Source organism: Girardinichthys multiradiatus, chromosome 22 (genome assembly GCF_021462225.1).
Source record: "Girardinichthys multiradiatus isolate DD_20200921_A chromosome 22, DD_fGirMul_XY1, whole genome shotgun sequence".
Taxonomy (NCBI): Eukaryota; Metazoa; Chordata; class Actinopteri; order Cyprinodontiformes; family Goodeidae; genus Girardinichthys; species Girardinichthys multiradiatus.
In genome coordinates, this window is record NC_061814.1 from 12427452 (window position 1) to 12571630 (window position 144179).

At 40.1% G+C, this 144179-nt stretch overlaps 2 protein-coding genes across 2 annotated transcripts; both read left to right on the forward strand.

The window, feature by feature from the left end:
- Positions 1 to 5685: 5685 nt before the first annotated feature.
- Positions 5686 to 25852, forward strand: LOC124859633 (homeobox protein Meis1). Its single transcript, XM_047352523.1, has 7 exons — positions 5686 to 6919; positions 8435 to 8655; positions 9662 to 9803; positions 10035 to 10085; positions 10637 to 10687; positions 12028 to 12171; positions 25730 to 25852. Exons 1-7 carry the CDS (start codon positions 6908 to 6910, stop codon positions 25850 to 25852), a joined length of 744 nt encoding a protein of 247 aa, XP_047208479.1. The 5' UTR covers positions 5686 to 6907.
- Positions 25853 to 37562: 11710 nt separating this feature from the next.
- LOC124859634 (homeobox protein Meis1-like) lies at positions 37563 to 114388 on the forward strand. Its single transcript, XM_047352524.1, has 7 exons — positions 37563 to 37595; positions 57212 to 57388; positions 81503 to 81579; positions 101253 to 101311; positions 103852 to 103941; positions 104774 to 104871; positions 111747 to 114388. The coding sequence occupies exons 1-6, from the start codon at positions 37563 to 37565 to the stop codon at positions 104830 to 104832; spliced, it is 495 nt and encodes a 164-aa protein (XP_047208480.1). The 3' UTR covers positions 104833 to 104871; positions 111747 to 114388.
- The last annotated feature ends 29791 nt before the right edge of the window (positions 114389 to 144179 follow it).

Consider the following 144179-nt stretch of genomic DNA (forward strand, 5'->3'; position numbering starts at 1 on the left):
ATGTGTTCACATATACAGACCTGTTACACACAGAGAGGGATTCATCGCAACTGTTTGATGATTGTGGTTTGTAGTTTAGTAATTCTCTCAGAAAGTGACATTAGGACAAAAGAAAACAAAACAGGATTTGAACACAGAAATGTCCACCTGCTAAAAAGTATGTCCATATATATAGTATGCACACACAGTGCTTGGTTGGTGCTCCTTTTGCATGAATTACTGCATCAGAACAATGTGGCATAGAGGTGATCAGCCTGTAGTACTGCTGAGGCATTTATGAAGCCCTTGTTGATTTAATAGTGGCCTTCAGTAGGTTTCCGTTGTTGACTCTGGTGTCTCTCCTCTTCCTCTTAATACAGGAATACGTAGTTTATCTGTGTGAGTTAGGTCAGATGACTCTGCTGACCAATCAAGCACAGTGAAACTATGGTAAATAAAGCAGGTTTTGGTACTTTTGGCAGTGTGGGCAGGTACCAAGTCCTCCTGGAAAAGGAAATCAGAATATTCATAAAGCTTCTCAGTGGGGGGAAGCATGAAGTGCTCTAAAATTTCCTTGTAGATGACTGAACTGACTTTAGACTTGATAAAAGCCAGTGGACCAAACCTCAGCAGATAATATTGTTTACTAAATCATAACCGTCCGTGGAAAATTCACAGTGGACCTCAAGTTGCTTGTATTTTGTGCCTCTCCACTCCTCCTAACACAAGAAATGCAACAGCTCTAGCCCATGTCCTGGACACATTTCTGTGTTGCAGCTCTTAAAGCTCATGCCTTATTAATCTCTGCCAAACTCCTGAATGGTACTGTGCATAACAATCCTCTCAAGGCTGTGGTCAATCCTGCTGCTTGTGATCCTTTTCAGACCAGACTTTTTCCTTCCACTAAACTTTCTATTAACATGCTTGGGCAAAGCACTCTGAACAGCCATCTTCTTTAGCAGAGACCTTTTCTGGCTGACTCTCCTTGTGGAGGTTGTCAATGGCAATTCAATTTTTAATTTGGGATTTTTATCAGCTGTAAACCATAATCATGAAAATTAGCAGAAACTGTTGAAATATATCATGTTGCATTTGGATAAATTATGCTGTCGATGAAAGGTTGAGAGTATTGGATCAATTAACCATCAGCCTTAAGAGAGTCTTCTTCATGTTATATATCTAAGGCTCATCTTAAACAGTATGGTAAGACTTTATATATATTTTTTCAATCTTTAATTTTGTCTTTAATTTTGTGTTGGCTTTGTTTGTCCATTGCTATAATGTATATTTCATTTTTATTCTCCTAGTTTGTCATAACATCAATCTGCCAGGGATAACAGATAACAAGCTGCCTGTTAGCTAAATCTATCACGTTTATAGTAAACCATATTCATTAGTGTGCATTGTTCTATTGTAAATATATAAAATACATTAGATTAAGATTCAGCTGGGTTAGATTTGCTTCGCTCGGGCATTATATGTGATCTAAGATTTTAGTTCTTTAACCAGTTGTACTTATGTACTTTTCAGGACTGTTTAAATTATCTGATCAAACTCTTTTATGCTCTGTGTAATATCAACAGCTGTATTCTAAATAATAGGACCGGCAAAGCACTTACTAAATACAAAACACACAAAAAAGCTGCTTGAAGAAATTCTTTATTGCATTAATCACAAACTTCTGCAAAGATGATGACAATTACCAATGTGTTATAAACACGCACTGCAATCACTCTTTACTGATAAATGTGCATATACTGAAATATAAACATTACATTTAAATTAAGATTGGAACCAATCTGTTTCCTTTATTTAAACGGTCTCCGACAATGCGTGCAATTTCCAAGACTACCGGTAGAAGGCGCAAAAGATTAAGTATTAATGTGTGATAGAAGCAGAAGCAGCTCAGATGAACATTTTTGGCCAAAGTTGGAGGATTCAGCAGGAGGGAATACAGAGGAAAGAGTAGCCCTTGATAATTAAAGGAAGTTGCTGAGTTAAGCGTTGGAACGTCATTATGTGATGCATTAGAATAATTTAGTTGCACTAAAGCGTAGACGCAGCAACAGAAAGCATTTGTTTTTACTAAATAGATGTGTCCCTACGCGTAAATACAAATCAGGATAACTTAACTAAAAATAACTTTATAGAATGACTTATTTTGTACATTTTAACAGTTTGTTATATGTTTTCTAATAAAAATATTTGATGCATGCTGTATAATATTTTGACACCTACTTGTATCTCCAAAGATACAGCTGAATAAACCATTTGCTTGCACAAAGCAGAGCACTTTTTTTCTTCTTAACAACAACAATTGTATTAATAAAAATAATCAACACCCATCCGGATCTGTAAATGCGCCCTAATGATCCTAAATGCAAAGCTCTAACAGGCGAGAATATAGCGGCGGTAGTTCCTCCTAATTAGATAAACTGTGAAAACTTTGCAGCAGGTCAGCAAGTGTGCAGCAGCAGTGACACAAACCAGAGAGACTTGCAGTGGCCTTTTTCCTTTGCAGATCCCAACGTGTTTGAGGTGCAGAACGGCGGGGCTACAAGAAGTCTGACCTCAGTTTGACTTCTTGGAGCTACCATTTGTTCCTCAACTAACTCCGGCCATTACCTAAAAGTATGGTAGAAGTTAGGTGAACTGAAAATTTAAACACTATTTTTTTTAGCTTTTCTTGCTGAATTTTGCTCTCAAACTTTGAGGATAAACATATTTATTATATGCATTTCAGTATATGTTTTCCTGTGTAATCTTAAAGTTCTGATCCCTTGTTGTGACCACGCAGCACACATGAAGACGGCATGGCCGTCTAGGAACGCTTCCATTTGTTTCTCCAGTCAAACACGCTGCTGTCAATTTGCATCCAGTCATTTGAAAATAATAAACAGTGATTTTATTGAAACGACTCAATGTATTACCGTCAACGCAAAGCGGATTAAGCTGAAGTGACGGTATTTGCCCTCCGCGCTCTCCTTTCAGGATCCCAAGACGCACTGACCCTCACCAAAGAGCAGCTCCAAGGAGAGGCTGCGACGCTTCAGTTTGCTTTTTTATGGACGCTAATTGAAGGAGCTTAATTGCTTTATAATGCCACGCTGGTTACTTTACAGTCAACAGGCGTTGATGTGGACTCCTTTCATGTTAATTCATAATTGCTTCTTCTCAGTAGCTCGCTGATTTTTTTTTTTACCAAGAGATTCATCATCCTGGATAGAAATCCCAGCTTCCTTTTACTTTTAAATAATTTCACTTCGAATAATGTAATTATTAAATAGTGTCTAATTAATTATTTACAATTGCATTAAAATTGAACTTCATACTCACCACTACACTTCAATAACAATCAGAACAAGTTAGCTCAGGTTATGCCTTGATCCGTGTTTTTCTCAGTGCGTAAAAGTCCCGCGCCCCCGCGGATCCTCTGCCCTTTTGTCCGCTCATTGGAGCCGCGCCGGCCGGTCTGCAGCAGCTCTTTACCGGTCATTTCATGCCCGTAAAATCGTCCCATCGGATCTGAGCGCTCGGGGACTCAGGAATCAGCACCTAACGTGTAAAGCCGCACTATTCATGTTGTGACTCCGGCGTTGGCACCGGGGGGCAGATGATCGATGGCTGGACGCTCCTGCACGAAGGGGGAGAAGAAAAAAAAAACTTCAGACCGACAAGCGACACATTGTGAGCGTGCTCAGAAGATATTGGTGCTCTTTTACTCATTCTCTTCATTCACAAGAAGCAGAGGGAGGAAGTGATCCTCTCGAGGAAGATCATATAAACTTTATATATAAAGATGCATATTTATAATTTTGGTCATTTCTGAAAATTCAAAATCTATGTTTGCGTCGTAAAAGCTACTGATGTGCATAATCCCGTTTTATATCATATGAAAAATCTCATTGATATTTTATGCAGATGCTGAGGTAGTGAAACGCCGCTCTTAATTGGGGTAAAATTAAAAAGGATCATATGTAAATCAAATAGGTAACTATGAATTAAACGTGATCTAAAAAGACAAACTATAATTTCTATCCGCACGGTATCAACAGTATAGTCAATTATACCAGTAGGTTCTTGGGATTTTACTGTGTAAATGTAAGTTCCGTATCATAATTTGAAATTCATCAATATTTATCAAGATTATCACCATCCCTGCAAAGAAATCGCTCTGGAAGTCAACGGTCAATTAAAGAGTGAATCTAAATTTAAATATAGACAGTATGATCTGAGTTTAATTTAGCTTTACTCTGAGGGGTTTAAAAAAAAGACTACATGAAACTCAAATATATAAAAAATATAATTACGCATATGTGTGCTTGTGCGTTAGACTGAAAGAGAAAAACACAGATCCTTTTTGGTCAGATAATGTGTGTTTTTAATGGAGTTACGCAACGTGGAAGCCGATGGATACGCAAAGTTGTGTGTTTTCTCTACGCATACCACTTTTTTTTTTTGGTTTTGCGCCGGCTCGCAAGTGTGGCCTTAGAATCTGATCAATCAGCTCCGCATTGATCACGCTATAGGGAACCAATAGAGGGGGCGCTCCCATCCCTGCGCCTTTTTGTCATTGGACAGACCGGGCAAAGTGGAGCGACCCATTCAGCGCAGCTGCGGGGGAGCGGGGAGCAAACATCATCAGCTGTTATTCAGACCTAAAAAGGTGCGCTCATAAAGAGTTTGCACTAATTCAGTTTAACTTTGAGCGGAAAACTAAAACCAATACATGAACTTCATATCATTTTTCTGTAGCAACAACATTTTAAGGGTTAAATGCAGGCATCTCTTGCAAATAAGTTAGTCATTTTCTGAGTAGTTTGCTCTTTCTCCATATTAATATTATTGCAAATAGTTTAAATAAGTGAAAGGAAGACCCACAACATTCAAACAAGTGGATATTTGATCACAGCCATGTAACCACACTACACTGATAAAACAAACTGTTAGAATATGTCAATTAAAATTGCAATAATAATTTACAAACGCTTCATATGGGTAGATTTTAGATATAATAGACGCTTAACAGCTAAATGAGACTTAATAATAAATTCCAACCAGTGTGGAAGATTTACTTGGTCAACCAAATCACTTTGGTTCTAACTAACTCTTTAGATTATTGTGCTGATTTGGCTTGTTCTCCTCTGCCAAAAAGAAACAAAACACAAACACTGGTTTGTGATAAAGGTAACAAATGTAACCAAAATGGTATTAAACTATTGTAAGTCTATCGGAACAGCTTTCTAACAAGTTTGACTTTAGCATTAGCATAGTCGCTAGACTATTGAAGGCATAAAATGGTACTGAAATTGTACATTTTAAAGTTTATTCTGAAAAGGTGGAAAATAAAAGATTTTCCAGACTCCCACGGCTAAGATGTACCATTGACTGCCTCAGGTTTAAGACGTTTAGCTTGCTAGCACGTTTGACTTTAGCATTAGCGCTGTCACTAAGCTAGTTAAAGCTAAATACAAAATGAAAATTTTACTCCATCAAGGAAACTTTAACAATAACAAGTCTTACAGAAGTTATTTATTTTTACGAAGTTAATTATTCACACATAAGAGACCGTAAAAATATCAGCCTGTATGCTCTCTGCTGGACACACCGCATGATGAATGAGAATAACAGTTGACTTAACCAACATCTTTACTTAAATTCTAATCAATGTTTATGTCTAACTAACAAGCTTGATTAAATGTTACATAGTTTTATTGATTAATATTTATTACCCTCCAAAATTCATTTTTACAGTGATAGCAACAGACTATTATTAAAATTATTTAGAAATGTTTAGAAACATATGAACTTTATTCCTTCAGCTACAGTCCTCATCATCAGGGCTCTTAATTACATACCTGACAATAACTCAGAATTAAAAGCTGGGTTAATTAGTTGTCCATAAACTATTCACAGGCTTCTCATAAGTGGATTATGGGCAGATCAGCACCACAATCTGCATGTTTTAAAGCCAAACAGTGAAGAAAGCAGTGAGTGCGTGGGGATGAGACTTGAATCTGAAACCATAAGTGGATTTTTAAATATTGTTTTTAGAGTTTATCCCAGAGCGGCTGACTCCGCTCTGCTCATCTCGCAGGGTCCTCCCACCCCTCCTTTCAGCCGCCACTTGCTGCAGCCCGCTGCGTTGTGTAAGACGCGACCTGTTATGGCCACCACTACTTCCGGGTTTCAGCAGTCTGGTCCAGATCCTCCGCGCTCCTCCTCAGTTCGAGACGCACACAACATCCCCATTGTGCGCAAACGGCCGAGGCGGCTCACGCATGCACACGCACCGTGCACACACTTCCCACTGGACGCGTTCGCGCACTTGCGCGCAGCATCGATTGTGGCTCCTTTAAGAGAGCCCAAGCCAGAATTATCACCCCACCTCCTCTTGATCTTCCTCTAGACGCTTTTGCATAAGAAAATCAAGCCGGGAGTCGAGAGTGATCAAAGAAAAAGAGAGGAGAGCTGCTTCGTTTTTTAACGGGGATTGTGACCATTAAGCGTTAAGGTGGTGCCGATCCCGTGGAGACGCGCGTCGGTCCCATCATTCATCCGCTACTTTTGACAAGCCCCCTCGCGTTGTGACTGACAGTCGAAGTGGCGGAAAAGGCATGAGAGCGACCAGTTTTGTTTAAAGGGGGCTGTTTTATTTTCACCCTACTTTTGGAAAAAGGACCCCGGCGCTGGTGCCGAGAGGACAGCCGAGGACGAGTATCCGCCGTGCCCGGGCTGAACTTGTACTGAGAGCGAGCGGGAGCTGGCTTCACGGCTCCTTGGAAGAAACAAGAAGAGAAGGAACTCGGGATTTTGGCTGAAAGCTCTTCTCGTTTGTTTTGGATTTTCCTTCTTTTATCCCGCGTCCACCCTGGCCTCAGAGGGGATTTACCCAAACTGAAAGGACGACAAGGGAGTGAGGAGGGCTATGGCGCAACGGGTACGTAGGGGCAATCCTCCCCTGACAAAAAAAGTTTCTCTGAAGTCCACTGTGATTCTTGCTCTGTAACGTGGCTTCATTGACGCTCATGACCACACGGATCCACGCTGGGCTGCGAAACTTTCTGCCCCTCGTCCTCCTGGCAAAAGGAGACTGGGTTGTAATGTTTGGCGTCTTTTGGCACCGTGTTACGCACGGCCGCGCTCCGCGAACCGGGCCTACTGCGGGGCACTGGAAGCGCGGTCTTATCTCTCATCGGGCTATGTTTTTTAGATTAGTTATGACAGGCCAGTAACTCGAAGCAAAGGAAAGGGGGGAGGGCGTAGAGGCAAAACAAATCCATGCATCTTCTTTTATTTGGAGCGTCCTAACAATCTTTTAGTACTTTGAATTATTTGCAAAAAGAGCTAAATATTAGCATTTCTTTCTAATTGCGCTTAAAACGAGAAAACACATTTAAGCAAGACTGAGATGATTGATATAAGTAATTCTGGACATTCACAGGGTGTAAAAGCAGTTGTGTTGTAGGAATCGGACGCATTTAGCTGCTTTGGCACTGCACTGCAGCTGCACCACGCTGGGGTTTGCACCTCTTTGCCTTTAGGGTCGAAACGCTCAGCTTTAAGTGATAATGCTTTTTACTCTCTCCTCGACACTTGTTTGTCACGTCTTGAGAGCACCATCAATAATTCAGTCTTTTTTTACTGTGGTCTGCTAAGAAGGAATTTACCCTTGTAACTTTTAACTTTCATTTGAGATCACCTCATAATGTTCTTCTGAGCTTCTCCGACAAAGTGGCTGTGTCTTAAAAACGCTGCTGGGACGGTGGACCATTGTTTAATTCAAAACAGAATTATTTAGGTAAACCTATAGTGGAATAAACAATCCGCTTTTCAGTTGATGCACTAAACATGGTGTACTTGGTGTGCTGCAAAATTATGAGCCTTTAAAATTAGACAGCAAAGCAATTCGCAAGTTTAAGAGATTTTGTGCACAGTAAAAAAAAAAAAAAAAAAAAAAAACATGACACAAGGCTGACGCTGTTTAAAAACATCTCACTACTTTAAGTAAACAGATCCTCAAAGAGCCACATAACTTCTGTTTTTAAAATTGAATTAATAAATATATATATATATATATATATATGTATTTTTTCTTTTTTTTTTTTAGGCTTCAACTAAAAAGTTGTCATTGTAGCTTTGCCTCTGGAAACAGAGTCCACCTTCAGACTTGCAAACTTTTCCTAATTATTACTAATTTGTTTAATATAAGTGAGTATTTTTAAGAGTTGAAAAGATAAAATTATCTTCATAAAATAACATTTAATTAAAAACCTGTTTTAATTAAATAAAACATTTTTCATCCGCTTGCTGATTTTATTATAATATATTTTCTTTTAATAATAAAAATTTCACAGCAACATAATGAACATTTTGTTGTCTATTAAAGTTTCGAATCTGACTCCGGTGCCTCCGCATGCTTGTCCCCTTTTAACTGCGTGCTTGTTGTGTACAGTACGAAGACTTGCCCCACTACGGGATGGACGGTGTGGGCATCCCGACCACCATGTACGGAGACCCGCACGGAGCTCGGTCCATGCAGGCGGTGCACCTGAACCACGGCCCCCAGCTGCACTCGCACCAGTACCCGCACACCGCCCACACCAACACCATGCCTCCCAGCATGGGCTCCTCCGTCAACGACGCTCTCAAAAGAGATAAAGACTCCATTTACGGGTAAGGTGCGAGCCTCGGCGGACAGGCGTTCGTGTCCAGCTGGAGTGGTCTTGGGGTTGTAAACTTTAGTGGGGGGAAAAAAAAACACCGAGTCAGCATCAACGTATCCGGGAACAGTTTTTAGTGTTCAGTAAAGCAAAGAGGAGCTGCTTTTGGTGTTCTTGTTTTTTTTTTTTTTTTTTTTTTGGTTTTGCATACAGTTTGAAATTTTACACATAGAAAGTGCGCCAAGTTCACCGCTTGTTTCTGCAAAATAAACAAGCTACTTAAAAAAAATTATAGGGAACTGTTCGGGTGTACTGCCACTTTAAATTCTTAACTTTACATTTCAGCTAAACTCCACGTATAATAAACGTAATGCTCTCATTTGTTATATGTATTTACTTCCTAATGATTTATTACTTTTCTTTCTGTTTAGGCTTCATTTTTATTATAAGAATAGTAATTACCCTTTTGGTTTTAACAATTTCCTCTAATTTTACTAAACATTTTGAGCCTTGTAAAATATATAATTTTAAAATGTTAAAAAATGTTAATTTATGTCGGATTCTACTTATGAGCATTTTTGTAAACAATTTTATACCGTTATTTGTACATATAAAGTGTTTTCTTGATAGTTTTGCAACATTACACATGTACACATAAAGAAGCAAAACACACACACACACACACTTATTACACATTGCAAACTCAGTCACACACGCCTCAGATCTAAACTGGAGACCTTGTGCTTGAAATTTTTTGACAGTCTCTCAATCTTTTATGCTATCAGAGGCAGAGACAATGTCATCAAAAGAGTTCGCTCGCTGTTTGCAGCTTTTCTCCGGAGCTTGCGCACAAACAGAAAAAAGGCGCACCGCGCTGCAGCAGCGGCAGTCCCCACGGGCGAGAAGCTGTGGAAAGGAAGGGGGTTGCCGCACGGCTGGCTACATCTTATAGCCCGGAGAAGTGTTGACCCCGGCGCTGTTCTCTCTGGTGACATTTGCAATTGTGTGTGTGTTCCCAGGCACCCCCTGTTCCCCTTGCTTGCACTGATTTTTGAGAAATGTGAATTAGCGACGTGCACCCCCAGAGAGCCCGGGGTGGCGGGAGGAGACGTCTGTTCATCGGAATCTTTCAATGAAGACATAGCCGTGTTTGCAAAACAGGTCAGGAAAAAGTTTGACTCTCTGCTGCACAGGGCTGCATGTTCGGGCCGGTTAAGCTCCTACAGCTGCAGGTCCAAGGTGCTTTTGCTGTGACTTTTGCATGAAAAAAATATTGAAGTCGTATACATTATTAAGTTTTCAGTTGAGCGCAAATATGTATTACGCTTTAGAAGCATTGATGTTACATTATGCATTTTCATGTTTTTTTTTTTGTTTTTTTTTTGCTTGCAGATTCGTGCAGAAAAGCCTCTATTTTCATCAAATCCAGAGTTGGATAATCTGGTAAGAAATCTCATTACCATATGTCGCACATTAGAACTTTTCAGATAGTATTTCTGAATCCTGTCTTGATGTATCCTGGTGGGCTGCCCCTATTCGCCTCAGACCCACGTGGTGCTGAAAACTTAAAACGGGACTGCACATCATGTTCCCACCGTTTGTGTTGTTTGATATGATGATGGCCCCCGGTTGTATGTGCACATAAAGGGCCGCTGTTAGGCTTTCACACACCTTTGAACTCTGCAAAGTTATTCTGTTCAACCACTTGATGTTTTAAATGTGATGTTATAGAGCATCATTCTTTTTTTTTTTGTCATTAGATTAGATGGGGGGGGGGGGGGTTAATAGATCTCTGACTCTGAGGCTTATTGCGGCTCTAGTCTGCGCTTTGCATATCCACATTGCAATAACGTCCAAGTTTAATATCACTCCACATAAAATCCATTCATATGAATATTTCGATCATCTGCAGTCACTTGCATTGAGAAAAACGCGTGTGTTTAATATCAGGATATGTGAACATCTCACTTTTTATTGTTATTTAAATTTTTCAGATGATTCAAGCCATTCAAGTTTTACGATTTCATCTTCTGGAGCTGGAGAAGGTAATATTCCTAATACCGTTTTTTTTTTTTTCCTGTCCAGCATGCCACTTCAGACCTATGGGTTGTATCTGCATAAATCTATTTTTGCTAGTCGGTTATAATTAGCGTCGAAATCAATCATGGGGGCATTTTTTTTTTTTTTTTTTTGTTGCCTTGCGCAGTTTAATCACGACGCAAGCTGTTACAACTGGAACGGATATCCCTGTGCCCAAATTTCTCTAATGAAGCTTAATGTTGGCAGCGACTTTACGCAAGGTGAAACACGCAGGCAAACTTTGCGGGTTTTTCAGAATTGATTCTTTGCGGAGGGCAGAAGGCCCTCAGGCGGCCATCTGTGGGTAGACCGAGCGATAAGTGTGATATAGTCTAATTTGTTTCAGTATCAGATGGACTGCTGCAATCCACAGTAAACTTAACTATCGACACATTAAAACTTGTTCATATCTTAAAATCTGTACATAGATCTTGCGTCTGAATTTGGTTGAAGTTAAACTCTAGTTGGGATGCATCACACTGGCAGTGATAATATAGCCCTTATTAAACAGTTTACCTTAAATGTCAGTCAAACGGGTCGTCTTCAGCTTAATGGCCACTACCCGGGGCACCGATGATGAATTTAGCACGGGTGTTGAGTGTGTTGTAGCCTCTGAGCCCTCTTGTCAATGTCAATTTTCGACGATATCTCTATTTTCAGAGGAGAGAAATTAAAGTCACACACCAGCAGCAGAGGCAGCAGGCTCACCTGAGGGAAACGGATATATGAAATGGACACGACGGCGCAACACTGATTTGCCTAAATCGGTGCAAAATGGCATCCAAAATACTTGAAACATTAAAAACCTCCGAAAAAGAAAGCTTTGAGTATTTAGTTAATTTAATATAGGCTTTCATCCAAACTTTGTTTTTCTATTCAATCAATATTGGACTGAAGCTCTTCACTTTAAAAGGTTTATTGTTGAAATAGCTAATTATTGTTTTATAGTTTTAAATAAAAATAATATAAACTGGACATGTTTAGCCGTTTCATTTAAGTAGTTTTTTTTTTTTTTGCTTAGGCAATATTAACATGATACTATACTATACTATATACTAGAATTTTGCCAGCATGTGTTGCAAATCTATGCTACCTCTCACTTACTCTACACAGACCTAGTACACATTGCTTCATCAGCAAAGGACTGTGTGAATAATTTTACTGTTAAAAGAACAAACTATTTTTTTACAGTGCTCAGTCCATGGCTTTTTATCATATTTTTTTGCCTCCTGAAATTTTTTCTTTTCTTTTTTAAACATGACACTGGTTTGTGATTCCCTCCTTCTTCCTCCTCCTCTCCCTGCAGGTACACGAGCTGTGTGATAATTTCTGTCACCGGTACATCAGTTGCTTGAAAGGCAAGATGCCCATCGACTTGGTCATAGACGACAGAGAGGGCGGGTCCAAATCAGACAGCGAGGAAATCACAAGATCGGTGGCGTTGGATCAGGTAAGCTGCATCTCTACATCTGTAACTGGGCATGTGTGTGTTTGTGTGTGTGTCTATGTGTTCTCCCTGTTGGCTATTCAGCTATTCTGGGTCACTGCTCCACTCCTCCGTTATTTGCATATGATTAAAGCTCGTTTTACTTTCCATCCATGGGAATGAAAGAAGAAAAATCTGAATAATGTTGCTATTATTGGTCCATTAAGATTTGAACCCGGAACCGACCTGAGGAGATTACCTCGCCAAAGAATCGCGATAAACTTGACCTGCTTCATGTCGATTTTAATTTAGAGCCCCTCTTCATTTTTCTCTCTCCTGTTTTGTAAAGCCTCCCAGAAATGAAGCAAAGCTTCTGCGTGACGTGGAGCTGAGAGAAGAGTGTAGCATTGTGGGGCTGCAGACTGTGGTTTCTCCACTGTAGAGTTCACGGTTCATTACTCGTCTTGTCAGTGTTTTTCCTTAGACACGAGTGCACATTGCTTATTGGGACCCCCGTCCTCTCCTCTCCTCTGCTTGTCCTTTATTGCGCACAGATTCTTCCCCAGTAGGAAGGTTAAAAAAAGAAAAAACATAGAAGCATCGCGGTATTAAAAGGTACATTAGGAAGTGTTTTCTTTTGTGCAGATATCAGAGATAACCGCAGCCTTCATTATGTGCTCCACTGACTGTTGGCACTCAGGGGACAATGCCCACATGCATGACCCTAATGGTCCATACACAGCAGTTAAATAATGATCGCAGTATCTGATGATTAGAATTATGCAAATCTGGATGTTGGCTATTAATAGCACCAGTCTATTTGAGCTAGACAAGGTTGCAGTAGAGATCCACCGGCCAGTCATCGGAATTGCCCGGTTTCCATTGATTTGCAGTGACTGGTCATTAAATACAAAACCATGTGATAGTTTTCCTAATCATTACATGCATCAAGAGTAAAAACTCCTTCCATATTTAGTCTGTGAAGGCATCATCCAACTGCATACTTTGATCCAAATTTTGATGCATATTTTAGGATTATGTTGTAATTCCCTAAACTTTTAACTCTGTGTTTTAGTTCTTAGACTACAACATATAAATCATAATTGGCCTATATGACATTAAAGGAAATCAGAAATAGGTACCAGCCAGGACACGCTTGATCGGTGCATCTGTGGACTGTAGGCAAAAACAAGCCAAACTATCTCAAAGTTTTAAATGGCTTATGACCATAGAGGCTATAACCTATAGATGGCAGTGAGGGGTTGGGGGGGGGGGGTCGGGGTGAAAATCAAGTGTCCAAATTAAAGGGATTAGCTGGATAGTCCTACATAAAAAGTAATGAAGCGATTAGGCTAAATAATTTAAATCCGCGGTCTTCCATATGGTTGAGTGGTTGGTCTGAGTGGCTGAGAGGGGGAGCCACTGGCTTTTTATGTTCAGGACTGAATGGCAGGACTGGGAGAAGACTGAGGGCCCGACAGGGAAGATCTCCCCCTTCACGCCCCGCCACACATGCACTTCTCTTCCGATCCCCGGCCCTTATGTCTGATTATGGAAATGAGAGAGAGAAAGAGAGAGGGTGATTACGGTGGAAGATAATACTTCATTTAATGTGGGGACATAATTAAATAACACAGAATGCCACTTGTGCATTTAAGTGTCTCTTTGAGCAGCGTTGTCACCTATTCTCTCAGGGATTCAGTGTTGGAAAAACTTCTCTCATATTATTATTATGATTTCTAATAGATAGGTCAGAAGATTGAAGCTCTATGGTATGCAGATGTGCAAATAGCAAGTTAAAACCCTGGGGTTTTGAGGTATATGAAGGAAATTATGTTGTGCTTGGGGCACTCTTGCAGATCTTTAATTGACTGTATGAAGACGTGGCCTATTTTAACATAATGATGGTCCCCGTGTAGCCAAATCAGGACAAATCCTCATCGGATTATGTTTACGCTGACAGAATAATATAAATGACCTGCAAGCGTATCAAGATAACAGATAACTTTATGACAGATCTGTAATGTTGAAGGATGAGCTTACTTTGTGTGTGTGTAAATGGGCATATCCAAACAGGCAGCGGGTGCATGCCTGCTAATGCTGAATGCATGCATAGTAACTCAAACAGAACTGAACCTCATGACACACTTCTAGTTGAATTGAGATATATATATATATATATATATATATATATATATATATATATATATATATATATATATATACATATATGATGTTCTGTTTTTTGTGCTACATCTTATCTGTGGTTGTTAGACAGCGACACCCTTAACAAACTTGCATTGTGCGAGTATTATCTCTTTTTATATGTATTTTTAATATATGCCCTCGGGCATAAAGTTGAAGTAGACTGGAAAGTGAATTTGCACAAAAGAACAATGTTAACAAGAAAGAGAAACTGGGCTCATTTATTCACAAACCAATTTATTCCAACGAGGCGACTGTAGCAGAAGGACAAAAAAAATGTCAGAGGGAAAAAAAATACTTTGAATTTATTAAACTCTCCAACCTAACAATGCTGACTTTCTTAGCTGCATTAGCCCTGCGTCATAAAAGTGATTTTCAGTTTGTTCTTTATGCGTCCTTGCATTGTTTCTCCTTTTTTTAGCTTGTCTAAAGGAGAGATTGAGCAGCACTTGCAAAAAGAAAGCAGAGCATAGCTGAGAGGTGAAGAAGTCAGAGGCTCTGCGCTGGCTTGTGAATGCAGCTCAGCTAGTTTGGGCTCACCCTCCGATGTTTGTGTGTGTCTTTCTCTGTGCAAGCGTGTGCACGTGTGTGAGTGATTGTGTGTATGCGTACTGCAGTGTGTGTGTGTTCAGACCAGCCTGATAAATGCAGCACCTCCCTCAGGTGCTATGTAGTGGAGTGACTGGTTAGCACCAGTTGGACTCTGTTAATTCCTTCTTTGCTGGTTTTCAGAGAGTTTTCTTACAAGTATGAATTCTTTTTTAAATCCTGCAGAGCCATTATTTAAACATATAGCCGATTATTGTTGTTTAAAAATGTCTTCTCTAATCTGCCCAATCCACCTGGCACACATGTCCACCTCTGTCTGAGGAGTCAGGGAAATGTTGCAGAACGTCATTTGCACAGTTGTCTTTAATTGCACTGAGAGCATGGGGGGTGGGGTGGGGTTGGGGCAATTTGCTAATGAACTCAGAGGCCCGTTGAGCCTGAACACTGCTAATAGTGCTGAGGACTCACTCCAAGTCTCAAGAGCTCCTCTACTTGATTGAGCCATGCCGGCTGAAGTGGGGCTGGAAATAATTGAAACTTCTTCAAAAAATTGTTCACTGCCTGACTTTATGCAGATGCAGGAGTCCTAAACGATTCTGAATACCCAGCGACTGATGTGATATGTGTTTATTCAGTGGAAGGGGTGTTTTCATTTTAAAGAGGCTCCCTGGCACCACGGCTGAAATCATGTAGAAAGAATGTGAAGCGGCTGATGATCAGGAACAACATCTATACGTTTGGGATCCGTGGCTGGTTTATGCTATGTCCCGCATGGCCTTCTCCAAACAAACCCTGCTTGTGTGACTGAAGTGTTGTGGTCACGGTATAAGAATTTACTCCTGATAATGCTATCATGGTATCTTCTTCCAACAAATGGCACTGTTTTGCTATACAAGTGTTGGCTTCCAGGTCAGCGAAACCCAGCAGTGTTGGTTTAGGTAACTCTGGCTGTCAAACACTGGTGACCACCCCCAACCCCCCACAAGCTACCCCCACCCCCCACCCCCAGTCTCTAAACTTCTAAGCCAATGGAAACTATAACTGCCGGGGTCAGCCACTATTTTCCTAATCAGTACACCTCTATCTCTAATCTATCCGCCTCTCGTCAAGGTATGGATCGTGTTTCAGCCGACCTTGTCGGCTCTCCTACAGTGGCACACTGCTGTTCTTTATACAAACTTTTAAATCATTGTAGTGATTGTTGGTAATAGCGGCTATTGTAGTTGAATAGAAGACAGGTTTGACCCCCATCGTCACCCCCCTTCGCCTCCCTCTTCCTCCTCCTCCTCCTTCTCCTCCCCTTTTTTTCCTCTCATTTGAGTTGTGAATGCAGTGCGGCTGTGGAGGATTCAACAAGTGATACAAAGAGGTAACCACGTGATTTGTGTGTTTCTTAGCCTCTTCATTATTGTGCTAGAACAAAAAGTAGGAGTGATTATGATTATGCAACTCGATGCTGGAGAGACATCAAAGATGAAGAATATAGGGAGCCTCTTAAATGCAACCATACTTTTATTGTTTTTTGGGGTTTTTTTTGCTGTTGATTTATTGTTTGTTTTTAAACCTTGTATTGCTGGAAAGTAGTGCTTAGTCGAACCACAGGATCCCAACTGCAAATAAAAGTTCCTGGCTTGTGACTCCTGATGCTTCTGATGAGCGGCCATGTCTGTCCCCGAGGCCTTCTGTGGTTTCTTAGGCAAACAAAAACCTGGCTTAACACATGTGTACTTAGCTAATGGAAAGTTCCTCTCCCCCTTAACCCCCTGCAAGCCTCCAACAATGGCTGCCGTCACAAACAGCTTGTCTCCAAGGAATCTGTTGAGAAAATCCCAGCGAGTTAACCCGCAGCTCAACTCGAAAAAGAGTCCGCTGCAAAATGTTTCATTAAGAAATCGCGTCCACCTTTTTTTTTTTTTGACTCGCAGCTACATCAAAAAACAAACCAAAGCAGGGATGGGCTTTGTCTAGCATTTAGGGAGGGCACTTGAGTTAATGTTTTTGTTTGGACTGTGGCTCTCACGGGATAAACACGGAGAATATAGCCAGAGACGGAGTAGAAGACGACTGCGGAGAAATAAAATAAGTTTGTCAGTTTCTACGAATGCCATCTAAGCAGGCTTTGAAAGCTCCGGTAATTATCTCAAACATGTAATTATCTTTGCTTGTCTCTGCGAGGTTAACCTACCAGTTTTGAAGTGTACCTGACGGCTATTCAGCGTAGCATACTTTACGCACTCAAGAGACAAAATCCAGTTTTCTACATCTCCCCCTTCAGCAATTATAAGGTTATTTCTCCTTTCTTTGTCTATTGTTAGGAGTTAGGGAGTGTAGAACAAAATGGGAGGGAGGGAGGGGGTCCTTTTGCTCTCCCCCCACTTTTTTCTTTTTCACCACGCATACCATTATCAGCCTCTCTTTTCATTTTGAAAGCGCTAATATTGCAACGAGGGGAGGGAGAGGGGTGGAGAAGGCTGAGAAAGCAGAGGTAGTCAGGCAAGCACTTGCCTGGCCGGTTATCAGAGAGGCAGATCCTGCTTTATCTCTTCACTGTGGAAAGCAAAGCAAACAAGAGTTTACAATAGCTGGCCTTTCTGCCCCTTTCACTTACAGCTTTCCCACCAGCACTCGCCTGGCTGGGAGAATGTGTCTGGAGTTATTGCAGGCCATCTTGCCACTGCTGCCACATACACATGGCATTCTTGCGAATTTCAGCTCAAGTAAGCAGCACTGTTGCAAAAGGTCAAAAATTGTGTTAAAGAAAAGAACCACAGAGGAAAGATGCATCAAGAATTCTGAGGCTCAAAGAAGCCTGATTGTCATCTTCGGATTCAGATGTGCCACCGTGGTGGAGAATATATATGGGCATTTTTATCTGCAACGTTAAGTATGCACATGCTCCCAAGTATTCACAGCTGGAAAATTTCCGAAATGAAAAAAAAATATTTTGGGCACTTTGATTCAGATGTTTAAAAACCCCAAAATAACTTCATCCTGAACAGTCAGTCAGTCAGTCAGTCATTTTCTACCGCTTATTCCATAGTGCATCCTGTCCAAATCCTGCAAAATAATCTCAGACCAAAAAACATAGAAACAATAAAAACTTTATTATGAGTGTACATATTTTGTGTTTTAAGATATAATTATTTTCAGCAGAAATAACTATGGCTAATCCCTAACAATACCTTTAAAATAAATACTTTTACTTTTTTAAACTTTAATATGTGACTTCCTAGTGTGCAGGACGGTAAGGCAGGGGAAAAATATGGCTTATTATTAAGAAAGTCTGCAAATAGAGGCATCTTGGGATCACCAAGTCTCCAATAATAAATTAAATCAGTTAAATGCTGTCTACATGCGAATGTGTGATTTATGGCAGAAAAAAAAGTTGTTTTCTTTCCTACCCATACAAATGTAAATAGTAAATAGTAAATGCTAATATCTTCTAATATCTTCTGGAACTTTAACTAGAACTTTAATTAAATCTTCTGTCAACCTGTTTCCTATCTTGCCAACTATATTAACATAATAAAAATACATATATAACCTGAGTCTAAACATGGGGAAATGAAGGGGATTTTGAGGAACATCTGTCACATCTTCGAAGTATGTGTTAGTTTTGATGCACCCCTGTTCTGAATAGTGCATGAGAATTGGGATCTAGGGTGTGGAACCTGTTCTGCCGCATCAGAATGGAGTGTGTTACTTTTGGCACTTATTTTTTCACATTTAAGGAAACGTGCAACCATCTCTGAATGAAATTTCTAAGCTTTGTGAGTGCTCCCAAGTGGTCAAGTACCTATTAGCCAAATTAATCAGAAAGTATGGAAAGGCGTCAGTTTGACTTTTAGCTTCAAACTTTCAGTATGCTGAAGTGAATGAATGTCATCAGTTCCAAAATTGTTGAGTAGCGACGTTCATGCAACAGTTTTTCAACATGGCCTAAACTTTTGTGGCAGCCTGGCTTATCTAGTGAGAAAAATGTGTGTCCCACATTGTTATATGCATAGTAAAGCGATGCCGGAGCATTATTTGCCTATAGCATCATGTCTTTCCATGCCATTAAAATGAACTGTGGCAATGCAACAGTGCGATAGTAGTAAAGTATTAGGCTGTTTAGCAAACACCCAAGTTGGTTTAGAGAGAACCAAAGACTGAACATTTGGAAAAGCACCTTGTGCCCACAAATACATATAATGGGGAATCTACACTCACCGGCCACTTTATTAGGTTCATCTTGCTAGTACCGGGTTGGATCCCCTTTTGCCTTCAGAACTGCCTTAATCGTTTGTGACATAGATTCAACAAGGTACTGGAAACATTCCTCAGAGAGTTTGGTCCATATTGACATGATAGCTTCACACAGATGCTGCAGATTTGTCGGCTGCACGTCCATGATGCGAATCTCCTGTTCCACCACATCCCAAAGGTGCTCTATTGGATTGAGATCTGGTGACTGTGGAAGCCATTTGAGTACAGTGAACTCATTGTCATGTTCAAGAAACCAGTCTGAGATGATTTGTGCTTTATGACATGGCGTGTTATCCTGCTGGAAGTAACCGTCAGAAGATGGGTTCACTATGCTCATAAAGGGATGGACATGGTCAGCAACAATACTCAGGTAGGCTGTGGCGTTGACACGATACTCAGTTGGTACTAAGGGGCCCAAAGTGTGCCAAGAAAATATCCCCCACACCATTACACCACCACCACCAGCCTGAACCGTTGATACAAGGCAGGATGGATCCATGCTTTCATGTTGTTGACGCCAAATTCTGACCCTACCATCCGAATGTCGCAGCACAAATCGAGACTCATCAGACCAGGCAACGTTTTTCTAATCTTCTATTGTGCAATTTTGGTGAGCCTGTGCTAATTGTAGCCTCAGTTTCCTGTTCTTAGCTGACAGGAGTGACACCCAGTGTGGTCTTCTGCTGCTGTAGTCCATCCACCTCAAGTTTCAACGTGTTGTGCGTTCAGAGATGCCCTTCTGAATGCCTTGGTTGTAACGAGTGGTTAGTTGAGTTACTGTTGCCTTTCTATCAGCTCGAACCAGTCTGGCCATTCTCCTCTGACCTCTGGCATCAACAAGGCCTTTGCGCCCATAGAACTGCAGCTCACTGGATATTTTCTCTTTTTCGGACCATTCTCCATAAACCCTAGAGATGGTAGTGTGTGAAAATCCCAGTAGATCAGCAGTTTCTGAAATACTCAGACCAGCCTGTCTGGGACCAACTACCATGCCATGTTCAAAGTCATTTAAATCACCTTTCTTCCCCATTCTGATGCTCGGTTTGAACTGTAGCAGATCATCTTGACCATGTCTACATGCCTAAATGCATTGAATTGCTGGCATGTGATTGGCTGATTAGAAATGTGCCTTAACGAGCAGATGGACAGGTGTACCTAATAAAGTGGCCGGTGAGTGTATAATGCTTAGGGTCTGTTTTTTTCTAATGGCCAAGGGAAGCTAGTTCTAATTTATTGCATCCCAGACTGAAAAGTGCATTGTCAGTGTGCCATATCAGTTTTGTGGGACTACAAATACAAATCTTAACATGGATTTTTCACCAGTGGATATACAGTATGTACTCACAGTAAAGGTTGGATTTTTCTAAAAATTTCAGAGTGAGATTATAGTACTGTAATAAAAGATACATTTTTACACATCTTTACCAGCGGTGACAACAAATTTGTCTCAGTCTGTAAATATCCATATCATCATAAAAGATATTTTTAGGAATGAAAAAAAAGAGGGAAGAGCTGGGTGGCAAAGCACAACATCCCTAACTATTTTCTTTATTATTGCAAATGAATTGGCAAGGCAGCATTTCTTGCATGAGCGATTGCATGATATAGGGGCCTGGCATGGCGAGAAAGGAAAGCCCCCTCTTGCATCTTAGACGAGGCACAATGAGAATGCATTGGATTGGAATGCCTCACCGATCATAGTGGAATCAGAATTTCCTGCAAGGAAAATCTTTTCATGGTGAATTAAGGAGATGTAGGGGGGAAAAAGGAAAAGAAAGAAGGGAAAGGTATGTGTGGCTAAAAAAAAAAAAAAACATGGCTTCCTCGGCTTGGCGCAGAAGATTTAAGAAGTTTAGCTAAATCTAGGCAGAATAGAATGTGGAAAATTGAATTTACTGAACAATTAGGCATTGAATAATCTTTATCCTGCACAGAAGACATCAAGCAGGAGAGAAATTTCAAGGAGAGGGAGGTGTAGACTGAGAGACCACGGTGGCTCATTAAGTGAACAGAATGAATCAAGTGTGAAGCTTTGGGTACAGAGGGACACTCCCCCTTCTCTCTGTTTCTGTTTATTCATCTGTTCATCCTCTGAATTTACATACACTGAAGGTGTCTGTCTTTTTGTGCTTTTAAAGTGTTGTTAGTACAGGGTGTTTGTGTGTGTTTTTTCTGGTCGAGGTGAGTTCTTTTGTTAATATATCAGGTGTGCATGTATTTGTGGAAAGTAGATAAAATGTATTTGTATACGTGGGTGTGTTTGTGCTAGCAAAGTGACCAAGAGAAGTGTGTTTGAGAACACACACATGCTGCGCAGCCTTGTGTGCACTGGTTGTGTTATCTCAGCCGTGTGTGTATTAATTGCGTGTTAGATCAGAGCTGGGCCCCGTTCCATCCAAAGGGCGGCCTGTGATTATAAATAAACCCCCCCTCCCCTCGTCCCTGCAGAGATGCCACCGGGGCCCTGTCTCAGCCCCGCCCCGTTTCCCATGGGGCCATGGTGGCCACCTCCCAGCAGGCAAGGCGCTCTTTTGTTCAATTACAGCTAATGCGGTAGTTTTGCCATTTCCCCCTTTTCTCTACTTTCTAATTATATTTTCAAATGGAATTTGTTAGAGAATTACAACAAAAAGGACATGAAAAAAAGAAATCACATCCTTTTTGCAAGCCTAAGCCATTAGGTTTTTCACTTCTCGCCGCTTGACATCCCCAGGGGGTTGCTGTGCAATTCCTCTTCACGGAGCTCTGAATAAACAATTTTGGCTCTATTTTATTTTTTTTTAAATGTAGCAGAAAGCTGTCATTAACTGTTTGTGTTTTGAGCATGTGGTCTGGATTACCTCACTTCTGATGTTCTCTGGAGTCACTCGGTCATGCATGGGTGTTTCATTTTTTTCCTTGTTCCATGGTCAGCAAATAAGAACTTCTAAAGAGCTGAGAAAAAACAATCATCCTGGTCTTTATCCCTGTTAAAATCAGCATGTATCCACCCTATCCTTATCCTAGTCATGCCTTCGTGCAGGGAGTTTAGTCTTTATTGAAAAGTCCCACAGTCTAATTTGGAAAACGATTATATCGTCCATGTAATCACTGGATTATAATTTCATAGCCTGGGAGCATCAAATGAGTTCTAATCCACCCCAAATGTGTTGAATTTGCTGACTTGTATTTTTTCTGCGTTAGTCCACTTAGTCTATATTCTGTTTTAAACAAATCCCGTGTCATGAAATACTGTCTACTTTCATTTTGTAAAGCAAAAACCAACTCCAAATCCTTCACGCAACAGCAGCAGCGCCAATCGTAGTGTCCCAATTGAAACCAGTTGTTCCCTTTCCACAGCGTTCCTATCCTCTCCCTTCTCTCTTCCTTCTTGTTGGTTTCTATCACTCATTTGTCGCGAAAAGACCCAAAAGCAAAGTGCACTCATTCTGTTGGCCCCTTAATATTTGCCTCATTTGATTTCACAGAGCAAAGATAGACTCGCGCAGAAGGTGGAGGAGACTCGATAAGTGTTTGTGTCGGATGTATATTCTGTTTGTTTGTGATATCAAGTTGTATCTGAGACATTTGATTCCATTTCCTTCTCCTGTGACGTCTCCTTTCTCACCCTGTCTTTAGCGCTAATGTTGCTTCACACAGCGCTGGGAGACATCTGGTTTAGTTTCAGCCACATGTAGCAGCTTTGTATTCGGCAGGCCTGTGTGTTTTTTCTCTGTTTTTTTGGTGAAAATTTGTGTACAGCGTTGTGCAAAAGTATTCATCCATGCAACTGAAAACTTTTATGAATTCAGGGGAATTTTATGTGACAGACTATCAAAAGTAATCATAAAAGTGAAATTAAACATACATTGTCCCAAAATTTTGTTTTTCACAAATCAAGATCTGAAAAGTGTGGCAAGAAGCTGCAAGGCTCTCTGCGAGTTTCACACATCTAAAATTTGAAGATTTTCACCAATGCTCTTCACAAAATTGCCCAAAGTCAGTCAGATTGGATGGGAAGCATTTGTGGACATCAAATATATTCACGGATTTATTCATACTTGAGCTTTGACTAGGCTATTATAAGATGATGAAATAATTTCATTGTAGTTATGGATTATGTCCTGGTTATGGTGAACTCCAACGTCTGCATTGTTTTTAACATATCTGCTTCTGAGAATGACATGTATTTAGGCTTTTGATTGACTGCATGTTTATTCATGCATGTAAATATAAATCAACAAAAAAAGAGAATAACATAATAAATGAAAAGATTGAAAATGAGTAGAATAAAGTTAGGAGGGGGTTTATTTGCTCCTACATCACTTTTCTCGTAGTTATTAAATTTGCAACTCAATAATATCAATATGACCTGATAAACTAATATACTTTAAACACAAATTCACACAAATAAAACAACATTTACCTCACAACCCAAGACAACAACCTCTCCCATCCATCATCCTAGTAACTAACCAGCTTCCCTGCCCTGGCTGAAGAAAACTATCCCCACAGTAAGGCACTGCCACCACCATGTTTCACAGTAAGGATGGTGTGTTCAGGGTGACCGAAAGGCAAAACGTTCAATTTTAGACATGTCCTCTTCCACGTTTGCTGTTTTCCAAACTTTAATTCAAACATTTTATGGCATTGTATTATGAGCTCTTCTTTTTGCCACTCTGCCATTTAGGCCTGATTGATAGAGTGGATGACTCAGTTGCCCTATTAACATATTCTCCCTTCTGAAATGTTGATTTCTGCAGCTTTTCCAGAGTTATACTCTTTTTTGGGACCTCTGGCACCTCTGACACAATGTTCATTTTTTCATTTCCAACAAAATTTGAAAGCTGCATGACATATATAATATATGCAATATCAGTCAAAGGACTGCTGTGTTTTAAGTGTCAGGTTTTTATGCACTTTTTGTCTTTAATACATTTGGCCAGTTTGCTCTCCCTGCCATTAACGCCCACACCTGATTTATAATTTTAGTGGCTCACAGAGAGTGATGAGGCCAATGTTTAATGGTGAAGCAATAAATAAGACAGACAAATGTGGGTTAGCCATCTAGGTTATTGTCACCAGAAGCTTCAGCAATAGTATCTTAATTACACATGTTCCTGATATAGTGGAGGTCTACCATGTATCATTTCCTTTCAACTTTACAACTATGTTGGTCTATCACATGAAATCCCAGTAAAATCCAATGTAACGTGACAAAAAGTGAAAAGGTTGAAGGGGGGTGATTACTCTAGCTAGACACTGTATGTGAGCAGTAAAACTGTATGTATGAGAGTGATGAATGCTTAGATGTCTCAGTAACTGTGTGATCATATTTGGTCCCTGTCTTCCTGTCTGTTCACACTATTTGTGGTGTGTGGTCATCATGTTTTTAGTCCTCCATAGTCCATTTGCTGACCACTGTCCAGTATGCAGCTGACACCATCTGGCCTTAGATGTATTTGACTTGCTATAGATAAACTCCAGGGTCTCTTGTCTAGTCAGTAGCTAAAAAGGTAAAGCTTCAGTTTTGTATAAGTAAAGTTGTTTTTATGTTCTCGAAGTTGGCTATATTTTAACATTTTCACTTGTTTTCAGCCTGCCTCAGCTGGAATGGTATTGCATTTCATTTTGTTTAAGGAAATATTATGGAAAAGCATTTGCTTATTTCATTTTGTTTTTTATCTAGCCCAAAATTAAATCTAGCTCCACATTAGTAAGACTGGTCTTCCATTTTTTTATTATTTTTATTTCATTTTTGGACAAAACAGAGGATTTATACTGATGGGCAATACATAAGTTATTTATGTCCTGCTTTCTCCCTCTGCTCGGATGACATCACTCCCTCGCTCTTAAGTTGTAGCTGTTTTGTATTTTCATCTGCTAGTGGTTTAGGCCAAATGGAGGCGGCCATGGATTGCATGCTTCAGAAATGTGGGAACTGAAGCAATATGTTTGCTGTCTATTCATCTGGACTGGTCTTTTCAGAAATGCCTAATAGTCTGCATTTTGTAAAAAAAATGTTGCTGGGCTCACATAATGCATGATGGGCTTCGGATTTTTTTTAAAGTTTGTATCTGTGTCGGTTTTTTTATGGCAGAGTTCTAGAAATGCTCTAAGCAATCAGGTAGAAATTGGAATTAGCTAATTTGTTTTCCTTGATTTTCTCGGATCTGTGATCAAATGTCAAATTATAAAAGAATTTTAAATATTTTTCCTATGCATTAAATGCATAAAAACAAAGAACCATTTTTAGTCTATAAATGCATTAACCAGCAGCATTCAGTATAATATGGAATTTAAAAATAAAATTATTAAAAAATATGGACAAGCTTACAAATTCTTCTTTTCCTGAAAGATAGAAAATTCCCATCTCTATCAAAAAGCTTATGCACATATTTTCTTTTTTTTGTGCAATGGTTTTTGGAAAGAAAGCAACAAAATCAGAGTTGAAAAAGTAAAACAGAAATCAGTATTGGCCTGAGTGGTGCATTTTTACATATTTCTATTTAATTCACGAGTATAAATAATTTTTTTAAAATAAATAACAAATAATAGAATTTATAGATTTTCCTCTCTTTGCTATCTCTCTCTTGGACAGACATCCTGGAACAGAGACCATGACGACACAGCGTCCACACGCTCCGGAGGTACGCCGGGACCGTCCAGTGGTGGACACACATCGCACAGCGGGGACAACAGCAGCGAACAGGGTAAGAGTTAATATGTTGTAGTAGTATACCTAGAGCGCAAGAAGTTACAGACGCTCACCTCGATTATGTCATGTATGACAAGTCAATGATGAGAGAGAAAGTTCTTTACGTTTTACCGGAATGTCTCATATTTGATTACACTTCTCTGAACTGGTGGGTATTGCTATTTTGGATTGAGGCCTGTTACATCTGTTCTTGTGGACCTAAGTGCATGAACATGAAAAGGTGTTTTCCTAACAGACTTTGCGCTTTAGCAGATTCTGTTAGAAGTTGATCAAATGAGATTTACATTGATTTTTGTCTAGAACTCAAAATTGGACGTTCTCTGCCTCCTTGCCTGCGCATTTTAGGACCCTGTGTGCATTATAAGAGGGAAGACAGAAAAATGCAACAATAGGAGAACAGTGTAGTGGTTTTGTTGGGATTGACAATGCAAACAAACTGCACACAGAAATGCAACTTTATATATTATTGAAGTTGACGTCAGGGCAAGTAGTTTGAAGGGTTGCCTGAGCCAGGAGGCAGGGCCTGGGTAGGAGCAAAGAACGCTGAAATGCCTTTCAGTCTGAAGAGGAGCGGCTTCTGAAGTCAACACACACACACTTAAACTGTATCTCCTACTGAAATTCTCCTTTATTCCACTACTGGTCAGCACTGAAGGACTTAGTTTAGACAGAAATGATATAACTCATGTGGAAGAGGAGAACACATTGATGAAAGAGCCAGAGACAAAGAGACATTGTACAAGTGTGTGTCCACTCCTTCTTTGATGCATAATAGTCTGGAGCAGCCAGCCAAGATCTTATTGGATGCTGTAATGAGCGTGCTCTGTGCCAGGTTTGGGCTCCTGCCTCTGTGACCTTTGCTCCTTATTGACCAAACTGACACTTCATTTTTCAAATCTTTCCAATTATAGACTGGCTTCTTATACTTGCCCACACTACAATGACTCTATCTCATCATCTCTCTGTCACCTCCGATCTCTGTTTTCCCAACTCTGTCTAGGCTCTTGTAGGTTTTTGTTGGCAGTTGGAGTTCATTAGAGGGTAAAAAGTGGGGTAGTGAGCATCTGAGTGTCTACGTTTGATGTGTCTGAGCATTTTGAATTCTGTGATGCATTTAGGGGTGTATTAATGTAACTCCTGGTCTTAGGCTTATTGAAAAATTGACTAAAGTTGGGAAAATAACTTGGAAAAAAGTCAATGTTTAGTTACCAATGAGCGACATAATGATTCATTTTTGTCTGAGACAGAGTTATTTGCAATTTTTCCTCTGTAATATTTTCTCCACAAATGAAGTAAATGCTTTACAAATCACAAACCATGTTTCAAAAAATCTCTATTAATATAAAATTAGTTGGTCCTAATTCCAAAAAAGGTATTTAAAATGTTCCCCACACAGATTTGTTTTAAATAATCTCAGACTGTTTGAGAAAATCCCTGTTCAACATGACACACTTCATGTTGCCTTTAAGTATGTCAGAATTTAAACTAGTCTTGAACAAATGCAACTCAGACTCTTGAATTAACTGTTAATATCCCTCTTAGATTAGTAATGATAGCATGCTTCCAAGCAGATGCCTACTTTAGCATTGTCAGTGTTTAAACCTTAACAATAAGAATATGTAAAACCGAAGAAAATTTAATTTCTGTTTGCCATTGTATGACTTATGGTTTTAACATCGCTCAGTTCATGGAATGTGGCAAGACGTTCAGCTGTTGAGATGTAATGATACAAGATATTGGGTTTGTTAGAATTAGATTACATGAGGCCTTATCAAAATTATTGAAAGTCGCTTTACTTTAACACCACTTTACTCTAGCAAAGCAGATGCTAACTTTAGCAATCTTTGTGGCACTTAGCCTGTCACGGTATTCTAACTGTGATTACAAATCTTCTGTATTTTGTCTGTTTGTCTTCTACTGATTACCCAACATAGTGCCACAGACATGGTTCAAAAGTGGTGAAGGCTTCCTCAGGGCTTTTCATAACTGCTTTTTGTTGCGTTTGTTGGGAGCTTCATCAGAAAACTTTGTTAGTCATCTCTACCAGCAGAATAAAAGGAACTGAAGAACTACTTCCTTTCTTACTTCAAAATAAAAGTATCACACATAAATGAAACATGGTCTCAAGCTTAAAGCACGGCTTCATGTCCAAGACACATGACAATAGCTTAGACTTACTTGACTAGACAAATCATGCTAACACAGTGAATGGATGGCACCTTTTTTTGATTGTATTTTCATATTGTCTGCGACAAGATCTCGTTGCATACCTATTCCATAGACTATTTTAAATTCAGAAAACAGGTAATACAGTCATTATTTGGTCTTTGTTTTCTGTTAAATTTTGACTCAGGTTAAAGTTGCTCTTGGAAGTTGATGGAACAGGACCAGGTTGATATAATCTGGAAATTCATCTAGAAATGTCACTTTTTACAACAAAGTCTATGATGGAATCAACTCAGCGATTTTCTGCTCAGGTGTGAATAAAATGCACTAGAAGAGAACAAACTGACACATTTAAAACTGCAAACTGCAAGCTGGTTAAAACTGCTTATGTGCCCATAGATGTTTAACCATGCAGAGTATTCTTTCTTTATCAGAAGTTTTAGGCTCAGGTAGTTTCAAACAACTTTTCCGTTTTAAAGGCTGCAGCTCCCATGATACGTTTTGTGGGAGCCCACATAAACAACAACCTCCCATAGCATCCAAGCGCAGTGACAACAGTAAACGCCGCGGGACATATTGGACGGCGTTCCGGTTTATATGGGTTAGGAGCTCTCACTGCCACGTCACAGTGGCTCTGGCAAATTCACTTGGTAATCCCAGTAAGCTGGTTATTTATCTGTTTGGCACTTTGCTCACTCTCTCCCCGACATCTTTACCCTGTTGTCTCTCTTCCCCTCTCTCTCACTCTTTCATCTTCATGTCTCCCCTCCACCCCCCATCCCCCTCCGACCCCCTCTTTGCTGTTTTCCCTTGTTTCCCACCTACACTCCAGTCTCTTTTTCATTTGACTGTCAGTTTGTTTCTCTCTCCTCATGCATCCCTGTCCTTTCTCTCTCTTTCTCCTCCCCCTTTTTCTTCTGTGCCTCCCACTCACTCTCAAACATCACCTTTTATATATTCTTCTTCTTTCCTTTTCCTCTTATGTTCCCTGTGTTTTCTCCATCATGATTTTTTCAATTTTTCCCAACTTTGTCCCTGTTTATCTTTCACACTTTATCGTTTTAGTGTCTTCACTTTTTTCTTTTCTTTGTAGTTTCAGCTATAAACTCACATTCTTAGTCTTTTGTCTCGACCTCTAGTGTGTCTCTTTTGGGAGAGATCTGTCTTTATTTTCTCCTACTTCCTCTTGAACAACACGTTTTCACAGTTTTCCATTACCTCAAGAACTGCACTATATTGCCAAATGTAGTGAGACTCTTGCCTTTACACATACATTAACTTTAACACCCCATTCTTTATACACAAGCTTTGAAATTGAGTGGGGCCATCCTTTGCAGCTAGAACAGCATAAACTCTTCTGGGAAAGCTTTCCACGAAAAGTAGGAGCATGTTCATCAGAATATTTAAGCATTTTTCCAGGACCACACTTATGAGGTCAGACACTAATGTTGGACGAGTTAGCCTGTTGCAAAGTCTTCACACTAATTCATCCCAAAGGTGTTCTGTTGGGTTGAGGTCAGGGTATCAAGTTCCCCCTTACCAGCTTGCTTATGCATTTATTTATGGACCTTCGTTTACTACCAGTAGTTGTCCAGTGAACAGATTCTGCTGCCTGAGCTGTGGAGATCTGCAGCTCGTCCAGAGTTAGGCATGTGTTAGTAGTTTTGCATTAGTGTTCCATTTTAAGGTCATGGATTTCTAGTGTTTTGTGAGATGTTCAAAGCCTAAGATAATATTGAAACCAAACCCAGCTTTACATTTATTCAGAGCTTAGGTCTTCATGATGCTGTTTGCTCTGTAACAAACCTTGAAAGCCTTCACAGAACTACTGGATTTATACAGGATTACATTACACTGTATTTGAGTGTTTACTAATTTGGTGACCTCTTAAGGCAACTGGTGTCACAGTATTTTATTTAGGGGTATCAAACTTAAGGCACAAATGGCCACCAGACATGTATCACTTTGCTTCTGATCCATTAATCCCCTACTTTTTGTTGGTGTGCAACATAAAATCAAGTCTCGTGTCCTGCAGACCCTTAATGCAGAGGTTGACAGAGGAGAAACCTTCATGGACACGCTGGAGGGCAATGAGGACAGGAAAGGGACACAGACAAACACTTAGACACTAAAGTTAGAAAGGAATTTGATTGTAGCTAAAAATGTACTATTCAAGAATGCTTCAGCATTTAGTACTTTTCTTCAAAGCAGCCTGAAATAGTAGTCCATCTTTATAACCGAATTATATAAACAGTATTAGAGACTTTTGAAAGTTATCTGAGATGTTGTTGGCTATTTTCTTTTTCCAAACAGCTATTTTAAACAGCTAAGGAGAACGTTGGTCACCTTTCCCATCTTTTACCAATTTCTGCCCCTTCCCCACGTCTGTCCTGAGACCTTTCCACCTCCTGCTTTTCTGATTCCCCTCTCTCCTCTCCTCCACCCTCCAGCAGAGCGAAGCAGCTCAGATGAAGGATGCTGGATAGACATAGCCCTTTAATGAGTGAATTCGCCTCTTCTTTTACTTTTTTTCCTTCCCTTTTTTTCTGGGGCTATTACTCAGACAAACACATGCTCAGCTCTGTTCTCCTTTCTTAATGGGTCATTGCCCAATGGTACAAAAATTGCTGTTTTCACCTGGAAGTGGATTTTTTTTTTTTTTGAAAATCAAAGAGCTAGTGGAACCAAGGGAACTGGGGATTGATATACTATATTTTTTCATGATAAGACAGTTAATGATAACTCGTAAACTTGCAGATGATTTGCAGACCTTCTTCGGTCTCAGAAAGGAGACACGAGAGAAGCCTGGCTCTTATTTTTACATGTGGTGACAATTCTCACATGCATCCTCAGTTATGGTGTTTATGCTTTGACCACAATGCCCTTGGTATTTTCTAGCACTAAATTCCATTGACAGTAAGAAATAGGAGAGTGAGGTTCACATTTGCTTCACACATGTCATTAAAATCAGTTCTGGGTGTCTTCTTTCTCCCAAAGAACACACAAAGAAGAAAGACGCTTATTTTTCCTTTTTATTTCTCCACCCTTTCTCTGGGAGATCTTTGTAAACATCGAGCAAGCACTGACAAGAAAACTCCAAGAGCAATCCTGTAGTCAATTAGTCCCACTCCATTAGTCCAGCTGTGTGTTAACTAGTTCCTACCAACAGCCATGCTTTGTTTAACACCCACAAGCAGCCTTGGATCGTGCTCTAGTCTGAAAAGTAAATGCTCGGAGGGCAAAGGAAAAGCTAACAGATCATATGCACCCGCGTTGGCGGGGAGTCCCTCATGCATACGAGTGAGTCTTCTCTTTTTCTCGCCGTATAAAGTGACTACTCTTTGCCTGTGTGAATTTGTAAGGACACCCCTCGGCTTCTCTGAGTGCCTAGCGTGCGAGGGAAACAGAATAACATTCAGGCAGCGAGCTGGTCAGCTGCAGCCATGCGGTTGTGCACCGAGCGTAGTGTTTGCTCTCTCTTGCTGAAAGCTACAGAGTTTGGTTCTTTGCTGGTTGGAATCATCCCGGGAATGAGGCGATGACTGGTGATATTAGATATGTATCACCAATTACCCAGACTGTCTGTACAAAGTCCAGTGCGCCTTGCCAAGACAAATGGCTCCCTGTTAGGCTTAATGTTGGTGTCTGCCTTCATTGCCGGTGTCCAAGTATTGGCCTGAGATTTCTGAGTTTATGAAATCCAGCTCAAGGCTTTTAATTCAGCTGATATGTACTAAAAAACTAAATACTGTGCAAGACTTTCTGAATCAACAATTATTTTTTTAAACTTTGCTTCTAAGCAGCCTGACTTTCATCATTTAAAGTGGTCTTGATCAGTAGATCTTAAGGCTTTTTACAACTCTTTCAATGTTTTTTCTTTAGGCTTTGGCTGCTTTTTCACCTTAGAAAGCAACATTTAGTAGAAAATAGATTGCTTTCCATCTAAACCTTTTAAATAACTATGTACAGCAGATGGACAGTATCCAAAAGTTGTCTTTTAGAAAAGTGAAAAACAAAATCCAACAAAGACCTGAAAAGGGCGTGGAGATGCATCATCATTTAATTTTATATCTTTTTAACTCTGCAACAATTTTTATTTTCATAAATGTAACTAAATGAAATGAGCCTGAACAGTGTTTTTGTGACAGGCTGCTGACAGCATGCCTGAAGATCAAATTTAAAGATGGTTTCTTCTACATTGTCAATGTAGTGTAGATAAACCCCTGATTTATGACTTGAGTATATCAGCGTCCTTATGTTTGGATTTAGCATAATTAGCCAGCAGCACGTGTTCCTGGTTTACTGTCTTTCACTTCAATTTGTTCATAAAGTTCTGTGTTTTTGTACTTTTAAGAAGATTCTAAGGAAGCTAACATGCTTAAACAACTTATCTTTATGTTATTTTGGGTTAGCTCTACACCACAGCAAATTGTTTATTTTATCTGTAAATAGTTGACTCCACATTTTCTTTTCAGTCCACCTAAAGAAAGCCCGGGTACCACCTTCTACCACATTTATAGAACCAAAGTTGTAGGGATAGGGTTAGATGTTTGATGTTAGATGTTTTGCCTTTAAACAGATTCTATGAAATGATTGGCTATTTAGTTATTTGTGTGAAATGAGGTTATTTACTGCAAATACTTTGATGAGGTCAATTGAGATCAGAAATAAGTTGCCCAGTAATCCTTTATATCAATTTAACCTTCAGCAGTTGAGTCTCCACCAATCAGGTAGAAATATCCCTTATGTTCTCTTTCACTTTTCCATCTATGCATCTACCCTCCAACTACGGTGACCTCCAACAAGGTCAGGCCACAGACTAACTGCTGTTTACGCTCATTTTATTGGGTAGCTCCCAAGGTTAGGGTGGGTTGTTGTGAATATGGACAGGGGAGCCAAGCAATCAGCAGCCGGTTTCTGCTCATCCAATGGTTCGGCTTCATGTGTCCTCTTCAAAATCACAGATTAATTGGTCCCATTGTCCAGTAGACTGGAAGAGAGGGAGCTGTGATTATTTGTGTGGTCTGTTACCCTCTATAACTTGAACTACTCTTCTAGTATCACATATATGCTGTAGTATTCAGAGCGGGTGCCGAGTTCTTTAAAGCCATACTACCTTAAAGCAACAACTTTATACCTAATATTTCCGCTCTTCCATTAGAAGAATATTTTAATGCATTAATTACAGAAAAAAAACAAGGATGGTCAGATGTCCATTGCTCAGCTTGAGGTGCATGTTGTCTAGACATTGTCTAGACGTGATTGAGCAAGATCTCTCCGTCCGGTAATTGTCTTACTGGTGTCCAGCTTTACCAGTAATCTGTTTAAATGTGAGGCTCTGTGGGTGGATAAAAGGTATGCAGCTCCCTTGATTTTTCTTTAGTTGGTATCACTGGAGGTGGAGGTAGAGGTAGCTGGCAGACACAAACATGATTCTCCTTTTGATTTTCTCGGTGTGTGAGTGTAAGGGAGGAGAGGAAAAGTAAAATAAAAAGGGCTGAAAGGAAGCTTGCAAAATGGAAGCATAAGATGAGATGAAAGGGGAGAAATCTCTGTGTAAATGCTGTGGCAGCCTTTTGAGGGTGGAGTAGTGTCTGTATGTGTGTGTAGGTAGGAAGAGGAGAGCGGTTAAGAAGTTACTGCTAATCACCAGGTTAAGTGCTGCTGAGCATTGTTTGGGAGTTTACTGAGCTAAATGCACAGCTAAAAATGTCACCTGAGCAGAGACATTGCATTATTTGAATATCTGCAACATAAAATGTGTTCCTAATTTTTTGTTCACACGCAGTATATAAAATTCAATATATGACAGCAATAAAGGGTAATTGGTTCTATAACATCCTTATAAAACATACATCCCTGAACTGTGTGTTGCTGGTAGCAGTGTTTATTCCATCTCCACAGGGTTTACAGCTTCTCAAACATTACCTGTAGTTACCTGGGAAAAGTAAAGGTTTCTCAGTACCCAGCCTCGACCTTTCTCACTCATACTCAATGAGGCCTTTACAACTTCTCTTTCTCTCTATTGCAGTGGTTGATGCCTCCACTGTCAAGTAATGACTTATCGTACCAAAAAAGATGTCCTTTGATAAGATTTTATGGCCAGTAAGCAATTTCGAGTGGCCTGAGTTTGCCCATCTCGAAAAAGGAGGAAATTGTTTCAGGTTCCCACAGAGAGGAGTTCGTTTGCTTTTAGGATTAAGGCTGTTGTCCCACAGCTGCTTGGGGTGGTGGGGGGGTTTCACAAATTCAAGAGTCAAAAATAAAAGCAAACAGCATGATTTCCTCTCTTTGCCTCTCCTCTCTTATACATCATTTAACGTGAAGTGATCCTATGCCTCTTCAATCACATCCACTAACTTTGTTTTATTGGCCTGAGTCAATATTTTATGTGTGAGAAGCTAATAATCATAAACTCATCAGATAAGATGTAAGAGTATATTTGATTGTGAGACTTTGGGAATTGTTTCTGCAAGCATTCTGGATGTGAGGTGTTCTCAGACCTTTAGAACAAGTACAACCTCAGGGTATATTCAGTTTTCCAAGAACCATCATAATGGCATTTAAAAACAGCAGTGCAACAAGACAGAGCAGTACTGTTTTGGTTTGTTGTGTTTTGTCATTGAAAGAAAAAAAAGTAAAATGTTCTTTTCCATCGAGTCAGCGTTTCATTTGCAATTAAAAACCAGAACGTCTGGTTGAACGTCAAAGTCAAAAAGTTAAATAACCAAGCACCCTTAAAGTTGTAACTGCCTCAAACTTCAACATGCATTTGAAATGCAGCAAAAGCAGATATTTAAGGATGCGGCTTAAGTGTGCTCCTTATTTGTATTCAGAAGCTTGAATATAATGGTTCCAGTCGGGAAAAATAACTAGGATCCATCCATCCATCCATCCATCCATCCATCCATCCATCCATCGGAAATATTTTTTTTAAGTTCATAGTGAACGTTTGTTTTTTTTTACAATAGGAAAGTTGAACATGAATGCTCATTGTCATAGCTCAGCTTACAAGGGTTAAATAACTTTCTATTTATCATGTAAAGCGTTAATACCAACATCTTTGCCACTAAAGCCAGTCTAAGTGCCAGAAGTGATACTTGTAGCACAAAATGAGAACCTTGGCTGTATGATGTGTGCAGATTGTGTCATATACCTCCTCCCACTCCCCTTCTCATTTCTCTTTCACTTTCCTCTCTGTCTTTCCTCTCATTGTTTGCTCTTTTTTGACTTTCTATGATAACATTGAGTGAAATTACCAGCACATTTTGAAGTTGAATTATTGTTGCCTCTCATTCAATTCAATTCAATTCAAAAATACTTTATTAATCCCAAAGGGAAATTAAATGTTGTTATAGCTCATATTATGAAGGTTTCCTCAAAGAGCCGTTGTAGATGCTGATGGCTGTGGGCAGGCAGGATCTCCTGTAGCGCTCCGTCTTACAGCAGATCTGAAGAAGCCTCTGACTGAAGACACTCTGTTACTTTAAATTTCCCATGCATCCATTCAGTTTGTGTTTCTGTCTGACTGTTGGCTACATGTGGGCATGTTTGCATGACCAAAGAAATGCAAAGTCTAGCCCCGACCATTACAATATGTCTTGTGTGCAGAATTTACATGAAGTACATATTCATTCATGACAAGCATCTGCAAGAAATATCTTCCTTCGTCCACCCCCCCCCCCCCATGTGCCTTCACTTAGTCTCTGTCCTTGCCTCAAGAAAGTCTTGAAAAAAACATTTTGCCTATTTTATAAATGTTGCAGTGTAATAATCAATTTTTTTTTATTTAATGCATAAATGCACATGGATGCATTTATATAGTTTGGTGCTTAAAAAGAAAGGAAGAAAAAACAGTTTCACTTCATTTGCTTCACTGAGGGAGTGCTAGTGGGAGGGAAAAGTATCTTTAGCTTCAATGTTATAATTGTGGCACACTAATGATGTAGACACATTCTCACTGTCTGTTTACAGGAAGCACTCTTCTTTAATTTGTGACTGGTGAGAATTCCAAATGCCTATATCTAATTACTGGTGGTTGCTAAAAGATACTGTTTACACATAGCCTCTGTGGCCTTCTAGATGTCTCTTGTATGTCAGTATGTAGAGATTGGCAAAAGAAAAACTTAGATGCATACATATAAGGAAAACATTTTCTTTTTCATTTTAATTTTACTTTACATTAGATCCCAGGAAGTCCTTTTTGACTAAAGATACGTCTTTGAACACAAAGATATCTTCACATGGAGCGTCTGGAAGTTTATCTCTCCGTAAAAAAAGTGTGTTTTTATCAAATTACTAGATATCTCTCCTTTTAGAAGTAAATTCTCCAGCTTTGATTTACAGATGTAAACAAGCTGAAATATGGTGCTACATTTGTCATGCAAATGAATGGGGAAACAAAAAAAGCATCCTCTGTCACTTGTGCAATCACGTATGTGTGTGTTTGTGTAAAAAGTTGTGGGTTTGTCCAACAAAAAAAGTGACACATTTTGAATGGTCACTAGTTTATGCTCCTTGTTATGGTCTGTTTTTAGCTCCAAATTAACTGGAGTCACATGTAGACTCTTGTGCAAAGTAGAGTACACACAGCCTGAAAAATACGAAGACAAGCTCTCGAAGAAAGAAAATGCCTGGTTCCCTAATAGTGACAGTATGGCTTCTAAGGGAATCTGACAGTAAAATTACAGCAGCTCATTGCTGATGTGTCACAACACATTATGAATGGTCCACAAAATGACCTTAAACTCTTTCTCCTTCTCCTGTCTTTGCACTCCTGTTACTGCTGACTGCATCCTCTTCCTCACTTAAAAATAAGCTGAGTTCAGTCCCGAAGAGGCCTCTGATCAGATTGATGTTAAGTTTTCACTGATATCAGAATGGAGAATTAGGGCAATCACCTCTGCCAACTGATGCCAGGAATCGAAGACAAGCTGAGCATTTTCCTAAAAATAGTTCTTGTTTATGCACAAAATATGAAGTAACACTTTTTTGACGTGCTGGAAGTCACAGATAAGAAAAAACTGTTTTTTGCATTTCCTTGTATGTAAAACGATGAGAGGAAATAGATAAAGTGTTTGGTTAATAGTATTTTGTTAAGTGAAGACTCATCAGTTTGGCCCAGCCATGGGCTAATTGTAGATTTTCACAGTACGATAACCTTGAGCAAACTATAGCATCAATATTAACACAGGTTTAAAGTAAAACTATTGTAAAAAGACAGATTTTTTTTAATTTAAAACTGAAAATAATTTGATCAATTTAATTTACGACTACTACAACACGTTGAATAAATGTAGTAGCAGTTTTTAAGTAAATGTGTTAAATTGTTTGTTATACCCTTTTGCTGTTCTTGTCATTGCTTAGTTTTGGCACAAGTTTTACGCAAGCTGTAGGCAGAGAGAATCATAGTAAAATGGAAGTGCCTAAAAAAAAATTATTGTATGGGGGACAACAGGCACATAGGGAACCAATAATAAGACACATGTGAGACATGGATGATTGCAAAAGAAAAGGATCTGACTGAGACTGAAAAACCTGGGGAGCACAGATGCACAGGGAGGATACAAGATACAAGGAGCAGGTAAGACAATAAATTGAATGTGGAGCAGCTGTAGGAGAGCAAAGACAGAGACAATAAGGGAGAATGGTTGTAATATATTACAAACGAAGCACATGGAATAAATAAACTGGTCAAAATAAAAACAGGGAAATACAAGGACCAATGGAACAACATCTAAGTACAAGAAGTCACGAAAGAAACACAACTTAGGCAAAACTAAAGTCAAAGTCCAAAAGATGAGACATTCAACTGTTTTTGCAGTAACCCTGAGAGTATAACAAGCTAATATTTGCTTTATTAGTCAAGCTATCTGCTCTGGTAGTCATCCTGCAGTCAGCTACTTACCAGTGATAAGTAGCCTGCTTGTTATTTCTTAACTCTAGTTTTAAAATGTTTGTGTTATTCAGAGTAATGTGTGGCACTCCTTAAATTTCTATGCCATCCTTGTCTATGTTTTCCTGACCGCAAATATTTCCAACCAACCGATGTTGTCTTTCTTGTAAGCAAGGGAAATGTGCACTAACCTTCTTTCAGACAGCTGACCAGCAGTGTGCAGCAACAGGTAAGGGAGCAACGCTGCATCACTTTATGCTCCACACAGCCAGATAACGTTCTTTATATAAAAGTTGTTAGAAATGACTTCAACTTGTAGGAATGGTATGGTGAAAAATGCTAGCGGTTTTGGTACAGTATATTTTTAAACCTAGCTATACCTATTTTCAAGCAAGAGAAAGGCTACACCACAAAAATTGCTGGTCACTTTATTTTGTGCCTTATAAACTGGACTTTAAACAGGAAGTTTTGAAACTGTAACTTTTTAAAACATTGGTCCACCTTGATACCAGTAACTGAACCATGCCTAGTTTGGCCCAGTGGACCACACAGCAACACATAGCATATCCCGCACTCACACATCCTCAGAGAGACTATGTTTATTTAGCCTTTTGATAAAGAGATTAGTTTCATCGTCCCACTCTTTTAAGCTCGCAAAGGGGGTCCATGTTCAGGAAATCCTGTCTTTCCTGATACATACTCCTGTTAAGGAACCTAGTTTAAGGAAATACTTATAATAAGACAGGTAATATCTATACCTCCTAAGTGATTTGATTGCTAAAGGCAGGTTCCCAGAAATTACATTATATTTCAAAGAGGGGAAAAATATTAAAGCAGGGTACAGAAACATGGCAAGAAGAGAAGAACAGAAGTTAGAGGGGGATCTTTATTATTAGCTCAGTGGCAGAGGTTGGAGTCCAGCTTAAAGCTACAAACAGTGAAGTGCTAATTTTAGCCTGCAAAGAGGATAAGGATAAATAGCTTGCTGCCAGTTTGCCATATGGTCTCCTGCCGATTATATTGTGTCGGGAATATTTTCAGCCCCACGACCACCCTTATACACACAACCGTGTAAACATATAACCTATGGGCAAATGGGTTGTTTTAGTATTTTTAAAGTCCAAATATGAGAGGTAGGATACCAGGTGAAGAAAATGTTTTTTATTTTATTCTGTGAATCTCTTCATAAGAAACTGAATCGTTCAGATGAGACAATAAGCAGTCCTTTCTTTATCCATTACTGTAGCTTCCAGCTGCAAAGTAACATTTGGTCTCTTCTGTAATCTTACGCAAGTTGGTTTACATTCTCACTTGTAAATATGAACCCTGCAGAAGAATAAAAATGAGCCTCCCTCTCAACCGGCACACATGCATATGTTCACATGTAAATACAACACACACAGTCTCACAGCTACTCTCCATTATTCTCTCACTCTCTCCTTCAAATTGAAATAATTCAATTTATAGACACAGTTCCAGATCTCCCTGGCTAAGAGCATTATGCATGGAGACCCCCCCCCCTCCCCCTTCTCCCAACGCTCTCCTTTTCTGAACAAAAGATGGAAAGAATTTACCAGCCAGCTCTCAAGTCGTCACCAACACAAAGCCAATTTCATGCCAGGACAACACCAGCAGAAGCACCATATTTGGTCACAACCTTCATCCCAGTGGATTTTATTCCTCATTGATATGGGTCGATGCTACTTGGATTTTACTGTTGGATGTTACTGTTTTATTTTACTTTACTAGAGTGGCTTTTTCACAGAATGATATCTTTGAGTAAAAATACCACAGTTTCAGAGTATAATAGTATAAAACACATGACACAATCTAATTTCTTCAAACAGAAACTCAACAATGATTCTTTCTGCTTCTGAGCATGTTGAGTTCTGAGGTCCTACTGGTAGGAGACCCTGTGGTAAACCCAGGAAACACTGAAGTTACTGTATATCCCTTCTGGCCTTGGTAATCCTTGGGATCTCCCAAAGTGAACTCGAAAATAGCAATTAGCTGAGGGATGTCTGAATTTTCCTCCTGTTACATGTTACATATTACCCTTACAATCTGATAAATGGATAGACGAAGCCAACCGACTACAAGGGGGTAAGTGCAGCTCTGCATTACTTTGATTCCCCGTACAGCTGGAGAAAACACTGGTCACCAGGACTTTCTCTTGTGCCTAATTAAAAGGACATTAAAGGGTAGATGTCATGATGGTTTTGAAACCGGATTTTAAAACTTGCTGTACTTCAACCTGGGATTTTGCAAGGTCTACATTCAGTATAGGTTCTGCTCTGAGTTAACGCGTGTGTTTGACAACAGTAGAGGTTGCTTATAGCCATTTGCATATGTACTCTTATGTCAGCAAGAAACATAAAGATGCAAAACAGTCATGAGTGAAATGTCACGCTGTGAGCTGAGGTAATGTGGAATGCAATAAGTTGGAGGCAAAGAGCTGGTTAATGCAAGTCTTCTGGGTTAAAGCTTGACCCAGGGCTGACCCAGACCAAACATGCTGTCCCCAGAGGCCCCTTCCCATTGGTCCCTTTGACATGGATACCTGCAAAAGGATTCAGTTGAGAGATAAAGACCTTACTGAGCTTTTCTAAGAGTTTAGTAAGGGAGAAGGAGGGAAAAGACGGCTAGATAACAAATACCTGTAGATAAACACAGAAGCAGCAGGCTGGGCAGGAGGGCAGCATGGACGTTTACTTTGTGTGTTTGCAGAGCGACACAAAGCTTGCCACTTGTGGTGCACACACTTGTGAACGCACACGCATTTGGCTGTAACCTGATCGTCTATTCTTGCTCCGAGCCATTGAAACCTAAAGAGATGAGCAGGTACTGGTGGCAGAGATCCACACCGGTGATAACCTTTGGACTAAAGCCCTGAATGGTGTCGTTAAACACACATGCAAAGTGCACATATATATACATTTGTGCACACCAGCTCTCATGGGCAGCTCTGAGTCTTTGTTCCATTGAGAATCTCTTCAGCAGCAGGGAGGTCATACTCTTTCAGGAAATCACCCTCCAGAGAGGGCTGCCTCTTTCAGGAAGTGACTCAATGGGAATGTGGGGCTGGAGCACCGGCACCCATGGGGGGCATATCACTTCTGTCCACATGGGCCCATGCTCCACAGGAAATGGGTCGCTGTAAACCCACTCACTTCCTCTTCCTCTGCTTCTGTCCTTAAAGCCTTATCAGGGCCGTGTATGGGTTCGCTGATAGGACTCCTAATCCTCCGCATCCATGCAACAACGCATCCTGTACCTATCAAGGCCATAACAAGCAGGAGGGAGCCGCGTTACGGTGTTCCTTTTTAGGTTGTGGGTTGGTGGGGAGTTTATTATTTACTGAGAAAGGAGTTTGGATATTTTGGACAAACACATGAAGGTGTTTAATGACACATCCTATGATATGAATGTCCTGAACCCCTAAATCCAACCACTCGAGTGAGTTGTGGCTCAGATATAGTGACTTATCTTGTTTTTCTAACCACCCTTTCACTAGCCTGAAACTTGTAGGCACAAACCATATTAGACTAAATACTAAAATCTTCTGTTACTCCATCACAGCCATTTGGAAGCTAATGCACTATTATTAGCGCATGCCAGGGCAGTGTTAGCATGCCTGTATTATCTGAATGCATGTCTCAATTTGGCCGGCACTGATAAGCTAACAGTGGGAAAAGCCATGTGTTCTGAAATTGTTTATCAAAGGTTGTATCCCTCATGCACTTATAATGTACAAAGTTGCCCAAACCCATAAATTGTTCTAAATTCTTTAGGTGAGATTCTGTTAAAAGAAAACATAATACTGGCTGCAGATAACTTTCTTGCTGTCTTCATTTGGTATAAATCCAGATTAGCTGGACCAGATGAGCTCTTGGAGGTCAAAGCTAATAGCTAGTCTGAGTGACTCCAATCCAGACCTCTGCCAGTTTTCAAACATCCAATCTCAAAAAACATCACTGCGGCTTACGCAAACACTGTTTTGTAAATCTTTGGTTATTTACATAGAAGCCAATAATTATTTATACTGGAAATGAAGGTGGGATGTGATCTGCCGCCAATGATCTTCCTCTGTGAAACTTCTGCTGAGAACAGAATATCAGGGTAACTGCCTGTCACAATATAAAGGTAAGGCAGAGTAAAATCCATAAAATTTGCGTTCACTTAAACTACTTTAATAGTTTTGCTTTTTGCACCACTAAAATGAGATGGTTGATGGCGCTGCAGCGCGGACATAAAAGTGTGATTACTGAGAGCAAAAACTGGTTGCTGGGGATGACATTAAACATTGACACTGAATATTTATTGCTTTATAATGGTAGTGTTATCAGGCTGGGTGCAGCTACATAAGTTAGTGGTTCAAAAATTATTCAAGAAAACTTTGCTTTCTGGAGAAAATGTGTTTGAAATGTATTTGATTCAACTTATGTTGAATTTAAACTGCCTGGTTAGTTTGGAGCTTTTGAAGGAGTTTTTATTACCAATATTTATCTGACCTGTGGAAGAAAGATGTCATATTGCAGTGTGTTTTGAGAAAATATACAATGCTATATTAGTAAATATTACCTGTCTGCACTATCCCATGGGACTGTTTTGATATCTCTTTAAAGTGTTTTCCCCCCACTTTTTCCTATTGAATTCAATAATAAAGTTAAATAGGATATTTTTCCTTTAGATCAGTGGTAGTTTCATTCTCTTTGTCCCACGTCTACATTTAAGGACTTTGGAATGCCCTTCAGCACTTCAGCTGACTTTTGGAAAGAACTGAGGGGCCATTGTGCTGTTAAGTGCTTTTACCTTTTGTTATAGTTCTTGTCCTCCACAGCTGTCCCCTCCCCCTTACCATCCTTCTTCCATAGTCCATTTTCCCCTCTCCATCTGTTTGCAGTGTGTTAAGTTGGACAGAAGCTTGGTGTGCTGTAGGTGTCAAAAGCCCTCTGAGAGGCAGCAAAACAATTGAGAGCAAGAGTTAAGAGTGAGAATGCTGCAAGAGACACATTCTTTGCAGATTTTGTGTGTTAGTATTTGTGTCAGAGGCGAAGAAGCTTTGCACTGCCTTCACTAGTGCTGCTATTTGAACTAAGTCTGGCCTTCTGTCTTCAGTTTTGGAAAAAAGAGAAAAGAAAACAGCAAGACAAAGACAGGAGGGAAAAAAATCAATAGTTACACAGAAAAAGTCCTCCACATGAAAGGCTGAATTTATTGCCCTGTACTTTCATTTTAGGTTGTAGTGTATGTCTCTTTCTACCTCATTCTTTCTTTTTCAGCTGATCCAGAAGCGGTCAATGTGGATGTGTGTTTGTTTGTATTTGTGAACGCGGAGGCATGCTGCAGTTTAATGTCGTGTCGGTGCCCTGGGCTCGAGGCAGTTTCCAGCGTGTCAGGCAGCCTGTGGTGATGACCCTTTTCGGGAAAATGGCACAGAGAGAGCAGTCACATTTACACTGACATTTTTGCCATCACCTATGGCTATGTCAACAGGCCTGATACCTCCTCCCGCTTCCATAGCTATTGGATGGGCCCCAGCCCAAACATACAGCAGCACAAAAACTTATTGCATAGGGAAAATTGCCCTAAATAGAGATTACATAATGATTACTCCACATGATGTGGGTTATAAAAGGTCCAATGAGTCAGTCTTTGGGCTTTCATTACACTACCAGCACTGGTGGGAATAGAATAGAATAGAATAAAATAATCCTATTATATATTATTAGGATTATATTATTATATATCCTATTGACAAAATAGAATTTTGCACACATAACTAAACTGCAATACTGCTAGTATAATGGCAAGCAAAGAGGAGGCAAGCAACAAAATTTTATTGTTTCATATCACTTCTGTTTGGGATGTTTACTGCAGCAAAAAAGTGTTTTTTAATACTTCTTACGATGTCTTGAAATGAGGAGAGCATGGTGTGTGTTTAATATGTTCGCAAACAACAAAGTACCCAATATGTTCCCACAAATGTGAGATTTTAACACTTTTAAATAGCTTTTTTATGAGAGGTTTGCATGTGTAATTTTTTTTTTCTCATTGTTGTGCCTTAAACACGTTCCTGTTATCTTACTTCCTAATCCACTTTTTCAATCAGATCACTGCAGCTGAAATAATTGCTAAAAACTTGGCTCAAAGTCTCACAATAATAAGACTCTAGTGTGCCTTAATGACAAATAACGCCTGAAGATGACACACCAGTTGCTGTTATTATTGATTCTGTCAGTGCCTGTCTGCAAAACTGTCATGTCAAGGAAGCTTGCTTTGTTCTTGCAAAGTGCTCTTTATTTATTGTAATTACTTTAATGGAATTGTCTTTGATTACAGGAAGCAATTACTTTGCTTTCCTCATCGTTGTTCACCTGGCAAGCTCTTCTTTTAAATCCTTTCTGCAACAAGGGTAGCTTTCTTTCTTTTCCTTTTATTCATTTTTCATAGTCAGTGGAAGACTTCACAAAGATCAGAGTGGGGTTTTTCTTCAGAGTCAAATGATCCAAACAAAGTGGCTGTTTGAGTTTAAGGCAAACATCTAAAAAGAGCTGAGACCTTCTGGCAAAGCCAGGAAGAGAAGTCTAGACTAGCCATATTGTTTTCCTGACAGCGCATGTCATTATCCGCAGAGTAGTCGTGGGGATTGCTTTCCATCTCTACTGCAAGCTGGGGAGAAAACGGGAAGCAAAGCAGCATTGGTCACAGAGAGTGTTTTGTATTGAAGTGAACGTCTGTGTGTGTTGGTTTTAAATGCTTTTGTAGTCATTGTTGGAAAGTTGCCTTGTGAAAGAGCTTGGGAAGCAGGAGCATGTGAGGAAAAACTGTTTTAGAGCACTACATTGACATTGCAAGGAATGCCTGCATGTTCAGAATGTTTGAAGGTGGGAGGGAACCTCAGAGTCATGGAAAGGGAGTGCAGCCCCCCCTCCAAAAGGCCTGAAACCCCCTCCCCCGTTGAACTCCCCCTCAGCAAGTCCTGAGCTTATGAATGGTCTGAATACAATAAGCACCACTTTTTTCTGCATTCTCTCCCTCTCGCAGGCCCTTCTTTACCCCTCTGAGGATTTCTGGGAATGTAATGTATGTGTGTTTGTGTGTGAGTGCCAGAAAGAGAAAAATAAAGTGAGAGGGCGAGCACTTTAGTGAATGTACATCAGCAAGCATGAGTGCGCGCGTGTGTATACTCTGTCCATCATGCTTCGAATATTCTTGTGTGTATGTATGAATTTCTCGCCTGCCAGTATGAGATGGGTGTATCCCATGTGGAAAAGGATAACAGGCCCCTGAGGCCTGGGTCTTTCCTGAGCAGCCAATCGTGGGTCATGTGAGCTTTCTGGGGTGTGAATCTCAACGAGTGGCCAACGAAAGATCAGCTCCAGGTCACTTTAAGTCCATCAAAGACTCACTCTTTTCTCTTTCTTCTAAAAAAACCCTTTATGAATAAAGGCAGTCCTATAAAGTCAAAAGACTTGTATCTACTTCTGCTCTTCTCACTCCATCCACAGCCAATAAAACCTTGCAAAAACATCTCACGAAAAACGTTTAGCCATCTGTGAATGACTCCTCCAACTGTATCCCGCTCATGACATCTGGTACAAAGCTAATATTCATGAACTATATTCCTCATCACTGTGGGGTTTCTAAGAAAAAAACATTATTAGAAAGCTAAATGTCACATATCTCTTTCATTGCGCTGGAAGCGACAAGATCGCAGTTCACAGATGAGTGACTTGCAAGTCCGTGGTTGTTAATTTGCCAGGCAGCAGAAAAATGGCTGACACCTCCTCATGGCACGTGTGCCTGTGTGCAGGGGGCAGGTAGTACCAGCGATGCGCTTATTCTGAGAGATGGTTCATAATCAGATCATAACAGATTAGCCTAGATACAGCATGATAATGTCAGAGTGCGCCTTGAGAAAGAGAGATGCACGGGGGTGATAACGGCACGACAGGGAGACGATAAAACAGAGGCGAGCAAGCTCAGTCTGCACCCACGGAAGACAGTGGACACTGTTAAATGTCAGCCTTTGTATTATTTTATGACATGGAAATAAGACATCATTAGCTGCTGTTTCATTTACAATATGGAAAGATCATAGAGAATGGTTAAAAACCCTTCACTCTTACACCTAGGATTGTCTGCAAATTTTGATATTTAAAATAATAGTTCTTTTGGAAAGTTAATTAGTTGATCCCTGGGGCTGAAGCTAACAGCTAGCCCAGTAGGAGACAAGACCAAAGTGTAGTTCTACCATTTTAAAACAACTTCAATATGAAAAACATAAGTGATGTATGCAAACTCGATTTTAGTAACCCTCGTTATTTATGCATTGAGCCATTATTTACAGAGTCTATGATTATTTCCCATGAGAATGGATGTTGTGCCACTAGTAATCTTGATGTGTGAAACATGTACTGATAACGGAACAGTGTTTAAAGTGTTTCCAGTCAGAGTAACAGTAACATAGTAAAGATTTTAGTGGATTAAGTGAATACTGTTTCATTGATTTTTACACTGCCTTATTGATTTGAGCACTAATTAGATATTAAGGCTTATCCAGAAATAACAGCACCATTGCTTTAATTACCATTAACTCTTCTTCTGTTGCCATTACTGTTCTATAATATAACTTTCTTAACACCGACACCTTGAGTTGAGTAGACGTACTTCACACAGTGTAATTTACAGTTGCAAATGGTAAATGCAACATAATGAATCTTGAGTTATCTTGATTGATTTGCCAATGTGTGGTATTTACCTGTTAGCTTTATTGACATAACCTATGTAAACTGTGCAAGCCATATCATATATACATTAACTTTGCTAACCGCCCCCTACACACACACACAAACATAAAAAAACTAATAATGTGAGGCATCCTCTTCACAACCATGAATGCGCCAAAGCCGTAAATCTATTAAAAATCCTTAAAATTACCATAATGATGTTTCACTTATACTACATCACAAGCCTTTCGAGGCAAACAGTAACACTGTATCCCACAGTATTTTTTAGGATGGCTTAACAGTATTAAAAAGTAAACACGTCCCAATTCTAATGCCTTATAAGGCTGGTAGGTACCCTGACTGGAAACGCTTTCCATGTTCTGCTCTGGCTTTGCGTTTCACACTGGTGGCACCTTGCCTTTCACCTCCATTTCACACGTTAGTTATCACCGGCTTCAGTGGAAGTAAATACAACAGTTTAAATGTTCAGCAGCATTTGAGAACGAAGTTGTTAGACAATAGCTTTGGTCCTGGTCCCTCTGAGACTATCCAGGACCAACTCATCTGGATTTATAGTGAATTTGAACAAGAAAGTTTAAATAGGACAGAATCTTAGTCCATTTTTTTTTCTTTAAACCCAAAATGTCTAGCAGATGGAGAGGAGGAGGAGACATGACAGTAATGACGTAGAAAGAAGAACGGGTAGGGTTAAGAAGAACACAGAAAACAGCCAATTAAAGCTGAATGAACACAGAAGTATGCATCAGTTTAGTGAAAACTAACAACCCTTGCTGTAATGAATAAAGGAAGCAAAACAAATTTTTACATCATTGTCTCTTCGCTCGCAGTAAACGTGTGTGAGATTGTGTCTGAGTGTGTATTTTTGTATACACCCTGTGAGGGGACTGATAAAATATTCCATCCCTTGGTTGGCCCTGGGGCATTTCAACTGCCCCTGGCTCCTTCCAGTCAGTGGCCTGCTCCTAATTGCCACACACACACACACACACACACACACACACACACACACACACACACATGCAGACCCTCAGTGGTTGGAAGTGTACATTCATGGGAAAAAGCAGAAGGATACACGCACATACAGACGAATGCACATCTATGCATGCATACATTCTTCACTGAAAAACATGCACCCCCGCCTCCCTGCATTGATTCACCCCCCATCCCCCTCTCAGTCCCTTCTCTATCTAGTTGCAAAGATGTTGTCATGGGCGATCATGTGGGCCAGGCCCAGAGCTGTGCCTTTGGCTTTTCTTGTAGGGAGACTGCAGCTTGCTAGGTTGGCTTCCCCACGCTGTGTGCATGCAGCCCAGGGTTACAGCCTGCTGAGGCCCTTAATAAGGCTGGCAGTCTGTGCATGGAGAGTAACCGACTGTTCTATTGAATGAGTTGCTCAACGGCTGCCTAGCTAGCTTTCAGACCAACTCAGTGACTCTTTGCTTGAAAAATGGCTTGACAGTGGCCTGACTGAACATCTAAAGGACTATTGTGCTGTTATATTTCTGATATTTTGTTTTCAGAAATGTGGATAAATTTGAAATGATACTCATTGGTTAATTGTGCAATGATACATCCAGCTCAGAAGGATAAAATACTATATTGGGGTTAAACAAAATAGACAAGATTTATTTAGAAATAAATAAATAAATAAAAAAATCCCAATTTTAATATTTTCACAAATAAAAATCATGTTTTAAAGAAACTTTAAATGATGCGCATAATTCCAGTCCAGATTTGATAAACTGGATAAGCCGTTGTTTATAAACTGAAATGACCCCCTTAAGATTTGATTGATTAATTAATTAAATATTATAGTTTTTGAAGATGTGATCAAATACAGCCCAGACATATTAGAAAAGTGTTGAAAAGGCCCTGGGGATACGATACGCTGCTTAAAGGAATTGCTAGCTTTAACATTGTTAGCAGAAAACAGTTAGCCAGTCACCATTAGCCAGTCACCGTTTGCATTTCTCTGTTTATATCTCATTGTTTCTATTGTAACAAGGTTCGACCAAAATAAAAGTCTCAAACACTGTAACATGGTTTCCCACAGTCAACTTCAAATCTGGGGCTCATAAGAAAAGCTTAGACTTCACTAGACGAAATCATGCTGACATCAATTGGATGGTGCTTCACAAACCCAACTTCTCTTTGACAAGAAACATTACAACGTTTTATTATCTCTGATATTTTCTCCACAGATTCTGACATTTCTTCACATTATCTTCCTTCTTTAGACTGCATGATGTATTTAAGATGGGCTACAGACATAATTTGACAAGCATTAAATTAATCAAGTCTGCTTTGCAGGTGCGTGTTGCGTCACAGCTGTTTTCAAAGGGATTTAAAGCAATAGTCTGCTAAAACCCAATGGACCACCTTAATAAATACCCTTTTTGTTTTGATAACATGGTGGCACAGTTGGTAGCACTGTTGCCTTGCAGTAAGACGGTCCTGGGTTCAATTCCCAGCCTGGGGTCTTTCTGCATGGAGTTTGCATGTTCTCCCCGTGCATGCGTGGGTTCTCACCGGGTACTCCGGCTTCCTCCCACAGTCCAAAGACATGCCTGTTAGGTTAATTGGTAACTCTTGCCCTTAGGTATATGAATGAGTGTGTGCGTGGTTGTTTGTGTGTTGCCCTGTGATGGACTGGCGACCTGTCCAGAGTGTACCCTGCCTCTTGCCCATAGACTGCTGAGATAGGCACCAGCTCCCCCGTGACCCACTATAGAATAAGTGATAGAAAATGACTGACTGACTGTTTTAATAACTCTCACTTTGTGTGTGTTTTAGTAGTTTTTATCTGTTTTCTTTAGTTTGAAAGAGGTTATACAGGTCCTTCTCAAAATATTAGCATATTGTGATAAAGTTAATTATTTTCCATAATGTCATGATGAAAATTTAACATTCATATATTTTAGATTCATTGCAGACTAACTGAAATATTTCAGGTCTTTTATTGTCTTAATACGGATGATTTTGGCATACAGCTCATGAAAACCCAAAATTCCTATCTCACAAAATTAGCATATCATTAAAAGGGTCTCTAAACGAGCTATGAACCTAATCATCTGAATCAACGAGTTAACTCTAAACACCTGCAAAAGATTCCTGAGGCATTTAAAACTCCAAGCCTGGTTCATCACTCAAAACCCCAATCATGGGTAAGACTGCAGACCTGACTGCTGTCCAGAAGGCCACTATTGACACCCTCAAGCAAGAGGGTAAGACACAGAAATAGATTTCTGAACGAATAGGCTGTTCCCAGAGTGCTGTATCAAGGCACCTCAGTGGGAAGTCTGTGGGAAGGAAAAAGTGTGGCAGAAAACGCTGCACAACAAGAAGAGGTGACCAGACCCTGAGGAAGATTGTGGAGAAGGGCCGATTCCAGACCTTGGGGGACTTGCGGAAGCAGTGGACTGAGTCTGGAGTAGAAACACCAAGAGCCACCGTGCACAGGCGTGTGCAGGAAATGGGCTACAGGTGCCGCATTCCCCAGGTCAAGCCACTTTTGAACCAGAAACAGCGGCAGAAGCGCCTGACCCGGGCTACAGAGAAGCAGCACAGGACTGTTGCTCAGTGGTCCAAAGTACTTTTTTCGGATGAAAGCAAATTCTGCATGTCATTCGGAAATCAAGGTACCAGAGTCTGGAGGAAGACTGGGGAGAAGGAAATGCCAAAATGCCAGAAGTCCAGTGTCAAGTACCCACAGTCAGTGATGGTCTGGGGTGCCATGTCAGCTGCTGGTGTTGGTCCACTGTGTTTTATCAAGGGCAGGGTCAATGCAGCTAGCTATCAGGAGATTTTGGAGCACTTCATGCTTCCATCTGCTGAAAAGCGTTAGGGAGATGAAGAATTCATTTTTCAGCACGACCTGGCACCTACTCACAGTGCCAAAACCACTGGTAAATGGTTTACTGACCATGGTATCACTGTGCTCAATTGGCCTGCCAACTCTCCTGACCTGAACCCCATAGAGAATCTGTGGGATATTGTGAAGAGAACGTTGAGAGACTCAAGACCCAACACTGGATGAGCTAAAGGCCGCTATCGAAGCATCCTGGGCCTCCATAAGACCTCAGCAGTGCCACAGGCTGATTGCCTCCATGCCACGCCGCATTGATGCAGTAATTTCTGTAAAAGGATTCCCGACCAAGTATTGAGTGCATAACTGTACATGATTATTTGAAGGTTGACGTTTTTTGTATTAAAAACACTTTTCTTTTATTGGTCGGATGAAATATGCTAATTTTGTGAGATAGGAATTTTGGGTTTTCATGAGCTGTATGTCAAAATCATCCGTATTAAGACAATAAAAGACCTGAAATATTTCAGTTGGTCTGCAATGAATCTAAAATATATGAATGTTAAATTTTCATCATGACATTATGGAAAATAATTAACTTTATCACAATATGCTAATATTTTGAGAAGGACCTGTAGTTGTTTTTCAGTGTGTGCATTCAATGTCAGATCTAGATAATCTCCAAGTAAGAACAACAGACTGTTCTGCGTTGAATTTTTTTCATCTGATTAGCTCCCCTGCACCGTTTCCTACTCATTACTTTCTCCCCCTTCATTGCCTCCATGCGTGGCTTGAGTTTGCATGTTCGCTCCTGTTTCTCTGTATATCTATTCTTTCTTGCACTGTTTCACCCATTTTTCTCTCCTTTGTTTTCTGCTCCGTAGTGTAGCCTCTGCCTGCTTGACAGGCTGTGGTAACACCATTGACATTTCCCCAGCATGGCTGCTGAAACACAGCTTCAGCACCTTTCCTGCCTCAGCCTTTCCTCTTCTTCCTCCACCATGACTTCCCTTTTGCACTCTGAAGTAAAGAAAAGCAGAAATTAGCCCCAGACCTTGTAGAGGTGATTGGTATCAAATTGCACTGAAAATGGAAATGCCAATAAAACCCACGGCCTTTTGCCTCCGTCTTCCTTATATGTAAAGTAAATGTACCCTTCTAAGTCTGACCTATGGATGCTGTTCCCCTTCTAGGTAAAGTAAGAGTCCATAGGTCAGACTTAGAAGTGTAAGGCAGGATGGGAATGTGTTAGTGATTCCCTCTCTGTCTTGGATTATAAGTGCTAAAATTGAAAAAAAAAAATGTTTATAGTTAGAAATAAAAAAAAAATATTTATGTATCTCTTTTTGAATAAACTAATTGTTCCCCTTCTCTCCTTTTTTCTCATTATACCTTACCTTCTTCCCTAAGCTTGTGCGCTTGTTCACTCCCGCTCCGAGCTGGTTCTCCGGCCGTTTGCTTCTGTTTTTCTAACTCGCATGGGACAAGCCCCTAGGTTTGTTATTGTAGGCTTTGCTGAACATGAGCCGGTCTTTACAACGGATTGAAAGCATTTGCTTCCAATGAAAATCTGGTCTTAGATTACAGGGCCCCGACTCGGCTCACCCGTCTTTTTCCAGCAGGCAGCTGGAAAGGGAGGCGGAGGGGTGGGTGTATTTCTTTTGCCCTGAAACAGTAGGAAGAAAAAGCCAAGCTTACTTGCCGGGCTCAGACAGTGCTTGTCCTAGGCTAATGATGTAACTGAAGCTTGCAATGTGAGTGTGTTTCCAGGACAGAGAGAAGCTGAGAAGCGGTATAATGTGCTCGATATATGCTTGCTTGTCGAGCACAGGGCTGAAATGTCTTGTTGATCAATTAATGGATCAATTGCCGAACAATTGTAATTGGTTGTTAAATGTAAGATCAACTGTTTTCTAGACATGGGCTGATATGAGGTTATTGTGGTATGTTAAATAAAAAGCAAAGTTCCATGATATAATAGTTTTAAAACATGATAGAATTGCTTTTATAGTTAACAGCTCACTGAGCAATAGATTCTTGGATTTTAATGCTGAGGCTACCCAGAGACCTTTTTTACCCAGAGACATGAGTCAATCTTAAGTTAGCCCTTATTTAGACCCATATATCTTGTCTAGGTTTAGACCAAGCAAAACTGTCTGGTCTAAATGTCTTCAAGGCTTGAACTTTAATAAAATAAAATTTAATAAAATGCAAAAATACCAGAAATGATAAACTGAAACTTAGACATTCTCTGGGTTTGGCATAAATTAATTTTATGAAGTATTCAGATGTGACAAATGTGCAAAAAACCCCAGTATTTTTGTTTATTTAAAAGCAAACAATTGAGATAATAGTCATAAACGAGTAATGGAATATTTACACATTTTTACTCTACTAGTAGATGTAAATCATATCACAGTAGATGAAGTCTAGTTTGTTTCCCTGAAAGAAACATCTAAATTATTAAGTATGAATCGTAATTTCTCACCAGAAAAAACTACATCTACATAAACAGGTAGAAACTGTGACAGAGTTACTCGTAACTCAGAAAACACAGCATTGACAGATTATCTCTAAAGCAGATGAGGAATAGAGTTTAATTTGTTTCTGTAAAAAAAAATTATTAATTTTCTAGCACTGAAAGTGTGTAAGTGTATAGCTCATCTCTTAGACACTGTGACTCCAATGTGAATAGTCTACTTGACATCTCTGCTTGTCAAGCAAATCTAAAACGGGTTTACATCTAATTTTATCATCAACATCTAAAAACACATAAAAAATTTAACTTTTAGACCAAATATATACAAGCTTTATCCTAGATTTCTATAAGCCATTTAAACATTAGTTAGATATACTGTATATAAAGCAAAGAAAGGGAGTTAATTGCGATGACTCCTTCTGGTACTAAAACAATGTTATAAGTTGATACCCGAGGGTGTAGTAATGTTACCTGTAACATTTAAGTACATTTAGTCCTTTTATCACTTTTATTTTGATTTTGATACATAGACTTAAGCATATCTATTAAACAGACAGCCACTAAATTTTGAACTAGTTTTAGTTCAGGGTGTCTTCTTCAGGTAGCCAGCCTGCAGTCTTACCCTAACCTGCCACTTTAGTTCACACACAATGACAGATGAAACCACTGGAAATATTTCTAAACAGCACAATTGGTATTTTCTCTAACCAAGAGAAATGTGTGGCCAACAACTTTAAACCATAACTTTGAGACTGTTAACCAGTTTATGCTTAGTCTGACCTCATGGTCAGTGACTTACAGTGACTCAAAGCATTTCCACTTTTATGCACACATGTGCACAGAGAGAATGTTTATTTAGTATTTTATAGTCAGCTGAATTTATTTGCTGTGCTAGCTGACCAGCAGTGTGCAGCAATATGCGAGGGTGGAGCAGTGCAGCGTTTCTGACACTTTCTGGCACATCTGCTAGCATTTTGTTAAAAATACTTTAAAATCGTTGGAGCTACAGGGTTGGACAATGAAACTGAAACATCTGTCATTTTAGTGTGGGAAGTTTCATGGCTAAATTGGACCAGCCTGGTAGCCAGTCTTCATTGATTGCACATTGCACCAGTAAGAGCAGAGTGTGAAGGTTCAATTAGCAGGGTAAGAGCACAGTTTTGCTCAAAATATTGAAATGCACACAACATTATTGATGACATACCAGAGTTCAAAAGAGGTTGGTGCACGTCTTGCTGGCTCATCTGTGACCAAGACAGCAAGTCTTTATGATGTATCAAGAGCCACGGTATCCAGGGTAATGTCAGCATACCACCAAGAAGGACGAACCACATCCAACAGGATTAACTGTGGACGCAAGAGGAAGCTGTCTGAAAGGGATGTTCGGGTGCTAACCTGGATTGTATCCAAAAAACATAAAACCACGGCTGCCCAAATCTCGGCAGAATTAAATGTGCACCTCAACTCTCCTGTTTCCATCAGAACTGTCCGTTAGGAGCTCCACAGGGTCAATATACACGGCTGGGCTGCTATAGCCAAACCTTTGGTCACTCATGCCAATGCCAAACGTCGGTTTCAATGGTGCAAGGAGCACAAATCTTGGGCTGTGGACAATGTGAAACATGTATTGTTCTCTGATGAGTCCACCTTTACTGTTTTCCCCACATCTGGGAGAGTTATGGTGTGGAGAAGCCCCAAAGAAGCGTACCACCCAGACTGTTGCATGCCCAGAGTGAAGCATGGGGGTGGATCAGTGATGGTTTGGGCTGCCATATCATGGCATTCCCTTGGCCCAATACTTTTGCTAGATGGGCGCGTCACTGCCAAGGACTACCGAACCATTCTTGAGGACCATGTGCATCCAGTGGTTCAAACACTGTATCCTGAAGGCGGTGCCGTGTATCAGGATGACAATGCACCAATACACACAGCAAGACTGGTGAAAGATTGGTTTGATGAACACGAAAGTGAAGTTGAACATCTCCCATGGCCTGCACAGTCATCAGATCTAAATATTCAGGAAACGTTTTCCTCCACCAGTATCATGTAGTGACCTGGCCACTATCCTGCAAGAAGAATGGCTTAAAATCCCTCTGACCACTGTGCAGGACTTGTATATGTCATTCCCAAGACGAATTGACGCTGTATTGGCCGCAAAAGGAGGCCCTAAACTATACTAATGAATTATTGTGGTCTAAAACCAGGTGTTTCAGTTTCATTGTCCAACCCCTGTGAATTGTTTGTGATTTTAAAACAGTACCTTTATACAACCTTGGTATTCCTAATTTATTTTTTTATGTGCAGAGGCATTTTTGTCTGCTGTTATTCAAGTTTTCAAACTTGGAAAATTACCAGCAGACTTTCTTCTACTAATCCTGACATTTTCTTAAGAGATTAGACATTAAAAACTCTCAAATATAAGGTATACATTAAATATTATTTCACAATGATCTTAAAGCCAATATAAAGTTATTTAAATCATGTGTCGAATTTCAATTAACTGGCAAAGTGTAATGACCAGATCATTAGTTTTCCAACATGCTGAGCCGCTTAATCCATTGGTTATGTTACATTAGCCCGAGCCAACCACAAGCTTGATCTTCATATGTGCATTATCAGTGCACGGTAGGTGGTGTTTACATCAGTGCTTCGACATCAATGCCAAGGCAGCCCTTGTTTTATCCTCCCTCCGCCCCCCCCATGCCGTCACCTCCACTTCCACATGAGGTTCATTAAAAAGCCTTCAATATGTGTGCATATGTATCTCCGTCTGCCAGCACAGTCAGAGAGAGATGGAGAGCTGGCCGAGTGTGTTGTTTCGTTTGGTTTGTTGAGAGGCTGTCTCTCCTAATGGTGTGTATAATTCAGGTGCCCTCCAGGCATGCTTTCAGGAATTCTTTTGCCTGAGGTAATGGGGAGCAAAGGCCTGGGTTTTAGGCCCTTGATTATTCCATTGATGTGGCGAGCTGGAAAAAAGTCATCTCCAACCGGATTAACGCCAACATCGCCATTAATTATCAATGAAGCTGGTCTTACGGTGTAACCAAGGTGCTGGGTGTCGCCCTCTGAAAGTTGGTGGAGCGGCCTGCATCAGTGCAGCTCTCAACTCTTGCCACAGTGAATAAACCAAGATGCTTTAGAAGTGCTTAGCGTGTAATCAATAAATAACAGAATCCAATTCTGTGCACTGCTTTGGCGGTTTTTATATATTTTTTCCCTTCTCACTTCCCCATACTTTCAGGCAAGGGAGGCGATGTGGGACAGAAGTTGGCTTATTTGGTGCTGGAATATCCAGGCATGAAAATGCCACTTGTTTACTTCGCCTCATGTTTCTTTAATGATTATCATCTTCATTCAGGGTGGCTCTCGTTTTTGAATAATGATAATAACAATTAGGCTTTTCATTGCCACAGATGGGAAGAGCCAGTTTCTCTCCACCGGAGCTGTGTAGAATCCTTACAATAATTGGGAGGCTTTGGATATATGTGTGTGTATGTTTGTGTTCACGGGTTAATGGTGTGGACCCTGAATGCAGAGAAAAGGCCCATGGAGCACTTTCCTTTCACGTTCTCTTTTAGTGCTGAAATACTCTGAGCTGTCTTACTGTACCCCCTTAGTTGAGGTTAACTGGCCTTAATAGAGTCTTATCGAAGCCCTACAGGTTGCTGTAAGCAGCCATGATGCTATTGTTATGAAAAGCAGCTAGCTTTGTTAGCGTTGTTTGTGCCCCCGACTGTCTTTTTTTCCATCTATTTTCCTTTTATTTTCCGCATACCCCCCTCCCCATTCTCGCAGCCTTGCCTTTTGTAGTGCTGTGTTACTCTTTCCACCTCAGGTAAAATGGCAGAATGCGCTGGGGCGACGCTTCAATAACTATTTTCCCCTCAGGATAATACAGACTAAATCTCTCTGTCATTTTCAATTCTGCGCGGGTTTGGATGGGAGAGTGGGGAAATGCGACCTTACAAGTCTTTTGTGCTCCCCCTTTTCCCTTCTCTTTCTTGCAGAAGGATGCAAGTGTTTACTGTTTTCGGGGATGGCGGGGAGAAAAATGAAAGGCAGGGTTATTTATAAATGTATTAAAAATGAATGCATTTATGAGGTGCTTATTTCCCGCCATTCTCTGCTCACCATTGTCGAGGCTCCATATCCGTCCGTCTGTGCTGACAAAGCCCTCCAGAATTTCTTTCGAAATTAGATTTATTCTCTTTGAATGCAAAGGCGCGGCAATTGCTGGAAGTAAACAAACCCCTGTGTCTAATCGGAGCTGTCTCTTCCTGTTTCGTGTCATGTGACAGGTGACGGCCTGGACAACAGTGTGGCCTCACCGAGCACAGGGGACGATGATGACCCGGATAAAGAGAAGAAACACAACAAGAAAAGAGGGATTTTTCCTAAGGTGGCCACCAACATCATGAGAGCATGGCTCTTCCAACACTTAACAGTGAGTTCAGCCAAACAATATATGTATCATATCATGTGTGATCCTTAATTCACCGCCAAGAGCTATCTTTCCCATGTCTTTCTGGCTCTGTGCTTCTGGTAATTGGTACAAAGACTTTTACACACCTGAAACACACTTAAAGAAACAGACACACCGTTTAACACTGAAACACATTTTGATGCATTTCTGCACAGCTTAGCCCAGTTTGTACGGCGAGCACTTCAAAGACAGAGACCAGTGTAATGTTTGACAGATCTCCGATCATCTACTGAAACAGAATGAGGCTCAAGCTAAGGAGAGGCACCTCCGGCAGTTAGTGCAGATAGACTGAAGAACTTGTTACATTTGTTAACAAATGCAAGAGATACTGTAAAGGCCAGTGGCATGGCTTTGCTTTCCCTCAATTAGCAGGAAATCTAGTCATCATTTAAGACTGACACAAATAGTTTGGTAGAAACAAATTTTATTTTGTGGGCGATAGAATTAGATTTTAGTTTATAAGGAGATTTATTAGATTAAAATAATGTATTCAGTCCTATTTATGTGCTCCAGTAGCTCCTTTTCAAGAGTGCCAGGTGCCATAATGAAGTTCAGCATTAGTTCATCCTACACTCAAAGTAAAGATATCCTCTTTGTTTGATCACAGTGCATCTGAGAAAGTGATGTTCTCACTCTGACTGCCCATGTGTTTTTAAAATAATGTGTGAATACTTTTTCATCAGTCTTGATCATTAAAAAAACAGCCTTTTTAGTTGTATTTAGTCAAATGCATTTATTGTGTTTAGAGACCCACCTATAAGAATTTAGCAGATTTCTGATCTCATGTCTTTTTTAAATTGTTAACTATATATAGTAAAATACAGGAAAGTTCACATTTTAAACTGGCTTCAGCATCCTATATTAGCAAAATGTGAATAATTAGCAGACATGCCTTGCGTCATGCACGTCGTAGAGACAATAGTGTGCTTTTAAACAGCTCCTATTCTGTTGTTTCAGCCTCCTGTTGTAGGAATGCTGCTTATGGCACCCCACAATAATTCTACAAAAGTTCTTTGAAGAAACATGAATAACATGAGCTACAACAACATTTACTGTCCCTTTGGGATTAACAAAGCATTTTTTCATTGAATTGAATTGAATTAAATTGAACTGAACTGAATTGAATTGAATACAGTCTGCAAGCACAAGTGTGGCAACAGAATAATTATTTATTGCATGTTATATAAACTTATATAAATATACAATCATTTAAATAATCAGACTGTGCAGGTAGGGTTGTATGTGAGTTTTGTACTTCCTGTGGGCTCTTCTTCTGCTAACACTTGTGCAAAATAGGCAAATTTTCTCTGCAGTGACCACCGCTGTTTTAAATCATTTGGAGCATCTCAAGCGGTGATATAAAACCAACACATTTCAGGTTGAAGTCAGAGTTCGCTGTCCCAAGGTGTTCACACTCCTATTTAGGAGAGTTGATCTAATCCTGCTTCACGACTTCCCGGGCTTTCTTAGATTATTCTTGCATCTATATATCCTGTATTCAATCAGGAATTTAGAAAAAAAAAAACCTTAATAGAATTTCAGATCAAATTCACCCTTTTAAAATTGATTTAAAGCAATAAATCTGATCTTGACACATCTTCAAATAAGATCATTGAGAAAAATAATCTTGTGTTTAATAAAACTTTACTCAAACTTAATTTATATTTAGTCAAATTGCACTGAAGTTCAAAGTTTCGAGTAAATCAAATAGAGGACCTGGAAACTGTTTGCTTTTCTGCCCCCTTTACAGTCTTTATTAACATTTCCTCTAAGAGCTGGTCCAAGAAAAGATGTTTTAAAAGTACTTTCCGAACTCTGCGTCACTTGCATTCTGCTGATGTCAGGAGTTTGTGGAGAACATGATACAGTTTGGCTGAGTGGTTCTTAGTTTTGCATTGCACGAGCCAAAAGGAAGGATGCAGAGGATTGTGGATATTGTATGGACTCAACTCTTTTTTTATTTACTTTTGGCCAGTCTTTGATGTCGGCGGGATGCATTGTTCAGTGTATACCCTGGCTTCTTAGAGTTAATGGCAAAGAGCAGGAGTTTTTCTCACAGTGTACACTGGCATGTGGCGTGTAGTCAGACTTGGATTTTAAGCCTTCTGCTTTCCTTTTTCAGTCGTTTTCTCCATGACCTCTAATCACACACCCCAAACCCTTCAGGGTCAAAGAGGAAAGGGGTCTGCAGCACACACACATCCTTTCTGTGGAAACACAGCTTAGCATACACACACCATGTAAAACGCACACACAGTAACAATCCTCCTGTGTCATATTACACTGTGAATCAGGCTTATGAGGGCTTTTTACACTGTTAGATTTCAAACAGTTGGTAGTATATGAGCTTGAGGAGGCGAAGAGGGGGATAAGGAAGGATCCGTGAAACTCTCCTTCTCACGGGCAAAAGTGAGCGAGGAACCAAGTCATGCACACATGCTGGCAAACAATGGATATAATAGGTCAGCTGCTTTATGGCACAAAACTAGAAGAAATTTAGCCACGATTTTAAACAAAATTATAATTTCTGACAGCATCATTTCAATAAAAAAAAAAAAAATAATAATGACCTTAAACACAAATTTGAGTGGGGCTGCACGGTGGCGCAGTTGGTAGCACTGTTGCCTTGCAGCAAGAAGGTCCTGGGTTCAATTCCCGACCGGGGGTCTTTCTGCATGGAGTTTGCATGTTCTCCCTGTGCATGCGTGGGTTCTCACCAGGTACTCTGGCTTCCTCCCACAGTCCAAAGACATGCCTGATAGGTTAATTGGTCACTCTAAATTGCCCTTAGGTGTATGAATGAGTGTGTGCATGGTTGTTTGTGTGTTGCCCTGCGATGGACTGGCAACCTGTCCAGGGTGTACCCCGCCTCTTGCCCATAGACTGCTGGAGATAGGCACCAGCTCTCCCGCGACCCACTATGGAATAAGCGGTAGAAAATGACTGACTGACTGACAAATTTGAGTGCATTTATTTAGTGGAAAAATAATCCCAGTTTAAGGAATGATTGTTTTTTAACAAAATCCCAGGTAGCACAATTTCAGCTCCCTAATTACACATGTCTACATGTCAACTGGTTGTTTGGGAGTGATACGAGAAAAAAGCTTTTTCTGTCCTACTGCCACAAAGGTAAACAGGTGGAGTTTGAGAAACTACTTGGAATTTAACTGGAGCACTTTCCTTTTTGCCTGATGAGGGAAAGAATAAGCCTGATGGATCTGATTTGAAACAAAGGGTGAATATGTAGAACTGCACCTAATTCCAACTGTTAAGTATGGTGGAGGAAGTGTGATACTGTGGGCCTGTTTCTCTTCCAAAGTTCCTGGGAACCTCATTAAAGTTAGCTGAGCAGAAGAGAGCATAATAAGCTATCGTGTAGAGATTTGTACAAAGAGGAATGATTAAAAATTACTCTCTCTGTATGCACCAACCTTGTAAGATGTCATGAAAGAGGACTAAATGCTGTCCTATTAAGAAAAAAGGGATTTTACAAAGCATTAACAGTAGGGATACCATTAATTGTATAATTTTTTTAAACAAAAGTGGTCAAGTTGGAGGCAATATTTTCTAAATGCCTCTGTGTAAGAATAAACAATTAAAGATTTATGTCAAGGCCTTTTACATACCTTGGTTGGTCAGCGTTGTAGATGCTAGACTGGTTTAATTTGTTCACACTAATCATTCTTCTATGCTTGCATCAGTTTAAATGAGCATATGTCCTGGTGAATGAATTCCTTTTATCCACTACTGTGTTGCAGTGTTGCAGAACCAGTGAGTCAGGTTTTTTATTGTGACTCCTGTGCAGAGACAGAATAGAAGGAAAAACAGCTAGAACTACAGTATAAGTTTGGATCCCAAACTTCAGTGTATTATATGTTAGTCACCCCCACAATTGGACCCTCGGGGGAGTTCCCATTGTATCGAAGCGGAAAGGGAAGGTGGGTGGCAAAATGAGGCTATGAGTGCACCAGCAGGGTAAGAAGTAGGTGGCATTTATACAGCTGTTCTTTTACAGATGTGCTGAAGTTATTTCTGCATTTCTGCTCACTTTATTCATCGTGGGTGCTCATCTCCTATTTCCTACTTTGCTAGGAAAAGGTAAAGATTTTCTAGCAACAACAAGAAAAACAAATCATTTAATTCCCAAGATTGTTGTTTTCATCATCAGAACATTCAAAGCTGCAGGCCTGTATTTGAGAGAGAGGGCAGCAGTTTTGAATTTGTGATGATGACAATGTTTGCAGGTCTGAGTTCTCTCCAACACACCCAATGAGCTCATATGTTGTTGACAATGCTTTTGGGACGAGTTCAGCGCAAGAATTTGGCTGTGCAGGCTTGGAGCGACTACAAAATCATTAGCGTTAACCGCCTGTCACCGATGGCCAAAGCAAGCAGCCTGCTGCCAGTTTGACATGCAGCTGTAAACTGGGTAGGGGACCAAAATAAAAAGCGAAAGGGGAGGCCTTTTTACACTAGTCTGCCTATAACATTGTGATGCTTGTTTTAATTTGATGTCATTATATACAAGTTCTGGTTTTAGTAACTGTAAATGCATATCTAATCAGTGAAATCAACTTTTTTGTAGTTGACAGATAATAAAAAAAGAGGTACTTTATCAAGTGTTGCCAGTAATAATTCAAGCTTATTTAAGTCATATCTTTATATTCACAACCTACAAAGCAAATCTTGAGATGAAGCAGATGCTGTCCTATCCCCTTTCAATGATCCTTTCCCACTGTGCAGTCTCATTCTATCCGCCCCACCTAGCCTGCATCCTCCCCTCCACACAAATGGTATTTTTCTTGTTTAATTTAACAAGAAATGAGCAGTAAATGAAAGCTCAGGCCTCAAATCCCCAACGTGCCTTGTGCTCTGCTCTGCACTCCCCTATGAAAAGGCAATTTGTGAAATTATGTGATAGAGTAATTAGATGGAATTCACCCCCGCCTGTGTGCTGCACACACAGACCATATTCCCATTTTCAGGCTCATGGAAGTGTGTGTATGTGTGGGTATGTGTAGCAGTAAGTTTGGCATTTGAAGTGTCAGCATTGGTGTATTCGCACACTTTTATACACATTATCGCTAACACACTCACATCCTGGCTCTCTTCCCCTCCTATTTGTACACAGATGCAGTGTAACGAGGGGCAGCCGTGATCGCAGCTCATAAAAGAAGCCAACCCGCAAACCCTCAATGAGTTGCCTTTGCTTCCCCCCTCCTACCGCCTTCCTCTCTCTTCCCTCAAAACGTGTAAAATGCAGAGAGGGAGAGAGTATAAAAAAAATTCCAAGTAGAAGGCATAATCTGCCGTTAATACAATTAGAGGATAATTTAAACGCAGATGTAGCTGAGCTGGGGAAACAGTGTTGCACCCCTGTTGTGTGTTAGGAGGGTTTTAGCAGAAACAGGTGTGACAAGTAATATAATTCATTTTCGCACTGGCAGACGAGGCCAGACGACTAGTTGTTGTGGGCTCTGGATGGATGGATGGATGGATAGATGGATGGATGGATGGACACATCACATTTTGCCTTCTGATTGGCTGATTTGGAGATTTGGAGCTGTTTGAATTGATTAAATTAAACCTGACTTAAAATTAATTAATTGTAAAAACTGGAAAAGAAGATGGATCTTTAGAACAATTCTGAACATGTTTATCTTCTCTGTAAATATATTTGCTTTTGAAGCTATTCAGGAAAGCAAAAATAGTGTCAGATTTGATTTGAACTTTTTATAAAATAAACAATAGTGCAAACTCCAGGCCAACAACTTTGGAGAAAATTGTTTGATATTCCCTAGCAGGCTGCAGCAGATTCAACACTCATACTGAGCCTGGTCCTGGTGGATGTCTGTTCCTTTTAAACCTGAGTTTTTCCTCTTTACCACCACTACATACATGCTCAGGAGGAGAGATTTCTGCAATGTCAGTGACTCAATGCAGTCAGCATTCCTTAGATAGAGAACTGTTATCAATTTACATTATATAATCAATTGAGTTTGACTGTATTGTGCTATAATTGAGATTGAAATTATTGTATTGGTGTTGACACAAGGTCGGTATGAAACATCTGACCATGTGTCTGTTTTGTACCTGGTAAAAAATTACCAAATTTTACAAATGTATGGAAAGGTTGAAGGGGAAATATGAACAGCAGCCCATTGACTCTCATTGGTTGATACAGGTACTGATGAGAGTGAACCAAAGTGAAGAGTTGAGAACATAATTATGGAAATCTGCAGCATTCTTATATACCAAACACTAATTAGTACCTGAGAGTTAAAAGAACAGAAACCATATAATAGAGACTGTCCACTAAACAACAGCTTCAGGAGAAAAAAGGGCTAAGGTCAGAGTTCATTGTTTCCTCAGACGCCATTATCCTTGGGCTGTTTATTGCTGGAACCTGGATATGTCAGCACCCAGGTCATCCAGTGCAACCCTGATCGGCCATGGCAACCCATTCCTGAAAAAGTGTTATCCCTCTGTTTCTGTTTTCAAACTGAGTTCAGAGGTTTACTCCAGCCCACTTTCATCTTTACTAGTCCGTTGTAGTGATAAGGAGTGTAAGGAGGAACAGGGAACACAGAGACATTTTGAAAAAGAAACAATGCCTGAAGTGAATCCAGAACACTGAGAGATTACGAGTATTCTTTTTATCATATTCCTGACATGGTTGTCTTGTGATTGTAGTTTATCTTATCTATCCACCACAGAAATAAGGCTTCTCATAAAAAATAATTGCAACTAAATGTCAAAGCTACATGGTCGCCTTACTAATGGTTTTAAAGAGACATCATCATCAACTTGAAAGGAAAACATCATCTGACTATTTATGTAGTTTCATTCATTTATTCATAAACGACTATAAAGGTACAACATCCGTCTTGATACTATAAAGTAATATGTTGGCTGGTGTCTCGGATTAAGTCCTAATTTAATCTAAGTGGCAGTCAGAAGCTTTGGCGCCACTGCATGAGGATTTCAAAGAGGTCCTAAGAGACGACAGACAGATGGACGGATCTGCCAAAGGCCTGGCATGACACTGTAATAAAACAGAGAAATAACCGCTTTTATATGCTTTTAGATACTTTATCTCTGGGATAGGAACTGGCTCTGGACTGTGTGTTTGTGTGCATCTGCCAGTTGAGGGACCACTGTTTGGTGTTTGTGCAAATGTGTGTGTGATTGCTCGAGTATGCGCGGGTGTGTTTGTACGAGGGCATTTGAAAGTAATGACTTGTTCGTACCAATCGCAGGAGTGGTCGGTGTCAAAGAGGCGGCAGCTGAGTCAACCTGCCCACCCCCCATTAATACACACATGCACACACACACACACACACAGATGCACACACATATTGTGCCCCAGCCCCCACATTACCCCACACCTTGTAATGAAAACATCATCAATTATCCCTCCTGACAGGCCCCAGGGACCTAAGAACAGACAGCTTTCTTTGGGGGCTTCTTTTTGTGGACTGACCCTCACAGAAAAACACACTGTGATGCTCACACGTTTTGTAACCTTTTTGTAAAAGACATTTGTGCTTCTGTTGTAGTTTTTATCCAAATCTTAAGACCTTTCATTGCCAATAATGACAGTAGAACCAGTCCATTTGGCGAAGGAGCAGGAGGTGTAAGTTCTTTCTGTGGGGTACTGGGGGGTTAAGGTGGAGGGTATGTGGTGGGATAGAGGCAATGGTATGGCTGGGGCTGAGGGAGGACATCAGTCCTGACAGAGACTCCTGAAAGGCCATCTGTGTCTTGATTGATGGATGGGATGATGGATTGTTGAGTAGATAAGCAGATGGTTAGAGCAATACAGTAGGTGACAAAGCAGCATACACATGGCACGTTTGCAGCTCGGAAGATAAAAATTGGTTTCTTGAGGTATTGGCTATTTGTGTCACTTGTGACAGCAGTTGGAGAACCAGAGACATTTTCTCTATTCATTAAAGTGCTGAAAATTCCAATATTTGAATTGATTGGATTTTTGGAGCTTTGATTCCCATCTTGGTTCATTTTAACAATAATCTTAATTTAAAAAATACTGCAGTTTTTAGATAGTTTTAAGGACAGATCAGACGTTTCCTTTTTTTTTAGGTCTCAATTTTGAATGGTTCTGATTTTTGTAAGAACTTTAACATGTAAAAGAAATAGAGGTAGTCGTTTGGAATCCATCAGGAAATTAAGATACTACAAGATTTGTCCCATTAACTATTTAAAGTACACGTCCCTAACTTTTATCAGATTTTTATTAAACTCAAAAAAGTACATCCTGTTGGATAATAGGAATATAGACAAAAATGGTGGAAGTTTTTAGATTTGATGCATTTAATGAGTTGGGAAAAAGTGCAGGATTTTTTTGTATTTGACTAAGGGAAGGTCCTAATCCTAATCTTTGGTTTACTAACAGGTACATCTTTAGATTTAAGCAGCTTGTGCTCAATGTACATTAAAATATTTCTGGTGTTGTCCTTAACATTCAAATTTAATGGAGAACCTGTCAATTACAAATAATATTTAAAAGGCCTGTTTCAAACATTAACTAAGATATGATAATGAAACACTCCTTCCAGACACAGTAAGAAGAGCAGTAATCTAGCATTTTAATCCTTCAGTATTTTACTGTTATTCCCAATATTACAGCATTTAGAGTGACTAGTTTGAGCAATATCTAGGTGCAAGTTCTAGTTCTAGTCTAGTTTTATGAAGTGCTTTTACATTTCTGTGAATGACTTACTTCAGTTTTTCTCTTCCAGTTTCTCCTCTATGCTTCTTGTATCATTTTACCCTACTATTTAAAAGCCCTCAAGGGCAGTTAACTTTTAATTCATGTCACCTTTGAACCCTTTCCTAGACGTCTGCCATAGATCTGGACCGAGAGCCTACATATTTGTGTGTGTATGTGTGTGTGTGTGAGAGCGCTGATCTGGAGCTACTCATGAAGTAGGTTTGTGTGTTTTCTTGAGAACGTGAGAACTTTACAGACCCTCAAGGTCGGTCAGTAGTGCTGGAAGAGATCAAGAGATGTAATGCCTCTTGATGTAAACAGACCCAATGCCCAGTTTGTATTTGAATAGTCATGCTGGGCTTGTTTTTAGTTTAGCCTATACTTTCACAAAAAACTTGCAAAAATATGAATACTGAATTATGTTATTTTCTTATTAACAAGCAGCTTGATTAGGGCAAAATTTAATTCCATCGATTGTAATTCATCACAGTTGAGTACCTTTTTGCCATCTTTTTCCTTCTGCTTACCCTCCCCCGTCAACTCCCATATAACCTCATATTTGGGGAAACTATGAAACAGTTCAGTGTGTGGTTTCATTGTTGTATGTCAGAAAGATTGATAGCCCCATGCTGAAGCTGTGTTTCACACTATTTTCATTATCAGCTGTATGTGAGCAGTATGTGAGTCTGTGTGTGTGTGTAGCTACAGGCTCAGTAACTCAGATATGCGAAACTATTCTTGGTTTGGAACACACTAATCAGTTTATGATGATCTGCAAATGGAGAGAGGGAGTTGACTGAAGCACACACTTGGTAACAAGTTTAAACACACTGCACTCATAGGCAATATTTTGAAAAGGTGTTACAACAATGGCATTGCTTGTTAGGGTGCGGAGTTCCCCACCATGGCTGTGGAATTTATTGGAGAGTGTATGGTAAGTTTGACATGTGATAGAATCAGGTTAGATATTGTCATAGAGCTGCATTCAGTTTTTGGAGGACGGAGGAGCAGAATGTCTAATTTCAGGTCGTTCTAGTTGCAGGTTGAGAAATGGTGGGATTTGCAAGTTGGTTGGCCTTGTTGCTAGCTACTGTTAGCAATAAAAGTCAGTAACACCGTATGTAGTTCTGTTAATTTTATTCTTTAAGATACAAAATAAACATCTTTAATGTTGCACGACACTTTTTGACACTGGTTGAAAGAGACAAACTTTCAATTTCACTAACAAAATTGTTTATATCAGCCACCTTAACTACATTCTGTACGTGCAGCACCCATATTGAAAACTTAACTCAGGGCTGCTTGGCAAGCTTCAATTGCTCCTTTCGGAATCCTGACATCTATTTGGAAAGTCAAACCAGAAGAAAGAGATAAGTCTGCTGTTAGCTTAATGCTATGTCATAATTTAGTAATTGATTTATCTCAGCAGTACATGCTAGCAAAGAGCATATATAGACTTTAGCAACTATCCTCAAAGTAGCCTAACATGTTAAAACTTGTTTAAAATTCACGTTCCAGGTAAATTTGGCCCGTTGCCAATTCATAGCCCCATTTCGTACCCTTCTGACTTTAATCTTGTTGAACAAACCATTTCGTACATGTAAATAGCCATTGTATATGAATTCATTTCTCTTCATGTGTAGTTTTTTATACATTTAGGAGATGAATAATCATAAAATGTTAAAATCACATTTATAATTCAATTGAATTGAATATTATTTTTTAGAAGACTTTACCATTCCCTGTTTTTATTGATTGTAGTTGTGATCCTAAGTTAGGCCATAGAATACAGATTGTCCGGATGTTTAAACCAAAGCACCTGTAAGCAAACTCCCGCTGGTTGATATTATTTATTTGAGCCACAAAATCCCATTTTATTACAGTTGACTATGAGTATATTAGAAAGAAAATCATGCTGTCTCTTTGGCAGGTACACAATCATTTTCTTAGGAGAAAATCTAGTACAAAAAAAAAAAACTACAAAGTCACAAAATGGCAAAGGGGTAAAATGGCCAGCATCCTAAAATGAACTGTAGGCCTACAAATGTTTACCACCCACCAACAGAACAGCTCCTGAGTGTGTCCCAGGAGTATGTTACAACCATTCATACTGTACAATAATTGTGCTGGGTGTGAAATCACATTAGCCATTATCCAATGGAGTGTGTTTGGCAATCCAGAGGATTGGTGGATATTTTCTGTCTGGAGTCAGTAGCAAAGTATATTTTACTTACAGCAAACTGCAACAGCTTGCCCCAGATACATTTGGTGGGTGTGTGTGATTGCATATGCAGTCATGCTATTATATTATTTGTAACTGTCAGCCTCATGTCTCTTTTGTTAAGGCAGAGTGAATGTGTGTGTGTGCCTTTTGTGCCTCGTTCCATGCCGCCGCTTGATAGATGCTCCAGCTCTGCTGTTGTGGTAATCAGTTTGCACGTTGGCTGAACTAATTTATCAATTCAGTTCCTCCCACTTGTTTTCTCGCCCATGCATGAACCCTCTCTCTTTCGCTTGCTCTCTTTCTCCGCCTCAGACAAAACAGTCCCTTTTGAAAGACCGTACGGGCTTCCTATCTTTTATGCAAGTCTTCTGCTTCTCTGACTTCACTCACCCATTACTCCTTTCTTCCATGACTTTCTGTCATTTTAATTTTTCTATAACATAGATCGGTCTTGCCTTACATTTGTGTGTGATGATATTGGTACACTTTTGTTTTTACAGGGCAATGTAAAGACAGTAGATATTTCTAGACAAAATCCTGGGATACTCTCATTTTAACAGTTGTAGTATAATAATAGGATTGATGTGTTTTATCTTTTTATATTAAACACAAATAAGTACATAATGCATTATAGGCCAACATTGCATGGAACATATGGCCATGGGTTGGTGGTTTGTTCACTCTTTACCAGTGTCCTTGTGTTGGGGACACTCACGCACACAGACCTAAACACACCAGAATGCATGTCAATGTTTGTGCATTTTCATGTGATTTTTGTGTATGGTTGTGTGTCCAGTGGATTGAGGAAAATTGTAGCTAGTGAACCAGGAGGTGAATGCAGGCAGGAAATAACTCATGGTAGAGGAGTTGGACTGTTGAACTGAGGGGAGATATGTCTAAAACTCTGCACCAATGCCCATCTGTTTGTCTTGTTTCTCAACTTTGATTGTCCTAACCAACTCTTTAAGCATTTAGAACCCAGATTTTTACCCCCGTATCTTTCCACTTTATCCATTGTAACATTTATTTCTTTCATTTTGCAGCATTTTGCATTTAACAGCTTTCTTCTTGAATTCCTCCATTCACTTCGCGGGAGCAGAAAAAGGCCGAGGGTGCTGCTCACTTGTTTGTTACGACAGATTAAGTCATTGATTTGTAAAAGGGGTGCACTGATGGAGAAGGCCCGCTGTTGCACAAGATGAGGAAAAGGCAGGGATAGAGCAGAGTAAGGGAATGGAAAGAAACGTTTGGTTTGAAAGAGAAAGAGGGTACAGACAACATCCGAGCTAATTGTAAAAGAGGTGAGTTAAATGGAGATGGGACACAACAGAGGAGGAAATGGAGGAAGCCCAACAGATAGTTAACAAACTGCTAAATATAGAGCAAAGGGATGGAGATAGGGAGATAGAGGGAAAGGAGGTGGGGAGGGGGGTAAATGTTCTCTGATAGACAGAGATCTAGGGGAAGGGAGCTGGAGTGTGAAAGCTTCATATTTCAATAAGAGCCCTGCATCACCCATTTTGTCTTCCTGTACTTGCTACTTCAAAGAGCATAAGGGAGCAATTCTGAAATACCTTTACCTAGTTCCAGCATTCCCCAACTCTGGTTCCTTTAACCCCCTGCGGGGCCAACGGTGAGTTTCTAATTAAAATGTTAGGGGCAAAAGGGTAATTATTATAATTGCATAATAATATCACCAAGGTTATTAGAATGTTCTCTGGTCCCTAAATTGCTTCCTCTGAGAGATCAGATTTCAGTGGCATTACATAAAGTCAAATTTCCTTGAAAGTCAAGTGAAATGAAATAGATTCCCTTATGGTTGAGTTGCAATCTGAGACTCAGGTTTCCACTTGTATGTCATAGAGTCTAAATAAAGCTTGTATTCTCTCATGATGATATACAGGTCCTTCTCAAAATATTAGCATATTGTGATAAAGTTCATTATTTTCCATAATGTCATGATGTAAATTTAACATTCATATATTTTAGATTCATTGCACACTAACTGAAATATTTCAGGTCTTTTATTGTCTTAATACGGATGATTTTGGCATACAGCTCATGAAAACCCAAAATTCCTATCTCACAAAATTAGCATATTTCACCTGACCAATAAAAGAAAAGTGTTTTTAATACAAAAAACGTCAACCTTCAAATAATCATGTACAGTTATGCACTCAATACTTGGTCGGGAATCCTTTTGCAGAAATGATTGCTTCAATGCGGCGTGGCATGGAGGCAATCAGCCTGTGGCACTGCTGAGGTCTTATGGAGGCCCAGGATGCTTCGATAGCGGCCTTTAGCTCATCCAGAGTGTTGGGTCTTGAGTCTCTCAACGTTCTCTTCACAATATCCCACAGATTCTCTATGGGGTTCAGGTCAGGAGAGTTGGCAGGCCAATTGAGCACAGTGATACCATGGTCAGTAAACCATTTACCAGTGGTTTTGGCACTGTGAGCAGGTGCCAGGTCGTGCTGAAAAATGAAATCTTCATCTCCATAAAGCTTTTCAGCAGATGGAAGCATGAAGTGCTCCAAAATCTCCTGATAGCTAGCTGCATTGACCCTGCCCTTGATAAAACACAGTGGGCCAACACCAGCAGCTGACACGGCACGCCGGACCATCACTGACTGTGGGTACTTGACACTGGACTTCTGGCATTTTGGCATTTCCTTCTCCCCAGTCTTCCTCCAGACTCTGGCACCTTGATTTCCGAAAGACATGCAGAATTTGCTTTCATCCGAAAAAAGTGCTTTGGACCACTGAGCAACAGTCCAGTGGTGCTTCTCTGTAGCCCAGGTCAGGCGCTTCTGCCGCTGTTTCTGGTTCAAAAGTGGCTTGACCTGGGGAATGCGGCACCTGTAGCCCATTTCCTGCACACGCCTGTGCACAGTGGCTCTGGTTGTTTCTACTCCAGACTCAGTCCACTGCTTCCGCAGGTCCCCCAAGGTCTGGAATTGGCCCTTCTTCACAATCTTCCTCAGGGTCCGGTCACCTCTTCTCGTTGTGCAGCGTTTTCTGCCACACTTTTTCCTTCCCACAGACTTCCCACTGAGGTGCCTTGATACAGCACTCTGGGAACAGCCTATTCGTTCAGAAATTTCTTTCTGTGTCTTACCCTCTTGCTTGAGGGTGTCAATAGTGGCCTTCTGGACAGCAGTCAGGTCGGCAGTCTTACCCATGATTGGGGTTTTGAGTGATGAACCAGGCTGGGAGTTTTAAAGGCCTCAGGAATCTTTTGCAGGTGTTTAGAGTTAACTCGTTGATTCAGATGATTAGGTTCATAGCTCGTTTAGAGACCCTTTTAATGATATGCTAATTTTGTGAGATAGGAATTTTGGGTTTTCATGAGCTGTATGCCAAAATCATCCGTATTAAGACAATAAAAGACCTGAAATATTTCAGTTAGTGTGCAATGAATCTAAAATATATGAATGTTAAATTTTCATCATGACATTATGGAAAATAATGAACTTTATCACAATATGCTAATATTTTGAGAAGGACCTGTATCCTTCAATTACTTCGAGGTATAGTTCAGTCAAAATGATTAAGTGCAGTTGTTTTGGTTTTGTTACATTGAACTCCCCAGTAAGAGCATGCAGTTTCTATGCATCTCTGTCTAGTAAGCCAGTTGTATTGTAGCTGTTTAAACAAAGAATGTCAGTTTTTAGGTTTAGAAATCATTACTAAAATGCTAGCTCCGAGCATTGTTGCTTGGAGCTCGCTGGTGGTCTTAGGGGCATCCTACCGTTTTCTCTGAGCTTTCTGTAGTACCTGACTGCGATGAGGCTTTGTAGATTCCTCTTACTCCCATTTAGACACCCCCTCATTCCTAGGCAGCCCTGAGGCAGCCCACCTCCAGCTGTGGCTGCTGTTCTCAGCACCGCTTGGTGCAAGCACCGATTGCTTTGGAGTGCCTCCCCCTTGCTCAAATAGGCAGTAATTACGGGCTTAAAGAGGTTTAGTGGTCCAGCAAACTACATAATCACCCCCTGAATTAGCCCCAGCTCATCAGGCTCAGTCCAATGAGCAGCAGTTACCACTAGCGTTAGCTAGCACCCTGCACTCCCTTTCCTTTATTGCACAGAGGGAAGCGCAGCGGCAGGTGTTGTGCAACATCCGTCCCCCTTAATAAATTTAGCCTCCCTGGAGCTGGAGTAAGGAGGACTAATGAAGCACGCCTTCACTCTCACTGAATGCAACTGCACTCTGCTCCCATGCAGCAAACAATACAAGATGCTTTTGTCAACCGTCCTCATTCTTTAGATGCCTTAAATGCTGCAACCTTCCTCTTAAACGTGTTCATGGGTGCTAAAAGCTTCCATATATAGGTTAGAAACTCACCCATCTGTGTAGCTCTTGGATTATCGTGCACTGTAACGACCAAGCAACAGCTTCAGTGATGGCTGCTGTCCCATGTCATTCAGTGTGCCCTCAGACTGTGTTGAGTGATACTAATTATCCATTGTCCTCAAGACAAAGCGGGAAAATTGTGTATTTCATTTTGTAATAAAGCATAACGTGACATACAGTACTTCTCTTGGTTATATAGCCTTTGTCTGTATAACTAACTAGATTTATCTCATTACCATACAGACAGGAGCTCTGTGAGAGTTCCCAAAAACCAACAAAATCTCATTAATGAATTAAAAGTGCAAGAAAATCTGTTTTTACCTCCCTTGACTATATTTCCAAAAAACGATTGATATTTGATGACAAAAACATTTTATAGGGTTACTTTGCTTAGATTTTGGTGCATATATTAAGATTTTCCCCTTTAAAAAGGATGGTGAATTATTCATGCAGGCTTTGCTTTGAGCTGGTTTACCATAGACAAACACCATAGAAAGACACTTTTCATTTCTTTGTTGTAGCATTAAGGTTTTTTATTTAATGAAATGTCGCAGATTTCAGTGATAATTCATGATGCCGTAGTTAGCTCACTTTAACTCTCTCAGAAGACCTGTTTTCCACAGTTTGGTTTTGCATTGGAGCAGCTTGAATCAGAGGAAATTAGGTTAGGGGTGCTTTGTTTCTTTTTCTCTCTCTCTCTGTTGTTGTTTTGTTCACTCTCACTCCCTATTCTTTTTGTCTTTAATCCCCCCTTTCTCCCAGAGCCAGCCTTGTTGCTGGGTCCCTGCTCCCTAATGAAGTCAAAGGGATGTCAGTCCCTGCCACCTACACAGAAAGGAATTTGAAATGGCGCTGCTCTCACAGAGTAGCGTGAACAAACACAAGTATGAAACTTCAACTGAATGAGCAGGAAAATTGGGAAATTGGAAGCTTGCTGTAGCTTAGACGGCACGAGCTTATAGTTCGGAACGCTTGGTTTTAAAGTTCCCTCTCACTTGGGGGCTCAGGACATTTGTTAGCGCTTGCTTCCCCAAATATTTAAAGTAATCCCATACATGTCTGGTAGAATCAGGCTCTGCAGTATATCTGTATGTGTAAAAGACAGGTTGGTATGATGCAGCCAAAAGGCCTCGGGATTAGCTGTCAGGCATTCCTGATGGACAGCTCGGTTTCCATTGAGATTTTACCAGCAGACTCTGTGGATTCAGCGATGTAAGCACCAGGTTTGCAGTGGTGGGACAGTTACAGCAATTAAAAATATTTTTGGAAACAGAGATGTGCTCTAATTAAAAGTTGTTTACTGTGAATCATTCCATTTGCTTGCATCGTTGTGCCTTGTGGCCAGGACCAGCCATCTGGTGAAAAAGTAAGCAGACTTAAAATATCATTGACCCATGTCTGAGATCCACAGATTATGCAGTGTCACGGCCTCTCTTCGAGGGATGGTACGCTGCGACAACATATGATTTTCCTCTTTGGTATTCTCCCACACTCCACCCATTTCTCAATGGTTGCTGTTTTATAAAGCTAATGTGGCGTGTCAAGCCTTTTAACATGATGCACATAGACTTGGGGAGCTCAGCTTTAAATAGAAGAAAATGCAATGATAACACCTAATGGCTAAGAAGGGAATGCACATGGGTGTAATTATGCACACACTAAAATAGAGTGTTTGGAAAATGTAGTGTGTATGTTTTTAATTATATATCTGAAGTTATCTACCAGTTATTTCAAAACCAAACTGTAAAATGTGGAATTGTTTTTGCATTAAAGATGTGTAGCAACAAAGAAAGAACATGGAAGTGTGTCTTTTTTATGTTTTTCTTTAAATCAGCTTCTAATTGCAATGAACTATACAGTGGGAACTATATGTGGGTTGAACTATACAGTTCAGTTCAGGGCTGGGCATTTAATCAAATTCATGTATTTGAAATTCAACTTTGGCTCCAAACAATCCCAAACCTAACATAATAATAAGTCAAACATACAGTCCTTATAGCACTCTGATTTTGTTCTTTAAATGTAATACATGCAGTGTGTTTTTAAAGATAATGAGTAATGGTGTTCAATAATCTGGATTCTCATCATCTATATTCGAGCTGTCTTAGTGCAAATGGAAAATTAGGCCTTGAGTTTGTGAAACACAAATTAAATCAAAGGTATAACTACTAATGTTCTGATCAGGATTTTTTTTCCCACTGATACTGATCCAAGTCATCTAGGCATAACAAGTCCTAGTTGTTTGCTTCATTAATGTGATGCTTCATTATATACAAAGCCATAACACAGCATATTTCATCAATATTACATGGTCTAGATCAGCATTGTGATTGCTTAGCACCCAACTTAACAAACAACCTTCACGACATTCCAGTATCTCCAGTCTTTTCTTCTTGAATGCAGCAGATATTTTGTCCTATTTCATGTCTTGCCGTTTTTATCCTGGAACACTTAAGATTACTCTACTTTGATTCAACTTATTGATAATTCAGTTGTTAAAAAAATCTTCAGTGGGGTTCCACATGATCAAGGGCGCACAACATTCGCAGAAAATGCCTTAGTGCTTCGCTTTGAATGTCATGAAATTGAATGACCAGTGTTTTAGCTGCTCCCTTTGCTGCTTTTCTGGGCTGTGGTGGATATCTGAGCCATGTGACCTGAGAAATGCGTCCAAAGCAAGTCACATGAACATAGACAGAGAGAAAGATGGAGCTGTCTCTCAATATCAAGCATCATTGTTGGGTTAAAAAAGTAGATTGTAAAGAAAACAACATGAAAATAGGCCTTTGTTTTTATAAAAGGCAAGCTGAGGACACTGTTGACAGAATCAGAGGGTAGGTTTCCTCGCGGTCGCATATGATACTGATCATTTCAGTTTTAATTTTAACGCCGGGCAGATACCAGAATTCTGCCGAGGACATCCCTGGTCATACCAGTACTGATATTGTGATTTACATTTTTAAAGCAAGATTTTTGTTCATTTTCCTGTTATCATTAACAACTTTGTGGCCATCTAGTTTATTTTTAGTTTATTTTCAGAGTCCTGATTTATTATTAATTCTAAATTTTTTTTCTGGACCAACCTCTGCTATTAATACCTTTCAAGTTTGTTTTTGGGAAAAGAAGAATCTTTTTTGTTCCACGTTTACATGTTTCTGTTTTTATTGCCAGTAATGGTTTGCTTGGTAGGTTAGACCTGGGTCAGGATAACTAAAAGAGAGGGATCCCAAAGAATATTTAGGCTCTCATCCCTTTGTCAAATCCTGGGGCTCCAGATATCCGTTTCCTCATCTCCTACCTCCTGCCTCTGCGTTCCCTCTCATTCCCTTTCCCTCTTCTCTCCATCCCTCTCTTGTTCTTGTCAGAGGATGTTCAGATAAGGAGGGGGATGTTTCTTACACTCAAACACATCTGTCCGTATGACAAAGTTGAGGTCATACGTGTGCCCGTCCAGCAGAGTGGCTCCAACAAGGATGAGCATGTATATGTTGACTGTACTCTACGCAGACTGACTTTATTTGGTTACAATGGACACACGGAGGAGGCATGCACATAGGAGGCATGCACGCTCACACCAACTGACACATACTCCATTTGATAAGACACAGAGAAGAGAAGAAGAACAAACAGTTCCCCCCTCGTACCCAGATGCTCTGAGCCCTGTAGAGAGCAGCGAGCAGAGTGGAAATTATCTTGAAAGGAGTTGTATATTTGGAGAGGACATATCATTAAGATAGGCTCAGGGAAGAAGGAAGGGAGGGAAGGATGCGCAGAAACTTTCCATCTGCTCTTTTAAAGACCATGTTATTGCTTTTCACACCGAAGGCCTTCTTTAACTCCCCCCTCGTGCAACCCGTTGAGCAACAGCCAGAATCACTCAAAGACAATGGTAAAACTGGATGACTTGTTGCGGGGGGAGAGGCTGAATCACAGCATTTTGACAGATAGGAGCTAATTTGGAGGCTTAGAACTGAGGAAGACAAAAACTATTTTGGCATAGGAGCTTTCTGGCCAACTTGTACTCATAACTCTGCTCATTTTATGTTAATTTTCTATGAAATTTGTTGAAGAAAATTAGTAGCAGGATCAGAATAAAGTAAAACCAATGATTGAAGCACTGCTGTGAATGTTTCTTTTTTGCTCTCAATGACACAAACTCTTTAAACCTTTTCAAGTGATCCAACTATGTAGTTCTCAAGGGTTTTTTGAAAGTCAAACTCTTTCTTCAGATTTTGGTATTTCCCCTCATTTTCTCTTCCATCCTTGTGCCTAACCCTGGCAAAATATTGTGACCTGTGGTTGAAAATCTGTAAATTGGATAAATACAATACAGAAGAAGATTATCTCCAGCAGGTAAACATAACCTAAAAGTCCTGACATGATATTTAGAAAATCTAAGGCCTGATACAGAAAATGAGAACTGGGTCATCATTCTGTTGATCCATGTGCTGTATGTTTTCAATAGTTTAGGAATGACCTAAAATACTGTTTTAGTTCTGTATTTTCGACATATAAAAAAAGAAAAAAACTGTGTTTCTACCGGGCTTCTTGTGAGAAAGATCATCACCTTTGTGACATTTTTTGAAAGTAACTGGTTTTGTTGGAACTCAATGTTTTTTACTTAATAATTCTGAAGGAATGTGAGTACATCTATAGTCCTTTATTCATAGTTGTATATGTTTATTTTACTTTTAATAGAAAAGCCCAGCCACAGACTTGACCTGTACATGAGCCTTCCACCCACCATTTGCAGACCAACAGTTGCTTTGTACTGTACTGTCCTCAATAGACATACTTTTAGATATGTGATGATTTCCCCTTTAAATTTGACCTGGTTCAGCCCATAGCCTAATGGGAGTCAGGTTCAACCAGTCAGCAAGCACCATCCTATAAAGGCTCATCAGTCTCCCTGCTTATAGGTGAATGTGTAATTGGTTTATAGTCATTTATTCTGTAGCATTTTTTCTATTTAAACACAAACTGTTTGGTGTTTTGTAAGGATCTTGATAAAGGTGTTGAGTATTTAATGGGGTCTTCAACCAGATCTTTGTCCCTCTCCACGCACCTTGGATGTGGGTGAAGTTGTGCCACAAACGTTTGGGTCCCTGATTAACATGAATGAATGAATGAACCTCCTTACATATATGTTCTTTGTTCACACAACCATAGTTAATTCATTTATTTGAGAGACCTTTTATGCCTGAAGGACTCATAGGTTAGAGATAAATAACCAAAAACAAAAAAATAATTACTTTGAAATTGACCTTGTTCTTGACAGGCAACAGGTATAAAAACCAGCCAAAACCCCCAAAAGATATCTTCAGAAAATCTGAAGAATTATGCAACAAATCAACTTAAAAAATTCAAGTCTGATGTTTGGAAGCAAAATATAAAGGGAAAGAAATATTTTACAATACAATGTAAAAGGTGAAAATATTTAGTCATTTACACTACCTATAAGGAATGTAATATATTAATTCATCAAACCAGGAGTGTAATTTTTACACTGACTTCAGATCCTTTAAAACACAGTTTGTGATTTGTGAAACTTTTAGTTTACTTGTGGAGAAAACAAAACAAAAAAAAAAAACACGGAGAGGCCTAGTTTTTACAAAGATATTGCAAAAATCTCACCTCCTGTCATCCTCCTGAACCCAAAGCATCATCGTGTGGGGAGCCGATGTATAGTTATACCCCTACCACCTATTTTAAAAGAACTTTGTCCTTACTTTTGCTGTTTTTTGACGTCTCTTGAAATCACGCTCATCCAACTAAACCCATTTTCCCACTGCCTAAAATTCAGATTATGAGTGTGACTAGCGTTGTGTATTAGTTTTTGTGTGCATGCCTTGAAGCTATAGAGAGAGAATCATTGAAAAAGGATCTGTTTGTGCTGAGCTGTGGCCCTTGGCATGGCTGAAGCCCCTTCGGTATCACGAGGAAGGCAGCCCTGCCTTCAGTTTCAAGACATGTAGAATGGACTCATTGATATTTACATGTTCAGTCAAATTTCCTTTTTGAAGAAGGGAAAATTTTTTTCACATGATTAGTTGATATTAATATGTCAGCAGAAAATGTATGTGATTTCTGTTTGTAAGCCAGGAGGGCTCTCGGAGGCTGCGGCGCTCCACAATGCCCTGTCTTGTATTGGTAAATTTAATGGATCCTTTGTTTGCCAATACTCCTCATTTTCTCAGAGTTTTAGTGAAATTAATCTTATTAGTTTTATGATATCTTACTGACAGACGCACTGACAGATAGACATACAACTGGCTTAGAAACACACCTCTGTTTTGGTTGACCCATCAATACGTTAAATGAGAAAGGCACTAAACAGTAATTCTGTCACATTTTATACACACATAGTGGTCAGCAAGCAGTACACCATTTTTTGCAGTTTTTGCAAATCCGACATTATCTGATCAGTTTAAAAATGTACTTGTGCACGTACTTATGCAAAACTACACAATAATGGGTGATCTCTGCACACACACATCCAGAGGAGTACAAAAATGGTTGATGAAGTGAAGTGGACACAAATTTGGCTAGAGGCGACAATGCAATTATAACTTAGCGCATGAAATTAGCCTCCTTGTGTTTCCATTCCCCGCAACCAATCACATGGATAAGGGAATGCTGGGGGAAAGAGAAAAATGAGTCTCCTCTCACGCTCTATCCTCCCTGCTCAGCATTAAACACAATCCTGTTCATTATGCGCTGAAAAAACTGTCATAAAAAAATGAAAAAGCTGGCGCCGGACTGATTTTTTTCTTGTCTGATTGACTATCATGAGTGCGTTGCCTTGTTAGGCATACTGCAAACATTGGCCACATGTGTGGCATCATTGTTGGTCACTCTAATATGGGATGCACGTAATAAATGATTTTATAGCATTTATACGAGTACGAATATGAGGTTCCATAAAAAATTATGTGAGTAAATTAAACCCTTTGGCTAGCAAAATGTCATTAATTTAATTTTTTTAATCAATATATCTTATGGAAATGCATACTGATAATTTTGTGTATTCAGTTCTCCATTAATGAAATTACTGCTTTCTTTTGCTATCCTTCCTCTTCTCTTTAGGGTCTCCAGCAACAGACCATAACTTGTCTCACTCATGAATCAGACATTGTACTGCATGGAAAACAGTAAAAGCAACCATGATACCACACACTCTAATATAAATCCACATACGCCTTCAGTGCACATTTGCCCACTTTGTATTTAAACAGGTGGCTCAGCTTTAACTGTTCTCAGCTGGCTCGTGGTTGGGGGACTTGTAAAGCCAGTGAATCACTTTGAAACAGGCTCAGTTTAACTCTCCAATCAGCCAGAACAATATGCATTCATGTTTCCTTGTATGTATCAAAAAATAAGCAAACAACCTAAAGTGGATCAAAGAAGTTCAGTTTTATGAGTCTAACCTGCCAGAGAACACTTATGCAAGATTCCTGTAAACAGTGTCAGCATGTGAAATCAGAGATTCACATGATAAGATTTTAATATGGTTTCATGCTTGTACAATGGTGCTTCGTTAGACAAATGATCATTTGACAAGAAATATTGAAGTCTTTTAATATCGCAAGATTTTCTTCCATGAGATTTGGTAACATCACAGACTCTTACTCCTATATTCTTTTTAAAGGTATTAAAGGGTTGGTTTGTTTAGTCTGGCTAACTAGCCAATCAGACATACGCTGTATCAATCCACCAGATATTGTGAGTCCATTGGGATATTGTCTAAACATCCATGAGATCTGGAAGACACAGTAACACACAATCTTCTTGTTGCACAACTGAAACAAAATGCAAACACTGATAATATCTCCTAACATAGCACTATATTCCAATGATATTATCATGTAAAATCTGAGATATTTTAAATTGGCTTAAGTTAACTTAAGTTTTAAGTTAACTGAAACAGAGTCAGAGTCAGTCTGAATAGCTTGCCAGAGTACTTATTTAATTTCCAAAACGTTTACGGTAACTATTACCCATAAAACATTTTACAGAACCTTTCTTAAAAAAAAACCTAACCCTTTAAAGCCCCACAAACTGAATTAATTGCCTCACTAAGTAGGTATTGTGTAATTCTCAGGAATCCACTCTTCCTAGTTCAAGCTGTAACAAGAATGTACTCAATATTGCACAGTGAAAATGTAACAATCTTAACAAAAACAGAGCAAACTTAATGGTTAAATCAGTGTAATGAGCTATAACCAGCAGGAATGAAGACAAGAGATTATACGAGTGTTAACTGTCTTTGCTTGTCTGTATTCCATTGGGTTAATGCTACATATTTCTCACTTACTGATTACATATGCAGTGGGGAAAAGGGGGGCCGTTGACGCGAATATATTTGTGTAAGAAGCTGCCTAATTACCAGAGCTGGTTCTCCACTTCACTTAACTTTCTAATTGGCTTGCCTTTTTGGCTGCCATTAATTACAAGATTTCATATTCCATTAATGAATGGTGTGGGGGGAGCTTATTAATGTGCTCATGCTCACACAAATCTATAGTATACATCTAGATATACACACAGGCATACTGACACCTATGCACCAATGAGATGGAACACATACAGCTCATTCCTGCCTCTCACTACTGTGCATTTTTACTCATGTCACTGTTGCCCTGCAACAGCGCTTCCTCTGCTAAAAAGCACATTGAGCCCTTTCCTCAGAAAACAAGAAGCTTCATTAAGCAATTTGTGGTCAGTCCTTTTTTTCATGCATGTCGTCTTTCTCTTCCCGCAGCATCCCTACCCCTCAGAAGAACAGAAGAAACAGCTGGCGCAGGACACAGGCCTCACCATCCTACAAGTGAACAACTGGTAATTCGTTTCAGAGTTTACATGCAGCCGATTTTTTTTGGGGTGGGATCACCCCGGGCTATTCTAGTTCTTAATGATTGGAATTAATGCTCCCCCTCCTCACTTATTTTCATCCTTCTCTTACTGGCTACTTCTCACCTAGATCAATCCATCTGAGCAGATATGGCCTGGAGTGATTTTCTTTTTCAAACCAACTGCTCAGCCCTAACATGAGCATCTATGTAAATTAACTATCTTAAAAAAATCCAATAACATCATTCAGCATGTGCAAGTTAGATGAGGAGGATCACTTGAAAATTGGTAGCTTACCGGATAATTGTAGGGGTTTGGCACATTCATTTGAGGTTTACAGATTCTTTTTTTGGTTTCAAATTTAACATTTGTTTTAATATTTTGGCTTATTTGCCTTAGTTGATTAGAATTTTTGTCAGAATTCAGGCTATTCTATTAAGCAAAGATGGTCTGTCATTTAATTTAGTTATGTATACAAATCAGGATGAGATTGAGTTAGAATCTAGAACTGATTTTACTCATTCATTGTTTTTATCCATTGTCCTATTTAGAGATTTTATATTTTAATGAGGTTTTTTTTAATGATACATTCAGCTCATGAAACAAGACGAAGCATGATACTGGGGACAAGATTTTTAGACCTTGGGGAAACCAAACCAAAAATCCATGTTTTTTGTCTTCACAAAGAGAGTAAAAGGTTAGCAAATTGTGTCTTGAAGAATCCGTGATCAGTTTAAAATAATGTCAACTGAAATCAAATAATTCTCTAATAACTCTAATAATGGGACATGTCGACAAAATACTGCACCAGGGCCATCACAACTCTCACATTCCATATATACAGCACATGTGCCCCATTGCCATGTATTTAAACCATGACCCAATAATATTATCACTTAATTTAATTCAATATTACCCAAAAACTTACTCTGCATGAAGACTTATTCACCTTTGGAAGCCGGATGCATGAAACTGGAAGTGAAACTAATAGCATGGCCTACTTTATGGCTTATCTGGCTAATCTGACCATTTGGGGTTGTAATGGAGCAATGAAATGCCACTTACTGATGAATTGATCCTTACATATGAAAATAAATGAAACATAAAACTGAGACAGTGATGTCATTGCAGAAGTATCCTGGGTTCACTCTGCAATTATTTGCCATCTTGACCAAAATATTTTGTCGTGATTGGAAATCTCTGGTCATGAGTTTGAAATGGTGGCCTCTAGTCATTCAATTTGACACTTGCATTGGCCGCCAATTTAGAGACCTCACGATAAGGAGGACCTATGACAAATATCAAGCAGTGCGGGATAATCGTACAGTGTAGCTACTGTCTGGTTATTTTCCTCTTCTCCTTGAGCACTTTCAGCATCCGACTCTAATAATATGTTGCTTGCTGTCAATTTATTGATGAACTGATATGTATGTGGAATCTGTTGGACGCAATTGTGCTGGCCTAACAAGTCATACAGTCCGGAATTATCCTTTGTTCGGTGACAGGACTTTCTGTCATTTTGAACTCACACGGTGTGACACTTTCAGGTCCTGCAGGATTTTTTGTAAATCCAACAGGGTGTTATCAGGCTTAACACAATTAAACACTGTAAATTTACCATCCTTGATTCCAACAAACAAACTATTTCTGTTGCATCAAATACTACTCAAGTACTTTAACGATGTGACAGAACTTGATTTTCAACTAAATCTGCTTTGTTTCCTCATCTTCCTCATCTGCATATTATGTCTTTTTTCACTAAGCCAGCATGCATGAAAAAGGAGGAAACTGTGACAGAAGATTAGGTATTTTAGATATTTAACCCAAGCATGAAATAGCCCTTCATTTTAGCAGTGATATACATTTACAAATCATGCATGCCTATATGATCTTAGTGTGTAGGAATTGTTTGCATCTTGTCCGTTACATTGTCATCATTTTTCTTTTTCGAGTGACTACAATAAATATTAAAACTTGGGGGCTGGGGGCTTCTTCAGTGCTAATGTGAGCACGTGCTGCCTGACAAGCAGTCTTCGTTAGGCGACTCGGTGAAAACAGCAGGGCATCTAAAGAACTACTTTCATTCTTACTTCATAACAAGAATCTTAAACATTGATTCTGGGTGCAAAAACCCAAACCACTCCCCTTTAGATTAGAAACTATTATAGGTGTTAACAGAATCAGAATCAGCTTTATTGCCAAGTTCGTACATACAACAAACAAGGAATTTGACTCCGGTACACTTTGCTCTCTGGGTTCTTTAGTTTATTTTGTTTTTGCGTTATAAGATATATTCTGCATATATCTTTATGTCCTTAAATACATTTATACAATATACACATATACAAAGGTGGATTTCAAACTTCAGTATGCTGTTGTTTGGTACTCTATAAAATGTTCATCAGAGAAACAGCCTGGGGGAAGAAACTGTGGCGGCTGGTTTTTTGTAAACAGTGCTCTGTAGCAACGGCCTGAAGGTAAAACTCTAAACAGTTTATGTGCAGGGTGTGTGGGGTCTGCAGAGATATTTCCAGTTCTTTTCCTGACCCTTGACCTGTATAAGTACTGGATGGAGGGAAGGTGAGCCCTGATTATTCTCTCTGCAGTCCTGATTATTCGTTACATGGAGTTTTGTCAAAAATTCAGAATGAAAGACTCACCTTCACTGCCTTACAAATGATCTTAGCTCATGTCATCTTAGCTCATGTCATTCTCAGCATTCATGTCTTCCTCCCAGGTCCGAGCGCCAATGAAATAACCATGTAATTTCTCATCATTAAAACTTTTCTAATTGCCATCGCTTTCTTTGTGAGTCTTTTCAGATTGAAATAGCAACAAGATGGCACATAAATTATTGTTGCTTCTTAATATCGCAATAACTCATACCTCTAGTATTTACAATTTGTTTATAACACCTTTAGCATTTAAAGTCATTCTTGTTAATAAGAAGCCCCACTTGGAAGTCTACAGCCCTGCTGCTAACCTGCCTTTGCAAATTGCTACTCTGCAAGAGCAAACTAGGCAGCTAATTGCAAACAAGTGTAACTGGCCAAGCTCATAAAATAAGGTTGCTAACTATCCGTTTTAACCTTAGGTAACACTGTAAAAGCTAGAAGGGGGCCCTATGTCCTTGTGCGGCTAGTCTTACCACAGAGATGGCTATCAGCACATGCTTAGCATTATTAGCCATGTCTAATTAAAGGGGCTGAAGCCTGGATAACTAAGGCATGGCCCTGGCAGAATGTGTTTGATCTGTGCAGCCCTGAAAATAATCCTTGAAAGTGCCTTGCAAGGTATTGCATGAAAGAGTGGAGAAGAGGCAACGAGCAGCAGCAGAAGAAAGCAATGCACAGTCTGGCAAGAGTAAAAAATAGATGAAGAGTAAAAGGGTAAGATAAGGACAAGAAGGAGGGGAAAAGATGAAGCCTGATAACTCCCCATTACCAGCCATCTAATGATGTTAACATTATTCCCAGCCATTGTTCAATCTGAGACCTCAGAGACACACAGGCGTTAGATTTGGGTATGATGTATCAGTCTGTGGAGAATTATACCCAGCAGAAAAGCACACATACATACGCTCACACACTGCCTCATGACCAGAGGGAATCCTCTAGAGGCTACCAAATCACGTGACCCCCACCTCTGAAATCCAAGGGTGATCACTTCTTACAGCTGTGATACTGTGTGTGTGTGTGTGTGTGTGTGTGTGTGTGTGTGTGTGTGTGTGCAGGAGACAGACTCAGACAGACAGTCACATGAACTGTAGCTTGGTCACTTAAGCCCGAGAGTGTGTGTGTGCTCTCATCCTGTTTGTTTTGTTTATTTGCATGGGTATGGCAACAAACCCTGAAGGTTTTTGTGTGTGTGTGTGAGAGAGCAAGGCCACCACACACACTGTGCAATTCGTAGGTGGCTAATCTTGGTTTGTGGAAGAAGTCATGTGCATCTTGAGTGAGTGTGAGAGACAGAGATGAACCGGGGGTGGTTAATCTAAGGGGTATTAGCTGTTAAACCCTGTATGCTGGGATCCCGCTGCCCCCTCACAATTTTTTGTATACAAGTGTGTGTATGTGAGTGTGAGTGTGTGTGTGTGTGTGTGTGTGTGTCAGGGTATTTGTCCAGAGGCAGATTTCCATGCATGGTTCAGTTGTCTGAGCAAGCGAGCCACAAGTCGTAGCATGAAAGGATGATTGAGAACTAAAGAAATACAAAGAAAAAGTGGAGACAGAAATAAAAGCAGGAAAAGAATGATTAGAAGAGAAAGAGAGGTGATGAAGGATTAAAAAAAGGCAAACAATGACACAGAGATAGAAAGACTAAGAGGGAGGTTATGTTAAGGGAACTGCCATTTCACAGGCGTGTTGTTGTGCTGGATGGGAAGCCCCGTCATTGGGTGTCTCCATAGCAACCCCTAGTGATGTTACCTCCTGACCCACTGATTTAGTGAAGTCAATTTCCCTAGATGTGATTTTGTTTGTCAGCGGCTGTTGGAAAAACACACTCGTTCACACGTAGATGTAATCAAATTCACACACACACACACACACACACACACACACACACATACACACACACACACACACACACACACACACATCCGTGTTTTACTATCTTTATGAAGACTTTTCGGTTACTTCCATTGACTTCCATTCATTTTCCTTGATTTTTAGTGCCTAACCCTGACCCTAACACTAACCCTAACCAGTTAATAACTCACCCTAACCCTAACAATAACTCAATTCATATCCTAATCCTAAACCTAACCCCTGTCCCAAGAACGGAATTTGAAAAAGTGAGGACCAGGAAAATGTCCTCACTTTGTCAAAATATCCTCACTTTGCGATAAAAATACGAAAAATGGTTCTCCTCAGCAACAAGTACAAGAACACACACACACACACACACACATACAGCGCACAAACATCTCCGCATCTGTTCGGTTCCACCGAATTCACTCTGCAAGTGTAACTGTCTGTAAGCGACCAAAGCCGACTTCAGAGAGCACAGAATACTTAGACGGAGTGTGACTCGGATTTGTGCAGAAGTCATTTAAGTTTAATTCATGTTTAACAGCCACAGATGAACCGCGGGTCATCCGTGTTTATGTCATCCCAGCAGAGGAGGGTTTAAAGATGAAAAGCCTGTGCCACTCACAGACAAAACGCACGTCCCATCACATGGTACGGCGAGACAACGTTACGAACACACAATCTCTTTATCATTATATGCTTTTATCTGTCGCACACTTGGATAACTCTCTCCCCTTGCTCTTTTCCCTCACGCACCGCGGATGTGTTAACACACATGTCTGCGTGCATTATTGATGAGAGAGCACGTGGTGGGGCTCAGCAAGATTAAATAAAAATGCTAAAGGCCGGCAAGGGGCGCAGATCACTCATGAATTATTGGCAGAACTACGCAGCACCAGGGAATCTCAATTTGAATGGAGAGAAATTCACGCAGAGTAGAAAGAGAATTGAAACACAGGCCAAATGCAGACTTTACAGAACACGCATACGCAGATGAGGAAAGTTACAGATAAACTTGGTGGACGGCACAAACTACCTTAGACTTGTACTTGTACTTTAACACGTACAAAAATTGATTCATTCATTTTGTTTTCTTAACAAAGTTTATTGTCTTGAGATCACCCATCTGTATCATTTATTACATTGAAACATGCCTACAAACTCTTGCACACAGTTAGCCAAGATTACAGAAAGTTAACCATGGCTTTAAATTCATTCAGGGATACTCAGTTAAGGGATTCAAGGATTAGACTTAAAGATTATTCCAGAAATCAGGTTCCAAAAACACCAAATCTTCCTTTCTAGGTTTACTTCTTACTCTTGGAACCACCATTCTCAAAATTTCCATTGACTTTGACAAAGTTTCATTGTTTTCACATAGCAAGGGGTGATAGGTACGAGGGAATTTCACCAATAATAACTTTGTATATAAACACATACAGGGGACTGAGGCAACAAGCATGCAGGGATATTCAGGTTACTTTAAAATAATGACAATGATGAGTGAGAAAAAGTCATTTAGTAAAATTTATGTTCCCCTGATATCCAACAAGTGAAGACAATAAGCAGAAACATTCATTTACAGTATATCTCCATAGGCAGTAACCGGCAAATGGGCTAATTTACCTGTACCAATTTTACATTTAAAGACAGGAAAGACATTGTCTTAATAAAAACACAAGAGTCTTAGCTTTTATATAAGATGGTGAATGAGCTCCTTAAAAGAAGTTTGCCATCAGTTAATAACCCTAAATTTGAGATCATTTAATCAATACAATTGTATTAAATAATAATTTAAAGGTAGACACCAACTAGATTTGTAGACCATTCCTTGTTAAAATCTTTGACAGAATGGCTCTTATACTTTGTCAAAGGAATACTAGAGACAGTGGTTAATGCAAAAGTTGTATGGAGCAGTAAATTACAGTGTCATCTGCACAGAAGTGAAATGCTAAATTTGGAATCATGACGTTTTAGGTTATTTATATATAGACAAACCAACAATGGACCAAAAATGCAACCCCATGGAACCCCTTTATGGAGTTGCAATAGGTCTGAAGTAGACTTCTGATGTATACAATAAACATGCCAAAGTGTCAATAACCATGAATTGTGAGAGTCACAATCAATATTTAGTGCAAGTATTTCTTCAAGAAATAAAACTCAGTACTGTGAATTGATTTAATCATTATATAAGGATGCAAAAGGCAGCAACATGTTTAATGTGACTGACAGGAAAGGTAACATAGTGAAATAGTACCAAAGAATTCCCAAATGTTATTTAAATATTAAAACATTCTGGTTTTTACATGAACAAATTGAAATTGACTCACTATGACTCTTTTGAATATAGATACGACATGTGGTGTCAATATAAAAAGCTAAGGTATAATTAATTAATTAATTATATCTTAACAGGAAGGAACGACACAATGGACCCCAAGCAGCACAAGCTCATACAGATAAGCTATCTTGAGAATGTACACATTTGTTTACAGTAGAAAACTAATACTCTCTTATACAGACTCAGGTATTTCTGCATGAGTATCTATTTGCAGCTGCCATATCAAAATGTTTTAGAACAACGCAACATAATTATACAGCACTAAAAACAGGCAGCAGCTAAAAGCTCAATGTGCATCATATAAAACATCTCTGTGGGTGCAGTCAGTATCTCTGCGCTAAGTTCTCCTAACGCTCCAGTGATGTAAAAATCGATGGCAAGGTCATCAGGTTTCCCTTGTTGGCTAGCCCTCTCCTTCCTGCCTGCAATTTAATAATACCCCTTTAAAGGCAGTGTTTAAGCCCCGCCGAGCAATTGTTTTGTCAATAAGACCTCCTTTTACGAACGTCTTAAAAGCCCGGACAGAGAGAGGGAGTTTTGAGGAGAGAAAAGCAGAGTATTCAAAAGGTCTAGGTGGACGAACATTGATGCTACTTAAGAGGGCGTAGTATGGCACATATGTATCTACTGCTTATCGGGTTTCTGAAAGTAAAGGTAGATACTAAACAAAGCTTGAGGAGGTGAAGGAACAGATAACTCACAGATTAAGAAGGAGAAATGTGGAATGTGGAAGGTTTTAGTTGCCTTACAAAATTAACAAGGCACACCAATAAAAAGCTTCCAAAATTGATTTATTTATTATATCTTAAATTAGATCTACCATGTTTGAGATTCTAGTAACATTTAACTTTTTGCTGAAGATAAAATATTGATTAATTTCTTTTAGTAAAACTAAGTTATAGCAACTTTCATCTTTGGTTTGAAGTAAATGCTGTAAATTTGTTAGGAAGGAAAAAAAGATCTTTTCAAAATGCAACATTCAGCATTTGCTAAGTGGAAAAAAAATGTTTACCCTTGTTGAGAGACAGTACATAAAAGCAGAAAGCATGATTTATTTAATTTTCTCCTTCTGACTACAACAAATCACACTCCACAAGTGATAGTTTGTGTCATTGCAATAATTAAATGTACAGTACATCAAAACATGTTGGAAAAAAATCATTTCTAAAAGAAGTATTCGTGTCTCTTTTTTTTAATTAATGGAAGGAATTCAATTTGTGTATTTATCTTTTTATTTTTACACCTTATGGTGATATGTTACTTGAAAACCTTAAGAAAATCCACAAAAAAACAGTGCTTATGGATGTCCTTGTAGACTCAGTTGTTTTGTCCACAAAGGGACCCTTTTAAACATTGTGTTGCCAAGTACTTTTGAGTTTTTCTTCATATTACCTGATTGAATAATCTGATTTACTGATTAAATCAGGAAAAGCTTATAAACTATTCCCCACGCAGTGCTGTCACTTTGAATAGCTTACAGTGGTGGTTATTGCCCTAAATAAAACTAAATAAGTTAGATCCAAGCGGTAAATAATGAAACGGTCAAATATAAGAAAGGAAAACAGGTACATTGAGATGAATTGTGAAGTATGCTGACAGGCCAGAGAAAGGTAGATGCTGGAACTTGTTCACAGAAACTCTTCTGAGGTTTGTGTGCGTGCGTGTGTGTGTGTGTGTGTGTGGGTGTGTGTGTGTGTGTGTGTGTGTTAGAATTAGCAGGCCAAGTTTCAACCCATGCCCTGAAGCCTGTTTTGTACACTGTAGCTCCATCAGGTTGCTTCACTCTGAAACTCTCTGGCATTACAGCAGACACATTGCACACACACATGCACACACACACACACACACACACACACACACACACACACACACAGATTTCAGATATGACCTCACCCTTAGTTTCCAATGCAAGCTTAAGATGCATGAACAATTTCAAAAACAATATTTGAAGCTGTCAGTTGGCAGCCTGATGCTAACAATAGCCCTTTACCGGAATCTTCAGCCTGTGCCGACACAACCCGTTCTTTACTGTATTATGTCAACAGAAAACTTGCGTGGTTCGGTGTCAGTGCACGACCTTACACACACACACACACACCCAACCACACACAAATGCAAAAGATGCACCCACTGCGCTGAATGCCATCTCTCCTCCTCCTTTTTCCTTCCCTCTTTCTCCCCGTGTTTCTGTTACATCACAGCATGCTGCCCGAGGACAAACCTGCATTTTTCTTCATTCGCCCCTCACACTGTCTTTTTTTTTATTCCCTCTTCTTTTCTTCCCACTCCTCTCCTTTGCTGTTCAACCTCCTTTTGTAGTTAGGAGGAGGAGGGGTGTTCCGAAACATAAAAGGCGACCGAATGTGAATGCCGGGGTATGTGTGGAAGCACACATTGTCGCTGTCGTACTCAGCCGGCATCAGTCAGTTGATGTTTCCACACTGATATTTTTGTGCATTGATCAAACTGTTGCTGTAAAGAGAAATCAGCGGGACACAAAGCAAAGTGTTTTGTGGCAAGAAAATAAATATCTATGACAAAAGATGGATTCTAGAATAAAAAAGATATGACATTCATTTTATGCTGATAGATCACAAGTGTTTTAATGTAAAGAACTTGTTTCTGTTGGCTTTATAGTGAGATGTGACCACTTGACGTTTTGAAATCTTTAAAAATAATTAGATTCCATTGTAAAAGTCTTAATATTACTCTCGGATTATATTGATTTTTCAATTAACTATTGCTGAGTTTGTACAGCTCATGCCAAGCTACTGAGCTTGTAGAAAAATTATGGTACATTTTGCTTTTGGTCTGTTGACGGTGGATATTTGCTGCCCAAAATCTACATTCGCTTATTTCTGAGCAGCCATAGGGATCCCTGATGGTGAAAGCTGCTGTGAGCTGCTAGGGGAAGTGACAGGCACAGTGGCAGGATATGACACGAGCAGTATGGAGTGGGATTTAGGTCAACCAGTCTGTTTGCAGCAGTGCCCACTGCAAGCCCCGTCAGCATTACAAGCTCTGTGTGACACTGCTCTACACAGAGATTTTTTTTTTCTATTTGGAAACTAAAGAAGGATGTAACCTAGTCACTTTGTAACTAAGTATTTATATTCATAGTTAACAACCTCACACTGTGTAAATAGGACAATGAATATGTAACCCTCACCATTATTGTAGTTGAAGTGGAATAGAGCTCCACATGCATTCTCAGAGAGCGATGTGCATTTACGGTGAGAGCCACACAAACAATTCGATCCAAGCCCGAAGGCTAAAGGACACAGGCTGGGTTCACTTTGTTTGGGGAGTGGACAGCACAAGACAGCAGTGCTTGTTTCTGACCAGCACCAGGCTTCAAGCCATCCTTTCTCTCTCTAGTATTGATGGACGACTGGCTGACTGAGTCCAGGAGTGGCATGATGTGCCACTCTTGGACGCATGATGCGCCTAAAGTGAAGCAGGGACAAAAATAATAATATTATTATTATTATTAAGATGAAGGCCGAATCCCATTTGCTTGTGCTAAGCCCAGCCTTAGTTTTTGAGTTTTATCTTGGCTCTTTATTTGAAGTGATGAAGGATAAACAAGAAACATGACATTAAGAGTGGCGATTAGTATATTTCTCAACCAAGAAAATGCTTCCACTTGAGTTCTTTGCAAAATGAAATTCTATTAGTCCTCTGTTTGAAATGTTTCTACCCTATTCCACCCTGCCCTCTTTCAGCCTCCCTAGAAAACCCTGTTGTGCAATCCATATCTCCCCTTACTTTTATTCCCTTCCTTACTTTGCCCTTCCCACCCAACTTTGCTGTTCCTTCTCTATCATAATCAACTTCTCCCTATCTGACCCTAAATTGCCTTCCCTGCCCTATCCTGCCCCAGATTAATCTCCCTTCCCTATTCCATTCCAGTTTGCCATCCCGATTATACCATACTCTACCCTGCACCCCATGCTCCCTATCCTAGTCTACTCTTCCTTTCTTATCCTACCCTTCTTTACGCTCCCTACTTTATTTAATGCTACGTTGCCCTTCTTTCCCAATCTTAACCTACTTTTCCATTGTCATTCCTACCCCCACTTTTCCTCCTACATGACAAAATAACTGGGAAACCTTTAAACCATTGGAATTAGTGCTACAAATCAGGTGTAGGCTAAGGGAAGAAATTTGATTCCTTCAAAGAGAGAAGCTGAGGTCACATTTGACCACTACAGCTCCTTTCAAAGGTCTTAATGTATATCTTGACACCCTTTGTTTTTGCCATTGTTGTCTTTGTGCCAGTCTTACTTTCATGCCTCTCTTACCCTCTATGTTTTTACTTTTCTTCTTTTGGCAGGTCCCATTCAGATGCCAGTAAGGGCTACAAAACCAGCTCTGTCAGAGTCACTGAGTTCATGTGTGTTTCACAAGTGACACACATTTCCTCTGTTTCACTCTGTGAGGCACCTGGTTGCCATGGACATGCACATAAACACACTGAGCTCCTCTCCAGTTTGTATGTGCATGGAGTGTGTAAGTGGCTTTGCCAACCTGTTGCTCCACTCTGTAAAACCAGTTTTAGTAGTAGATTCATGGCCCCTTTAATGGACACTGGGCTCTTTAGGCAGTGGAGCAAACAGGGGCACTGTCTGTGCTCTGCACATGCATACACACTTGCATTTTATGTGGGAGCAGTAATGAAGATTAAGTGACCCCATGTCAGTTTGCAGTCTAAAGCTCCATTTAAATTTTCAGTTTTTCCTGAGTTTTCCCTCCATATGTGATCCTATTACTCCATCTCATGTTATTAGAAGCTGGAACTGAAGCCCTTCCATGTACAGAACGTGTTTGCGTGTGTCAGTGTCAAGGGTGTGTCGCTGCATTGCTACGAATGCATTTGGAGATGGTTCAGGACTTATTTTCCTGCCAATAAAGGCTTGTAAGTTGTGCTGACTCAAAACACGGGCCTCTTGTCTCATAACATATTAGGTGCAGTCTGACTGAGCTCGGTCTTTGTTTTGCGACGCCTATGTGACCTCACTTTAACCGAACATCTCAACTGTTTCAGCATCCATATGGTTTTATATCTCCAGGCATGTGTTTTTGAATCCTTCACAGTCTAATTCAGAGGTAATGAGAGCTTGGCCGTAACTCTTTTCCAGAGAATTGATGCAAATAGACGCTTTCTATAGGAGGAAGCAGGACAGCAGGCTGAGTAATGCGTTGCTTGTTTTGCGTAGGAGTCTCAGATGTTTGATCTATAGCTCCTGAAGGTTTATTACAGAAGCTCTATTTACTAATTAATTGGCTTGTGAAAGCACTGGAATTTAGTCATGGACATCATAGCAAAAGGGGCCGAATACTCCAATTGTTATATGGAAAAGATCTTGAAAAACATTCCATTTACCAAAATAAATGTTACAATTATTTAGTACTTTGAGTTGATCTCTTATATAAAATAACAATTAATTACATTAATTCCATTTTGTAATTGACATGTGAAAAATGTTTAAGGGCTTTAAACACATTAGCAAGGTACTACAATAGGCCCAAGAAGTTCTGAGAAAAAAAGCGAGAATGAGGAAAACTTACCGACAAGCAAGAGCATGTAGCTGCGTTGTACATTTGTAACAAGGCATGTAGGTGTTTGTACTTGCTGAAAGCTGTGCAGACAAATTAGGGATGGTGTGTAATCTTTTGACTCAGTGCTAAATATGGTTGACTAATGAATAGTTGCAGCCTTTATCTTTTTTTCACAAAATCCACATTTAAGCTCAAAGCTTAAAATTCCTCAGAACCAGTCATTCTTATCTTGCGCTCAGAATTCCCACAAATGCCCCCAGGATGCTGCCAAGGTGGGCTCTGTGTGGTTGGTATACTGGGAAAGAAAACATATTAATTAACAAATAATAAAAAAATTTCCACACATTTCCAAGGGGGATTCACTTGAGATAAGGGAATGCAGGTAGGCATCCTTTTAGGAAGTTTTACATCATAGGAAAGCAATAGTTAGAATGACTCCATTTACATTTACACTATGGCAAAAAGATTCATATATGAAAATAAACAGTGAATGCATACAAAGAGGCCCCCTGCATCATAGCTTTGTAGAACCACCTTTGTCTGCAATTACAGCTTAGGGTATCTCTACCAGCTGGAGCCTGAAAATTCTGAAAATCTTTCATTATTTCATTGTTTCAATAGCTCAAGCTCAGTCAGTTAGCATGGAGAACAGCCATTTTACAGTCATGCCACTGACTCACATTTAAATTTAGGTCTGGACTTTGATTGGGCGGTTCTAACTCATAAACATACTATGATCCAAACTGGTGCTTTACGGCTTTATGTTCAGGTTCATTGTTCTGCTAAAAGGTGAACTTCTGTCTAAGTCTCCAGGCTTTTGCAGTTTCTATCAGCGTTTTCTTTCAGAAATGCACTGTATTTAGCTCCATAGATCTTCCCATGATGCTGCCACCACCATGTTTTACTCTGGGCGCAGTGTGTTTAGGGTATAGTGCAGTGTTACTTTTTTCCCACATAAAGGGTTTTGCACATAGGCCTACATTGAGATAAAATTATGTAGAGGTTTACTAATTAGGAGACTTCTGAAGGCAATTTGTTGTACTGCAGTTTGTGTAAGGGTATCACAGTGAAGGGGACTGAATATAAAGGCAAGCCACACCTTTGGATATTTGGTGGTAAAAGAAAGAAAACCATTTCAGTCTGCCTTACAATTATCGCTACTTTGTGCTAGTCTATAACAATTTATTTTATTTATTTAATCCTTTATTTTACCAAGAAGAGGTTAACATAACACATTGAGGTTAACATCTATTTTTCAAGGGAGTCCTTGCCAAGAAAGGAAGCTGGAAGTAAGATTATACTACATAATTACTCACAACAAATAGGATCATATGAATATGAAATACATTTAAAGACAAAACTAAGAAAAATGTAGACATTAAGTTCAAATCTCAAATCAATTTAAACATTTTCAAAGATATTAAGTCTGTTATTTTCCAGTTATTTTGCAACATATTCCAAGCAAAAGGTGCAGAATAATCAAAACCTCTTTACCCATTTCAGTACAGACGCATGGAACTGAAAGCAACAGAAAGTCACATTAAAGGAAAGAATAAGAAACTACTTTTCTGTGCAAATGGATTAGATATGTACCCAATAATGTAAAAAAGTTCAAGAAGTGTGACTACTTCAGCAAGGCACTGCAGTTCCAAGGAGGTTCATATCAACCACATATAACAACATAAATTCACTTTCACTTGTAAAGTGAAACGAGTAAACCTCAAACTGGTAAATTATCTTTGACCTGTTGATTATATCAGTAAACTCTTATATCCGTACAATCCCCCCAGGCCTCTGAGGTCATGCGATAAAGTCCTACTGGCTGTACATCACACAAGGCTGAAAACTAAGGGTGATAGAGCTTTTGCAACAGTAGCTCCCCGACTCTGGAACTCTGTCCCCTTGTGTTTAAGGACTGCGGATTCGGTGGTGTCTTTTAAAAAACAGCTAAAAACTCATCTTTTTAGGCTTGCGTTTGGTTAGTTTATTTTTGATTTTATCTTATCTTCTATTTTACATTTATAAATATATTTTTCCAATTGTACTTTGTATTAGTGTTGTGAAGCACTTTGTGATCTGTGTCTTGAGAGGTGCTATATAAATAAACTTTTACTTACTTACATACTTGATGTTCGCTTGGACGGGAACGAGCAGCATTCTGCAGGCAGTTGGTCTGAGCTGATTTAAACTGATCTTGATCATTTAATTCAAGCATCCGACCTGTAAGCGGCACTGAAGGGGAAAGAAAGGAATTAAGACAATGAGGGAGGGTTGCTGTGAAGGGAGGAACAAGTGAACTTGTCATCTGACGATAACAAGGGGAGAAACTCATAACTGTACTTCCATCACACACCCACAAGCAGTGGCCTACAAACATATTCACGAATGTTTGCAACTTTTCTATAGTGTCACATTCTATCTAAAGATGGGGCAACATCTATTAGTGTAACAGCACCACCAGTTTGCAGGAAGGATATAGGGGCCAGGCGTTCATTGCAGTTTTGCAGCAGACAATTGATGCGTGGAGCCCCGGTAACAACCTGATTATAAGTACACGGCTACCCGTCAGAGCTTGCTTTTCTTTGTTGTGCTTTAAATCACATTGATTGGCAGCCAGGAGGAGTATGTGGTTGCAGAGTTATTTTAAGCTGCTCTCAGATATGAATATGCACGTAAACCTCTGTTGGCGTGTGCTGAAATCTGCAGGCTGGTTCAGATGAACGGATGTGATCCCGAAATGTCCAGCTGTGCACGAACGTGAGGGTTTGTGTAGTCTATAAGTGTGCAAAATTCTCTCAGGTTACTAAATGGTATAAACTGCCGAGAACGTGTGCTCAATTTGTGTGTTTCAGTCTGTCTCGTCTTACTAACATAATGCTGGTTGTGGGCTCAGGAGATGTGCACGTGTGACAACGTGTTCTATAGATACTGAGAACTGCGCATGAATTTAAATCAATGAGTTTGCCGAGTAACCTTTTGTATATCCAATCTGCATCTTTCCAACGCTCGTTATTAAATTATCCCCTAATTGGTCACGCAACAAAGGCAGCTGATGAAAAAGACAATTTCTTGCTTTTAATTGGGCATTTCACGTGCGCTTCGTGTACACCTGTGTGCAGCTGACTCGGCTCAGTATATCTGTGCATTTGTGTGTGTGTGTGTGTGTTTGTGTGTGTGTGTGTGTGCGTGTGTGTGTGTGTGTAATGAGAATGGGACATTAGCAAGGGCTTGGCAGACGCCGTCGCAATCAGTTCCACTCTTCCCAGTGAAGGAGGGAGAAAGGTTGGAGAATTAATTCCTGCATTAGGAGAAGTATGCAGTGCCTTGCTAAAGTCCCCAAAACCGTTGAACTTTTCCACATATTGTCACAAAACAACCTAAACCCTTCAGTATTTTATCACAGAGTGGAGCATAATTGATCAATGATTGTTTAATGTTTTAATGTTCGAATTTGTTACAAGCCATGAAGGTGCTCTGGTGAAAAGAGATTAAGATAACACTTTTTGGCGGGCATGCAAAGCAAACATTACACAGTGCTCTAAACACAGTGGTGGCAGTATTATGCTGTGTGAATAGTGTCCTTTAGCAGAGACAGGGAAGCCGGTCAGAGTCGATAGGGGTGGGGGTGGGTGGTGGTGAGAACTAAATAGAGGGTGATCCTGAAGGAAAATTTGTTACAGACTGAAAAAAAGACTTGAAACTGGGGTGGTTAGCCTTTGAAATAGGATGCGACCCTAACTATACAGTCATAGCTATGCTGGAATGATTTAAATGAAAACATGTGTTTCTGTTAGAGTGGCAAATTCAAAGTCCAGACCTCAAAAACCATGTATACCTCTATTCACACCTCAAATGTATGTCATACTTTATGTGGATTGTTACATATATTCAATGAAAATTCAATGTTTGTTCCAAGAGAAAATGTTCAAGGGGCATGACTCTTGTGAAAACCACTGTATATTGGAGGCAGAAAGAATTAATCTGACCTACTCTCCTTACACGACTTGGCATGTTTTTATATTTATTGCATCATGGGTTCATCTATATGTCAAACATATGTGCCCGTGGTTGAATCCTATTGCTTATCTCTGACAGTGTTTGTGCTGTGATGGATTACTTGCGTTTTACAAGTCATCTTCCTTTTTCCATGTTTTTAATGTATTTTTTTACCCAACTTTATGCGTACCACCAGCAACGTGTCACGCTGAAATGGCCCAGCTATTGTTGCCCCTTAGCCCAACTGGATAGTGCAGCTCATTGTGTTGTGATGGGAGGCAGGGGAGTGAACAGGCCATAAACACAGCCCCTATAGCACCCAGAGGTCGCGCAAAGGTGAAGTCTCACTCTGGTTTTCTTTCTCTCTCTTTTCCTCTCCTTCGCTCCCCATTACTCTTCATCTCTCTTTCTTCTTCCATTCTCTCCACTTCCCTCTCTTACAGTCTTTCTCTCTGTCAGCTTATTAACGGTCACAGCAATAGTGTCTGGTTTGCAGAACAGAGCCTCATGCTTTTTTTTTACAGACTCTCACTCCTCCTTTCCTGCTATTCTGTTGCTCTCCATCTCTCCCTTCTCTTGGTTGCTATTATGAGAGGGATTTTATCCTATGTTCCAGGCCCCATGGTGCATCTGGCCGCAGATATGGGGACGACAGGGACAGGAAACCGACATAGGTTTTTGAGAAGAGGAGGTGGGAGTTGGGTGGGTCAGACTGTAGATTCGTTGCTGTGTTGGGCTGTCGGTTTCCACCATCAAGGGAACAATAAGTAGGAGCCAGCTGGAGAAGGAAACAGATACAGATAGGCAGAGTCAAACTTGTTTAGGAGTTGTATGCCTACCCCAATAAAGTGTTTAATTCTTAGAAAGACATCAAGTTTCAAGTCACTTGCCTAACTTTCTGCGAAGTCCATTCCTCCTCTATGCGATGGGATGTACAGACATGGAGAGGAAGGAAAGGAAGAGCAAGACAGAGGAAGAACAGATGCAAGGAGACATCAGGGAACGTCAAGAAGGAGAGGTCAATTCTTTGCCAGCGTTGGCCTTAGGATGACCTCGTCCCTTCTGCAAAGGGTTTGAAGAGTAGAGGAGAGTTAAAGGAATGCTCGGGCCTCCTCAACCCTCTTTGCCCTCACTCCTTTGCTCCTCCTCCTCCTTCCATATCTCCCCCAGCAAAAACAGGGTAACTGGGGGAGGAAGGGAGGAAGAGAGAACATTAGTGATAAAACTCCAGACGTTCCCTCATTTGATGGTGCTCTGCCATGTCAGTGCATTCTTGCATTCCTCTCTTGCTTTTTAGATTTCTTTCTCCCCTCCTTTGAAATTCCAAAACAGCCTATTTTAATGTAGCCAATATAGAAGAAAAACTGCCAAAAGCTCAACTTTGAATGATGAGATTCTGACCAATAATTTTTCTTCTTTTCACAAAACGTAATTCTGAAGCATCTTAAAAGACACAATAGATCAATTATAAAGAAAATACCAGCAAACAATAAGGCTGTTAATCTATTTTACTGACCAGCTTTGCAATCCTCTGTCTCCCTAATTCCCTGCAGGTCTGTCTTCAAACCATAAAACCAAGGAGGAACACAAAAGCACTTCTGATGAGGGAATATTAGAAAAATTTAAAGCAAGCGAGTTCCCCTCACTCCTCAGGGTCAAAACAGATGCAGCATGTTTGTGTCCTTTTGTCTCTTTCCTAACCTTCTCACCAACCTCTGAACTCGTAAACGTTCAGTTTTCCAGCTTTTTAAAAAGTCCCCCCTACTATTGTTCACCCTTAAGTCCGATAATGCTCCCCCCTTTCAGAGATGAAACAGAAGTGTCCGGTGGGGCAACAGCAGGAACACATAAATCAAGTCAGAAGCCCCCGAGAGTCTTCTCTCCTTGGGGTCATTACAGGCCATGGGGTCATTTCACAAGGGGCTAGACTGACCGAAGCCAGATTGGTTCCTATGTGAGCATGCACAATTAATAGGTGTGAATACATGTAGGAGTGGCATTAACTCTGTGAGTGTGTGTTTGCTGCTGACATACAAGAAACTGATTTAAAAACGAGTGTGTGTTTTTGTACTACCTTCAGATGACTGATGAAACCTATGAGGACAAAATTCTGGTTCAAGTGTGTTGGAACGTTATTTTAGAATGTAGGAAGTCGACATAATGTCCAATAAATATAGAAAATACAAACATGTATGTGTTTCTACTTCTTCTTCTTCTTTAACACCTTTTCTTTAGGACCTCTTCTGGTACAATCACTTACCTTCTCAAAAGTGATAGTTCCTATGGGCACCAAATCCCAGTCCTAATGTAGTGCAACCAGATTTCTAGGGTTAAGGGTTAGGGCTAATGTATGTAAGAGCTGAGCTACATACTGGCAATGGTTAAGTTTGGGGTCATGTTAGGGTTTGGCACAAATGGAGTAACAAAAGTGAGCTGAAATAAGAATAATGTCCTAATAAGGGTAGAAATACAAAATTATGTGTGTGTGTGTGTGTGTGTGTTTGTGTGTGTGTGTGGGTGTGTGTGTGTGTGTGTAAATGTGTAAATGGTTTGTGCACTGTTATAAGAGGTCATACAGAGGTTAGTGCACAAAAACACACAGCCTAAAAAAAGTAACACATGGTTACCCGTCATAGCCCTAAAACAAAACCTCTCACCAGTGGCATCACGGCATGTTTCTCCGTCAGCAACATCCCGCTGCGTTTGAAGCCGAGCGCGTTAAACCGTCAGCAATCTCAGCTCGTCTGGAGGAGGAACACCTCCAATAAAGAGAGATGGGCCACGATTTTTTCAGACAGGCAGAGAGACAATCCTATTTTAGCCTCGCCTCCACAAAGACCCCAGTGTTCAGGCTGACTCTGTTTTTAGGCAAGTTTGCACAAGTTCTGGAGTTCTGACTTTTCAAAGACAACAATTTTAATAAATGAAGCAGTTAAGATGTGACTTTCGCTGTAGCGTTGCAGCGGCTTTACTGGGGCTCAGCATTGCTTATGGGAGAATAATTACTCCTTATCACTATTATGGTTTGGTAAGAGAAAGAGGCAACTTTGGAAATGTGGTGGTTTTTGTGCTGGCTGCCAAGATCTTCAGGGTATTAGTCAGCATTTTTCCTTAATCTTGTTTTGAGTAAAGCTCTGACTGTGTTTCTATGTTTTTGTCTCCTCTCCTTCCTTTTCTGTCTTCCTCCCCCTTATGATCCTCCCCTCCTTCTCTCCCACTCTCTGCAGGTTCATTAATGCGCGGAGGAGAATAGTGCAGCCCATGATCGACCAGTCAAACCGTGCAGGCAAGTCTCCTATAGTTAGTGTTTTCAAGCCGCGCAGGCTTAAGCTATCCCGAGTCCATGCACCCGGAGGCCTCTCACTGGGTAAATACAGGACTGATGCTCCCCTCTTGTAATGTCAAAATCCTTCAGGGAATTTTCCCCCCTCAGTACTGACCAATAAAGTTAAGAGGCTAAATATTTTAACATTAACAGCAACTATTAATCAACCTTGACATGCCATGTGGAGTGAAAAAGTAAAGTATTCACCTCTTTGCCAGTTAGCAATCCTACATTTTGTACCCGCATGTTGCCACTTTGGTATTTTCCTGGTTCTTCATGTTGTACCCATAAACAAACAAATTCTTACCCAGAAACATTTCAGTTTATTTTCCATTCTAGTATTTTAGTGGATTACAGAGATAAATAATAAAAAAATGCTTAAATGTCAACTAAATTTTACTTCAACTGTGCACTATTTACCTTAGATGTAATATTACAAGTCCACTGACGTCAATTAATGAAAAGTCGTCACAAATTGTCTCCAAACCACGTACAAATTGATACATGGCTAGCTCAAATCAATCTTAAGGTGGCTACGAATTGACGCATAGTCAGTACAAAATGCCTCATGGCAGACAACTAAAGCTGGAAAAGTATGAAATGGCAAAGGGGCGAAATGGCCAGGGAAATGGCCAGCTCTTGTTAATGATGATCTCCATTTTTTTAGTTATTCTGCTCACAAACCTAGCTGTGTTCCCAGAATAGTTTGCTAACCCCTTCTAGCCCCTTTTCACCAAATAGGTACATAAAAAAACAAAAACAATCCTTTCTCCCTGGCTAAAATCATAACCTAGAGGGACCTACGCCTGTTTCTTTTTTTGGGTTGACCCCTGATTGGCTTTTTTGGCTCTGGACCTGCTTTTACCCCCATCCCTTCCCCCCCATTCCTTTAAACACGCTCCCTCAACCCTATTTGCGGCTGTTTTAGGGAGCAAGGGGAATGAGGGAGCAGTCCCCCTGGTGCATGGCTTGGTTTTGGACTGCTGTAAACTTTATTACCTGTAATAGGGGTGAGAGGTCATAATGGCATTAAGGGGTGGGTGATGGTGGTGAGGTAGTAAAGTTCAAAGGCATTCAGTGGGGCCGAGGTCCTGCTTTTGCTTGACTGGCCGCCAAACGGCCTAAATCGAAGGTAAGTGGCTTTCTATGAGAGCAGAACAATGGAGGGGCACAGAAAAAAAGGAACTGTATTGGGTTTCACATATTCTTGCTGCTCAGTTTTAGTCAGTATTTATAAGATAAAGTATTAAGATAGGAGCAGATTCTGGGACCAATCAGCAAGAATGAACTTTTGTTGAAAACTGGATTGGGCCACAAGCTGGATCTCATTTTGTTCCTTTGGCCATATGTGTAATTATACATTGGGGGCAGCAACAGTTACGTTAAAAGCATTGCTGTATGATGTGCCAACATGTCTTTTATTAAATATTTATTTGAGTGGCTGGACATGTCAAAATTAAATAACTAAAATGTTATGGATTTTCAAAAAATATGTGAAATGTTCCTGCATCCGTCATTTAAAGAATCTGTTGGCCGGTTATGCAAACAAATCTCACTGAAAACAAAGAACACAGCAAAAGAATCCTGCTATCTTGACATTCACAGGCCTTTACAAAATAATACACATCCCTTGAACATTTTCCACATTTTTTCATGTTATAACCTTCTAATTTAAAGCTTGAGATTTTACGCAACAGACTGAAGCTAAGTAATGCATAACTCTGAAATGGCAATAAAAAGCATACATAGTGCATATCCTGCATATGTATTCAGCCCCCTTTCCTATTACACCCCTAAATAAAATCCAGTGCAACCAATTGCTTTCAAAAGTCATTCGATTTCAAGTCCACATTTTTAAAGCTAGGATTAGGTTATGAATCCCATGCCTGGAACATCTCATACAGATTGTTTCAATTGATCATCTAAAACTGGAAAGAGAGTGGCACAACTTTGAAATAGCCAAGACATGGCCATCCACTTAAACTGGCTGACCCAACATAGAGAGGGTTTGTTACAGTAGCAGCCAAGAGGCCCGTAATAACTCTGGGGAAGCTGCAAAGACCCTGTGTACTGTGGTTGTACTGTAATACTTGTGAAATCTCAAGTCTGTTGTCAGAGCTTCTGGCACACCATGAGAATCCTGCAGTCTTTGCATTTAGATTTAAAGCATCAAAATAAAATGTAAACAAGTCAGTCATTATCCCGAAACCAAAGTCAGTCCGTGTCTTAAATGTACCATGGCATAGATTAAACTCTTAGTCTGATCCCTATTAGAGCATTTAGCTGCGTTGAAGTTCACCACGGGCTTAAAGTAGAGAGCTAGCTGCACCAGCATGGAGCAGAGTGACGTTGAAAGACATCAGCGCCTTTCTGTGCGTGCACCAGCCAACAGATGATCCCGCTCTGTCCACTGAGCTTTAATTAAAAGGACTAATTGACCACTCTGCTCCCTCCCACCAATACCTCCATCCCTCCCTCCTCTTCATCTCTTGCATTCACAGTAAGTCAAGGAGCTCCCTACAATCCAGATGGTCAGCCAATGGGTGGCTTCGTCATGGACGGCCAGCAGCACATGGGAATCAGACCACCTGGTATGGCCTTCTCTGCGTGTCTATCCTTTTCATTACTCTGTTGTTTTTGCTATCTTTCTTCAGTATGTTCCTGTGGTTTCTGGCTTGGTTCCATCCTGTTTTCTTCCAAAATCTCCTGAGAATCTTCTTGTCCTCTTCAGTCTTTTTGTCCTCCTCTACGTTTCTTTAGATATAGATGTGCTCTTCACCTACTACTTGCCACATTGATGTTTTATTCTATCTTCATGCTGACAGAAAAGCTCTTTTTTTGAACTTTTTGAACTATTGTTGCATGTTGCTTTGGGTGAAAACAGCAGGATGTGCACTCCCAAACACATCGGGAAAGATATGCACACTTGCGTTTCCTCCCCCTCTTTCCTGGATACACCAGAACAGGTGTGCTCAATCACATTACACCACCATCCTCCTCCTCACTCCCACTCCTCTTAAAACTCAGTCCCTCTCTCACGCCATCAGCTTTAATCCCAGTTTGTCTTTAAGCTCTTCTTCTTCTCCTCTATCCCCTGTTTTCTGAGATTCTCTCTCAAGTCTCCAACCCAATCTCAGCCTCCACTCGAAGTCAGCAGGTTTAGATAAACTGCCGGGCGACTTAACCACCCTGCACCCCACCTCAAAACACTTCCAGACACCTCTCCCAGCCAAATCCAAAGGGCTTTGTTGCTATACTCTCTGTCAAATTAGCTTCGTAGTGAAAGGACAGTGTTGCTAAGCACAGTCTACTGTGAACAATTTCTTAGTTGAAGTAATCGATAATAAGATAACTTCTTTACAGTTAGCTAGAGATTATAAATCTTTTATAATCTTTATATATATTTTTTTGTGTGTTTTCCAGGGCCGATGGGTGGAATGGGGATGAACATGGGCATGGAAGGTCAGTGGCACTACATGTAGCCCTACCCGAGTCTGACCAATCACAACACAATGGGGGATGTAAGTAGACCGCATTCACATCCTTCTATACTCCTAATTGCTCTGACTGTTTATCTGAGCATTTTAAGCATTTCTCTTTTAGTCCTTTCATAACCTTTGAATATGAGAACACACATCTGTGTGACTTGAATGGAATGTTCTCATGTCTTTCTCGTCTTGAAGAGTGGCTCAAAATGTTCATGATAAACTAAAAAACTGTTCCATTTGTTCTAGAGGAATTGTTAGATAACAGTTTAGGTTTTGTTTGAAGCAATTATTGATGTCCCCCCACTAAATAAATGCACTCCAATTGAAGATTAGATTTTATTTAAATTTTATCATTACAGTTTACTTCAAGTGTTTTTACATATCTTTTCTGGGTTGCCATTAATCATATATAGAATATTAGTTTCATTTTAAGTAGAGGTGACAACACTGTGTGTGCCTTTGTGTGAGAGATGATTGTAAAACCTCTGGTGTTTACTAAACGTTTAAAACAAAGACAAAATGACTATGGGGTTCAGACTCTTAGTCTTAGCGTCTTTTATGGTTTAGTTAGCGCAGACCACGGTATGTTACCCAGAAAATGTAGATCCTTACCTTAACTTCCAAAAGGTTGCAAAATGTATTTGAAAGTCTAGCCATCCATTGCTTTCTCGCAGCTTAAATAATACACACAACAATAGTTTCCTTTTAAATAACTTCTTACATCTGTGTGCTTCCTCTAACTTAATCTTTAGACACCTCACCTATTCTGCATGTCTAAATTTGTTTTAGACACAAACAGACAATTGTTCTTCATTCAGCGGAATTCCCTGTTGCCTTTTCTCCATCTTCCCCACCATCAGTGTGGTGATAAGAGCCTTTGATCAAATCCGTGTAAATCTTTAAGTATGTCGTGTCGCTCTGTGTTACTCTAACACGTCCAAAAGGTACAAAATCAAACATTTTTTGATATTTGGTCAGTAAAGAGCAAAGTCAGAAAAAAAGAGAGGAACAAAGAAGGCTTAAAATAACATACAGTATAATTATATTAATAGGAATTACTGATTACAAAATCACTGACATAAAGTAAGTCATGAGAGAATAAACCTTTTGTACACTGATTTATACGTAATTTTTTTTTATTAATGTGGCAAAGAGGGAGTAGGAAGAGGGAAAGGGGCAACGAGAAGGAAAGGAGGCGGCGATGGGTTGGGACAGGAGATGGGTGGGGGATCTAGTGGGAAGGGAGGGGGCAGGTAGGAGGTTACTATGGCAACAGACTGATTGGCAAAAATGTAAGCAGTCGTTGCTGGTGCAAGGAGAGCGAGAGAAGTGAGCGCCCCTTAAGTGTCATAAATCTGCCAGGTTGCTGTTGATGCATGAGCCACATTAATACACACATGCTAACCAGCTACAGGGAGCCCCTCCTAAACCCACCACCACCATCATCACCTTCCCTCTTTGTCTTTCTCATGCTAGCTCTGTCTCGCTCCAACATTGGGGTTTTTCTCACTGTCAATTTTTCTCTCTCCATCTCTTTCACACAACACCTTTTTTCTAGTTTTTTTTCTTCCTTTTCACTTCTCCCCCTCCTCTCTCTTATACCATTCCTCACTCTTGCCCCAGGGCAAAACAGACTCCCACATAATTCTGGATGTATACAGGCTGGATGGTGTCACAGCGCACATTGTGTTTTAAAGCGGCGCTGGTCCAATCTCACCCAAACATCATTGTTTTCCTTGCGTGTGTGCCACCATGGCTGAATGTATACCACACAACATTTATAAGTGAAATACATGCCGATGTGTGGGTGTTAGCCTGTGTACCTCCACGCTGGCCTGTATAACTGTATATGTGCATGTGCATATATGTGTGTGTATGGTAATAGGATTACTCCTGGCACAGAGAGAGGACACAAACTACTGCAAAATGGAGGAGGTAGCCAGCAGGGTATGGAGCTTAGCTGGGCCTAATTGACTAGATCCAAATTAAATATGCCGTCACCAGAGGTGTGACCAATGGATTTGACTTATTCAGTTTACAAAAATAGGGACCATTAACCCTCTGCACGATGCTCGTGCACTGTAGCGAAAATATTCCACCCTTGTTTATGCCTCAAATGTCGCCGGCTACAACAAAAGGCCAAATATCTCACACGGAATGACATCTTTGGGATTCAGGATGCAGGAAGTGGAAGCAGAGGAAGAGTAGAAGAAGAAGCGTTTGCATCTGCATTGCTGTGCAAAATGTGTGAATACGAGGGCTGGTTCAGCGCATCCAGGCAGCCTCTTTCCAGCAGCTGCTAGCCTTCCCAGCAGACCTCGCTTTAAACAGCCTCAATTTGCCTGCTGAATCCCGTAATTGGGCCACCAGAGGAATCCTCAGTGAGACGGGGCAAAGTGCGGAAAAGACTGGAAGAGTGAGGAGGGGAAAAAAAAAAGGACTGAGACGGAGACGTAGACTGAAAGAAGAAGGGAGGGGCAGATTAAGAGATGGTGAGCAAGAGAGGGAGAAGAAGAGTAAATGATAAGAGGGAGGGGTAGAGAGGGAGTAAGAGGAGGGAGGAGGGATGAGGAGAGAAGCTGAGAGATGGATGATGACAGAACAATGTCTCTTCTTCACAAACTAGTCTTTCCTTTACAGCTTCATCAGCTCGACTTGTCTCTGTCAAATTTTCTTCCTTTGCTTTCTAGGTCATTCAAAACGTAAGCGATGTGTTATATTCTTTCATGACCAATTAAATTAATAGGTTATTACGTGAGGGAGGAGTGGGGACAGTTATCTTATTTGATTAAGAGAGCACAGGTTCATTATATTTTATAAGCAATTTCATTTGCAGTGTTGAGATTTTGTTACTGCAGGGGCTAAATTGAGCGGTTATTGTGCCGAGCCTCACTACAGAAGGTGTGCCTGGCAGTCACACTGCAACATTAGTTAAAACTAAAGCCAATTAGTCCTGCTTAGTGGAGAGCGTTATGCTTTCCACCCAATGATGATTACAGAGCTTATATCCCCTTGCGAAACAATACACCTGTCAGCAGAGATGAAGCCCAGCAAGTGAAGCAGAAGCGAGCCGAGCCTTTGATTGCGACAGGAGTGACTCTCGAATGACCCTTACCCCCGTTTCCCCTTATTCCCTCCTTCTTTCTCTCTCTCTCTGCTTTCCCTCTTCCACAAAATTAGCCATGTGTGGCCCCTACAAACTGTAATTTTGGGTTTCAAGAAAATTATCACAGAGTGGAAGAATTAATTATTACGCAAAGAGTATGGAATTTCTTTCCTGGTTCTGCCCATTAGGAGCTTTTCCCAAATCAAGAACGCTTGAATGAACAGATGCTTTCTCCGCCAATCTCGGCTGGAGACCCTTTGTCCCAGAATTCATTGCTGAAATCATTAAGCGCAAATTTGTTAACCTTCTGCTGAGGGGGTCAAGATCCCTTCCCTCAAATCCAACTTCCACAAACCCTCCCACTATCAACCCCCGCCCCAAAATATATATATATATTCCTTTACAATTGAGGAACACTGGAAGGAAAAGGGAACAGCACAACAAAAAAACAAACAAGAAAAATAGGTCCCTATGGGGATTGTGTGGCCCCTTGTATTGTCCATGTGTATGTATATCCCTGTTGATTTGGCCCCTGTGGAATCCCCCTAAGAGTTGAGGAAATGAGACTTACAGCTCAATGTATTGATTTGCTTATTAGGAGAAAAACCCCATAAGCAATGTTCCAAGCACTCATAGCATTATTGGCCTCTTGACATGAATTTACCACAGTAATCAGTGAAGTCTTGTTAACCTGGGGTAAAACATGCAGGAAAGTCACACAGCTCAGCAACAGATGAACAGAGTGTTGATGCTCTGCTCATTTGGACACTGTTTTATTAAGTACACAAAGGTTACTTATGATATTTCTGCCAAGTTCTGAAAGAGTTTGGCCTAAATGCAAAACACTATGTGTGGAGGAAAAGTAACACTGCACATCAAGCTAAGGGTGAAGTACCCAGGTTGACACATAGTGGTGGCAACATTGTGCTGCATGGAATGCTTTTGAACAATACAAAGATGAGAAGACAAAGGATTTAGGAATTTCAAAGATAAAAAAAAAACAAAATCCGAAGTGTTGTATGCATTTATATGAAGCCCCCTTTGCTCTGATACCTCTTAATAAAATCCAGTGCAAACAAGTGCCTTTAGAAGTTACTTAATTGGTAAATAAATACCAATACACTGGCATCACCCTCAGCATACCATCCCGATTGTAAAACACAGTGGAGGTAACCTCATGCTGTGGGAAGCCTTACTTCAGCATGAACAGGGAAGCTGATCAGAGATGACAGAAAAATGGAACTAATTATAGACAGATGGTGAACAAACACCCTGATAAATGCCTCAAAAGATTTGAGGGTGGGGCAGAGGTTCTCCTCCCAGCAGAACAGCCCTAAATATATTGTAACGACTACCGTTCATTGGCAAAGGTGAAAGTATATTTATGTGTTAGAATGGCCTAGTCAAAGTTCAAAACTAAAGAATCCGTGACGAGACTGGAAAATGAATGATTTTCCAGACTTGTGCACAATCTGAATGAATTTAAGCTATTTTGTAAAATAAGAAATTGCAAAATAATCCAAGCCTATAGATGTTAAAAACTGATAGAGTTGAGGCCTATAAGACCTAGAGCTGTAATTCCAGCACAATTTGGGTTATACAAAGGTTGTTCTAGAGTTCCGAAGGCATTGGATTTTATATAGGGGTATCATAGTGAAAGGATTTGAATATAAATGCAAGACACCATTTTCAGATAATTTGGAAAACAAATTAAATGTATAATTTTTATTCCCTGTCTCAGTTATCCACTACTTTGTACTTTGCCATCAAAAAGTCACAGGTCTGGTGCCTTTACCATAGAAAATAACAGCAAGAAACATAATAAACATATCGAACTACAGCTAACACAGTAGTAGCTGCGCTTTTTCTCCTTTGCTGCTTTGTTGAAAACTGATGGATGAGTGGAAACGGGAAGCTATTATTGTTCTCATGCTCCTTATCCTTTTCTTTCTCACTTTTGTGTTGTGTGTAATGGTCCTCCTGTGTATACGTGTGTGTGTGTGTGTGTGTGTGTGTGTGTGTGTGACAGCTGTCTGTGGGTCTCACCTCCTGCTCTCTTTGGCTTAGACAGTAACTATGGCCCTGTGCCATTGCTGGTTACTTCTCACCTGCTGAGAGATAGATGAGTGCTGTTGTTGCTGCTATAGAAAAGGAATGCAGGCAGAAGAGATGGTACGGGAAGATTTCTTTACTTTTCGCATGTATCAGTGCAAGATTGGTGGCCTATAGCAGGTTGCACCAGTTTAAATTTGTTTTGGATCGGTTGTGGGTCTTGCTAGCTAAAATCCATCTTTAAAGTGATTGTTGACTGAAAGTGTTTTAGGGAGAAAACCTAGGGCTAATTTTAAGTTTCCTCGTAGGCAGTTCGACAGATTATCCAGGAAATGTTATGCGCTCAACCTTGGTATCACTTCAAGCTGATTGTGTGTGTTTGGTCTCTAAGTCCCTTCCTCCTGTTAAAGTAGCATTACTGTTGGGTGTAGGATTAACTCACTTAAGTCCTCTGTGTCTCTCTCATGCATCCGCAAAGCATGCGGATTCCTGCTTTAGGTCTCCATTCTGACCCAGAATAACATGGTTCTGTTCGCTGAACTGCTCAAACAGGGTTAAATAGAAGATCTTACAATGTTCATAATCATTAAAAAGCCTAATTTATTAACTGTTAATACATTTTTAATACTCATCAGTCATTTTCTACCGCTTATTCCATAGTGGGTCGTAGGGGAGCTAGTGCCTATCTCCAGCAGTCTATGGGCAAGAGGCAGGGTACACCCTGGACAAGTCGCCAGTCCATCACAGGGCAACACACAAACAACCATGCACACACTCATTCATACACCTAAGGGCAATTTAGAGTTACCAATTAACCTAACAGGCATGTCTTTGGACTGTGGGAGGAAGCCAGAGTACGGGAAGAACATGCAAAATCCATGCAGAAAGACCCCAGGCCGGGAATCGAACCCAGGACCTTCTTGCTACAAGGCAACAGTGCTACCAACTGCACCACTGTGCAACTATATTAAATAACTATATTAAATATCATTATTTTAGAGTTAATTACAAATAAGTTCTGCTACTGAACTAGTTTCAACACGTACTCTGAAGAACCTTGCCAAGGAATGAATTCTCCTTGAACTTTTTCACTATTTGTCATGTTACAACAGAAACTTCAGAGTATTTCATTCTGTGTTATGTGATAGACCAGCACAAAATAGTTCATAGTAGTTTGTGGTTTGCATTTTATAATCCACTGCAACCAATACAACCTTCATAAGGCATCTAATTAGTAAATAGTCTATCTGTGTCTAATTAGTAAATAGTCTATCTGTGTGTGATTTAGTCTCAATTGTTCTATGGGCTTAGATGTTTCACAGAGAACATCAGGGAATAAAAAAGCATCACTGAAAACCAAGAAACATACCAGACTGGTCAGAGAAAACGTTTTGGAGAGGTTTAAAGGACACATATGGCATTTATGGAAGACTGGGAAAGCCGTTGTTGAAAGAAAGCCATAAGTCTAGTTTCTGGTTTTCTAAAAGCCACGTATTGGACATTAGTAAACATGTGAAGGAAGGTGCTCTAGTCAGATGACAACAATTCAACTTGTTGGTCTATGTGTGGCGAAAAACTACTATTGAACTATTATACTACTACTAAACTAACCTGAATACCATATCCTCAATATGATGCACAGTGGTGGCAAAATCATTCTGTGAAAATGTTTTTTAGAATAAATTTACATTATTAACGAATGAGACCAGTTTAAACCAGTATTAACCAGTTAAAATGTTTCTCTTCTCAGACCTGGAGGGGAATCGTGTGTCTCCCAGAGGCCTATGGAGCTAAGGAATGGGACACTTCCTGATGCCAGTAGCCACCGAAAACAAGATTCCAGATTCAGCAACTGTTTTATCTGGCCGATGCCTGCCATGTGGACATCTTCCATGGCTGCCGCTAATCTTTTCAACAGAATCGAACTGTGTTGAGTTGATCAAAATTCACCCACATTTGGTGAAACCTTAATCCTGACAGAATGCCGCTATTTCTTCTCTGGTCGGCACAAGACTTCAGCCCCTTTGCTGCTGCCCAATCGCCCCATGCTGATTCCTCCATCAAAGTGATTGTTATTGACTCTTTGGGCAGTTTGCCTGTACCTCCAGTGAATGTGGCACCTGGTTGATATATTTTCAACTCTTGACAGCAAACATAAAAAGACTTCTTGAAAGGAATGCTCTAACCTTTGGTACAGTGGATGTGGACCAAAGAGAAGCCAATCTCTGTAATGGACAGGACGCTGTAGCAAAACAGAGGAGGTGCCCTTTAAATTGAGACCTGGATGGAGAGATGACAAGAGTAATGAAATTAAAAGTATAAAACTATATCAAGCCCTAGTTTGGGAAGTGAGTGGAGAAAGAAAATATACTGTATACTGTTGTAAAATTATGCTGGACTCTCATAAGAACTGGGAAACTAAGTATTGTAAATGCTATTGTATTGTTCTGCATATTATGTTGTTTCTAATAGATTTTTTAAAAAAGGATGTGAACTTTTTTCTCTTTTTTTCTGGTTTCTTTCCAAATTCTCTATTTTTGGGTGTGTGTGTGAGTGTGTGTTTGCATTCTCAACAAATCTGCCCTCTAGCTCTATTGAACCAAATAGCAGTTTATTAAAAGAAACAATAGTAAATAAAATATGATATCTGCTCTAACTTTTTTTTGCAGCCTTTATGGAAAATCGAGGAGTGTCAGCTATCCAGGTGTTTTGTTTTGTAAATGTTATTTATCCTAACTCACAGTCTCCTCACGGTCATGCATGATGCAGATATTTGTGTCTCTGTCAGTTGGGCTCCACTTTTCTACCTCCAATCTGTGTAACTTTTCATATTTTTTCAAACAAAAATTCAGTGATTCGCTTTATGTTTGAACTTTTTATTGCTGAAGAAAATGGTCACAAAGCTCATCGGATAGACTCCAAACACAATGTGCTCAGTTACTTGAATAAGACGAACAAGATTTTTCCAGTTTTTTTCTACTCTGATTTTATACTCATGGTATGGGGAGATCCTCGTAATGCAGTCATGCAGATGCAATATTTAAGAAAACTCTCACAGTTGATGGGGAAGCTGCAAGTCTTACCCAAAATACATGTTGTTTCCATCTGTGTCTGTGATTGAGGGCCTCTGGAAGTCTGATACATTGACTTATTGATATGTTTAATGTCACATGGCAGCGCGCTCATGTGCCCAATGGATTCTCTCCCTCTCATCATTTGATGCAGGCACTGTGGGAAAACAGCATTTATGCCACAGTACATTCTTTCTTTGAGGCTTTTAGCCTTCAATAAAGTACCCAGTGGAGGAAAAAAAGTGTATTTGAAAAAAATATTAAATATGTTTTTCACTTTAACCATAGTGCCCATTCAAGTAGTTTTTTGCTACTTGCTTTTTTTCCTTTTTTCTACTGGTAGCTTTATACTGAAAGTAAGACGCCTAATACATTAGAGTCAGTTTACCTGAAGCATCAAAGCTACACCTATATGAGACTATACAAGGACCCAGCAGGGCTTCCAAGTTCCTTATCTTCAAATATAACCCCTCCATTTGTGTTTAAAATAGACTTGTTTCTAACATTAAGGCTACTAAAAAGTGGGATGATTAGAATGATAATCAGGATTACTGAACATGTAATATTTAGGTTAATTTTTTTATTTTTAGCTTAGCTCTGCATTAAAAATTCATGATCTGTAATAAGACTTTTATTGACAGACAATTGAATTTGAAGTAGAAAATGTATACTCATAAAAACTGTATACAAATTGGCTCTCTGCATTAACTTTATGATAAATTCTATGGTTAAAGTTTAAATATTGCACTAGTTAGCACTTGATACTTAGCAGGTAAAAGACTTATGTTGTTGTAAGTCAACTAATTATCTAGTGTGAACTAAAGTTCTGAACACAATACTCTGAAATTAACATTATTATGCAGCATCATTTAACCATCTTACCATTTCAATTTTCATCCTGTCAAAGGGGTTTGTTGAAGTCTGATCAGGTCATTGTATAGTTCCAAATGGCAGTCGTTGAAGAATAATGAGGCTTCATTAAGTCTCTAATTCAACAAACTGGGTCAAGGTTTTTGACCAAATACTTAGTTACAACTACCCAACTCCTGTCCCAACAGCATAGACCCAGCATTGGCTCATGAGTTTTGTGTGTGCAGCATGTGTGGGACAGTATTGATGTGATTGGGAACATGAGTGTGATAGAGTGTGTGTGTGGGTGTGTGAGTGTCAATCCTTCCGCTATCCATTGCTTCAGACGTGTATCACACACATCTTTTAAAATTCCTTTGAAGACAAAGTCATGATTCGTATGCTTTTACTTTGAAGGGTTATATATGTACATCTGTGTTGTAAATAAATACTTTTCTTCAAATAACACAAAGTAACTAGTCTCAGATTATATTATTATACAGATACAGGGCCCTGAAAAAGTATTCATACCCCTTGATCCTTTCCACATTGTGCCATGTTACAACCCCAAACTTCAACATGTTTTATTGGGATTTTATGTAACAGATCAACACAAATTTTTTAGTAATTGTAAAGTTTAAGGAAATGATACATGGTTTTCACATTTCTTTTTACAAAAAAAGAAAACTGTGGAATGCCTATGTGTTCAGACCCCCAATTCCGAACTTAATCTTGTCTCTACCAGCTTTGCATATCTAGAGAATGATACTTTCATCCACTTTTCTTTGCAAAGAAGCTCAAGCTCTCTCAGCCTTGATAAAAGAGCACCTAGAAAATCAATGTCCACGTTACCATAGATTCTCAATTGTATTTAGGTCCAGAATCTGATTAGGCCATTCTAACGCATACTGTATGCTTGGATCGAATGCCTTCTATTGTAGCTCTGGCTGTTGAGGGTCACTGTCCTGCTTAATGGGGTACATCTCCCCCAGTCTCAAGCCTTTTACAGCCCCAAACAGGTTTTATTCTGGGACTGCCTTCTATTTAACTCTAATTATCCCTCAATCAACTCCGACCAGCTTCTCTGTCCCTGCTGAGCAAAAGCATCCCCACAGCATGATGCTGTCACAACCATGTCTCACCATAGAGATGGTGTGTTCAGGATGATGCTCAGTGTTGGTTTTCTGTCACACATAGGCTTGCATGAAGGCCAGAAAATTCAATTTGGTCTCATCTGACCTGAACACCTCCAACATGTTTGCTGTGTCCCCTACATGGCTTGTAGAAAACTGCACACAGCACTTATGGCTTTCTTTCAACAGTGGCGCTCTTCTTGTCATTTTTCCATAAAGGCCATATTTGTGGAGTGCACAACTAATGGTTGTCCTTCCTCCAGATTTTCCTTTTTGAGCCCTGAATCGCTGCAGCTTCTCCAGTTACAATGGGCCTCATGACTGCATCTGAAGTTAATGTTCTCACTATCAGTTGAATTAAACAGAGGTGGACTTGGAACAAATCAGCTGACTTCTAAATACAGCTGATTGCACTGGATTTGGTTAAATTAAATAGGTCTGAACACAAATGCAAGCCACACTTTTCAGATTTTTGTTTGGAAAACATTTTAAAACCCATGTATTATTTTTCTTCCACTTTAAAATATAATAACTGATCACATAAAACCCACAACAAAACACATAAGCTTATGGCTGGGACGGGACGAACTATGAGGAAGTTTAAATGCCCTGAACACTTTTGCAAGAACTGTAACATATTATTAGAAGCTTACAATTTTCTGAGGCATAATCAGCCATAAACGTGTACATTGAAGAAAGCAGAAAAGGGACATGGACTTTGAGTCTCCAACTGCTGCTGGAAAATGTGCAGCTAATGCATACGTTCTGCTGTAATTTACTCGCACACACACACACTCACACGCACACACAGACAGAGAGAGAGAGAAGTAAATTGGTTGTGTGCGAGAAAGCAAACCTTTCTTTATTTCGCATTAAAATTCATTTAGGAAAAATAGCTACAAACGCGTAAATGGGGTGATTAGTTCTCCCTCAAGCCTTATTGCTCGCAACCGAAGCAGCTCGAGCAGCGCTCCGGCAGCCAGTGTTTTCTCTGGGATTACACCGCGCTTCAGAGGAGGGAGGAGCGTGAGGCTGAGCCGAGTGACTTTAGTCTGATTAAAACATTTCGGAGAGAAGCCCTAAAAGTCAAAGTCACTATCTTGTTTTTCTGGCGAACAAGCGAGAGCCTGTTTCATCCACAACAACATGCGCCTATAAATCAGGTTCTCCTCTGTGTCTCCTCAGAGCAGCTATTGAGTTTTTTACCGCTATTATCCGGCTGAATGTAATTTACACTAAAGAAGAAGCAAGAAAAAAAAAGACAATTTTCAGTCTTAAAAAAACGGCGACGTTTTAATTGCTCGGGTCTCTCCAGCATGGTTGGCATATCCGACGCTGTGAAATGTGAATTCCTGAGCCTGTGGCCGCTGGGAGCGGTGGAGACGTGGAGCAGAAAGCCCATGCATGACTGCCCTCTTTAGGGAGGCCTGGTAACTGTCCGAGTATAGGGTTGGAAAGCTTGGAGAAACCACGTCTCCTTTTACGCACGGACGCAGAGCGCACACGAACATTGTGATTAGTAGTTTTTATTAGGAGCTGAAGAACTAATATTGAATACATTAAAAAAATAGCATACGTTATACAGTCAGAATAATTAATATAGGTTTTTTGTTATAATTTGTTTCTGGTGGAGAAGCTGAATCATTTTAATTTGTGCATTAATTCTAAAAGTTCTGAGATTGAAATTACACACACACACACACACATATATATATATATATATATATATATATATATATATATATATATATATATATATATATTAAGACATAGTGTGCCAACGTCTCAAAGAATCAAGTCTTGGTTGAAATAATATGATAAATCTAAATGTATTTTTGTATGTCGGTTAAAAGCGTGTGGAAATAATGTTGAGAACCTTCATATCATTTGTAACTGTTCGCGTTTGAGGATATTTTTCTCGAAGCTGACCTATATTCCAACTATCTGCTATTTCAACTATTTTTAACCCGTTTTTCACTGGATTTTATGGAGCCAAAATTTATGAAAATGTAGTTTTGTCGCAGTGATTGCAGGTTTAGGCTGTCCTTTTTTAAACACAGGCTGACCGCGGAGTGAACCATCAGGTATAATGAATGGAGCAGAAACACGTTCCAGAGCAGTGGAGCTGTCCACACAGGCCTGTCTTCCTCCCACAAGGCACATATGTTTGCGCGTTTGTGACTCAGTGCGGGGAACCCGAACAAGGAACTGTGCGCCTTCTAACAGACCGCAGATTTTGGAGGATGTCCAATGTGGAAGCGCCTATAATCCAGAAAAAACTCCGGGTTGGAGATGACGAACTGATTAAAATGGTTTTTTATAGGTGTTTTCAGTTAATGCTGTATTTTTGTTAATCTCTTGGTGCCTCTATTAAATCTCCTGTGACTGTTTGTCAGGCATCCGCTTAAATTTCTCACTTTTAAAGCCGTTTATGTTTGATATATTTCAGTTGATCAGATCTTCATTTTTAGAATATAAAAACAATTAGGCCTTGATTTCAACATAGTCAAGTTTTGGACCGTCTTTTTTTAGAACCACACTTTTAGCTTAAGAACTGTTGGGTTTTGAAAACTTAAACACGTCACTGTTTATTTTAAAGCAGAAAGGACATGAGAAAAGGTAAATTTTAGAATGCCACTCACGCTGTAAAAAAATAATTTTACAGGGTATTAAATATTAGATATAAAAATATTGAAATAATTTGCATTTCTAAAGAAAATCCTTAGTTTGTAGATGCAAACATTAATACTCTCAGATGCTAATAATAATAAATAAGTAAAAAAACAAAATTTATTAGAATTTAGGTGAAGGTTTTGCTTCAGTCCACTTGTATCATGTTATGTCTGCATAGGTTGTATTGTAAATAAACATAAAATTACTAAATGTTAAACACTGCCATACGACTGCAATCAGTTTAGCAGCACTAAAAACACATTATAGGAATTGTTTTGGAGGGTATTAAATATTGACCATTAAACATATAACCAAACATTTTGGTTTGTTCAGTACGGGAACATTAACTAAATTGTTCAAGCATCAAATCCTACCTAAACACTTTGATTAGAATTTAGCTGAAGATGTTGGTTTGGTCAACAGTTAGCAGGTCCAGCAGAAAATAAGTCTGACATGTTTAAAAGATCTGGATTATAAATTACTATATCATCATAGTCAAAGTAGGTACTGTCATAAGACTCTCTGAAGAAACAAAGCTTAGTTTAACTAGTTTAGCTGTAGCGCCAATGCTAAAATCAAACTTGCTAGCAAGCTGAGCTTCTTAACCCTGAGGTAGTCGCTGCTAGTAAATGCTAGTCTTAGCTATGGTTGCCTGACAAAATGCAAATATGTCACCTTTTAGATTAGATTTTTAAAGTATATTATTATTTCAGTAAAATGTTTTCTTTTTCTTCTTTAACTAATTTAGTGATCGAGCTAATGCTGAAGTCAAACTTGCTAGCCAGCTGGGCCGCTTTACCCCAAGGCAGCTAATAAACACTAGGACTTTACTGTGGTTTTCATCTAAAAGGTTTACCTCCTTCTAACAATAGATTTCAAACGTTTTTTTTTTTACCATCTGAGTAACTTTATATACTTTAATCGTGACCTATTTTGTATTTTTTGTTTCTTTTTAACAGGACAAACAAGGTGACGATATGAATTAATTAATTCATTAATTAGGGCTAAAATATAAATGGACAAACTTTACCTGTTGTGTTTAAGGTTTAAGTCAATATAAAGCAGAAGAGCAAAAGCCATGCTAATTTTTTTTAGAGTAACATTAATTCAACAGCTAATTTGAAGTTATCAAATTTATTAAGCATCTTTTCACTTTTAGATTTACATATTTTCTACTTGGGAGTGTTCCCAGAAAACTTTTGCTATTATTTTATTTCTTGGTATTTGAACAGTTAGTTTTATCAGACAAACAATCTAATCTATTAAGAAATCTGTGCACAGGAAACATGAGCTTAGCTAAGATAGCTTTTTAACATCTAACCACTTTATGAAATCAATATGGACAAGAATACAGATGAAATTTTAGCCTCTAAACACGTCTCAGGACAGACTTTCTAACCTCCACCTTGGATCGTCGCGTGGCAGCTGGTTCTGAAACAAAAGGAGGGAGAGAATGTGAAAAAAATAACAATCTGTTGGTGAAGCAAAAGAGAGCCGGGAAGCAAAAGCATCGAGAAAGACTGTTGAACGAGGGCCATTTTGGATGTCATCTGTCTCCTTGGCGACGGGGCCCCGGCCCTCAAAAGCCCCTTGGGCGCGCGGATTGTTTGAGAGGAGCCCGCTATTTTCTGCAGCATCATTTATCACTGTCACCACATAATGATTCCCCTCGCAGCTCCTTATTGATGTTTGTAATTGCATTATCTCATAAGGGGGGGAGGGGTGGGGTGATCAATGGAGCCGAGAGGAGCACGGAGGGGTCAGGAGATGCCGGATTGCTGTTTGTCCATTTAATGCAAGCAGGCTCTCATTATCTGCAGCTTCTCTAGCCTGTACTGCTGTCCTCTGAGTTTTTCTTTTTTTTTTGCTGTGATGAGAGGAAAAAGAGAATGGAAAAAGGGAGGCAAACAGTTGGTCTCATTTATTCAACCCTTGCACACCACCAATAAACAATAGAAATGCAGAGGAAATACAGGATGAAGGAAGAATTACTATCCCTGAATGTGCAAAACTGTAACTATTAAAGCCAATAGTATTTTAGGGGGGTTTTGGTTGAAATTGCCACATATTTTGTGATGAATATAGATAGCCATGCTCTTTAGGTCTGAACGTTTAAACTAACCTTTAGCTGGTAAAGAGAAATTGAGGATGGTGGAATCTGACTCAAACACGTCAGACTGAATGACTTTTTTTTTGCTAAGCAGAGCAAATTCATTTAGGATAGAGATGTTCTGAGAAAAGGATTCCGGGTCCGGTCCGAGGACTGGGTCTCACAAGACTCACTCATCAAACAACAACTAAAGACACAGCGTGGTTATATTTCAGCTTTGATGCTCCTCATCATCATGTCTCTTGTTAAAATGCAAAATTGACTGACAGGTTATTATATTATATGAAAAGGAAAAAAAAAATGATATGGAGCTACAGAAAAATAAAGCAACTTTTTGTTTTATTGTCTCTTTTTATTTTTACTCCAACAAAAGAAGCATTTGCGATGCTTTAAAAAGTATGCGGCCTAAACTTGCTATGCAGAAAGACATATATAGCATAAACCAGAGTTGTTTGTCACTTTGCTTGTTAGTGACGCTCTGCAGGGCGCTGTGAAATTCTGTTAATATCACACATGTGACAGTCTAATATCCACTCTGCATTTCCTTGATTTCTAGACGTAAGGAGATATTTTGTCATTTCAATGAGTCAGAGTAATTGTTTGTTTTAAAAACCTCCACACAATATGCTATTATAAAGTTAAACACATTAAAAAGCTTTCATTTGATTTAGTTTTTCACCATGTAGTAGCTAGCTTAACACTTTACATTATGATCACACAGGATTTTGGCTTTTCAATCATCTGTGTAAAAAAAATAAGATAAATATTTTTATAACATTGAAGTTTCTAAGAGTTTTTCCAATTTTCACAGGTAGACCACCTGTGTTTGGACTCTTAAGTATGAATGTCACAAACAAATAATAATAACAATAATACATATTATATTATATATAAAATAATATTGTATATTATCCAGTAAATCCCATTCTGTCTTTTTTTAAGAGACATACGTCTTGCTACTATCAGTCATGCTCATATAAATAAAACCCACCAATCTCAACTACCCTACCTACAAGTCTTTATATTATGTGCTGCACTTCAGCTTTATACAGTAAAATAAATGACAAACACTAAGTGCAATTCACAAAGTTAAACAAACTTGCAATTGTTTTGGTAACTAAAAATATAATTTATAGCCTAATAACAAAAGTAAATTTTTTACAGCAGAAACATACTACTGCTGAAGTATTTCAAAAACAACATAGTCATGGTAATAATCAGGTTTAATATGGACAGTGATGCCTGATGTCCACTTTAATGGACGGACACTTAAATGCAATCTCTTCCTAACATAAACTTTATACTTAAACATTTAAAGAATACAAAATAATTCTAAATTGATGTTTTTAATATTTACCTGTAAAGGTGTCAACTATTAACACCATATACACTACCGGTCAAAAGTGGTAGATACACTTTCTAACTTAATGTGCCTCTTTCACTAATATATATATATATCACTATTTACATTGTAGATTTCCACCAAAGGCATCAAGACTGTGAATGAACACACATTGAATTATATAGTAAACAAAAAGTGTGAAATAACCATTTTAGATTCTTCAAAATAGCCACCCTTTGCTTTGATTACTGCTTTGCTCTCCTGGCGTTCTCTCCATGAGCTTCATGAGGTGGTCACCTGAAATGGTTTCCCAAAGAGTCTTGAAATAAGTTTCCAGAGGTTCATTGAGAGATGGCCAAAGGTTAATATTTCAGTCATTACAGCAAAGGGCGGCTACTTTAAGGAATCTAAAATATAAAACATATTTGAAGTTATTTTACAATTTTTTGTTTGCTACATAATTCCATGTGTTCATCCACTGTTTTGATGACCTCAGGGAGAATCTACGTATAATGTAAATAGTCATAAACATAAAGAAAACCATTCAATGATAAAGGGATTCTACAACTATTGATCATATATTGTTTGTACTAAACACCTATTATTAGCTAAAGGAACAAACCACCCCATATTATGTGACAACCAACCCTGGTGTTGGTCGTCTCTAAAGCCTCATTGATGGTTAATTACTTGTTGCTACAAATGAATGTTTAAACATTTAAAAGTTGATGGCTTTGGGTGGATGATCCGTCTTGTTGACGCTGATGTCTTTTCTTAAAATACACTTTGGATCATGGCGCTAACGAGGAGGAACGACAGCGGGTGGAGGGTCTTGACAGCCGCGCTGGTGTGGATGGAGACAAGCGCGGAGTGACAAAGAGTCTGACTCTGAAAGATAAACGTTACAGGTAAACACGTCTGCCACTTGCAGAGATTTACAGAAGAGATCCAGTAGCAGAACCTCGGGAGTTCCTGTGGCCGTGCGGTGTGTTTCTCCGCTCCGCAGCTATAACCAGAGACTTCCGCCAGAGCTTGGGAGAACATGTTCTTGGCTGAAGCTTGCCCTCCCCCTGCAACTTGGCCGGTGTCCCTGCTGCGGATGAGAGAAACGCGGCTGGCAGCTCACCTTCTCAGCAGAGCAAAGAAAAAACACGGATGGTTCCTAACCAGAGATGTTTCTGTCAGCACCTTTGCTAGGAATTTCCACCTCTCCCTCACCTCCATCTCCAAGGTGACCCTGGCAGCACCAGGCAGGACAGAAGAGCAAAAGATCACAGAGAATGGCGGAAGGGTCGACGGTGTGGGCGGGGAAGAGGGTTATTCAGAGGCAAGCAGATCACCTGGTGAGGCTAGAAAGCCTAAAATAGAGACCGCATCTTCTTAAATCCGCCCACTGGAACAACAAACAAGACATATTTCCGTTCGCATAAAGCCCTAAAGTAAATCTAAATGCTTTTATCTATTCATTTGACCGACTTAGAGACAGCAGACATTTGAGCAACATGGACTCAGCTATGCCTAGTTGATAGGTTTGAATTTTAGAAAAAGCGATAAAATAAAAAGAAAAAAGGTGATGGCGCCACAGAGCCAAATAAACTATAGCACAGTAGCTCAGTTAATGATTGTAGCTTTCATTTATTATTTTATTTTATTTTGTAGTAGAAGTTTTAAATGCCAACGAGCTAAGCCCATAATACAGAAAATAATAAAAAATAAGATGATGAACATTCATTCTTGGCCTCTTATTATTATTATTATTGTTCTTTTTATTATTATTACATGCGTGATTGCTCTGTTGGCTGTGGACGTATGACCTCTAAAAGTAAACAGAGGAACAGGTTCAGACAGGATAGTGGACCGGAATTGCAGCCTGAAAACTTTAGATAAAGTGTAGGCTACTGGCTCCGGGCCATCTTTTAGCATTAGTTCACAGCTGAGCTCAGGTTCTGCTTCGATCCAATCCGTGTAGAATCTGAAAATGCGTCAGGGCTGTTTCCTTACACACTCATTGGGGCGCATAGTTTGTTATTTTCTGTTTTTTAAGGGTTTATAAAGTTATTCGTGCTTTTAATTCATATATAAGTCGTCCCTTTATTGGATTATATTTAGTTTAAGCAGAGTCCGCCTTGGTTTTGGAAAGTTGCTCTAAACAAGCTAGGAACTAATGCTCAGAAATCCCCATCCTCTCCCTCTCTGTCTGCCTGTCTCTCTGGTAATTGGTTGGCGTTGCGGTGAATCTGCCACCCGTCTCGCATATTCATCAAGCTCACATCAGTGATGGGGAAAGGAAAATGTCAGCTCCGCTCGCTCTCACCCTGTCAGTCCTCCAAACCGTGAAAACGTGCGTCTTCATCGCTGTTGCTGCTGTTGTTTTGCATCTTGTTTTTTTTTTTTTTTTTTTGCCTTATTTTCTTCTCGCCTGCTGCAGTTGCAGAATCCGACGTGTGAGTTTGTGTTCGTGAGGAAGGCAGAGAAACGTTTTAGTTTGAAAGCAGCTCCGACCTTGTCATTTAAGTGCAACCCCAGTTCGGATTTAATTTGTCAAGGTTGGCAAATTATTGAGTCTAACTGATAGATTTAGTGAAAACATGCAGAGAAGAGGTTATCTTCGATCCATCCCACAAGATTCAACTTTCTTTACACGTTTCTCTAATTAAAGAAAAGTTTGTTTACTGAGTGAGTTTATGAGGTTCAGTCACACTCCAGTTGACAGATTTACTCTGGAAGTTTTTTTTTTCCAAACTCGCCTTTTTCTGAAAACAAATCTCTGCCTTTCCTCTTCTGCTTCATGGTTTTACTTGCTGATCTAGCTGTGAAAAAACTCTTTGACAAATGCGGTCCAGTCTGCGTAGTAAAGTTTACAGATTTATATCACTTAGTTTTTTTTTTTTTTTTTTGTGGTTGTTTTAAAGCCGTCATTAAATGTGTCCTGCCCGGTAGTGACTTCAGGGGTTGTCAGTTTGTCAAAATGACTTTAGGATTATTAAGAGCATATCTCTGTATTTTTCGTAAACACCTGTTTGCCTGTAATTATGCCTGCTGCACCACAGAACAGTAATAATGTTTTTATTATTCCCACCTGCAAAAAAAAAAAAAAACCCCGAGGACTTTCAAGAAAAAAAAGTATAGGTTTGGGTTTATTTTACTCTGCAGTGCCTCTCAAAAGTATACACACCCCTGTTACAATGCTAGATTTTTGTGGTAAAAATTAAGACTATGTTATAGATCTTTTAAAACCTTTTTCCACGTTTAATTGTGACATATATCCTGTACAGTTGCACTGAAAAACAACCCTGTTGGAAGGGTGTAAAAAATAAGACAAAATCTGTATTAAATGGGCTCCCACCCCCCAATGCTGTGTCTAAGCACCTCCAGATTCTCTTCATTTATATTGAATCTCATTAATCATAAATAAAGATTAACTGTCCTGGTTGGATTTTATTGAGTTTCCATATTTACCTTTGCAGAGAGGTTACAAAGGATTACAAGGCACTCACAGTTTCATTTAATTTCATTTATGAGTTCATTTATGTAGGAAAAAGATGTTTGAATTCAGCAGGCACCAAACATTTCAACTGCATTAGCTAATATGCCATGACCCTAGTTGTCTCTAGTTTAATTTTGGGTTATGCTAAATTATATGAAATTGTGCAAAGTTTAAAATGGAACTAAAAAAAAAAACAAAAGGTATCAGTCAGAAGAAGGATACAAAATACTTCACAGAATTAATTTTATGTCATGAAACAATGAAAACAGTCATCAAGGTTGAAAAAAATATGGGACATCAAATATAAGATAGAAGCTTCTCAGGAAGGCCACCAGGAGGCTGACAGCACTTGATTTTCAACTTGTGCTGGTTTCCGCTTGTGAAATTTGGATAATTTAGTTTCCTGTGTTATCTCACATGTCTAAGCTTCCAGACCAAAGCCCTTTCTTTCAAAGGAAACATTCAGGGCTGACACAAAAACTCAAAAACCTTGTGGGAGACCAGATGATTTCCAAAAGCACACAATGCCCACATTTAAACATGGTGGTGGCAGCATCATGTTAGGTTCACTTTTTGTGAGGGTTCTGGGAATTTTTTTGTTCACCTGTTTTTACCTGCTACTAACCCCATCCAACCTCTAGATAGCACCAGACACATGGTAGGAGCTGAGTCCACAGATGTTCTCCATCAGCCTCATCAGGAGAGGAGCATAAGAACCCAACGCGGCCAACATTCCATTGCCTGAGTGTTAACCTGTAGTGGTAACTCTAGCTGGCCAAGACAAATTCTTTTGTGATTATTCTGAGTACTTACCTTCTCGTATCCTCCTTCCCAGGTTACCTCCAGTCCCAAGCTCCTGTATCCAGTCTGCTTATGCAGAAAACCCAGATCCACTCTTTGCAAGAGAACTTCAAGGATTATCTTCTCAGTTGGCTGCATTTGAGTTTCAAGGCTCCTCAGACTTCCTGCGAATTAACCGGGCTCACCCTCAACCGTGCTCACCTCCAAGATCACCCATCTGGTGCCACCACAACCCCAAGTGCGAGTAAGACAGGATTACCCAGACCAATCACTTACCTGACACGCTCCCGGAGTTTCCATCCATCTTTCTTCTCCCCCGGCGGATCTCTAAGTCACTACCTGTAAGCAATATATATCAAGATCAACAACCCAGAATTATTTCTGCAACTTACCATTGATCATTTCTTCATACAGCGGCAAGTTCCTTGTTCTCCAGCATTCAATATATTTCGCAATAAACTTGTAAAGCCTTTCCTGTTTCCAACCAACAGATAGAACAGATGTCCTCATTACTCCAGCATGCTCTGAACAGCCTAAGCCCCTAAGGAGACTTTTCACACCGAATTAGACCAGACCAATACAGCCCGCCATCTGTGGGCGTTAAAACAAAGAAATAAACCAATTTCAGAGTTTTCTATAGAGTTTCGTACTCTAGCAGCCGCATTAGGTTGGGACACCTGTGCTCTTAAAGCCGCCTTTTTCCAGTCCCTTGATTAATCTTTGAAGGATGAGTTAGTTTTGCTTGATGAACCCAAAACTCTGAATGAGTTAATAGCTTTAGCTACTCAAATAGATAATTGATTGAGAGATAGAAGAAAGTCACGTTTTGAAAGGATTGCTGTGAGATCACAGGCACCTCTGAGCTCAGCTGTAGCACCTCACCCTGAACCACTTTTAGCCACCCCAGAACCTATGCAGATTGGTCAAACTCGACTCTCATACTATGGGACACAAGGACACTTCATCGCCTCTTGTCCAGTGCGACCAAAAGAGATTGTCCGCCCGCTGTGAAGGGGAACCTGACGGACCATCATTTCACCCCTGCCAATAACAGATTCACCATACCAGCTACCATTTGTTCTCCCATGATTCACTCCACTTATCTGCTCTCATTGACTCAGGAAGTGAGCAAAATTTAATCAACCAACGCTTGGTGGAGCAGGCTCAGATCGATACAGAACTTCTTCCTTTCCCTCACCTGGTTTCTGCCATTGACGGTAAGAACCTGCAATACATCACAAACAAGACCAAGCCTCTAGAATTAGTAATCTCAGGCAATCATTGAGAACTGATATCCTTCTTCGTGTTTCCTGTTTCTGTAACAGGTAAACAGGTAAAAGTAGGACGGCGGAGTCCTGGAAAGTATTAAGAAGTAATACTAAAAATTCCATTTTTAAAAAGGGGACGGCGGAGTCCTAAAAGATATTAAGAAGTAATACTAAAAATTCCATGTTTAAAAAGGGGACGGCGGAGTCCTAAAACATATTAAGAAGTAATACTAAAAATTCTGTGTTTAAAAAGGGGACGGCGGAGTCCTAAAACATATTAAGAAGTAATACTAAAAATTCTGTGTTTATAGGATGGCGGAGTCCTGATAAGTATTTAAACAAAAATATTAAGAGAATTCCGCGTTTAAAAAAAAAGAAAAGAAAAGAGGGGTTGGACTCTGTTCTACTCTGGAGTGGCCCACGGGGAGAGGCGGCAGGCTGGTGTGGGTTTGCTTGTTGCCCCCCAGCTCAGCCGTCTCGTGTTGGGGTTTACCCCAGTGGATGAGAGGGTCGTATCCCTGCGCCTTCGGGTTGGGGAGAGGTCTCTGACTATCATTTCAGCCTACGGGCCGAGTGGCAGTGCGGAGTACCCGGTCTTCTTGGCGTCTCTGTCGGGGGTGCTGGATAGTGCCCCTCCCGGGGACTCCATTATTCTGCTGGGGGACTTCAACGCCCACGTGGGGAACGACAGTGACACCTGGAGAGGCGTGATCGGGAGGAATGGCCTCCCCGATCTGAATCCGAGTGGTGTTTTGTTATTGGACTTCTGTGCTAGTCACGGTTTGTCCATAACGAACACCATGTTCAAACATAAGGGTGTCCATCAGTGGACTTGGCACCAGGACACCCTAGGCAGGAGGTTGATGATCGACTTTGTTGTCGTATCATCAGATCTTCGGCCGCATGTTTTGGACACTCGGGTGAAGAGAGGGGCTGAGCTGTCCACTGATCATCACCTGGTGGTGAGTTGGATCCGCTGGAGGAGGAGAAAGCCAGTCAGACTTGGCAGGCCCAAGCGCATAGTGAGGGTCTGGCGGAGCCCTCAGCCAGGGATGTATTCAACTCCCACCTCCGGGAGAGCTTCGACCAGATCCCGGGGGATGTTGGAGACATAGAGTCCGAGTGGACCATGTTCTCCGCATCTATTGTCGATGCTGCTGCCCGTAGCTGTGGCCGTAAGGTCTGCGGTGCCTGTCGTGGCGGCAATCCCAGAACCCGGTGGTGGACACCGGCAGTAAGGGATGCTGTTAAGCTGAAGAAGGAGTCCTATCGGCTGTGGTTGGCTTGTGGGACTCCTGAGGCGTCTGACGGGTACCGTGAGGCCAAGCGTGCTGCGGCCCGGGCTGTGGCAGAGGCAAAAACACGGGCCTGGGAGGAGTTCGGTGAGGCCATGGAGAAGGACTACCGGTTGGCCTCGAAGCGATTCTGGCAAACCGTCCGTCGCCTCAGGAGGGGAAAGCAGTGCTTCGCCAACACTGTTTATAGTGGGGGCGGGGGACTGCTGACCTCGACTGAGGACATTATCGGGCGGTGGAAGGAGTACTTCGAGGATCTCCTCAATCCTGCCATCACGCATTCCGTGGTGGAAACAGAGGCTGGGGACTCGGGGTTGGACTCTTTCATCACCCAGGCTGAAGTCACCGAGGTGGTTAAAAAGCTCCGCGGTGGCAGGGCTTCGGGGGTGGATGAGATCCGCCCTGAGTACCTCAAGTCTCTGGATGTTCTAGGGCTGTCATGGTTGACACGTCTCTTCAACATTGCGTGGCGGTCGGGGACAGTGCCTCTGGACTGGCAGACTGGGGTGGTGGTCCCCCTTCATAAGAAGGGGGACCGGAGGGTGTGTTCCAACTACAGGGGGATCACACTCCTCAGCCTCCCTGGTAAGGCCTACGCCAGGGTATTGGAGAGGAGAGTCCGACCGATAGTCGAACCTCGGCTTCAGGAGGAGCAGTGTGGTTTTCGTCCCGGCCGTGGAACACTGGACCAGCTCTATACCCTCTACAGGGTGCTCGAGGGTTCATGGGAGTTTGCCCAACCGGTTCACATGTGTATTGTGGACCTGGAGAAGGCATTCGACTGTGTCCCTCGTGATGCCCTGTGGGGGGTGCTCCAGGAGTATGGAATCGGGGGCCCTTTACTAGGGGCCATCCGGTCCCTGTACGAGCGGAGTAGGAGTTTGGTCCGCATTGCCGGCACTAAGTCGGACCTGTTCCCGGTGCATGTTGGACTCCGGCAAGGCTGCCCTTTGTCACCGGTCCTGTTCATAACTTTTATGGACAGGATTCCTAGATGCAGCCAAGGGCCGGAGGGGGTCGGGTTTGGGGACCAGTGGATTTCGTCTCTTCTTTTTGCAGATGACGTGGTCCTGCTGGCCCCCTCTAGCCAAGACCTACAGCATGCGCTGTGGCGGTTCGCAGCCGAGTGTGAAGCGGCTGGGATGAGGATCAGCTCCTCCAAGTCTGAGGCCATGGTACTCGACCGGAAAAGGGTGGCTTGTCCTCTTCAGGTTGGAGGGGAGTTCCTGCCTCAAGTGGAGGAGTTTAAGTATCTCGGGGTCTTGTTCACGAGTGAGGGAAGAATGGAGCGGGAGATCGACAGACGGATCGGTGCGGCTGCCACAGTAATGGGGGCGCTGTGCCGGTCCGTTGTGGTGAAGAGAGAGCTGAGCCGAAAAGCAAAGCTCTCAATTTACTGGTCGGTGTACGTTCCTACCCTCACTTATGGCCATGAACTTTTGGTCATGACCGAAAGAACGAGATCCCGGATACAAGCGGCTGAAATGAGCTTCCTCCGTAGGGTGGCCGGGCACTCCCTTAGAGATAGGGTGAGGAGCTCGGCCATCCGGGAGGGGCTCGGAGTAGAGCCGCTGCTCCTCCACATCGAGAGGAGCCAGTTGAGGTGGCTCGGGCATCTATACCGGATGCCTCCTGGACGCCTTCCTTGGGAGGTGTTCCAGGCACGTCCCACCGGGAGGAGGCCCAGGGGACGGCCCAGGACACGCTGGAGGGACTATGTCTCTCGGCTGGCCTGGGAACGCCTTGGGCTCCCCCTGGAGGAACTGGAGGAGGTGTCTGGAGAGAGGGACGTCTGGGTGTCTCTGTTGAGTCTGCTGCCCCCGCGACCCGGTCCCGGATAAAGCGGAAGACGACGAGTACGAGTACGAGAAAAGAGTGTGAATGTGAGAAATGAATGGAGGATTTAAACCACTAGGTTTGCCTCATACCAAAGCAGCAGGATTGTAACTGACTAACGTTTGTGGATACAAAGGGAAGAATTCTCCACTCGAAAGAGTTGAAGTGAGAATTACCACAAAAGGAGATTTTTTTCTGTCACCCTACTGAGTAGAATAATCCAGCATTTAGAATACCCTAGGTTTTTATATACTGGACCAAATTTTTCAAAAATGGGAAATGGGGCAATTAAAAAGAAACTAAAAGACGAATTATAATGCAAAGATTGGAAATTTATAGAAGCACAGGATCCAAACTAATTAAAATATTTAGATAAATGGATAACCACATATAATTATGATGGCCAATTAAACTCTCAAAAATTAGTTAATCTACAGGATGCAATAATTAAAAGTACAAAAACGTGATTCAAGAAAAATGGAAAAAGAAGGTTATGAGGATGTAGATTATTGGTTAAAAGTAGCTAAAAGAGAGAGATGTGATGCAGGAGATAAGAATGGATGTTCTTGTGGAAAGCAGAAAAGGTCAGAGTGCCAAGAAGTAATTTTTGATGGACTTGCAAAGTAGAACAGCAGGACAAAAGAAAGTGAGTAAAAAGAGTAGGTGGAAAGTTTTTGTTTTGTACCAAAGATCTGATGAGGCTTTGACAGGTTTGGATGGGCTAATATGAGTCCCTTTGGCTTGGGATTTCCCCTTTGGTGAATAAATCCCTCCCCACCATGGCTGTACCTCGTGTATGTTTTATTTGTGTTTAGTTTTTTATTGTTTAAGACGCTAGAGGCTGTTGATACAGCTTGTCACGGAGGATCATGGCATGACACGTTTCTTCTGTGTAACCTTAGGAAATATTTTACTCTTTTAACAGCAGCACAAATACTGGAGATTTCAGAGTATAAAATGATGCACGTGAAGGAATAAAACCAGTAATACAGGATTTAATAACTGCAGGGGTGATAATAAAATGCGAGGACTCACCATTTAAAACCCCCATTTTTCCAGTTAAAAAACAAGCTCCATCAACAGGATGGCGCATGGTACAAGACCTACAGGCAGTTAATAATGCAGTTGTTCAGAGAGCACCCTGTGTTCCTGATCCTTATACATTATTAAATTCCCTAAGACCAGATGCTTGAGTATTTACTGTAGTTGACATTAGCAATGCATTTTTCTCTGTACCTATAGATAAAAATAATCAGTTCTGGTTTGCATTCACTTTTGAGGGACAAAGATATACTTACACCAGACTACCTCAAGGCTACTCTGAAAGTCCAACTATATACTCTCAGGTAATGAGTGCAAGCATGGCCAAGTTTGACCCTCCAGGAGGTAGTCAGGTTTTACTATATGTTGATGATGTGCTATTAGCCTCTCCTGATGAGGAGACTTGTAAAAATAACACAATAGCATTATTGAAACATTTAGCAGAAGAGGGACACAAAGTCAGTAAAAAAAAACGTCGGTTATGCAAAAATGAGGTTAAATACCTAGGCCACAATCTTAGAGCAGAGGGAAGCACAATTGTAGAAGAAAGAAAGACTGCAATATTACAAGTTCCAAAACCAGTAACAAAAAAGCAAATGATTTCCTTCCTTGGACTAACTAATTATTGTAGAAACTGGGTGCCAAATTATGCAGAAATAGTAGCTCCATTAAACAAACTAATGTATGAGGAAGAGCTGAAAATGACGTTTGAACTGAAATGGAGTGTAGCCAGTACTGCTTTAGCATTACCAGATTATAGTAAACAGTTTGTTCAGATGGTAGATTGCAAGGGACATTTTATGACTTCAGTTCTGAATCAACAACATGGAGATAAAATGAAACCAATAGATTATTTCTCTTCAAAACTAGACAGTGTTGCATGTGCGCAACCATATTGTGTGAGAGCTGTAATTGCAGCCTCAATGGCAGTTGAAGTCAGTGCCACAATAGTGTTATTCCACCCTTTAACTTTAAGAGTTCCCCATGCAGTTTCAGATTTATTACTGCAAATGAATATGACCTTTCTATCACCTGCCAGACATTTGTCCTGCATGTCAATCTTACTGTCACAACCACACTTAACTATAGAAAGGTGCACCACCTTAAACTCAGCAACATTGTTACCCACACCTGAAGATGGAATTCAACATGATTGTCAAGAATTAGCAGAAAAAGAAGCAAAAACTAGAAGTGATTTGCAGGATCAACCCCTGGTACAGGGCAAGATAGTCTATGTAGATGGTTCCTCCAGAAAAGATGAGTCAGGGAAGACACAAACAGGATATGCAGTAGTGACAAAAGATACAGTGTTAAAAGCGGAACAATTACCTTCACATTATTCTGCACAGGCTGCAGAGCTCATTGCGTTAACCGAGGCCTGCAAACTATTTGCAAATGAGGAAGTAACTATTTATACTGATAGTCAATATGTATTTGCAACTGTGCATACATTCGCTCAATATTGGAAGAATAGAGGCAAGGTAACGTCTAATGGGAAACCAGTAACGCGTGCTGATTTGTTAAAAGACTTACTAAAATCAGTACACCTCCCTAGAAAATTAACAGTCTGTAAGTGTGCAGCTCAAACTTCTGGCATAAATGATGTCATAAAAGGAATGCTTTTGCATATAAGACAGCAAAAGCAGCTGCAGCAGGACAAATCAAAATATTAGTTATGGAAAAACGGCATAGTATAGACAATGTTGTGTTAAAAGAAATGCAACAACAAAGCCCACCACAGGAGATAGAAATGTGGAAAAAACATGGAGCTGCATTAAAAGATAAAATCTATATTTGACCAGATAATAAACCTATCCTACCAAACAACCTATACAAATGGGCAGCAATATTGAGCCATGGTGTTTCAACATGTCTCAACAGGGGGGAATGGTGGGACAGATACATCAGTATTATACAACATATGGATTTACCTCTTATAAAAAATAAAAAAAAATTGTAGAACATGTTTAACATGTGCAAAACATAAATCCACAAGGGAATCTAAGACCACGACACGAAGGGGACAATTTCCAAAACCACAATACCCTTTCCAAACAATTTATATGGATTTTATTAAACTAAACCACAGTGATGGGAAAAGGTTCTGTTTAGTCATTATAGATGCATTTTCTAAATGGATAGAACTATTTCCAACTAAATATCCAGATGCCTTAACTGTAGCAAAAGCACTATGTAAAGATATTATTCCCAGATATGGGATTCCAGAGAAAATATATAGTGACAATGGAGCCCATTTTGTAAATCAAATATTAAAGAAAATAGGAATTATGTTTCACATAAATCTGAGAAACCATTGTGCTTACCACCCTCAAAGCACTGGATTAGTGGAAAGAATTAATGGGACTATAATAAATCGCCTGGAAAAAGTGAAGAGACAGAAAGAACATGGACACAATGTCTGGATCTAGTAAAACTATATATAAACATCACTAGCACGTCAGGGCTAACACCCTATGAAATGTTATTTGGAAGACCATACAGATTACAACAGTTCAAAAATCAGTGGGAGTTAGATGAAGAAGCCAACCTAGCTGATTATATGAGGAGTATTTTAGAAAAGCAACAGAAACAAAATAAAACTAATGAGGAATGTTCTATTTCCCAGCAGGAAAACCAACTAGTGGAACCAGGAGACTGGGTGTTAATAAGGAGTGTAAAGAAGAAACATTGGTAAAAAAGGTCATTTCGGTTGAAAGCTCCGCCAGGGGAAGTGATTTACAGCCTGATAATAGGGTGGACCCAGACATTTAGAGGCTGGAGAGACCTGAAAGTTAGTGAAGAAAATTAAGACACTGGAACCACTTAGAGGAGTCAAATTTCAGCCAAAATTACTCTAAGATGGATTAGCGATGCAGTCCGTTGCTGGGCTATTATACTTTTCCTCATATTGACCTTCTTATTTTTCTGGTACCTATGGGAACCAGTCAAGATAACCCAACTATGTGTACTGAACTTACTTCTTATACCTATGGCATTCAAGTGTGCGTGAAATCTAATACCATAATTGTGGTGCGGATCCCACTCACATAACTCTATTCCCTGACTACTCTTCATCAGGAGAAAAATGTTCGGGTTTTCTCTTGTGGGCCTGGGTTTTAGGGTCAGACCCACACTTTGACCTTTTTGTTTGTGAAGTAAAAAGTGAAACAACTCTCTCCCCTAAGACCACGGCGAAGAGAGTAAAAACTATGCTAGGAAACTCAACCGCAGATGACTGGTTCCAGGTTATTACTGGAGTATTAAGAACAAATAATACCTGGCTATTGATGCTAGAACAAGTGGCTAACATGACTAAAAGGGATTGTGTTGTGTGTATGGGCCCAAGGCCTTTGTTACAAGTAATTCCAGCTGTGATACCACAACCCTGTATGATGGAAGTAATGAATCAAACTAATCCTAATGAAACATGTCAGCACTGGGATTCTGTTTTTCCTGTAACTAGAGCAGATAAAAGTAAACCATTATTCCATAAACGGGTCACCACTGGAAACTACACATGTATAAATATGACAGAGAGAAATAATAAATTGGGAAATCTCACTGCAGTATGGTGTGCTACAATTGTAAAAGTAAATAAGTATTTTAAACCAGTCTCTAGAGGAGACATTTGGTGGTGGTGTGGTGACGACAGATTGTTTGATCGATTGCCTTCAAAAGTAATGGGACACTGCTCTAGTTATCTTATTGTTACCAGTTTCAGTAGGTCCTATGTCAGTAGATTAAGTAACACAAGGACTATCTAGTGTAATACCACATGACTGGCGTAATAGAAAGCGCAGAGCTACAGCTTGGCAGACTGAGGGAGACCCTACGTACCGTATTTTCCGCACTATAAGGCGCACTTAAAAACCATTAATTTTCTCAAAAAATGACAGTGCGCCTTGTAATCCGGAGCGCCTTATATATGGATCAATTGGTTAATTGGTTGATCCATACTGGTTGTACACGGCGCTCTGTCAAAATGTTTCAGTACGACTGGTAAACTACAAAGCCGCACCGCTTGCAACATTACGGCTACCGTAGTCAGGGGTGTCGCCGAAGTAATAGCGGTAAACACCTGTACTGTGCTTACTCCTAGTCCAACACCACTTGTGTGTGTATAATGACCCCAAAATTGCACCTTTCAAGAGACACGCTTACGATGCTGAGTTCAAACTCAAGGCTGTCAGCTACGCAGTCGAACATGGGAATAGAGCAGCAGCGAGAGAATTCAATAGTTAACGCTACTATATTGTGAATGTACTAACGTTTGATTTAGTGCATCAAACTGTTTCTTTTACGTGTTTACTGAATCAGGGAAAAGTTCCCTTTCACGTTTTAACTAACGTTTGATTTCAACTTCAACTTCATAGACTCCAATGCATTCCTAACGTGCGGTTGATTCTATTCAATAGAATTCTATGTAGAGGAGACCTTACCATGAGAGTGAATGGAGTTATCAGAACGCTGGTTTGTAGTGTATTAATAAAGTTTGACTGACTGACTTATCTGACTGTTTTGTTGACATTCTCTTTAGCACAGCTCCATCTAGTGGATGCATAACGCAACCCCAGTCAAACGTTTGACTGCAGTAGCTTCTATTCTATGCGCCTTATAATCCGGTGCGCCCTATATATGAAAAAAGTTCTAAAATAGGCCATTCATTGAAGGTGCGCCTTATAATCCGGTGCGCCTTATAGTGCGGAAAATACTGTAGATTGATGCTATAGGTGTACCACAAGGAGTGCCTGATGAATATAAATTAGCTGATCAAGTAGCTGCAGGATTTGAATCAAAACGTAGACAGGATCAACTATATCCATTACAATGTTCAAAAACTAGGAAATTGGACACAAAGCGGGTTTGAAGCTGTCCATGACCAATTCAACTTCCCTGATGGCATTCCAGACAGGAATTGCTTTGGACATGTTGTTAGCTGAAAAAGGAGGAGTTTGTGCAATTTTTGGAGAACATTGCTGCACATTCACAACTAACAACACTGCTGCTGATGGCAGCCTCACCAAAGCCATAGAAGGTTTGAGATCTTTAAATGGCAAAATGAAGGAGCATTCTGGAGTAGACACCTCGATGTGGGACTCCTGGCTCGATGTGCTTGGGAAGTATAAAGTTTTAGTATCATCAGTAATAATTTCCTTTGCAGTGTTTGCTGCAATTTTGACATTGTGGGGATGTTGTTGTATTCCCTGTCTTCGTTCTCTTCTTAACATTCTCATCACCACAGCTATTTCTCCTATGGAAGATAGAGTTACCCAGCTCTATCCGCTACTTAAGGATGATGAGGATGATGAGGATCCGACTGACCACTTTTCCAACCCATACCCAGATTCATCTCTATATAATTCTGTGGTTTAAATGTCAGTCAGTGCCTCTGAGTGTAATTGTATTTGTGCTCATAAAAATGATCTTACAGTTAAAAATCCAAAAGAAGTGGCTGTTTAAGTGATATGAGAATATGAGCAAATATAAGATAAATGGGGGACATTTTTGAATAATTGTATATAGATTTATCTTACATTTTCTCTTTATTACCTTTGCTATTTGACCTTTATGACTTTTCATGTTGTATGTTTAAGTAAACATGTGATGAGTTGTTTGCAGGCAAGGAGGAAAGGTGGAATCGAGATGATGCAGTCACAGTTGAGGACATCACAAAGACAATGGCTGATTGTACTGAACAAAGATTGCACATATCCTAAGATTATGGAGACAATGCAAGCATGTTAGTAGAGGATAATGGTGTGCATGACCTATTTCACGTTGCTATTGTTTGTTTTCCCCCATCCTTCAGAGCAGCAACGTTCATTGTAACTAGGGATCACCCTAAATAAAAAGAGGATTCGGAAATATGTTTTTCAGAGCGGTAGGAGATTTGTAACTGAAAGCACATCTCTGTCCGTTCTCTTCGCAGCGAGTAAGAAACTAATTCTCTTGTCTTTCTTTTCTTTTTGTGATGTTTATAGGTATTTTTAGGTTGATTAAACCTGACAGATCCCTTCGTCCATGCATTGATTACAGGGGACTCAACCTTATCACAATAAAGAACAAATATCCTCTTCCACTCATTTCTCTGCATTCGAACTGGTACAAGATGCAACCATATTCTCCAATCACAACCAGCGAAATGCTTACCATCTCTTCCGAATCCGCCAGGGGGACAAATGGAAAACAGCTTTTAAGACCCCCTTGGGGCATTTTGAGTATCTCGTTATGCCTTTCGGCCTTTGTAACTCCCCGGCCGTATTTCAGGCCCTAGTGAATGATGTCCTGAGGGACTTCATCGATCGTTTTGTCTTTGTGGATCTAGATGACATCCTCATTTACTCCAAGAACCTCTCAGAGCATCAACAACACGTCCGCCTGGTCCTTCAACGCCTCCTACAGAACCAATTATAAGTAAAAGCTGAAAAATGTGAGTTTCACAAGACCTCTGTTACCTTCCTCGAATTCATCCTAGAGGATTCAATTCAATTCAAATTCAATTCAAAGATACTTTATTGATCCCCGAGGGGAAATTAGAATTCCAGTACAACCCATCCAAACATACATCATGGCACAAGACAAGGGGGGGACGGGTCACCGAGGCTTTGCCGCCCACTCACAGGCGCTGCCCTTGCTAGATGAGAAAAGAGGCCACATTAGGTAAGTAGAGGAAAAAAAATCATATTTCACACTTTATCCTTAGCAGGATACAGTTTGAGATTGCAAAAAACCTCAGCACAAAGAAGCAACAAGTTTACAAAACAACATCATGTAAGTAAGTCCATGAAGCACTGTCACAGAGGCCATTGTCCTTGATGGTACGTTGGAATGTTCATCAACCGGTCACAAAGTTCTGAGCAGGTCCACAGATGTCCTCAGGAAAGGGAGGGGGCAGAGGGAGCAGAGCGTCATGTTTACATAACTTCCAGGAGAATGGGCAGGTTCGTTCAGATCCAGACAAGATAATGGCTGTACTCTACTGGCCCACTCCTGACTCTCGTAAACAGCTTCAACGGTTTTTGAGTTTTGCCAATTTTTATAGGAGATTCATCAGAAACTACAGTCACACTGCAGCCCCATTAACCACTCTGACTTCCACCAAACACCCTTTTGAGTGGACTCCACAGGCAGATGCTGCTTTTCACAAACTCAAGGACAGTTTCTCTCAAGCCCCCTTTCTCATTCACCCAAACCCTTCTAAACAATTCACTCTAGAAGTAGATGCATCCGACATTGGAGCAGGAGCTGTGCTGTCCCAAGTTTCTGATTCTGATAGCAAACTTCACCCTTGTGCCTTTTTCTCCTGCAGATTCAATCCAGCAGAGGGAAATTACGATGTGGGAAACCGCGAACGTCTGGCAATGAAACTGGACTTGGAAGAGTGGCGACATTGGCTGGAGGGCGCTGAACACCCAGTTGTGGTATGGACATATCACAAAAACCTAGCCTACCTTCAAGTAGCCAAACGCATTAACCCTCGCCAGTCTTATTGGTCCCTTTTCTTTTCCTGTTTTAACCTCTCAATCTCATACAGACCTGGTTTCAAGAATATCAAGCCCGACGCCCTCTCTCGACAGTTCTCCCCTAACGACTCTGATGAGGAACCTGCTCCCATCCTTCCACCAAGTTGTGTTGTTGGAGCCCTCACATGGGGTGTGGAGAACTTGGTATCCCGGGCCCTCAGGATTGAACCAGATCCCGGAACTGGACCCCCAAATCAGACTTATGTCCCATCAACCATCCTTCCCACATGATCCACTGGTTCCATTCATCCAAGTTCTTGGCCCATCCTGGATCTAGCCGAACCATCGCCCTCATCTCCAGAAGGTTTTGGTGGCCGTCCCTTCATAGAGACGTTAAAGAGTATGTACAAGCCTGTGCTATCTGTCCTAGAAACAAGTCCTCTAATCAACCACCCGCAGGACTATTGCAACCCCTTTGTATTCCTAAGCAACCCTGGTCACACATTGCCCTCGACTTTGTCACCGGACTTCCCACTTCCAAAGGTATGACCACCATACTGACTATTATCGACCGTTTCTCTAAGACCTGTCTTCTTATCCCCCTCAGAAAACTACCCTCTGCCCTCAAGACAGCTAAACGTCTGGTGAAACACATTTTCAGACTCCATGGAATACCTCTGGAGATCCTCTCAGACCGCAGACCACAGTTTACAGCTAAGGTTTGGAAACAATTATGTTCTGCATTGGGAGCTAAAGTGTCTCTAACCTCATGAGAGGTTAGGCCATTAGACTGTAGATTCCTATTTAATTGGCTATCTTGCTAACATTCTAGCTAGAAATTTCTCTATCTTCTATTAAGCTATTTAGCAAACTCCCAGTTTTTTTCCATGTAGTATATTGTGTATAAGACGTGTTTAACACACCAACACCTGGTGATACAGCTATGTTAGTTGGGTCACTCATACCACTTTGTGACTGTAGTTGAAAAAGAATTGTGTGAATAGAGTGTCATACATTCACTTCCTTCAGTGAAAAAAACAGGGCTTTTAGTGATGAAACGTTGGATTTTTGTTGAACTCACGAGTTGAGGTACGTCTGGACATTTAGAAACAATCATGTAGAGGCCATCTTCATGCTTTCTCATTATTGTTTTCTGTGTTTCAAACTGTCGAAACAATGTTGTTGTTCTTATGAGTTATTCCTTATCTACCTTGCTTTGCTATGGCTCTGTTTCTATTAAATTAAAAGAACATGTGTAGGTAGTTAATGACTAAAAGAAAAGGTTTTTGATTTGAATCCCAAAGATTAAATTAGGCAGATTTTCAGAAATAGAAAACATATTCAGAGCAATGTAGGAAGGACTTTAGTCTTGAATTGAGTCTTGTAGTTGTTAGGTGATTAACCAGTAGTGAAGTACTTATCTACTAATACTAAATTTCCACTTTCTTTGCAGTATTTATTCATATAGATCACAGTAAAAGTTATCTTAGTACCTTAAACAAAAACAAACAGGCTCAGTTTAAACTGACTTCCATTAATTTTAATCACACATTTACATTCATACTCCAACAAAAATATAATCCAATGTAAATAAATACGCATGGCATGTACAATGAATAACTGCCACATCTGCATGATTATATAATCACTGAATATTTCATCACAGATGCTGCAGGTTGTTAAACTCATTATTGGTTTTCTTATCTTAGCTCTAAACCCCAGAGCCTTGGCACACCATTTACAAAACAAATCTGACAAATCTGACCCTGGGCCAGTGAAGTAGAAGAGGCGGGGGTTCTGAACATGCACGTCCTAACTCAGTGGAGTGCTATGCTCAACACGTCCCAATTTATGGAGCATGGACAGTTTATAATAAGCAATGCAGTCTGTCCAGAGAGGCAGGCGAACTGAGGACAAGGAGGATGGTTTCCATGCGGGAAGCTTTGTTTTGGAATAATATATGCCTTTACAGAGATGCTTCCCCTGCAATGTAAAACAGCAGGGAGCACCAATGGCCACTTACCCCTCCAACCAAATATGAAGGCAAACTTTTGTGTTGCCTTTTATTTTTCTTCCACTTGTCAACTTTGTGTGAAGTATTCTCTAAATCTCTCAGTAGAGTTTCCAAATCTTTGGAGGTATCCTGACTCTTATGATAAAGATATTTGACCAAAATATCTTGATTAATTTATAATGCAATATTATGTCTACAAATGGGTCTGGAGCAAAAAGACATGCATGTATATTTGAAGTACTTAAAACTGTACTACACCAGGAAAGACATGCAATCTGTTCCAGATTTATATTAAAAAATACTTCTAAAAATGCATGTTACAGTTTAATATAACAGTGTAAAGGACATTTTACATATTTCCAAATAAATATTATCAGGAAAACATGTACATGCTCTGCGATGGACTGGCGACCTGTCCAGGGTGTACCCTGCCTCTCGCCCATAGACTGCTGGAGATACGCACCAGCTCCCCCGCGACCCACTATGGAATATGTGGTAGAAAATTACTGACATGTACATGCTCTATATATACAGTGCCTTGCAAAAGCATTCATTCATCAGAGTCACTGAAGATTCAGATTTAGATTTGTGGAAAAAAATAGCTTTATATATTCTCATTTCATCTTTCCTTTCACTTCCACAAAATGATGATTTAAAATTTCCTTTCCTTTCCTCTGATACCTCTAAATTAAATCTAATTGAACTTTTGGGCCTCAGGATTAATTTAAGTTTCAGTTTTTTATAAAAAAAAATGTTAAAAATTATGTTTTGTTCTCCTCAGAATTTGTAAAAAGTACTGAGTTTCTTGTATCATTTTCCCTACATTTAATGATACTCTTTTGAGCTGATCTCACATATAATCCAAATAAAACATGCAATTTTGGTGAGACACTGCAAATACCTGCCTTGTGAGAGAATAATTATTTTAACCAAATAATATATATATTTTTTTGCCTTTGACTTGAATATTTACAATCATCATGCACCCTCTCAGACACTGACAACCGCAACAAGCCCTACATGAGCCCCATCTCAGAAGACAATGCTTGTTTGAGGAACGAAAGAGCAGCTGTAACAAAAGCAGCGGCATGATAGAAAGCCAAAACTTTGCTCACCAGCCTGACATCTGTTGATGCGTTGGTGTCATGCAGATAGCTTGTTATGCAAATGGGGGATGCAGCCCCATGAGACACTGACCAGTTACACAGCTCACTATCTTCACAACACTGAAGATGTCATTGATCACACACCATTCCATTCAACTATCATGGGGTCTTTAAATGATCTACGGCTGGAAAGAGACAAATATGTCAGGCCATTTGTCATTAGATGGTTTCATGTTTTATGTAGCTTGAGGGAAAGATTTTACTTCAAAGTAGCTCACAAAAGAATGGTGAAACTAAAATCCTAAATGGACTTCAATCAATGGGGCAGGCAAGTGGTTTAGAGGCAACTTAGAAGCCTGTGAAGAGGAGACATCCAACTTATCCATCTGATAAAACTTTGGAAAAACTCTCAGACCTGGGCACGGTGCTGGTGGTGTAGTTTAAGCACGCCATCCATACACGGAGGCTTTAGTCCTCAACAAGGCAGCCCCAGGTTCAAGTCCTGGCCCTGGCGACATTTGCATGTCTTCCCGTTTCCTGTCTATCTACTGTCAAAAATGCTGGAAAAAATAAAGGACACCAGTGCTGCAAAGAAATAAATCTAAAAACAACTCTCAGGCCTTCTCAAATGAAGACATGACCCACCCCCAAAAAAAAAAACAAAAAAACAAAACAAATGCACAGCAGGTCAGCAGGTTTCTCATGAAAAGCTGTTAGCTGTGCAGAAGCAGCTGAAGACACATCTTTTGTTGGGGTATGTGATGGATGAAGCCTCGGTACGCTGGCGTTTACCCACAACAGATAAGCAGGGTCATCACCTCTGCACAGAACGCTAATGAGCCAAAATCTGTTTAAACATAAATAAAAAGCACTCGTGTGCAGGGAAGGTATCCTCCCAAAGGTGCACTTTTACACGTGTCAAGCTGAAGGGAAACTGGTTTTAAAAACTTGCAAATCTTTGCAGTTATCTACCAAACCATATCCTTAATTTAATTGACCAGTCCTTTCAGACCCAACATCCTATTTAATAACTGACATGCAGTAACAATATAGATAAACAAATAAATAAATAATGAATGATGCTGAAAACTTTCAAAGCAATGAAAAAAGAGAAAAAAAGTCAGAAAATAGGTAAAAAAATAGTAAAACATTCAAAGCAGTAAAAAGGAGAAGTGCAGCTTTCATTCATAAATTAATTTGCTTTGCCTCCACTACCTCAATAAATATATTGATGATTGAAATCAAGGTTCAACGCTGCTAAATGTTCAGTCAGAAGTGTTTAAAAAGGGCACAACCAAACCAAATGGTCAGCACTGATGCTCATCTAGCAGCGGTGATTTCAAAATGCACAATTGGCCCCACAGTGTGCCAAGCAAATACTTCACACACCGTTAAATCACCACCACTGGCTAAACTGAGACCCATCAGACCAGGCAACGCTCTTCACTCGGTTACTGTCCAGTTTTGGTGAGTCTGCCTCTGCTTCCTATTGTTAGTTGACAGGAATGGCACCGATCTGATCCTCTGTTGGAGAAGCCTATCTGCCTTCAGGTTCCATGAGTTGTTCAGATGGTATCCACATAATGTGGGAATAAACAATGATTATTTAAGCAGCTGTTGCCTTTTTCTTCATCTATCATTAAATTCCTTTTTATCCCTACTTGGGGATCGGTTTGAACTTTAGCAAGTGTAGCTAAGTGTCTTTCCCCACATCTACAGTAGATGATTTAATGAGTAGTACCTGCCATGTGATTGGCTGACTTCATATTTCTGTTAATAAGCATCTGAGTAAGTAAACCTAACAAAGTGACCATAAGTGTATATACTATATTCTGTATATCCTAAAGTTCAGTTCTCATGGGTTCATAATTGTTAAAGGTTACTTACTGTGTTGATTATGCAACACTTTGCAAATGTATCACAAAAAACTGAACTTATTAGGTTATCCAGGATCAGACTAAATCTATTCACCAACTAAAGCATCATAGATTCTTTCATAACCATGGACCTGCAGTGCAAATGCACTGTAATGTTTTTGGAAAAAGACATCTGTTTGCCACATTACAGCAGTCCATGTACACTCCTATTCTATTCCAAAACAGACATTTTATTCCACTGCTCTTTCTGCTTACCTTAGTTTGAATGCCATTAAACACACAGCCAAATGATGCTGGCTTTTCCTCATAACATTCCAAAGTATAAAACACCATGGGACTGAGGGGTTTTTAAGTTTCCTAAGAAGTCTTCAGATGCGTAATGGTAGTCTGACAGACCGGCTAGCTTGATGAATGAGCAGAGTTAGGACAGCAGCTGGCAAGCTGACATGGGTGAAGATCCCCAGGCAGTCTCTCTCAGACATGCACTGATTTCCATTAATCTGATGGCAACTTAATGTGTCAATGTCATGTCTTAGCGAGCACCACAGAAATTTTCCATAACAAATGCCACTGACAATCTTATTCTCATTTACTTATTTATTTCCCCACAACAAAAGTCTGAATTACCTTGAACGTTTGAAACAGCAAATTAAACGAAACCCATTCATTTGTGGAAAACAAGAAAAATGTTCCTTCTTTTCACTGAAGTTAACAGCAAATAAGAATTATTAACTAGCTGATTACCTCAATGCATTTAAAACCACTTGTTTATGATTATGAAAGTCATTTTAAGGCTTTCCTTAAGCATGGATTCACA

Excerpts from the sequence above, each read along its gene's own strand:
- LOC124859633 (XM_047352523.1), top strand. Across the intron at positions 8,656-9,661 it reads GATAAAGACTCCATTTACGG|GCACCCCCTGTTCCCCTTGC; the intron begins GTAAGGTGCGAG and ends GTGTGTTCCCAG. Across the intron at positions 9,804-10,034 it reads TAGCCGTGTTTGCAAAACAG|ATTCGTGCAGAAAAGCCTCT; the intron begins GTCAGGAAAAAG and ends TTTTGCTTGCAG.
- LOC124859634 (XM_047352524.1), top strand. The coding sequence starts at position 37,563 with ATGCACAGGGAGGATACAAGATACAAGGAGCAG. Across the intron at positions 57,389-81,502 it reads GGCTCTTCCAACACTTAACA|CATCCCTACCCCTCAGAAGA; the intron begins GTGAGTTCAGCC and ends CTCTTCCCGCAG. Across the intron at positions 101,312-103,851 it reads CGACCAGTCAAACCGTGCAG|TAAGTCAAGGAGCTCCCTAC; the intron begins GCAAGTCTCCTA and ends TTGCATTCACAG.